The sequence below is a fragment of the Aethalodelphis obliquidens genome, unplaced genomic scaffold (assembly GCF_003676395.1).
Source record: "Aethalodelphis obliquidens isolate GAN/ISIS:26980383/991018 unplaced genomic scaffold, ASM367639v1 scaffold2, whole genome shotgun sequence".
Taxonomy (NCBI): Eukaryota; Metazoa; Chordata; class Mammalia; order Artiodactyla; family Delphinidae; genus Aethalodelphis; species Aethalodelphis obliquidens.
The window spans coordinates 45,992,900-46,114,795 of record NW_020837946.1 but is presented as its reverse complement, the minus strand read 5'-3'; the positions used below and the strand labels follow the sequence as shown (position 1 = coordinate 46,114,795).

General features: G+C 34.8%; 1 protein-coding gene and 1 long non-coding RNA gene across 6 annotated transcripts; one reads left to right on the top strand and one right to left on the bottom strand.

The window, feature by feature from the left end:
* Nucleotides 1-1,374: 1,374 nt before the first annotated feature.
* Nucleotides 1,375-71,183, bottom strand: TFPI (tissue factor pathway inhibitor). 5 transcript variants are annotated; one of them, XM_027126219.1, is made up of 9 exons: nucleotides 70,939-71,183; nucleotides 60,837-60,974; nucleotides 39,573-39,695; nucleotides 33,966-34,163; nucleotides 27,182-27,226; nucleotides 20,825-21,001; nucleotides 20,051-20,146; nucleotides 4,865-5,044; nucleotides 1,375-4,194 (listed from the first exon to the last, which is right to left on the bottom strand). In XM_027126219.1, exons 3-9 carry the CDS (start codon nucleotides 39,691-39,693, stop codon nucleotides 4,088-4,090), a joined length of 924 nt encoding a protein of 307 aa, XP_026982020.1. In that variant the 5' UTR covers nucleotides 39,694-39,695; nucleotides 60,837-60,974; nucleotides 70,939-71,183; the 3' UTR covers nucleotides 1,375-4,087. The 5 variants fall into 5 exon arrangements, with proteins under 5 accessions (XP_026982020.1, XP_026982030.1, XP_026982012.1 ...); XM_027126229.1 differs by lacking the exon at nucleotides 60,837-60,974 and adding an exon at nucleotides 51,935-52,110; XM_027126211.1 differs by lacking the exon at nucleotides 60,837-60,974 and having other exon boundaries at nucleotides 70,939-71,182.
* On the top strand, nucleotides 70,050-73,704 carry LOC113630625 (uncharacterized). Its single transcript, XR_003437049.1, has 3 exons — nucleotides 70,050-70,283; nucleotides 71,060-71,129; nucleotides 73,614-73,704. It is a non-coding gene; the product is annotated as an uncharacterized LOC113630625 (long non-coding RNA).
* Nucleotides 73,705-121,896: the final 48,192 nt, after the last annotated feature.

Genomic DNA, 121,896 nt, shown 5'->3' with positions numbered 1-121,896 from the left:
TTGCTGTCTGTATATCTTCTTTGAGGTGTCCGTTAAGGTCTTTGACCCATTTTTAATAGGGTTATTTGTTTCCTTATTGTTGAGATTTAAGAGTTCTTTGTATATTTTGGATAACAGTCCTTTATCCAATGTATGTTTTGTAAATATTTTCTCCCAGTCTGTAGCTTGCCTTCTAAGCTCTTGATATTTTGCAGAGCAGAAGCTTTTAATTTTAATGAAATCTAGCTTATCAATTATTTCTTTCATGGATCATGCCTGAGGTCAGGACTTTATTTCAATTCTTTGAGGTAAGAGAGTACAAACTTTTCTAGAAAACTTTACTCTGAGAGGATGTGGGACTTAAATTCTGGAAGTCATCTTGAAATCCTGTGAGATTAGAAAATAAAGGCAAAAAATGTTGGGCAGCAGAATCAGAGGTGAAGATAGATTGAATTCTGATGACAATATGAGGCCCTGAATCCAACCATAATGCAGTCAGATACCTTTGACTTTTTCAATTTTTGTGATAAAAAATATCCCTGTTTTGTTTCAGACTGTGTGGGCCAGAATTTTTCTCATTTGTAAGCAAATTGATGAGGAGATCATACCTGTTGTCCTAAAGCTCTATTTTATTTATTGTTACGTTATATGATTAAATGCCTGTGCACCTCTCTCTCTTTGGTAAGATGAATTATCATGTATTATTACTCCCTTTAAAAGTGGTCTGAATAATCCTAGCCAAGACTTCAGCTATGTGGTTAGAATAGTTCAGAGGTTGGGCCTGAGCGGCTGACAAGATCAAGGTTTCTGGTTCTGCAAAGCAGAATGCAGGGAAGGCAACTAAGATGTGTCCATGTTCAAGTCCTTGAGAAAGAACTAAAAGTCAAAAATTGGAGAGAGTAAATACAAACGCTAACTTCATGAAAACGAGACAAGAGCAGGAAGAGCTGGTGAAAAAATCAGAAAGTCCCCTAAATAATTGGTTACTTTAATGTCATATTCTTCCTTCTTCTGGTATAAAAATTGGACAGGCCTCCTTCAATAGTCAGGATCGGAAGTCATTTATATAATATATTGTCATATGATATATATTTAAATATATTTGTACAAATATGAGATGATTGGTAGAAATATATATGGAATAAATTAAATGTAGAATATATGGATTATAAGGCATAGCACACTAATTTGCTGAGTAAGAAATCATAACACATGGATGCCCATTTATAACTGAAAGGATTATTAGCAAATTCCAATTAAAGGAGGTAAGTAGAGTGGAGCTTGTGGAATAATTTTTTTCTTTGTCTTAGAACTCTTTATCTTTGGAATAACTGAAGAGCATTAATTTTTATTTTTTGAAGTATAAAAAACTCATGAGTATAACAGTCATACTTTACTATTCAGGATAATATATTTTATTTCTTATACTGTAAAAAATAAAATCATTTGAGCAATTTTCAGCATACATGGTTAATTTTGAACAGAGAATAAACAAAGTCGGTAAATAAGCATTATATGCTGTATAATGTAATTCTATATAAAATTCACAGTTAGATGCATTTGATTATGCAAAATAAGGGAAAACAATACCACCAGCGACAATCTTACTTAAAAACACAGTAAACATAATATTCACATGCATTAAACATTGCAAACCATCTCTCAGTGTGTGTCTTTCTTGACTAAGTAATGAAGCCATGAATAGTTGTTGGCGAAAATAGTCAACTCACCAATGTGCTGTTTATATGTCCTTGGTAGCAACTTGCAACTTGACCTAGGGAGACTTTACCCTTTATTTAAAGCTATTGCTATCCATGTATAAAAGATAACAGGAATATTTCACAAGAGATTTTGATTTCCAAAAGTTCCAAATTGCACAGCAGAGACTCAGTTTAAGGCAGTTACTTATGTATGAATATTTGAAATCAAGATATAGAAATTTTCTTAAGTGAACAAATTGACACTATTTTTCAATGATATAATTTTTATGCCATAGGGTGTATATTAGAACTTTTCATATTATGCCTCAAAATACAGTGATTTTATAGTTCACATCAGCTGTACCCTGACTTCACATGAATGGTCTGGAGGGGATCATATTTTTAAATAAAAAATCAGCATGAATAAACTAAGTAATTAAACATATATTCAGTGATCAGTGAATACCACTTTAAATTGAAATAGTCATGAAAGAGTAGTGTAGGTAAGTGCAAAAATATATATAAATATATCAAAATTGAGGGATGGGGTGGGGTTAAGTACCAATTACTGAGTCATCGAAGGTTTGAGTGGTGGAGAAATATATGAATTAATTCTTAAGTGGTTTCCAAGGTTTGGGGAAGGAAAAGGAGTGAATAGGTAGAGCAAAGAGGATTTTGAGGACAGTGAAAATACTTCGTTTGATACTGTAAATGGTGGAATCATGTCATTACACATTTGTCCAAACCCATAGAATGTACACCAAGAGTGAACTATAATGTAAACTGTGGACTTAGAATGATTATGTTTTGTCAATGTAGTTTCATCAGTTGTAATAAATGTCCCACTCTGTTGCAGGATGTTGATAATGGTGGAGGCCATGCATGTGTAGGGTCAAGAGTTTTTGGGAAATCTTGAAATGTCCTCTCAATTTTGCTGTGAACCTAAAAGTGCTCTAAAAAAATAAAGCTTAAGGAAAAATTTAAAAAAGAAAAGAATTAAATTAATAATGATATGAAGAATGAAGTAGATGTAAAAAGCCTGGGAGTTAGATGAACTTTATGAAAAAGGAAGCGTTAGTGTTTAGAAACTGATTGGAAGTAGTATATGAGGGAAAATAAGAAATCAAAATGGGTTCAAACTTTCAAACCTGAGGAGCAGGCAGAATTATGATACTATTGCTAGAGAGAAGTAATTAAGCTAAACTAAATGGATAAAGTGGTTAGTTGTTTCTAGATGACAAGTTCAAATTTTAATGTGAAATTTGAAGTGAACATCATAGAATCTGAAATATCTAGAAGGCTGTTGAGATGTCAGACTGTACATGACTCAGCAGAGAAGGAAAGGTATAGATCTGGATAAAGTGAATTAACTCCAGAGAAATGTTAGTTAAAAACCTGAGAGTGAATAACACATATGTTTTCTAGTAGAATCTTCCTTGCTGATAATTTTCTCTTCCTTTTCTACAGAAATAACATGATTTTGTTTTAAAAGCATGAATTACTGGTTGCTTTGTGTGCAAAGCCTAATTATAAATGAATAGGTTTCAGGAGTTTTAAATATACTTGCTATTTTTGGTAAGAGAAAAGTTTGTCAAGCAATAAAATTAGGAAGTACATAAACAATTTCCTTTTGATTGCCACTAAGAAATTCCCTTTCCCACCAAGTCTTTTCTTATCATGATCTGTATTTAACACACAGCTATTCAGCCGTCTTTACTGATATGATGAGCCATAAGCAAATAAAAGTTACATCAATCAAAATCAGGCAGGCACATGACGTAGAGTTGACTTTCTTTGTTCAGATATGGTTTGGCTCAAGATTGTTCAAGGTACTGGTTAATGCAAAAGGAGAAAAAGTATGTCTAGGGAGGGAATCACATGACAGAATTCTGTTATTACCAGCTCTTTCCAAATGAGTGATCTTTCCAAATTGAGTGATCTTTATCAGAAGAAGATGCTTGCCACTATTTTAGATGTGAAACCCCAAAACCACTTGATCTTTAATAGTTGTATTTCTTAATCTGGGCATAGGCTGTAAAAAATATAATTGTATACATGATCAAAACAAATAAGTGACAACATATTCTCAAATAGGATGATCACCAAATGGTAAAATGGACTGATTTGATGTCAGTTGTATGATAAATTGTAGTTATGGCAGATAGTTAGAAAGGGATTGAGAGAATAATAAGTTCATAGTAGACAGTTAATAAGTTATAGCCATAGAATAAGCAATTTGACCAGATAAGTAAAGGAACTCTGATGCAAATGCATTAAGAGCAGGTAATATATGCATAGAAAATTCATGAAAAATTCATTAAAAAGATTTCAGGTGAGAAAAAATAGGAATCATAATGAAAAGTTTTATCCAAAATATTTAGTAGAAATAATGTTGTAATGTAACAAATTTATATCTTTTTAACAAAAATTTCTTCATATACTATTTTCACTGGCTGCTTCTTTCTTTTTCTTTTGGTTTTAATTAATCCCCCTTTTGATATTCTTTGGATAAAACCTAAAAAGGAAGATAAATAAATTTATGCATGATAAAGTAACAACATAATAAAACATTTAATCTAAAATTTCTTCAAATTATCTTTTAATGTTTAAAACCAAAAAACATGTAACTGGTTTAAAAGTCTTTAATTTGTCTATATCTTTATGTAAACAACCTCTTTCTAAGGATGTCACTTTGCATAAATGGGTAAACGTTATTGATTTTTATTATTCACCTTGAGCTACAAAATAATACTCATTTTATTAAAGTGGACATGTGGCTATGTAGAGTTATAGATGATTTTTATTTACATATTAATACTCTATAAATATGCAACATTTTTATTGTCAGAAGAAAATAAATACATTAAAGTTTTGTGCGTTAGAAAGCTTAAAGATATTTTGGTATAATCCTTTAAAATGAAAGCTTAGTATGTAAATATTAAAAGAATAAAATATTTTGTTTAAAATTGATTTTTTTCTATGAAGACACATTAAAAGGAATTACAGTTAACATATCTGGTAATATTATCAAAATGTAGTTGAAAAGGAGACAGTTAAATAATAATACTGTTTCTTATCATAAATAGAACTCATTTCATACTTTCATAGATTAAAATTCATTCATAATTTCAATATAATTATTATCTTAAACACTAGTGAATTAATAGGAAGAATGTCCTCTATACCTTTTTTACAAGTCTTAAGACACGCTTTTTTAGAGGTAAAATTGTTTTCATTCCCTCCACATCCACTGTACTTAAATGGGCGGCATTTCCCAATGATTGAATTGTAGTAGAATCTACTCTCATTGGCTTGACATAATCCTCTGTCTGCTGGGCTCAGACACCAGGAGGGGCCATAAAATTCTAAAAACATCAAGAAAACATGGTAAGCCATATATGATAGTTAATCTGAAACTTTCATATTTATTGTTTATAGATTAGTCTTGTGGCATGTTTATGTAAAACAGTAATCTGAATGAATTAAAGTAACAAAATTCATGTATTTCAATTCCAGGAAAATGTTTAACCAATCTCCAAGTGTCCACTTTACTGACACCTTTCTCCAATAAATGTAAAAGTAGGTACATTTGTTAAAGGAAAGTGCCGGGATTACTCTTTATGTGACAAAACTAGTTGTACATAATACAAACAACCACTATTCAACAATTTAATTTGTGAAAATTTATTAACCATATCAATTTTTTAAAAAATTATCATTGTTTACATATCATTTGTTCATGAGTATTCAACTTTGCAAAACAAGTCCTGATGAGCAAAATCCTTACTCATTGTATGACACAAACTGAAGCTGAGAAAGAGTTCTTTCCCTGACTAAAGTTCTGAATGATATAACATATCACAATTTAAAGCGCAGGGAATCAGGTATAGCAAATTCTAACCTTAAGCTTTGGAAAAGCTCAGAAGAGATGATCTGGCTTAGTAATAAAGTTTTCTTGTGAATTGAACCATCAGTTCTAGATGAGTTAGATATTTTTGCAAAGGAAGGAATATTGCTAAAGGCAGGAAAGATCAAACATTTACAGGTTTAAACCAGACAGACAGGCTGGTCTGTCAATGGGACCAACCACTTTCAAAAACAGAAGGAAAAAAAACATGCAATTAGGGTAATGAAAGGATAACTCATTTCCTTAAGGCGAAGCAGAAAAATGGTTTCAGCCCAATGATAATTTTTAGCTCCTTCTGGAATTCCTGTCAGTGAGGGGAAGCTGGTACTCTTCAGTAGCAGAGCTAAACTGCTTGATATTATTGGTAAATCAGTACTGCAGGTAAATTGGTGGATGGTCAGGAATCAATAAAAGAGAGCTTTAGTGGCTTTGCCAAATAGTGAGATGTGGTACAGCAAATGCAGATGAAGAGGATTTGCTAAATGTACATCACTGGCAGAAAATAGAACTTTGAGGAATCCAGTAGCAATGAAGGCAAATAGGTTGTGCAAAAAAGCAAGAAGTGGTTTGATGGCAAGTGAACCCCAGGTGAATAGACGAAAAGAGAAATAAAACAATTTGAGAAAAAAATGAAAAAGATCTTAAATTGATAAACACAATTTTATAACCTCCTGCCTTCTATGTATTTAAATATTAGAGTGTCTTGATATAACGTCTCATGTAAAGAGAAATTCTGGAACATATAAGAGAAGTAGTGGGAATACTATGGGAATAATTTATGATAAAACATTTTAGAAAGGTGACATTTTCTGTCAATTCAAGAACTGAAATCACATTAAAAATTTTTGTATTATTTAGTCTTTGACTAGGTGTGTAGACACTGATTTTTTTTTTTTTTTTTTTTTTTGCGGTACGTGGGCCTTTCACTGTTGTGGCCTCTCCCGTTGTGGAGCACAGGCTCCGGACGCGCAGGCTCAGCGGCCATGGTTCACGGGCCCAGCCGCTCCGCTGCATGTGGGATCTTCCCGGACCGGGGCACGAACCCGTGTCCCCTGCATCGGCAGGCGGACTCTCAACCACTGTGCCACCAGGGAAGCCCTAGACACTGATTTTAAAAGAAACTCCTAGGATCTATAAAACATCATTCAAAATCATGTAGTCTAATTTATGTTTGGCCTCACCCCATTTGGGGGTTACAGTGCATGATTATTGCCATCATAAATCACATTTAAAATGTACTTGGTGAGAATGTGTGCTTAATTTTTTAGAAAATGTCAAGGTCTTTTTGCCCCAACAATGGCTCAAGTAAGAGGAAATTTCTAACAACCTAGGAGAGATATGTTCTAATTGAGTCCAATATTGTGCAAGCTTTTCCAATAGGTATGTTGTGGATTCTCATTAATCCACAGCCAAGAATATGAGATGACGAGATGGTTATCAGTTGCCACCACTTCTAATTCCATGAGTCATCCAAAGTCATCACCTATGTTCAGAAACAAATGAAATACCCCACAAGCAATTAGCCTGATTTGAGAAACAGAGAAAACAGAGGAAATTGCTATTCTTTGAAAAATTATCCTCAGAAAGCACCCACAGATGCTTCATAGTATATGTGTAAGTATGATGATATGATTTATACATCAATTTCACTTTAGCATTTTGTACACAAGATGTCATTAGCCCACAGTAAGTTGAAAATAATAATATGGATGTACTTGTAAGTTGTACACTTCTTTTCAAATGTTAGTTATTATGTCTTAATAGCAATGCCCTACCTAAAGTTCCTTATTCCGGGACAGAGAGAGTTTTCTGATGACAGGGAGCAAAATCATCCTTCTTTTTGCTTAAAACCTAGAGTAAAACTGGCCCCATAACAAAATCAATGCCATTTCAACTTGAGCAAAAGTTGGCTTGGATATCTGGGGCTACAGTCCCTAGATTAAAGGTAACAAGGGATGTGTCTCTGTTACCACAGGCCAGGAGCCTCAAACATCTTGTGAAAGCTAGAACCAAAATGATCTCTCCAGTGGGATCTGAAACCATGGAGCATACACCACAGTTTTGGTGGAGAGAGGTACTGCAGCGTCTGTATTCCTTTGGCGACCCAGTCTTCCAACAGGTTGCCACTGAAAAGAGCATGTTTTGCCAACAGTTTGCCAAAGAAAGAGCATGAAGAAGGCAGGGGATTAGTTTGAAAGCAAACAGACAGTTGACAGCACAGATCCATCAGAAAGAGTTTTTCTACCTGTTAAATTGTCCCAGGCATCAGATTGCCTCTACCCGAAGCTCTTTGTGACTTCTGAATCAGAGGATGTGTGGAATGCTGCTTTCTGACAGCCTGGCATCTGGTGTGCAGACTTGAATTGTCCCTCTTACCAGATAGCAGCTCCTACTCAGAAAGTGTCTGTCCATGACTGACCCGATGACAGCTGTTTGTCTATCTCATTTATTTGTCCTGTTTTAATCACTACCTACACAGATCATCAAACACAACTCACATTTGACCCAGGTCAATATAGAGAAGTAAGAATATTTTGATTAGGGGGTTAAAGCTTGAAATTAATCACTAAGAATGTTGTATTTTAAATTTTAAAAATTATGTATTTAATAATGCAATAAATTATCATCAGTTGGGGAGTCTTCATAATGTCATTACTCTTCAGAAACATGAATTATACCCACTACATAAACTAATCTATTTCTTCTAAAATCATTTAAACTCTAAGCAGTTAAGATTCTCATTGGATTATTTTAGCATAAACAACAGAATTAAAATAATGAAGCAGATGGTTTCTCAAGGACATTTTAGCTCCAAGGATGTTTTGGGTCCTTGATTATCATTTGATTCAATCTCCAAAGGTGAGGAAATAGAAATATTTTTGCCCCCTGTGAGGAGATAAGCTTGACTGTTTTCAATTAACACATTTATTCTAGATAAACACAGTCACTCACCTATTCAAAATCCAGACTTTGATATCTACAGTGAAAGAAAATCTAAAGATTTTGAAGTAGTTGCACAATGTGATATTTTGGTCTAGATTATAATTATTCACAGAAATTTAAGATCGAATAAAAAGACGCTAACCTGACTTCTGTTCTTTTCCAAAGTAATTTAATAACCAAATGCATTCTGTCTTGATCTTGCCATTAATAACAATTTGGATAGCTTCCATTTAGAGGGTCTATGATAGATTTCAGAATTCAGGATCCACTTATATTCTGCCAGGAGCTGCCATGATGTAGTATGACTGGTAAACTATAAGGTGATGCTCCAGAGCCAGTTTTATATGTAAAGTGCCTTATGCAATTGCTTTGAAACTTATACACTAAACTTTGAATTTTGTACTCACTTGAATCTTTACTATGGTGTCTCTCTTACTGTCCCATTTTACATGCCTATATTTAGGCTTTTATTTTACCAACGAACTTAGGTTTTAGGAACTACCTCATCACTTGTTGAATAAATTATTTTTTGTCTTCTGAGATTGTTTTAGGGAATTGAATAACAAATCTTTCCTTTGAACAACAAATTCTTTTTTCCCATAATTTTATTGTGAAGAAAAATATAAAGATTTTTATTTTCTAATTATACTTTATCATTGTAAAATGTTGAAATAATATAAAAGTATGACAAATATAAAACAAAAGTTCTCCATAATTTGACCCTTGCCCTTTAAACCACCACCAGTGGTTTGGGAATATCTTCCCCCAAATCGTTTGCATATGCAAACATATTAGTATACTGTTCTGTCTCACTATTATATTTGATAATATTTTCTGGCTTGTTTCCACATTTCTTCATCTGTATATCTCATTCTTTTTTTTTTTTTTTTTTTGCGGTACGCGGGCCTCTCACTGTTGTGGCCTCTCCTGTTGCGGAGCACAGGCTCCGGACGCGCAGGCTCAGCGGCCATGGCTCACGGGCCCAGCTGCTCCGCGGCATGTGGGATCTTCCCGGACCGGGGCACGAACCCGTGTCCCCTGCATCGGCAGGCGGACTCTCAACCACTGGGCCACCAGGGAAGCTCTACTACCTCATTCTTTTTAATGTATGCACAGTATTTAATTTTTTGAATTGACTACAGTATACTTAATCCATTATTGTGTATACATAGATTACTTCCGTTTATTTTTTTCAGTTCCAGACAGTGGCTCATGAACATCCTTATATACTGGTTCAGATATTTCTAGGAGATATTTCTAAAATTAGAATTGTGCAAAAGCTATATTCAATTTATAATTTGGTAGATGCTGTTGCCTTTTCCACTAAAAGTTTATATAAATTTATACATTTACAATAGTGTTTAAAAGTGCCTAAACAATTTAACAAAAAGAAAAGTGCCGAAAAATTTTAACAAACTTGGACCTTACTGCATTGTATTTATTTACCATTTGTTGCTTTTATTTTCTCTTCATACCCACAAAAGTGGAAGTAATTGCTCATTACTCAAATGTTCTGCAAATTTACAGAACCTAAGGTGCCATTGATTTTAAGATGCACCATTATCTTATGCACTGCTTATAAAGAAAAAAAATACAATTACACTGTTACATACCATAAGTTACAAGTTTCATCATGATCTGAACCATGTTAAAACATGGAAAAATATGTACCTCACAATCAATAAAATATGATAGTTTATCTTTTTGTGTCAACACCCCAAAATTAAGCACATACATATACATATATAAACACACACAAAAAGCTGAGAGGGTATGTAGTCAGTGGGAAAGGTGATCACTGTAGAGATGTTTTTATGAGGTAGGGAGCTTAGACTTTACAACTCTGCAAAATAGATTCTTTTGTGCTAAGCCTATTCTATACTGCTGGGGATCCTCCAGAAGCTACTTTTACAGTATTTTATTTACTTCGTGATGAGTTGGAAACAAAAATAGCAAAGAAATAGTAAAAGGAAATATGTTAGAATATTAATGGTGAGTGTCTCCACGTAATGCAAATATGGCTAATTTTTTCTTCTACTTTTGTATTTTTTGCAAGTTGTCTTCAATTATAATGCTCAAATTATGTAATAATAAAATATATTATATAATAAATATTAGAGATATTATATAATAAAAATATTTTTAGGGGGATCCCAGTGTTATGGGGTCATAAAGAAAGGCTAGAGATTAGAATCTATTTCAGATTAGGAATGAAGAATAAACCGGTCACTTGTAAATTTACTATTTACAGATAGTAAATTTGTACTACAGGGAAAGCATGTATCTCCATTCACTAGGTAGAACTGGTGTTAAATGGGTAGAAACTGACATGCCATATAGAAAAGAGTGCAGGGAATGGGAAAACAAGCACTATGGAACTTTCTTTTTTCTGTGTGTACTGGGACACTTAGCTGAGGTTGAAATGTAAAAGGTAAGCTGCCAGGGCACTTGAAACTGAAAGGTCATGGGGAAATAGACTGTCAGAAACCTTGCCCAGACAATGAAGCCCCACAGATTAAACAGGAGGAAGGGAAATTAGGTAGATATTTATTCCTTGCCTAGATATTGCCTAATCCATGGACAAAGTTCACAAAACTATTTTCATCAAGGGGTTTTTCTAAATAAAGCCACAAAGGAAGAAAGCCATAGTAAAATCACAAATTATGAGACTCTTATGAGTAAACTTATACTAAGATAATTATACCTTATAATAAATTAGAAAAACTTTTCTTCGTATCTGCAACATTGAAAACCCTATAAGATTTTAGTAAAAGGTGAAAAGTAATGCTTATTTAGTCCCTTGATCAGCTTTCAAGAAATTTTAATAAGCAAAGGAGGCAGAGGGAATATAGGTGAAGGAAAGCACAGGTCCGAATATTCCTGGTTTGTTGAGGTACTTCACAAACTCCAAGCTATCTGAAGAGCAGAGTGCATGGAGCGTATAGTGGGACACAAGGCTGGAAAAGCAGACTTAGACAAAATTAAGAAGGTCCTTGAATACTAATATATTTGGTTTTTATGATGTAGACATTAATAAATGACTGAACATATAAAAGGATGAAAGAGACAAATTCTGATCTATCTTTATGCGTGAAACAAACACAACCAGGCATGTGTCAGCTGAATCCAGTAGGGGACTTGGCAATAGAGGAGAATATAAGATAACCCTAACTAAAGCAGTTACAGTGGGAATGGCTAAAATTAAGCACCAGAGTGAATGTGGGTAGTGAGACAGCTAGAGAGAAGGTAATTCTAATATTTCTAGACTGGTTGACTTAGAAGATGGAATATTTCTAATGTATTATGAAATATAATTAGAGTATAAAATATAGTCAGTAGTTTCAAAATTTGTCATTTTATCATGGCTTTCTTTCAATGTGGCTTTACTTAGAAAATTCCCTGAATGAAGATGGAATTGTGAACTATGCCTATGGATTAGCCAGCACCTAGGCAAACAAGTCCAAGACGTTAGATAGAAGATGGAACTCAGGTTTTGAGAAGACAGAAAATTTTAAGTTTGACAATCCTTCAGTGCAAGTACAACATCATGACTATGTCCTCCCTTCATCTATGTATGCCCCTATTTCTCAGGCATGCCTGTAAAAGACAAAACCGCCCTCTTATTTATTATTATTAAACTCCCAGTCTGCATGACAAATCCTGTCATATAGAAGGCACTCAATTATTATTGAACTGAATCGAAATTTAGAAACTTAACAGATCTGTACCTAAAGTCATAAGATAAAGTTGGAAACAGGTTTGCAAGTCCTCTGATTAGAAATAAGACCCAAAGACACGAAACAGGTATTGGTATTTTATAATTATGTTTGAATTTTACAAGTGCTTTATGTTATTTCAGGTAATCATAGTATTAAGTATATTAAATACAGACACTTCAAATCAAGGTTACATACTTTAGTTGTATTAAAAATTATTACTAATAAAGTGCATACAAATGATACCCCTGATTATTTTATTTTTTCCTGCTTTAAACCTCTGTTGATACTGGATAATCATTGATACCACCATCGTGAAAAATTCAAATATTAATACCTTTGAGCTCTTATTTGTGCTAAACACTGGGTTAAGATAAGTCATTACAATCTTCCCCAAAAGTTTATGAGCTATCACTCTTCACATATAACAAATGAGGCACCTGAGGCTGAAAGTTGTGTAATTTTTTTCAAGGCCACAGAGAGAGTCTGCAATAGCAGAACTGGAATTTAAACCACATCTTTCTGCCCATAAAGCCAATGTTCTTAACCACTATGATATGTCTTCTGAAAACTAACTAGAAAATAAAAATAACTGAACAAATATATTTTAATAATTATCAGGTAAAATGAAAGTTGTCACAACTTATCCTTTATGTTTCATTCTCAAAGTCTCTCTTCTTTGAAGCTCAGATTCAGTATGTCTTAGAAGCTTCTTACCCTCAGTTATGTGAGTGGAGTTGGAATTTATCAAGTTTGTACAGGAGAAATATACCTAATCAAAACAGGTCATCAAACAAGGAGGCTGAAGACAAGTTTTGGGAGTAACAGTGCTGAGCCAAACGGTATTCAGAGAGCTCAAACATTTGAAGGCAAGAATTATTGAGTTGGCATGTTCAGCCTGGGCAGATTCTAGAAATAGACCAAAGTTCCAGGATTTTATGCCCTCTCTGATCATATTTGCACTGGCCAGTTGGATCCATTTAATAGCATTAAGATGTGATAGAAGACTAGAACCCTCATTCTGCTGTGTCCCTAGGAAAGATAAAGTTGGAATTTTCCTAAAATATACATATTATATCAATGCTTCTCAAATTCATTCCTGCAACGATTGTCCAGCATTCAAATAGAAAAAGGGGAAAAGCCTTACATGCAACACAGAGTAGCACAGGGTTTTCTAACCTATTCCTATCTCATTCCTAACATGTCCTATAGCAGTCCATACCAAAATCATAATATAGGGATTTTTCCTTTTTAGCCAAAAACATGTGCCATCAAATGAATCAATGAATTAGTATTATTAATTTGTTAGTTTGCAGTTTGTATTGTATTCATTTGTGAATAAGTTTTGATTTATAGTTGTGTAATGGTCACATGCCAAAGAAGTTTATTCCTACCATTTTACTTGTTCATATAAAATTAATGTCATTCAAAGTAATTTGGTTTTCAAAATGGAGGTCTGTGAATTTTCTCTTTTAAAGGTATCCATATATTTAGAAACACTTCTCTGGAGGAATCTTATGACTGGGGCAAAAAATTTATCCTTGTTAAAACCAGAGATGGTCCAGGAAGAAAAGGATTAGCAAACGTAGTCAGTGGTCACCTAGAGTGACTATAGTCAGATGGCAGCACTCTTGGCAGAGGTGAAGTGCTACATTTTTGTTTCTCACCAGATCTCCTGCCAAGAAATAGTAGGTCTGATGAATCCTTACCACAAGTTGTTATCAATTTTTGTAAAGCCAGCTTGAAGGCACCTGATTCACCACGCAGGAATATTTAGATTATGAGGGAAGTTTCTGTGCTTCTTGGTTTGAGAACACAGTATGAAAAACAAGATACTTCTTTGGGACTATGGAAGCGGGTTGTTGATGAGTGGGGTTCTCCAGAATTGTTGACACTGCTTAGTGATTAACTGTGGTATATAGCTAAGTGTGTAACTCTTCAGTTGATGGAGGTTATTTTCTTTCCAAAAAATTTCCATGGTTGTAATAGTCTCCTTTATGTAACCACATCTTCAACAAGAGGCCAAATAGGTGACAACATTCTCTTGCAAATCTGTAAATTGACCATATCAGTAATGGTGTTTGTTTGGTGTCAATCAGGCAATTTCTGAGCATAACACCTCTTCCAGAAGGCTGATAACCAAAATTTTTAAAAAGGGGTGTGTGTGTGTGTGTGTGTGTGTGTGTGTGTGTGTGTGTCTTTTCTACCCATTTTTTTCACATATATATGGAATCTGGCCACTAGGTCATACAATGAATACAGTCAGGAGAGACACAGAGTTCCAAGTACCCAAATGGCCTTCAGAATACCATCCAATCATTCTCCCTTGACCTGGAGGCTGCCAGGAAGCAACATGGGACTAGGTCATGTATATAGATGTTCATTTTCTTAAATAGTAAGTACCAGACTGGGTTGGCAATAGACTTTTGAAGTCTACTCAAAGTTTTTCTTTCCGAAATATCATATAGCTGGTGTAGTTCCAAGACAGCTATTAAGAGTTGATATACAGGGGCTTCCCTGGTGGCGCAGTGGTTGAGAGTCCGCCTGCCGATGCAGGGGACATGTGTTCGTGCCCCGGTCCGGGAGGATCCCACATGCCACAGAGCAGCTGGGCCCGTGAGCTATGGCCACTGAGCCTGCGCGTCCGGAGCCCGTGCTCCGCAACGGGAGAGGCCGCAGCAGTGAGAGGCCCACGTAGAAAAAAACCCAAAAAAACAGTTGATATACAGAAGCAAAGGAAGCTATGAGCAGCAGAAGGATAATCCACTTTTTTCATGAATGAGTCAAGTCCACTCAAAAGGCCCAGTGCCAATATGAACACTTGAAAACATTAGTTTTTCTTTGCTAGTTAGATGTTTATCAGAGATATATTGAGAGGACTATATTAACTCTATGCATATAAATATTAAAACTTTATTAATAGTATCCTATGAAAGGCATCACATATACCATATAAATATTAAAGAAATACCAAAAAACAATTATTAACATATGCATAAAATGCTATGTAATCTTAAAATGAATACGGATGCATGAATGCAGATGTTCAGAAAGACTGGGTAAGTGTGATCAGCATTCTTCCAACCGTCATTTGTTCTTTCTGTTGTAACTGTGGATTACAAAATTAATAAATAAAAAAAATATTAGTCTTCTATCCTGTGCCTAACAGTGGGATAAACACTAGGGGAGGGAAGTCTACAAAATATATAATCCATGGTCTCTTCCTTCAAAAAACTTGTAATCTGGACTTCCCTGGTGGCGCAGTGGTTGAGAGTCCGCCTGCCGATGCAGGGGACATGTGTTCGTGCCCCGGTCCGGGAGGATCCCACATGCCACAGAGCAGCTGGGCCCGTGAGCTATGGCCGCTGAGCCTGCGCGTCCGGAGCCTGTGCTCCGCAACGGGAGAGGCCACAACAGTGAGAGGCCCGTGTACCGCAAAAAAAAAAAAAAAACAAAAAAAAAACTTGTAATCTAGTCAGTGAGGCAGAGCTGACACATCAAGCAATATAAATATTAAATGAATCAAAATAAAAAGCCAGGGGAAAGAGAGAGGAAGAAGTCTTCCTTATGGTGGTAAAAAAGCAGCTTAGATACGATGAGGAAGGCCAGTGAGTTTTAGGTGGGAGAAAGCAGTGGATAACTTGTGTTTAATAATAATGAAGAGAGTGGATAATTTGTGTTTAATGACAATATCTATTCTGAATGGACAAAAAACTTTTTTATTTACAGGATAGTAAGACAAAATCTGGAATAGGTAGACAGATAACAGACAAATTTAAGCCAAGTGGATGAGGCTAAATTAACATGGGGAAAAAAATGTATCCATTAAGTTAAAAATCTTTTCTATAAAGCAAGAGAAATATGTAAATTTGCTTGACTCTAATATAATGAATGTATCTAAGTAGGCCAGTCATGTCAAAAAAGGTCATATCTTATACATGTTATATATAGCTCTGATTCTCCATCTCCGTCTTTTATGTCTATACATATACACACATATACATAAAATGTTTTACTTGACTTATGCCTGGTATATGACTATATTAATAATATATGTAGTATATCTGAGTTATAGCTGAACTCTGTGATATCTATTTATTTATCCTCCTTATCTACCTATCTAATGTCTATAACATCTGGTTTGCCAGAGCTAGTATTAGTTCATGCTTATTTTTTGGTATATCATGTTCCAACATATTGTGCTTTTTAAAAATTGAAATGTTTTAAAATAAAACTATAATATTTATCCACCAAAATGACAAACCCAATTTTCTGTCTGTATGTATATATTTTAAATAAATAAAATTTTTTTTTGCACTCTCCTTTCATTTCTATTAGCATCCCAGTTTGGTTGTAATCTAAACATGAAGGATTGATAGTCTGAAGGAAACAGGTTAGACTGAAAATGGAGAAGATGAGAATGGACATTTCATCAGAAAAAGCAATAGCAAAAATGACTGACTAGAACAGAAGTGATCAAAAGAGATTACCAAATGCTCAAGCTGAAATAAATGGAAAAATGGTGGCAGAATTCTGAAAATTTGGAAAGCTGGAAATACTGAAAACTATAAAGAAAAATTTTACAAATAAAATTCTTTTGGTTTCAAAGCCCCATGATACTTCTGCATGCCAATATTCTCAATTTGAACTGTTTGAGTTCCCACATATGTATTTAGTTCTATTGTGAATTCTCTTTTAAAGGTTAATTGTAATTTTTTTTACTGTATGTGTACTGAAGCACTTATTTGAATAATTAGAGATTTTATAAGTGGCTGATATACCACCTTTTCCTGCAAATGGGAATTTACAAAGAGTTGTTTTACAGATGAGAAACTAAGACCTGGGAACTAAGGCTTGTATTGCTCTGAATTACATGGGTAATAATGATAAATCATACTTATGTAGCACTCAATAGGTTATCAGGTACTGTCCTAAGCAAGTTATGTGTATTGACTGATTTCACCTCACAATAAAACCTATGAGGTAAGTACTATATTATTAACATCCTCATTTTGCAGTGGAAAAAATAAGGTTCTGAGAGGTTAAGAATTATCTTAAGGTTGCACAGCTAGTAAGTGAAAGAAATGGGATCTGAGACCAAGTCTTCAGGCTCAGTCATTTCTCTTATCCACTATATTTTAGTGCCAATCCCAGCAGGAAAGTCAAGAAGAACCAGTTGTGACAGTCTTTCATTCTGAAGATCTTACACAGAACTGCATACATTTAGAGATACTGTGTTAGAATTATTTCTCTCCCACATGTACTGAGCACATATTTATTGTAACTATGCAGAGATCCTCACAATTCAGGACAAAGAATCAAAATCAAATAATTTGCTCTCACTTTTGCACAGGGCCATGCTTACAAAACCTTTATAAAAAATCTCTTTAGGGCTTCCCTGGTGGCGCCGTGGTTGAGAGTCCGCCTGCCGATGCAGGGGACATGGGTTCGTGCCCCGGTCCGGGAGGATCCCACGTGCCACGGAGCGGCTGGGCCCATGAGCCATGGCTGCTGGGCCTGCGTGTCCGGAGCCTGTGCTCCACAACGGGAGAGGCCACAACAGTGAGAGGCCCGCGTACCGCAAAAACAAAACAAAACAAAACAAAAACCTCTTTAAGGAAGAGCAAGTTTCAATATTTGAGGTCACCTATGTAGCCTATTAATATTGAAATATGGAAATGAAAGGAGAAAATTAAACCTCAGTTGTGCTTAATAAGCATTCAAATATCTTGAGTCAAGAGGGTTCACTGGAAAATATATATTCTCATGCTAATTTGCAATATTATGGTTGAGAATAAATAGCAATTTAAAAAAATTACCAAACCATTTTCCAGTAACATTGAACAAAATTTCTAAAATGTTTTTCTATTATCATCAGAAAGAGAAACACTAAAATTATATTTATAAATATTTCACTTAATAACAATAACACAATCTAGCTATATTTTTGGAATATTCAAATACCTAAGGATTGTTTTTAATGAAAAGAATTTTAAATGAATGCTATTCTATTTGTATTGTGGGGCATATTCTTATTCCTGTACACTGAATCAAAACCTTAAAGGATTTACATCTTTTCAAAAGAACCTAATATCCACGGAGAACCTTACACATTTGCTAAAATGTTGAACAAGTTTTTACATAAACATAGAACTGTATTTTCTTAAATTATTATAAAATGTATTTATATAATTGCAAGCAGTGACAGATGTAATACTTCACTGCTCTAATTATAAAATCTAAAGACCTGAAGGCATTTTGAATATACTAACTCCCTCTGAAATTTTGCATGCCCTTTATGACACTGCAAGTACTATTGGAACACTATTTGAATGCCTGCAATTTGGGGAATTTAGTCACTGAAGCACTCGTTCATTTTTGTATATATTATAATATATACAATTTAATATTACATATTAATATATACAATTGTATATATGTATACAATATACGTATACAATGTATAATATGTACAATTTAATATACAATTTAATATACATACTAAAAATAAACACTTTACAGAAAGAAATTTGTACTTTAGATTTCATTCATTAATTCTGATTCTTAGGCTGGGTTGAGGGAGATAAGGAACCAGGGGGATATGGACAGGGAAGACTGAAATGGAGAAGATTGAGTGAGGCATGTACAGAATTTAATTTTCCTTTCACATGACAGTGTTTCAAGTACTGAGAGCATATATAATGTTCTCTCTTAGATCTCACATCTCCTTACACTTTCCAGTCCTGAGTCTCAGTCCAGTGACTTCTAAGTTATGGCATTCAGGGCTGAAGCAAGTCCACAGACATCATCAGGTCAATGTAGGACTATATTCCTCATTCTAGATAAATCACAGACAACATTTGCAGTCCTTTAAATCCATCTGGGCAGAAGTTTTGCTTGTTTGTTTGTTTTTTGTAAAGAAAGATTCTCAAAGACATTCTGGTTCTGAACCCCATCCAATTCTGACACATGGCTGGGGTAGAGAACCTGTGCCCCAGACACTATGTCTCTTTTTACCCTAAGGCTGAAATTTTAATAGCCTCAGAACTCTCAGCACATGCCACCTTTACGTTTAACACTTATACGGACTGCTTCTAAGCAAAATCTCCAGTTTCTGAATAAGCACTTGTGATTTTTTAAATTTAGAAAGAATTACATTCATCCCATTAACTTTCAACTTTTTAGGTTGTTTGTCTAGATATTTGTGGTGTCTGGTTATGTTTTCCAGTATTTCCATTATTTTCCCAGCTCTGCATTTTTGTGAGCATATTTCCTGTATGTTTGTTTAAATTTGACAAATATGTTGGCAGGACAGAGTTCAGAAAAGTGTTCTGCATACATCCAAAAGAAAATTCTCTCAGAGTGACATAGCCTCACGGATGGTTAGTCACCGAATTCCTAATCTGTCCTGCGACTAACACCAGAGAACTTCTCCAATGCTATGCTCAATTTAAGAACACTTTAGGATGCTTTTGACACACTGCTGCCATTACAATGATGAAGTTGATAATTCCTAGCATTATTTTATAAGATAAATTTGGTGCAGAGTTAAATATCATGTAAAAGTTTTCATGGGATATGTAATCAAAAGCCTACTACAAAGCATACTTTAAAATAGATTAGGAAAATTATCACTTTTCTGGGACAAAAGGTCTTAAGCAATTTTGAATCTCAGTATTTCAACACACCTATTATTAAATAACAAAAGAAGCATAATTTTCTAAAAAGCATAGTTCTCATATACATTCTATTTCTATTGTTACCATGAAAATATTTTTCTGGCAGCAATTAAAAGAGAGTCTTACCGAAGAAGCTGGGTACCTTGGTAGGCTGGGGAGTCAAGGAGTCATTATTCACAGCATCAAGCTGGGTTCTATAATCATCCACCTGGAAATCATTCACTGGAAAAAAATACAGCCAATTAAAATAGAAGACATTTTCACAAGCTCATAATTGTACACATAAAGCAAAGCACAGAAGTTGTGTTAAGAAAAGTAGATGTCTAGAAATTTTATTCACATTGGTATGTTAAATTAGTGAATCTTTATATATCTTTATATCTCATATATATAAGATATATATATCTTTATATCTTTATATATGTATCTTATACTATAATATTTCCATGAGTAACTTTGTGGTTCTTTGTCAAAACAAAAAAGGTAACAATTACTGTTTAAGTCACTCCTTTAATTAATTTTAGGCTCAGATAAAACTGACTGATTTTAGGTGGTAGTTTCTAAAGAACCACGTGCTCTCAAGTTTTTATAAGCCTAAGGGATTTCAGCAGTCCTACTCTTGTGCCTAAATTGCACTACAGTATTCTCAGAAAGGAAGATTAAATAATGTAACCTAAAAACAATTTCTATGGAAATAATTTCCACTATAAATTTCTTAATTCTCTGTTTCTTAAATAAACTAACATGGTGACTAATTTCTATCAGATTAAGAGTGACTACAGTGGATCTTCATTTGCATGGCTGCAACAAAATCTGGGTAAGCCTGAACATCCTCTAGGATGCCTTATTTTAAAAAGAATGCTATAAAATGAAGTAAAAGGAGATGAGAAATGAACGTACATGAGTCCTCACAGGTGTCCTTGCATTCTTCCAGTGATTCAAAGTTGTTGAGATTGCCAAGGCACCCACCATACTTGAAGCGTTCACACTGCTTTGATTGATTGTTATAAAAATACCTAGTAATATAACCTCGACAGATTCCAGCATCTTCTTCCAAAAAGCAGAAATCTGGCTTTTCTAGAAATTATAAAAATGTCAGAAAGCAATATTCCATTTTGTTAATAATTTAATTACGTTAATTAAAAATATAAATGGTTAAGTTGAAATTATTTAAGGAGTAAATATGAAAAGATAAAGATAAAAGGTAAAATATAACTTTATCCACAACTATACTATATCTACTGTGACATTTAGAATAAGGGAGTTACAACTGTTGTCATACATTGTGTCTATTGGAATTTCAAATTCTAAATTTCTCATAGTAAATTAATAGGGCATTAACTATCAGCTCTTTCATGAACTGAGAGAATAAAAGATATTTGGTTTTTTTACCCTTGGTTTGGAAGTCCAAAATATTATGGCAAAAATTTGGTTTAATTATTTTTACTAAGCTTATGTGCATCAACATTTAGGAAAGATCTACAAATATTTCTTATTTTTCAGGTGTGCAGTCTCATTTAAGTATACTTTGTTGTTTCATTAGAATGGTTTCAATTTTTAAAAAAGGGAGAAGCTTTGAGGGGTATGGAAGCTTTCATGGCTATACTTAGAATTTCCTGAATTCTTATGCTGAAATTAATATCTGTATTAGGTATGACATCCTCCTCCACTGTGTCTCTTATTTTTCTTCCAGGCATTGGAATGACTCCAATAGTGCAGAGGCAGACAGGAAATACATGTTCAGGGATTGGAGAGGCTTTTGAAAAAGTCTAATACCCATTCTTTGATAGTGCTCCAAACCAGGCTAAACATAGCTGTCACAAAAGTTGTACCACTGTGATCTACATTACAAGCCTTGTTTACATGCATACTCTGTAAAGAAAAGCAATAAATTATTTTCAAAATTATGATGATTGCAAGATATATTGGGCTTGAATTTTTTAGGGCAAAGTTCCAATTTCCCCATTTCTTTCCCCCTGCAACTATATATTACCATAGCTGCAAAAATGAAGAGTAGCATCTTTTCACATCTTAAAGCATCTTGCATTTATCTCAGGGAAGCAATATTCATGAGTGCTTTATTATAAAAACAGTATGTATTTAATAATGTTAATGATTTCTGCAACAGTAGAAAAACCAATCCCCTATGAAAAAATTGTTTTATTAATTAAAACATCCTATTTTAATATAGAGTAAAATATCTATTTTCTATGACTTCTCAAAGTACCAATTTGAAAGTTATTTTGTTCATTGTTTACTGCCTCTTGTTTCTTAAGGTGAATGTAACTATTATTCCCATGGTTAAGTTTAATATATGGGACAAGGAAAAATCCTACTTCTTTAAATTTTTATAATACACCTTATCTTTGATAAAGGAGGCAAGAATATACAATGGAGAAAAGACAGCCTCTTCAATAAGTGGTGCAGGGAAAACTGGACAGCTACATGTAAAAGAATGAAATTAGAACACTCCCTAACACCATACACAAACTCAAAATGGACTAAAGACCTAAATGTAAGGCCAGACACTATAAGACTCTTAGAGGAAAATATAGGCAGAACACTCTATGACATAAATCACAGCAAGATCCTTTTTGACCCACCTCCTAGAGAAGTGGAAATAAAAACAAAAATAAACAAATGGGATCTAATGAAACTTAAAAGCTTTTGCACAGCAAAGGAAACCATAAACAAGACCAAAAGACAACCCTCAGAATGGGAGAAAATATTTGCAAATGAAGAAACTGACAAAGGATTAATCTCCAAAATATACCAGCAGCTCATGCAGCTCAATATCAAAAAAACAAACAACCCAATCCAAAAATGGGCAGAAGACCTAAATAGACATTTCTCCAAAAAAGATATACAGATTGCCAACAAACACATGAAAGGAAGCTCAACATCACTAATCATTAGAGAAATGCAAATCAAAACTACAATGAGGTATCACCTCACACTGGTCAGAATGGCCATCATCAAAAAATCTACAAACAATAAATGCTGGAGAGGGTGTGGAGAAAAGGGAACCCTCTTGCACTGTTGGTGAGAATGTAAATTGATACAGCCACTATGGAGAACAGTATGGAGCTTCCTTAAAAAACTAAGAATAGAATTACCATATGACCCAGCAATCCCACTACTGGACATATACCCTGAGAAACCATAATTCAAAAAGAGTCATGTACAGCAATGTTCACTGCAGCACTATTTACAATAGGCAGGACATGGAAGCAACCTAAGTGTCCATCAACAGATGAATGGATAAGGAAGATATGGCACATATATACGATGGAATATTACTCAGCCATAAAAAGGAAAGAGATTGAGTTATTTGTAGTGAGGTGGATGGACCTATAGTCTGTCATACAGAGTGAAGTAAGTCAGAAAGCAAATACTGTATGCTAACACATATATATGGAATCTATTTAAAAAAATGGTTCTGAAGAACCTAGGGGCAGGACAAGAATAAAGACACAATCATAGAGAATGGACTTGAGGACACAGGGAGGGGGAAGGGTAAGCTGGGACAAAGTGAGAGAGTGGCATGGACTTATATACACTACCAAATGTAAAATAGATAGCTAGTGGGAAGCAGCCGCATAGCACAGGGAGATCATCTGGGTGCTTTATGTCCACCTAGACGGGTGGGATAGGGAGGGTGAGAGGAAAATGCAAGAGGGAGGAGATATGGGGATGTATGTATACGTATAGCTGATTCACTTTGTGATACAGCAGAAACTAACACAACATTGCAAAGCAATTATACTCCAATAAAGATGTTAAAAAAGTTCAGGTGCACCCCGCCCCCCCCGCCCCCCGGGCTTCTGACCAACAAGGCTGTAAATCTGAGGTTCCACACCCCCCTCTTTGGGTTTGATTAATTTGGCTCACGGAACTCCAGAAAAGTTTTCTTACTAGATCACCAGTTTATTACAAAAGGATATAATTCAGGAACAGCAAGGTGGAGGAGATGCACAGGGCAAGGTATGTGGGAAGGGGCAGAGCTTCCCTCTCCAGGTATCCACTCTTCCCGAATCTCCCCAAGTTCAACAACCCGGAAGTTCCCTGACCTCCGTCCTTTTGTGTTTTTATGGAGGCTTCATTACACAGGCATGAATAATTAAATCATTGGCCATTGGTGATTGAACTCAACCTCCAGCCCCTCTCCCCTCTCCGGAGGTGGTGGAGGGGGGATGGGATTGAAAGTTTCAACCCTCTAATCAAGGGGTTGGCTCCCCCAGCAACCAGCAGTCCCCCCAACTGAGGAGCTGTCCCGGAAGTCACATCATTAACATAACAAAAGATACCTTTAAGACTCAAGTCAGGAAATTCCAAGGGTTTTTTGAGCTCTGTGCCAGGGACAACAGGAGGAAGACCAACTATATCTTTATTATAAATCACAATATCACAAATAAGAAACATTCAAACAACCCAACAGTAAAATAACAATGGATTTAAACAGGTAATTCATGAAGATGTTCAACTTCACTCAGAATTCTAAAAGGAATGCCTATTAGAACCACACCGAGGCCTAGGTGTCTAGGCCAAGAGAAATGAAATCACATGTGCACACAAAAACTTGAACCCTAATGTACCTAGCAACATTATTCCCAAATGCCAAAAGGTGGAAACAACCCAGATGTCTATCATCTGATAAATGGATAAACAAAATGTGGTCTATCCATATAATGGAATATTATCCTGTCATAATAAGGAATGAAGTACTGAGATCTGCTACGACATGGATGAACCTTGACAACATTATGCTGAGTGAAATGAGTCAGACACAGAAATCCATATATTATCCATATATATCTATATATCCATATATTATATGATTTCATTTTTATGAAACATCCAGAATAGGCCAATCTATAGATGTAGAAAGTGGATTAATGGTTGCCTGGGGCTGGGGGAGCCAGAAGAAATGGGGCAGTGTCTGTTAGTGATTACAGAGGTTTTTTTTGGGGGGGGGTGTGATAAAAATGTTCTAAAATTGATTATGCTGATGATTGCGCTATACTAAATATACTAAAATTATTAAATTGTGCACTTTAAATGGCTGAATTGTTTAGCATGTGAATTATATCTCAATAAAGCTGTTTAAAAAAGTTTTATAATATACTGTATTACAAGAGAAAGAAAAATACATTTGATCACTAATTTGATTTGTTTAGGTCTTAGTATGTATTTATGAAATTTTAAATCATATTAACAAATAATATAAGAATTCTATGTTTAACAAAAGGGAGTAAGTAAAAAATATTGCATACAAAGAAGAGAAAACAGTAACAAATTATTCTGAAAATATGATTAAGGAATTATACAACTGAAAGTTGCCATATTTATATGAGGCCCCATTCTAGGACATACATTTATTTTAGGAGTTGAAATTGCATACTTGTAAAATAATTCTGCTTAGACCTAGAATTTAATATATCTACGGTCACAAATTAAGAAATTCGTTCCCAATATTCCTCAGATAAATAAAGTTCTAACGTTTGTATTGAATCTGCATACACAATCCTCGCTCTAAATTGATGCTCAGTTAAAACCCAGAAGGCAGGCTTTAAGATATATGCCAACTTCCACAAACCACATGATTTTCACTACTAACTTTTGTTTGAGGCTGCATACTTGGCAATTGTCTTGAACAAAACTTTCTCCCAAAAGGGTTGTAAAGAATCCCCATTGTCTTTATAACTGTTCTGATGTGATGTTAGGAAGCATATCACAAAGTTGACTTCAAATCAATATGCTTAAAGGTCTTCATCATGGATTGGTTTTAGCATCTGAACATTTTTTACACATGTGAATAATATCCATAGCTTTACTCTCTAACTTTCATATATAATATCAAATAAGAATGCTTCAATTCTAAATCATTAAATATAAATTAAGTAGCATAATTTTCCAGTAAATTTCCCCTGCATATAATTTTTTCCTAAATCTACATTTTTTTTTTTTTTTTTGCGGTACGCGGGCCTCTCACTGTTGTGGCCTCTCCCGTTGCAGAGCACAGGCTCCGGACGCGCAGGCTCAGCGGCCATGGCGCACGGGCCTAGCCGCTCCGTGGCATGTGCGATCTTCCCAGACCGGGTCACGAACCCGTGTCCCCTGCATCGGCAGGCGGACGCTCAACCACTGCGCCACCAGGGAAGCCCCTAAATCTACATTTTTGAAAAAAAATATACTAATGTTTAAATGTTGAAGATATCATCTTTTACTTGATGGACAAAAAAACCCTATTTATAAATATGCTGTATTCTTTGATATTACAGATAAGAAGAATTTCATTTAATTGAAGTATTGAACACTTTTGTAAAAATTAATTCAATATTTATAGAAAGTTATTTTAAAACTTATAAATAAATACATTTACTTATGTTGTTTGTACAAACTTTGCTGAATTTATTTTATAACTTTTGATTGAAATTCTGGACAGTAGTTTGTCTTAAGCTTATCAGTGAGTTATAGAATTTTTCAGCTCTTTCCCACATAATTAAATCAAAGTTAGTAAAACTAAAATTCACTTTGAATTATGTAGCTTTTTAATGTCCTGAATTAAATAATTTGATCTTTTTGTTCAATATTTTCTCATTTAAATGTAAATGCTGTGAATGGTAATTGAGCAAAGTCAGCTTCTAGACCTTTATTAAAAGGAGCATGTCTTTCTTCATCTCTTGTAACATTTTTCTTGTACTGATATAATATATTCACCAAAAAGTAATTCTTTTTAGTTAAAAACTATAAATAATTTAAATCAAAAATATGCAAATGCTAAATAATGTTGACAAAAGCAATTATTTATTGTTAAATATCTCCACTTATTTTTGCATACAGGCTGTTGACAACTCAAAGGCATATATATATTCAGAGTAATACTGGATGAAACTTACTAAAGCCACACAATGCAGAGATTATGAAAGAATTAGAGATCTGAGAAATAAAGTAAGAACAGCAACATCTAAATCACTATTTTGGGGATGTTAAAATAGCATGTGCATGGCTCTGGATTGTTACTCATCTAATACCAGATATCACACTGAATTAGAATGAGTAAACACAGTGTTTGAAGTCTTCCCTTACCAAATATCATGTATGTTATTTCTACATTTTCATTATATGCACTGAAACAAAACACCATGTCAAAGATCACATGGATTTATGATGAATCTCATAGCAGAGAAAGCTAAGAATTGAATTGCCAAGTGCCTTATGTAAATGCTACTAATGAGCATACAAATGAATATTCACCTTTTTGCAATGTTGTCTTTGTCCTTCTAGTTTTCTTTGGATAATCTGCAAGTAAAACAGTATATATGTATCAATTACCACAATTTATAATATAATGTTATGACTTTCAATTTAACAAACTAGGGTGATATGTTTATTACTATTAAAATTATTCTTATACAGAATGTCAATAAATTTCTTATTTGCTCTAAAGATTAAATTAAATTATTACAGTATAACCATAAAGTCACCTACATTTTAATATAATAATGTCTCAAAAACTATTTTAAAACTTTCTAACACATTTACAAAAATAATAATTCATGGTGAACTAAGTTTGCTATTCAAAATATCTATGATTAAAATAGTTACTTATTAAAATAATGTGAAATGTGAAAGTAATTCAAACAGATCATTTCTATAGAGGAATGGAAGTAGGGGTGAAAGGAACCAGAATTACCTCCTTCCCCGATTCCTTCTTCTGCTTCATTATCTTAATCCAATTACAAGCTTCATTATTATTCCCAATTACAGAGGAGAAATGAAGCAAATGGTATTTGTGATTTTTGTATTTTTTAGTTTAATCTCATAGAATTATTGGAATTACTCCACTTGAGAACTAGAATGCTACTTGTCTTTGACCCATTGTATTTCAAGTATGGATTCTAAATTCTAATTTAAAGGATAATGAAATTCAAATTGATATATTATGTAAAATTTTGATTTGTTCACATAAACATTAGGAAAACTAAGTGATATTTGATTTGTTGTATAATCAATTGTTTTACAGAGAAAAGCTTTGTTCAAGGCAGCTTATTATTAGTTGTATGGCCAGAGAGACATAAAAGGGAGGGAGAGAGAGGCAAGAGAGAGAGAATACGAGTATGAGATGGCTTAAATGCCCCTTTCAGCCAGTGATCAATCAGGATATTCTTTGGAGAGTAAAATGTCTACGAATGATAAGGTGATGTGGTTCATCTCCCTTTTGAGCTTTACTATGTTTTATTCAACAGTCTTAAAAAAGATGTGTGTGTGTGTGTGTGTGTGTGTGTGTAATTCTAATTGTATTTTAAATGTTAAGAAAACCTGATTTTTTTTTTATTGTAAATAACCAACCCCCAATTAATGTTTTTAGATGGTGGATTGTCATAATAAGCTTACATTAAAATATTTTAATGTACAATTATTATGTTACATTTTTAATTTATGAAGGCAGGGAAAGAATATATACATATAAACAGTATATAAGACTAGAGAGCTGAGTAATCACTTTTGCTCTGTTTTACCTACTGACAATAGCCACGGAACAGGAACATAGAGATGCTTGATTTCAATATTCATGCAATATTAAAAGAGAGAACTTGTTCCTTTCTGGTAACAACCAGGATACCCTATTTATTTTTATGCCAATTACAGTCTGAAAAGATAGATAAGGTTTACAGCAAATTATCCAAGTTATCATATTTTCCTAGATTTATGCAGAACATAACATTTATTAATGATGTCTTAAGGAATAATGAGAGTATGTTTTACTAATTCTTATTTTAGTAATTCCTTGAACTCCAATGTATATGAATTCACATTTTAATATTTCATCATGAATATTAAAATTAATTGATATCAAAATTAATTCATAATTACCTGATACATTTAAACAATTGTAAAAAAATATTTTTTTGCCCTATTCTTTCTTCATCTTTTTGTTTTCTGTTGGGAAAGGGGAGGGTAAAATCTGAATGCTAACTTTTATATTGCATATTTGTTGAAGTCAGCCTAGAAAATTTTCCAAGTAGATGGGAAAAGACTCTATGGACAGAATATTCTTGTTACTGGGTAAGTCTTCACTATTCCAAACAAATAAAACACAAAATAAACTTAAAAATAAAGAGAATGGAAAAAGTATTTACATGCTCTTTAATTCCCTGTGGAGAAAATTCCCATGTAAATCCCCATGAAAACCTGTAAGTCACAGTTAGCTCAACTAATAAAATAGTAATTAATATAAACAGAATACCTATTGGAACCTTTAAAAGTTGCTGTAGAGGCTGACTAGCTAAAAAGTTAAGTGGGAATTTGATCTCTTTCATCTAATTCTTTAATTTCCATACTACATACACCTATTTTTCAAAAAATAATAATCAAATACAATGTTGTTCTTGTATAGGCTATGGGAAAAAAGCAACTAAACCAAAAGACAAACATTTTGAAAGCCATGTGTTTAGAAACCATTTTACAAACTATATTTTAATTTTTTCTACCTTATTAACTTTGTTACCATGTCTCTATTATTACATAGGTAAATACATCATGCAAGATTATATATATTTGGAAACAACTGATAAAACAGCTTTACATGCAAAAGGACAGCTGAGCATACATATCAAACTAAACACATCCCTAGTTCCTATTCTCTGAAATATTTGGCTTGACTTTATTCTCAGGCATGGTAATTTACAAGCCATAGTTCTCGAAGGTCTCCAAAATAAAACAAAAATTCAGCTTCCAAGTCTTAATATATAAGATATACATCATATTTCTCCTTTCACTTCTGTCAGTTTTTTCTCTGAAAATTTTCCAGTTCTGTAATTGAGGCATACACATAGACATTGAGGATTTTTATGGTTTTTTGATTAATTGGCCCTCATTCTTATAATGTGTCTTCCCTTTCTCCTGCCAATATTCCTTGTCCTATAGTCTACTTTTACTAATCATTCTTCTGATCTGTGCTTGCATGGCATATCTTTTTTCATCTTTTCACTTTTAACCTCTCTGTGTCTGTATTTTTAAAACGTCTTTCCTGCAGACAACACGTACTTAGTTCGTGATTTTTTTATATTGTCTACTATATACCTTTTTTTTTTTTTTTCGGTACGTGGGCCTCTCACTGTTGTGGCCTCTCCCATTGCGAAGCACAGGCTCCGGACGCGCAGTCTCAGCGGCCATAGCTCACGGGCCCAGCCGCTCCGCGGCATGTGGGATCTTCCTGGACCGGGGCACGAACCCGTGTCCCCTGCATCGGCAGGCGGACTCTGAACCACTGCGCCACCAGGGAAGCCCTACTATATACCTTTTAACTGGAGTGATTATACCATTAAAATTTAATGTAATTTTAATATGCATCTTTAATTCATGACAATTTGGCTTCAAGTAATTAATACCACTTTCATCTGTAGTATCAGAACCTTACAACAGTAATCTCATATGTTCCCCCTCCTTTCCTGTGTGCTTTAGTTTTAAATCTTTTACTATTACTCACAGTGCAAGTCTGCTAGCAATAAATTTTCTCAGACATTGTTAATCTGAAAAAGTGTTTATCTCCATTATGAGGGTATTTTTAATAGATCTAGATTACTAATTGGCAGTTTATTTTTTCCTTTAGCTCTTCAAATAAGATGTTCCATTTTCTTCTCTTGTGAATTGTTTCTTGATGGGAACTTGGGGATTCTTTCGATCTTCATTCCCTCATGTATCATTTTCCTCATTTTTTTATGATTTACATTTTATCCACAATTTTCAGCAATTTGATTATTATATTCATTTGTGTAGACTTCTTTTTCTTTATTCTTTTTTTTATTTTTTATTTTTTCAGTGTTCTTGGTTCTACAAGTTACAGTTTTCATCAAATGTGGATAATTCTTTGCCATTTTTTTGTTCACATATCTCCTGCCCCAACTGCCAGGACTCCAATTACACATTTTGATAGACTTCTTGATTTCCTGCCATGGGTTATTGGGCTATATTCTTTTTTGTTTGCTTGTTTAGCCTTTTTTTAATCCCCACTGTCCTTCATCTTGAACAGTTACTATTGCTCTGTCTTTAAGTTTACTGACCTTTTCTTCTGTAATGTCTAATCTGCTTTAAGTACATCTGGAAAATTTCTTATTTTATATACTGAATTTTTCAGGTTTAGAATTTCCATTTAGTTCTCTTTTATATATTCCATTTTCTCCTTATTATGTTCATGTTTTCTTTAAATCCTTTACCATATTTATAATAGCTATTTTAAAGTCCTTGTCTACTAATTTTGTCACCTCTGTCATTTCTCTGTTTGAATTGAGCACTTTTTTCCTAATTATGGATCACAGTTTGCTTCTTCTTCAAATGTTTAGTATTCTGGGCAGGGGGGATTATAGATATTTTTGAATATTATGCTGTTGGCTGCTGGATTTTATTGTCTTCCGTTAAAGAATGTTTTACCATCTTCCATTAAAGAAGTGCCTTCTGGCAAGTAGTTGAGTTACTTGTGGATCATCTGGAACTTTTATTTATTTATTTATTTATTTATTTTTATTTATTTTTTTTTGCGGTATGCGGGCCTCTCACTGTTGTGGCCTCTCCCGTTGCGGAGCACAGGCTCCGGACGCACAGGCTCAGCGGCCATGGCTCACGGGCCCAGCCGCTCCGCAGCATGTGGGATCTTCCCCGACCGGGGCACGAACCCGCATCCCCTGCATCGGCAGGCGGACTCTCAACCACTGCGCCACCAGGGAAGCCCTATCTGGAACTTTTAAGCCTTGGTTTAAGCTTCACTATGGCAAGGTTAAAGTAGCTTTTACTCTAGGTCTAATTTAGTCCTATTACTAAATTAAATGTAAAATTTCTCCTAGTCATGTGGGAGCTCTGGGAATTGTTCCACTTACAAATCCCTGTAATTACTTTCTCAAACTCATGGAATTTCACCAAGTGCATGCAGTTTTATTATTCAGTAACAAACTCAAAGGGACCCTTATCCAGATTTTTTAGCTTTTTCTCTACATATGTCCATTCTCTCTCACATATTGTCCCTCAAAACCCAGCCACATCAGTCTACCAGTCTCCAATCTCCACATCCTCCACCATGGAGGCCACCATGCTGTGCTGGTATTTCCCTCCTTTAACTGTGGTCTGAAGTGCCTTCATGCAGATTGCTGGGGAGACCAGAGGGTTCACCTCATGTGTTTCCCGTCTCTCAGAGATCACAATCCTGCACTGCCTTTTGATCAATGTCTGTAAACAGCTGATTCATATATTTTGCCCAGTTTTCTAGTTATTTACATTAGGAAAGAAAGTTCAGCTCCAGTTACTCCATCACAGCTGAAGATGGAATTTTCTCCTTAGGTGATTTTTTAAAATCTTAGTAATTCTTCTATGTCAGCTATATCCTTAACAGTAGCTTACTATATAAAACACTCAGATATTCAAACAGTAATATCAATGACTTTTGAAGAGATAATGAGGAGATGGGGGCAAAAGACATATAGTTATGGTAGGCAATAATGATGTTTGAGAAAACATTATAGCAGGACATTCACTGAAGAACAAAATCATATTTGATTAATTTCTAAAGAAAAGGGTAACTTTTCACAATGGTGAAATAAAAGGTTTGTAAATTATAAAAACTAAATAGGTATGTATTTCAGGAAAGAGGCCAGTTGATGAAGTTAAGTAGGCTGCTACATGAAAAAGTGAGGATTACAAAGAATGAGGCAACCAGGCCTCTAGCCAAGGTGCTGAACCTGAGTGATACTCAGTACGAAAGGATACTTGGCCCAGTATGGAATAGAACAGGGTATAGAAATCTACGATGAATGGGAAATGACCAGGCAATCACAAAAACCAAAGGTACTACAGAGGACCACTGAACTGCCTAATCTGTGTTAGTAACATTTCTAGCACATCTATGGAGAGGAAAGAGGGAAATAAGTGCTCTGAGATAAAGAAATTCATTCACATCAATTCTTTTCTGCCAGGTCTGGAGCATACAACAGTCACAGAGGAGAAAAGCTCTCTGTTTTTACCACACTGAGATTTTCCCATAGGCCGAGAGCATCATGATACCAGGGCTGTTTTGTAAAAGCTGTTTAGGAAAGCATTATCAGAGTGAAAATGCAGACCTGCCTGCTTTGCAAAAAACAAGACACCAGTGTTAACTAAAGATACCATCACTATGGCCCTACAGTTTAATTCAACTGTCTCTAAGAACATGCAGTGGGGAAATTTGGGACTAGAAACTGCAGAAATAAAGACAACTCAGGATTTTCTATCTCTCAAGTAGCTCTCAATTCAGAAGAATAAAACTGAGATAAAAACATTCAAAATTTTGACCAGTAATTGTTTGGAATTTATCTCAGTCTAAAGAGAGAAAACCACATGAAACATTGTAATTTGTAGAATTTGAAAAAAAAAGTTGTTTTAACATGATTAAAAGAATAAAAGTGTTCAATAAAGTTTAATAGTAGAATGTGATATGCTTTTAAACCTTATAACTCAGTAAAACTATGAAAAGTTGGGTTCAGTAAGGTCTTCATAGGTCATCAGGGATGATATTTTCTACATTATTCCAAGGCTCCAAAGAGAAGGATTTTACTTTCATATATATATTTCTATAATTTTCTAATTAGTAGCTGTTGAGAACCTCAAATTGGATTAATTCATTATCTTGACAGGGAAACAACTATGAGATCATTGTATTGGTAAAGGAAAGTCTAAGTCACTGTGAATAACAATTTATTTCCTGTGAACTCATAGCTACCCAAGGAGGCTGAATTACACTTAATTTGTTGCAGATATAAAATCTGTTCTGCAAACTTAAGGGTTTTCTTCCCTCTTTATTATGGGGAAGAGTATAGGACAATAAGCTTACTGTATTTTATAATGACTGATACAAAAAAATGAAAAACAGTAGTTGAACATTAAAGCTAAAAAAGTGAAAAAGATTCCTTGGAATGTTAAAATAGTTTTAACATTTTTTCTAAAATGATCAAATCTATGATTAGATCTAATAACTCTAAAGGTTTCTGGGTAATAAGTATCTCCAGAAACCTACCTCTTGTACATTTTTCTTTGCAGTCTTCCAGACTTTCAAATCGATTCTGATTTCCTTCACATCCCCCATATATAAATTCTTCACATTGCTGAGTGTGAATATTGAAAAAAAATCTCTTTATCATTGCTTTGCATGGGCCATCATCTGCTTTAAATGCACAGAATGAATGTACAAGTTTCAACGGTGGCAACTCAGCATCTACAAGGTAAAAATAAAAGAATAACATTCATTTTTAATACATCTTAATTTTAAGGAGAAGTGCAACAATAATAAAATAGGCTGATATAAGAAACTATGAAAAGTTATCAAAAAGTTAGATAAAATATATAAACTCATCAAATGAGACAGGTCTTACCAACTTTATTAAACTTTAATAGTTGATTATTAACCAACTTTTAAGGAAAAATATCAAATATTTTTTCTAGACTCTTGTTATAGATGTTGCTTAAACTTGTACCAGTTGACCAATATGGAATTGAGTAGTAGTTATAAGGTAACTGATGTGTTGACATTACAGATAAGTAGAGATGTCTCCCTAATCCACAGCTGTGTCATTTTTTACATACAAAACAACTCTTTAAAAGCAACAATATCAGGGCTGGTACATGACTCCAATCCTCATGAAAGAAAAAGCAACAGAATATTTATATTCATACATGTATGTATATATCATACTACATTAAACCATTCCCTATTTATGAAAATTTAGGTGTTAAATACTATAAATTACAAATAATTAATTTTCTTAAATTATACACACAAGTACTTCTTTTCTCTAGAAATTAATAATATATAATAACATTTTAGAGTATTGTATATATCTGTATATAAACAAAAAATGACATGAAAAATATATATTTTCCCTTCATCACTGAAGTTACAACTGTCAATTTGAATTCAAAAATAAGCGAAAGCATTTTCTGAGTAGTACATTTATGCATGATTGTGAATGCTATTTATATTCCTTTCTTTACTTAAAGATTGATAATTCTACACATGACATTCTGAGTTGTTAAAAAATTGTGAGAAGTTAGAAAGCTTCAAGGACCCTAAGTGGTGCATCTGACTGAGAGATGACGCACAATGTGTCACTGAATTAGCACTTTATGTTTTATCTGCTCTATATACATTTTTGTAGGGCTGACAAAAATTTGACCTATCAGTTCTATAAATATCCTTAGGAGCAGATCTTAGAATCTCAGAAGTCACATAAATAATTTTGAGAAATGAGCTAGAATAAAAACTCTGACATTTTCATAACTTATGGCTATATACCATTATTTCAGAAATTCCTATAGCACTTCTCATACAATATGATGGTCTTGATTCCCAAGTTAATGTTACTTTAGAACTCTACAGACACCAAATCATTGAAGCAGTGCTTCAGACAGGCACCTTTAATATAGGCCACTTGTAGAACACAGCTTTACCTGAGTTGCCAAATACTGTATACTTAGGGAAACTATGTCTTATAAATCAATAACTTATATCAAATTATTTCTCATTGATTATTCCCGCATTTTTGACTTTTCATATATTTGATATTCTTTATTATCATGCCAAATCTTTTATTTTACAGTTTCTGTATTAAGGATATACCATCTTATTTTCAACCTGCTATTTAGTAATGGTGCCACCAGGTGGTGGCAGCGTACCACAAACAAAGGATATTACACCATAGTTGTAGCAGTTGTCCTGGTAGTAAGAGCTAACGTTTACTGAGTAATTACTGTGCTCCAGACATTTTGCAATTATATTATTTAACGATCACAACAAACTTCTGAATTAGGCATTATTATCTCCACTTTACAGATTATAAAAGAGCACTGCAAAAATTAATTGTTCAGTTCACACCATAAGTGACGGCTTCAGAATTGACCCTCAGATAGTTTTATACCAGATACTGCTCACCTTCTTAATAACTGAGTGATACTGTCACAGATCTGTGTGACTGAGATTCCTTAATTGGCATTTAAGTCAAGCACATAGATTTAATTGTACAATTTCCACTCAATAAATTTTTCTAAACTTCACTTTATAAAAATTAAAAATGGTTTCAGTGATGAAAGCAGGTAATGATTTTATAGCAATTTCCTAAAGAAAACACTAAGAATTAACTTTGAATAATGTATTTTACTAATTATTATCTAGTTACTCATTTTTACCATTCATATTTTATTGTATTTCTTACACGAATCCTATATTAGAATATTCTTTTGTGCAGTGACCTTGCAACCTCGCACTTGGGCACAGCATTCTTGATTTGGGGGAGTGATCAGGTGGCCCCTCTGGACACACAGCCATGCTGTGCCACTAAAAAGGGATGAAAGTTTGTCTTGTTTTGATTTTTTAATTTAGATAAACCTTTTCAAAAGTTAACAATCGTGTGTTGGTCATTTGTCAGGCACTGTGCTGTCATGGCAGATATGATAGTAAATTAGGTGGCAGTGACCACCCCCCCCCCCTTCATGAAGCATGCGGACACTAAAGACTTAGTTATATAAATATTCAAGAAGTTCAGGATGCTGTGTAAGTGTATAATAAGATACTTAAGCTTTTCTGAGGGGATCAAGGGTAACTTTCCCAAGACTTGAAGAAAGCGTTGACTGTGACAAGGATCTACCTAAGGCCGTAAAACTGGAAAAAACATACAAGACAATGTAACAGGACTTTAATCTGATGTAGTAAGATAAACAGAATTATGGTTTATATGTAATTATTTTCATAATTAATTTCTTATATTGGGTTGGCCAAAAAGTTAGGGGTTTTCCATCACATCTTACGGAACTTTCTGGCCAACCCAATATTTTATGTCTCACAGTCTGAGAATTAAAATCTCAGTCTTCCCTCCCCCTGTCCTGGGATGTTGAATGGAAGGCTCGTGATATATTTGGGGATGTGTCATATCCTTGACTATTAGAATCCTCATTCTCCTGGAATTTGTTTGGGAACCTAGAGCTTTATGGTTAACCTACTATCTATATATATGCTACTTGACTATCTAACTAAAATATTTGATTTCTCTGGAAAGGAAGAACACAGACGTGTACTCTGCCTCCTCTGTGCTAGGAAATATGCCAGATGCTTTTATGCAGTTTATATAACAACCATTTAAATGTAGTTATTTAGATCACTTACTTATAGATTAGGATACTGGGAGTCAGAGAGTTTACATAAACTCATCTAATTTTGCAAAGCTGCTATGTGGCAAACTACACATGCATACTTAGGTCTGTCTGATTCTAAATGTTATGAAACATACTTGCCTTTCTCTAAATGCTCCCTGCTAATCTTGTCTCTACCAGTCTAAAGGAATTAAAAAAAAAAAAAAAAAAAGTTTATCACCACTATTTTTTAATCATTTTTATCTTATCAAAAATTTCTCTATTTCATCCTCCCTGCTGGTTGAACTAATTTTAAAAGGTCTACTATTGACTTGTGAGAGAAGCCGTAAAATCTTGTAATGTTTTTCAATAAAATGCTAGTACAGTATTTCAATGAACTGGCATACATCTATAAAATGATGGCATGACCTTGGCATAATGTGATAGATGGTATCTCCAAAATTGAATCAATACAGACACAGGATCATGCTATCACAAGATTAATTAAAAACAAAACAAAAGAAAACCAAAACTGCATAAGACTGTGCAGCCAGTCAGCTAAGTGGTCTTCAAATCTAGCTTTAAGATCAAAATTTTTCCTTATCCAGGTGGGTTTGGTCTGGATTTATCCAGAGATTTTAAACTTGGGTTTAATTATTGATGGGTTAATTCTGGTTTCTTGGCTGACTGTGGCAGTAGCAACAGTTTCAGGACCATCCTGGTTAACTGGCATGCATTTTCTCAGCCTAATTGAGGGAGCTTGGAGGAGGTGAATATTAGGAACACTTGGACTCTTTCTCCTCCCACTTTCTAAGACGGGATTGCCTGCTTTGCCCTGTTGGGACTTACTGTAACCTCCACATTCCTTCTCTACCCAACCTCCAGAATATTAGAACTTTAGCCATCCCTTTTGAAAAATGAGTGGAAGGAAGAATTAGAGTCCATCTTATAGTGCCCACATTCCTACTCTCATAAGGCACATAATGGTTTTTACTTTATCAAATAATGTTCCATCTTTAGGAAATTTTCCCAATAATATATATGTATTTTTTGGTGGCATATAATAATAAGCCTTTATTTTTCATTCATGGGTAGGATGTGAATGGCCCTTCTGATCCCAGCTGGGTTTGCTTCTTATCGACCGGTCAGCTGGGGGCTGATGTAGGCTGGGCCTGCCTGGGCAGATGGACTTCAAGCTGTGGGTCCAGTTGGTCTAGACCTTCAGATCTGCTCCCAGTGTCTCATTTTTGGGTGCAGGCTGAAGTGATGTAGCATGTACCATTTGGCCACTTCCCTGTGCCAAGCTCTCAGATAGCCAAGCTTAGATGAGTCCCCCTTTTCTTTGTATCAACGGCAGCACCCTTATGCATGCCTCTTATCATTTCACTTACCACATTACACTGAAATAATCTGTCTACATTAAAGTCTCCCTTGTGAAACCATGAAATTTTGGAGAACCCGGTCTCAGTCATCACTTCTTCCCTAGCACCTACCAGAGTCTCAGGCACATAAGATATATTTATTCAATCTTTATCAAAGGTTAGTACAAGGAACAAAATCACATTAAAGAGCTGTTGGAGATATGAAATCAAAATGTATTTATGGATATGTTTTGTACATCATAAACATATATACAAATGAATAGAAGCTATCACTTTGTTCAGTCTCTCATTATTAACAATGATGAGATTTTTATCACTAATTTACTAATTTGCCACAAAATATTACTTTTAAGAAAGAAATAAATCTATAATAACGATCACTACACAGTCTCCTCCTTGTTCTATTGTTTTATTGTTAAAACAGTTGATGCTTGAACAACACAGGTTTGAGATGCATGGGTTCACTTACACAAAATGTTTTTTCAGTAATAAATACTATAGTACTACATGATCTGTGGTTGGCTGAATCTGCATGCAGAACGCAGGACCTAGAGGAATCATGGATACGGAGGGCTGACTATAAGTTATATGTGGATTTTTGACTTCACTGATGGTTGGTACCCTGACTCCTGCATTGCTCAAGGGTCAACTGTATTTTATTTTTAGACACAGAACTTTACGGGATTAGAACTATCTTCTATTACCCAGATCTTCTGGTATCCTGCTTGACTAGATTCTTACTTTGGACTCATCTGAGAAGTTTTTATTTGAGGAATAAAGGCAAGAAGGAGAGAATGACTGAAACCTCAGATGTTTGTACTTTCCTTTTCCTTCTCATACTTTTCCCAGACAAAGGGTGACATCAAGGTTCATAGAGAGTTGTATCTATACCATTTTGCTCCTTGCAATTTTTCAGAGGTACTTCAGTATTTAATATATAGTCTGAGAAAAAAGAGATCTTCCTTGCTAAAGTGACTTTATTTTTTGGACTAAGATTTTGGAAAAATGTCACTTCAATAAAAACTGATTTTTCTACAAGATGGAGAAAAATGTATTAAATTTTTGTATTAAAATTGAGAGCATTGACTAGCTTAAAAAGATGAATACTTTTAACATTTTACCTGTAATGTTTGTATGTTCTTCACCTTCCTCAGGAACAGCATTAAGAGGGGCAGAGGCACAACTAAGCAGCAGACATACAGAAACCAAAAAAATATGTTCTTTCTTCATTGCGTCAATCATCTCTGAAATACAGAACACAGATATATCTAATAAATAAAATGTTAATGTGGATTTATATACAGACTAGTAGGAACTTTATGCATACCTCCACATGTAAATTTCTATGACATTTAATGTGTATTCTCATACATTTCTGTCCACAAATTCCATGAGTCATATTTAAAACATGTGTATTAGCATTCAATATTGTAGATACACATACTTTCAGTGCATATAGCTAATAATATTCAAGTACAGAGGTCATATTTCAATCTTGAAAATATACATTAAAATGGCAATAACTGAGAGACATGGGTAATCCTGATCAACATGACTAAGTATGTATTAAGAACCATTTACATTTGCAATTCTATTTGCCACATCTTTCTCATAACTATTCTTTTTTTAAGTCAGAACTAATTTTACTTTAATTTTTCTTGCATTTTTCTATTATTTCTTTTTTTGTTGTTTTTTGTTTGTTTGTTTGTTTGTTTGCGGTATGCGGGCCTCTCACTGCTGTGGCCTCTCCCGTTGTGGAGCACGGGCTCCGGACACGCAGGCCCAGCGGCCACGGCTCACGGGCCCAGCCGCTCCGCAGCACGTGGGGTCTTCCTGGACCGGGGCACGAACCCGTGTCCCCTGCATCGGCAGGCGGACTCCCAACCACTGCACCACCAGGGAAGCCCTCTATTATTTCTTTAACGCAGCTTTCAATTTCTGATTCCTCTTTCCCTTTACTCCCATTTCAAAAAAGAAACACATTTCCAAATTTTCATCTTTGTTTCCTTTAAAGTATGTTTCTGTTTTTATAACCAATTTCCTAACCAGGTTTTCTATGAGATTGCAAACAGAACTGTTGAAAAAGAAATTGTCTAACATTCTAGCCAGTCCTTTGTCCCAGTTCTTCTCCCTCAACTTAGGGAGTTATCTGATTCAAAAGAGTTTCACAGAAAAGTGACTTTAAGTGGTAAATCAACACATTTACTCTCTATAGGAAACAGATTTCAGCAGGAGAGTGAGACTTCCTGTTTCAAAATTATTTAAAGATCAATAGCAAAAAATAATGGAAAAGCACATACAAATTTTTTTCTTTAAGGCTATTTTTCCTTTGGATTCAAAAGTGGAAGGAAATGTGTAATGTTTACACAGCACGGGAAGAGAAAAAGAAGAGAATACATGCACGTGTTCAGCCACTGATGCGATCGGAATCAGGAAGGAAAGAGCAATGTTATCAGTAAACATTCAGAAATGCAGGAACAGATATTCCATCAAAAACAATTTAGAGAATATTCTGTTTATGTCTATAGTGGATCACAGCTGCAATATACATCATTAAAGTGTAGTCATAATAAATAATAAAGTAATAAATGGCATTTGCTTTAAACTTCATTAAAATCACTAGTGAAATGTATAACCCATTTTCTCACACTTTGGAAATGATAACACATTTTTGAATTTTAGTCAGTAGCAGTGTTACAAAACTCCTAAATCATATCATAAAGTATTTGAATTCACAAATATATATGTATTTAAATGTATGTACAAATATACACATACACTGTTGACCTTTGACCAGCATGGATTTGAACTGCATGGGTTCACTTATACATGGGTTTTTTTCAATAGTAAATGCTGTAGTACTACACGATCCACGGTTGCTTGAATCCTTGGATGTGGAACCGCTGATATAGAGGAATTGTGGATATGAAGGAATTGTGCATATGGAAGGCCTAATCAGAATAGTGTGACTACTTTTCTTCATGGACTAGATTCACATAGCTTCAGTATAGCATTGATAGTTTTAGTTTGGAAGTGTCCCACCACTGGACCAATATGTTTGAGGTGGAGAGCTACAGGAGACTAGCACAGATTTGGTGGACCCTAAAAAAAGTCAGGGGTCAGGGAATAGGAAAATGTCAAAACACTGCAAATCTTAATGTAAGTATATGAGTTTAAGGGTGGAGTGGACAGGTGTAGCTCCCAGGAGGAGTAGATTATTGCTTCCAGAAGAAATCAAGGGTGTTGGACAGAAAACACTATGAGTATGCTCTATAGAAAGCCATAGCTAATTAATGACTGACACAGAACTTGAATTCAAGTGAGCAGATTGCTAGTTCAGTACTTTTTCTTCTCCACAGTGTTGCCTCTGAAAAGTGACCGAAACCACTAAATATTTCAATTTCTAAGAGCAGTGTAGAAGACTGATTTGGGTGTGCGTGCCACTGAAAAAATAGTACAACTTGTTATAACATTCATAAAACTGTAATTTGTGGAGATCAACTAGAGTGAACTGATGTAATTATATATTATTGTAATGAACTTATTTTTAAATTTCAAAACACATAATTACATTGTAAAATGACAAACAAGATAACAAACCTGACCTGAAGCTATCCAGTGATTAACACACTTCTTACACATCCTTGTACCTTTCTGTACTCTATTGTCTTAAATAGCTGGCCCCATTAAAAATATGTATTACCCAACCTGGTATCATACACAAAAATTGATTCAAGAGAATTTAACCATCTAAATGTGAAAGATAAAACATTAAATTTTAGGAGAAAAAACATATGAGAATATATTCATGATGAGGTTGGCAAGCATTTTTGAATCAAGATATAGACAGCACCAATTAAAAATAAAATACTGATAATTGGATTTCATTAAAATCAAGAACTGTTCAACAAAGGAAGCACCCTTAAGATACTGAAAAGGCAAGTTGTGAGGAAGTATTTGAAATTCACATATCTTAAGATTATATATTGAAAATGTATAAAGAACTACAAATAAATATGCAATTAAAAATGAATCAGGGCTTCCCTGGTGGCGCAGTGGTTGGGAGTCCGCCTGCCGATGCAGGGGACATGGGTTTGTGCCCCGTTCAGGGAAGATCCCACATGCCGCCGAGCGGCTGGGCCCGTGAGCCATGGCCGCTGAGCCTGCGCGTCTGGAGCCTGTGCTCCGCAAAGGGAGAGGCCACAACAGTGAGAGGCCCGCGTACCGCAAAAAAAAAAAAAAAAAGGATTAAATATTGTACAGGCACTTTTCAATAGATTATATATATACAGCCAATAAGCATATTAAAAGATGCTCAACATCATTACTCATCAAAAAATACAAATCAGCACTGTTATGAGATACCACAACTAAAATTAGTAAAAACTGACAATACAAAATGTTGGTGAGGATGTGGACCTTTAACACTGTTGGTGGGATTATGCTATGGTCTGAATGTTTGTGTTCCCCCAAGTCCTTATATAGAATTCTAACTCCCAAAGGTGATAGTATTAGGAAGCAGGACCTTTCAGAAGGGATTAGATCATGAGGGATGGGATGTGTTCTTATAAAAGAGATCCCACAGAGGTCCCTTGTACCTGCCATCATGTAAGGACACAGCGAGAAGGCACCAGCTATGAACCAGGAAGAGGGCTTCACTCTTGCTAAATCCTCTTTAATTTATGATCTGTCATCAGAAGTTATTTAAGCAAGAATATATTACATGAATGTGTTGAGTCAGTGACTAGTTGTGCATAATAATATGTTAGTCACAAAGGGAGATTTAAAAATCTAGAGAAAGCCTTGACCCTTAAGGAATTTATGCTCAACCAATTGAATTAAATACAAATCCAATGTTAAATAAAGTAAATACAAATGCCAAGATGAATTGTGAGAATATCTTTGCATATACCAGGCACATAGTAGTGGACGATAAATATATGTTAAATTATTTACCTTGAATAAAAATAGTATTTATACATTAGGGCAATAAACTAGAAATCCTAATCTCAGCTCTGCCAGCAACCTAAGTAACCTTCGGAAATTTACGTTTCTGAACCTGATTCATAAAATGCTTGACTTGGGCTAGATTGGCCTTAAATTACATTTCAGTTCTAAAAATTTATGCATTTGAACTAACACATTTTCCTCACTTTGCGGAATAACACAGTTATGTCATATAACTTACATTTTATAGTCACTTTAATGGTAATTTGCAGCATCAATTTTAACCTTTTTAGTCAAGGTATGTTCCTCGAATACCAGTTCAGCAAGATGTTATTAGTTATTATATTTAAAAAGTGTTCATAGATTAATATATATTTATATCTAAGTTTAAAAATTTATATAGGTTTCTTAACTCTAGGACTTTTAAAGAATGCTTAATGTGGTAATGTGCAATAGTATCTTCTATGGGAGATATAGTAACTGCATTTCCAAATTTATATGTCAAGGGACTATTTTCCCATAAAATATTTTTGGAAAATATCTTGAGAGATAAGATTACAGATAAGAAAAAGTCAAGAAAAAGTCAGTAGGTTTTCTGAGCTAGAAAAATATTAAAAAGTATGATATGCTTTGTGCATTAATAAAATCCAGCATGTATGGAAAGATGTTGAGAGGGAAAAATTATAAGTGGAATTAACAGCTAGAATGTTGCAGATCAGATTGAAATTATGAAAAGGGAGTTATCAGTGGAACTACAGAGAAAGGGGCAGGTATTTTGAGTTAGTATTGATAAAACTGAGTCATTGAATAGATACAGAATATGAAGGTCAGAGGATTCAAGTATATCCTGAGTGAACTGTTGTGTGCTAGTCACACAACTTGGTAAATTAATGTAAATATTGATTGGTGTACATATTAGGGACAAATTCGGTCAGGACAGATTACATTTGAGGTTATGTTTTCTAAGTGGAACAGTATAAGGGCAGTTAAAGACACAAGGCAGGAGATAGGAAATATTTTGCTGTAGCCCCATCATCATCATCATCATTAGGGAGGATCATTTTGACAAGGGAAAAGGTGTCCAATATGTCATTCCCAGCTCCCCTTTCAACTTTATTTCCTGTCAGTCTTTTCTGTAATTACTCAGCTTTATGGATACTGCCTACTAATCCCTTGGCTCCACTGAAGCTGTTGATTCTTGAACATAGCATATTCATTCTAGGTTTAGTACTTTAAATTTGTTATTTCCTGTCATGGGGGCACTCTTCTACAAGATCCTGGAATGACAGACTCCCTTCTTTTAGTTAGGACACTTGTCAGGTATCCTCTCTCCAAAAGACCTTCTTTGAGCACCATATTTAAAAAGTAACAACCACCAGTTCCTCTATTACTCTCTATCTCAATAACTTGAGGGTTTTTTTAAAAGATTTTTTTGTCTTTTCATTATTGAATTGTAGGAGCTCTTTATATATTATGGATATAAGTTCTTTGCCAAATATATATAAATATTCTATCTTGGTCTATCTTATCTCTTCAATTTTATATGTATCTTTTGATAAGCACAAACTTTTAATTTTGATAATTTCAATTTAAAAAAATGTTTTAATAGCTATAACTATAACCACAGAGTTGTATAAACATCACCACAATCAATTTTAGAATATTTTCATTACCCTATAAGGAAATTCCCCACCCTTTAGCCATCACCCCCAGCAATTTTCCCATCCTCACGTTCCTAGGAAACCATTAATATAATTTGTTTCTATATATCACCTAATTCTAGACATTTCATATAAATGGCTTTGAGTCTGGCTTCTTTCATTTAGCATAATGTTTACAAGGTTAACCCATACTGTAGCATATATCAGTACTTAATTTCTTTTTTTAAAACTTTATTTACTTTATTTTCGGCTGTGTTGGGTCTTCGTTGCTGCGTGCAGGCTTTCTCTAGTTGCAGTGAGTGGGGGGTTACTCTTTGTTGTGATGAACGGGCTTATTGTGGTGGCTTCTCTTGTTGCTGAGCACGGGCTCTAGGCGTGTGGGCTTCAGTAATTGCAGCACACGGGCTCATTAGTTGTGGCTTGTGGGCTCTAGAGCTCAGGCTCAGTAGTTGTGGCACATGGGCTTAGTTGCTCAGCGGCATGTGGAATCTTCCCAAACCAGGGCTCGAACCCGTGTCCCCTGCATTGGCAGGCAGATTCTTAATCACTGTGCCACCAGGGAAGTCCCAGTACTTAATTTCTTTTTATTGCTAAAAGTATTCTATAAATATACCACAATTTATTTATCATCATTTAATGAACATTTGTGCTGTTGCTACTTTTTGGATATTATGAATAATGCTGCTATTAACATCTGTGCACGAGTTTTTGTGAGGATATATGTTTTTATTCCTTTTAGGTATATACCTAGGAATGAAATTATTGGATCATATGATAGTTCTGTTTAGTCATTTGAGGAACTGCCAAACTGTTTTCCAAAGCAGCTGCACCATTTTACATTCCTAAAAGTAATGACTTGCTTTGTTTTTGGAATAGCACTTATCACCACTTACATATTTATTTGCATATATAGTCACTGTCTCTCCATCACTAAAGCATTTTCCATTCTTAGCATAACATTCACAATTCTATGTTCAATACCCAAAATAATGACTGACATGAGGATAAATAAATGAATTAATATGGATAAACTTTGTGAATTAAAATTAGGTTACAATATGGATCATTAGATATATCCATACAGTTTTATTTATTTCTACCAATCCCACCAAAATATAAAGACATTAGAATCAATGTGATGGAATGTCCATTTATCCACATTTATTTTTCTAATTGTGTCTTTTGTATTGCTTATTCCACTTTTCTGGAAGTATAAAATATTTTAATTGAAAAATTTGTTTAAAAAGAAAATTTTCAAAGAAAATGTAAAATGAATAGAGTAGATTGCTATTTGTAAAATTTTGCTTAAGTGATAGGTAATTTGCAACTCAAAGAAAGAAGACAGGGTGATTACTTAAATCCAATCAAAAGAGATGGTGAGTAGGTGTGCTTAGAAAAGAGGTAATTAGGTGAAAGAAATGTATTATTTATTACTTCACTATTTATTTATGATATTAATATTCTTGAGAGGGTATGTGAAAGAAAGGCAAGTGGTCTGTGTGAATCTAGTAAGTGAGGAGCAAAAATGGAAAGGAAAAATGAAGAACTTTGAGGTTTTCACTTGTTGAGGATATGAGCTCATCTATGAACTTCACATCAACTATAATACTCTTAAAAATCCTATCCTATATGAAATATTACATCCATGTTAAGAAAACTGAAGCTTAGAAAGGGAATATAATTTTTCCAAGTAGAATGAAACAGAGCTAATATTTGCACCTATATCTGTGTAACTTCAGAGCTCAAGGTCACATCACCATACCAAGCTGCTGTCCCAAGAATTGGTCAATCTGTCTCAGCACTGTCTAGAAAGCACCCTACCTCCAGCTGCCTTGAAGGTTATTCTGGTTTGCTTGACAAGTATATTACTGTGGTAGAGGTGGCTATATCCCATATGGAAACCAAGAGCCATCAAATCAATCCAAGTAATGCCCTAAGTAACATCTCTCTCCCTCCCTCCCTCCCTCCCTCGCCCCTTCCTCCCTTCCTTTTCTCCTCCATCCCTCCCTTCCTTTTGCATGTTTAGTGGTTAAGAGGAGGGATCTGGATTAACACTGTGATATGAGCTGAACTGTGTCCTCTCCAAATTCATATGTTAACGTCTTAACCCCTAGTACATCAGAATGTGACTGTATTTGGAGACAAGGCCTTTGAATAGATAATTAAGGATAAATGAAGTCATTGGGGTGGGTCTTATGACTGGTGTCTTTATTAAAAAAAAAGAGAAAGCAGACACAGAGAAAGACTGACTACCTATAAACCCAGGAGAGAGGCCTTAGAAGAAATAAATCCTGTTGACACCTTGATCTCAAACTCTAGCCTCCAGAACTGAAAGGAAATACATTTCTGTTGTTTAAGCTACCCAGTCTGTCATACTTTGTTTATGGCAGTTCTAGTAACCTAGTACAGACTGTAAAACTTCAAATACCAGTTCTGTACCTTACTACTTATGTGAATTTGACAATATATTTATCCTCTCTTTGCCTCTATTTACTCATTTATAGACTGGGTATTTTACTAAAACCTATTTCAGAGGGTGTGAGGATTAAATGGAAAGGTCATTAGATTGATGACTAATACAATAAATTTTAGCTATTGTAATCATTTTAAGTAATCTTTGACATCATTTTGGGTGTACTGTAAAAACGGAAGCAAAATATTTTGCTTATTCTTTGTTGAGCTATATTGAGCTTATTCTTTGTTGAGAATGTCATCTCAGACTCTGAAAATCTAAACAATTGAAAATATAGCACTGATTTGTAAAGACCTTAGGCCCAAACTGAGAGACATTTTTGTGATAATTTGGTTAGGTATGGGAGGTTTCTTGGGCTACAAGTTGTAAGATGAGGCAGTACAGATCTTAATGTAAAATGAATGTTTTTCTAAGAATCCAAGTCCATTGGAACTAGAAATATGTTGGCAATTTGGCTTTGGTGAGAACAACTCAAAGGAAATGGCAATGGATGTTGATGTGGATGAGAACTTGTGGCAGGATTCAGAGCAAAAAGCTCACAGGTAATGGAAGAGACCAACAGTAGGCTGGAAGGATAGCATTAAATTTCTTTCTTTTTTTTTTTTTTTTAATTTTGGCTGTGTTGGGTCTTCGTTGCTGCGTGCGGGCTTTCTCTAGTTGCTGCGAGCGGGGGCTACTCTTCGTTGCAGTGCGCAGGCTTTCTCATTGAGGCAGCTTCTCTTGTTGTGGAGCACGGGCTCTAGGCGTGCAGGCTTCAGTAATTGCAGCACGTGGGCTCAGTAGTTGTGGCATGCGGGCCCTAGAGTGCATGGGCTTTAGCAGTTGTGGCTCATGGGCTCTAGAGTGCAGGCTCAGTAGTTGTGGAGCATGGGCTTAGTTGCTCCGCTGCACGTGGGATCTTCCTGGACCAGGGATCAAACCCATGTCCCCTGCATTGGCAGGCAGATTCTTAACCACTGCACCACCAGGGAAGTCCCCAGCATTAAATTTCTAATACATCATTTTGGGAAAGGCATATAACAACATGTAGGCAGTTATTACTCTATTTTATCATTAGTTTTGGGGTACACTCTTGTTATTTTATCATCTTATAAATTTATCTGGAAAAATCACATGTTGTGTTTACGTGTATATTATCATCATGGTGCTTATATAATTTAAACTTCCTAGTTCAGATTTTCCTTATCACATATCACTAAACTTTTTCTTTTTTAAAATTTTACTATTAATCTCTAAGTTCAATGAGTACTTTGCCACGTCTAAAAGAAATTTCATGTTGGCTGCTTATTTATTTGCAGTGTAGCAATGAAAGACAGGAGAGACAAAACCTGACAACCAAAAAAAAAGGAAAAATGTAACTTGAAAAATAATTCCAATTTTCTGCTCAGCAGTGGCAATGTTGTTATCCTCTTGGTGTTTAATACTTCCCTCCACTCAATTTGGCTGAACCCTGCGGGGGCTGCCCACTAAAACCTAGTGCCTGTCTTTATCTCTAACCTTCGTGCTTTCTTGGCTGTTTCTCATTTTGGGTGAGTTTGCAGTGCCCTAACAACAAGGATAATGAATGAAGAAAGGTAACATGAGAATAAATCTACAGTAAAGGGAGGAAGACAAAAAGCCCTATCGGTATTCTTACAATTTTCTATTTTTTTTTTTTAATGTTTTGAAGTTCATTTTTTATAAGTAGTATTTTCAACTGAAAATTCCCAAATATTCACAACAATTAGAGTCTGGAAATGGATTTTTGTTAAATATATTTCTCACTAGACTTCCAACACTTGTTCCTGAATAGAGTTACTGAAATTGCATAATCTCAGTGAGAGATTTGAGAGCCAGATTTTTCTCAGGAAAAGAGTATTTTTCTAAATAAATACATTGTGGAAATACAAATGTTTGGGCAGTTTCCCAAGAGAGATCTAAGGCTGTGTAACTGCACGTTTGCCACATAGCAAATTCTAACAAGTCAGTACAGAGCCTTATCTCTTTATTAACTCCCCCCCTCCCCCCCTCCCCCTCCCCCCCCATCTCACATTACTGAGGCATTGAGTCATCACTATAAGCACTATTTTGGTATCAGGATTATTTATCTATGACCTACAATTAAAATTAAGATCAAATTTCCTGAGGCTCTGGCTGTATGGTATATTCACCACATTTATTTTAAGAATGATAATAGAAGTACAAAGATATATCATTATAAAACATTTGTATTTTGTAATGATTTTTTTTTTTTTGAAGTGGTTTCTTACCTATTAGGTTACGGTATCTTTTTTTTTAATTTATTTAAATTTTTGGCTGTGTTGGGTCTTTGTTGCTGGGTGCGGGCTTTCTCAAGTTGTGGCGAGAGGGGGCTGCTCTTCGTTGCGGTGAACAGGCTTCTCATTGTGGTGGGTTCTCTTGTTGCAGAGCACGGGCTCTAGGTACGTGGGCTTCAGTAGTTGTGGCACACGGGCTCAGTAATTGTGGCTCGCGGGCTCTAGAGCGCAGGCTCAGTAGTTGTGGCGCATGGTCTTATTTGCTCCGCAGTATGTGGGATCTTCCCGGTCCAGGGCTCGAACCCGTGACCCCTGCATTGGCAGGGCAATTCTTAACCACTGCGCCACCAGAGAAGCCCCAGGTTACTGAATCTTGATAATAATGCTGTGTAGCCAGTGGGGCAGGTATACTGAATTTATATTAGAGTTGCATGGTTTGTTTTCCAACCTCATATGCCCAGGTGGCTAGTAAGTGACAGAGGAAGGATAGGATCTCAAAGCACTGTTAAAATAAACAAGATTTGTGGAATAGAGACCAAATCCAATGCAGGAAACTATAATTAAATGTATTAATCACTTAGTCTCTCTCTGTTTATTTCTTTTTGCAATATACCTTTATTGTGACTTGAAGACGATGATTAGGCAATATCACCGTGGGAACTACGGGATAAAAATTGATTTCTCAAAATAATTGATTTCTCTGGTTTGCTAATCCTACAAGTACAATTAACTGACCAATATAAGTTTTTACTGTGATCATTACTGTAATTTTTGATTCAGTAAGTTGCCGAAATGTTTTCTATTCCTAGCTTTAGCTCTACACTTCATTAGTAATTATATTTACTACTGTGTAAATATTTCCACATCACTCTATCCATATATATGGGTAGCTGGTTTTTGGCCCAAGCCTTAGAGAACCATATTAGAGAAGGGAATAGGTCATAAACCTTAGAAAACTTAGGTGTTTGCCTCTCATACCTGGGAAGAGGATACAGAAGTTCACCCATCAGTCAAAGCCTGAATGAACAGATTAGAAGAAGTCTACACAAGGGAACATCTAAAAGAGGTACTTGAAAAATCTGTTAAGTAACATATTTTCTCTTTTTCTCCCAAACTTTAGAAGAAATAGAAACCACATATACACGCATTTTAAAAAATCTTGGCTAAAGACTAGAGTTGAAAAGAGCAAATTCCTATTTTATTTAAGCCCCATTTCAAACATGTAATTATAGTCAGCTCTTGAAATATCTGGGATAAATTTTCATATTGTAGATTAAGTCTTTGTTTAGATTTTCTCTCTAGATGCCTGCTTTTAAGCCACCTTATGTTTTGTTTTTACCGTGGGGTGGTGAAATTACAGTTTGTCACTTTAATGATAATAAATCATAATGTGAAAAGCAGTTTCCAATAATGAGCCTTAATTATTATTTCTTTCTCATTTATATTTCACACTCTGTCTAAGATAATGTTGTTAACTTATCCTCATTTGATAGAGAAAACAAATAGTGGTTCAAAATGATAAAATAACTTTTCTAAGAAAACAGCTTGCAAGTGATTGTGCAGATGTACTAATTCTAAAGCAAATGCCTTAGTTATTGCTTTATACTGTCAAATTAAAAAAAAGTTTTGGTAAAAGAAAATTTAAATATTATTAAAAATTATATTTACACATTCCTCTGTGGATTGATTAGTGTGATTTGTTGTAATAAAAATGGTTAAGTCAAAATTTGAAAAAGACACTACAGATTTGATTAAGGCAGTCATCATAGAATGGAACCATGCTCCAAAGCATGTTGGCAGCGTAAGTTTTTTGGAACTCTGAGCATGCAATATTATAAAGGAAGTTTATGTTGATAGGCCAGCTAGTAAAAAATGAGTGAAAGAGCCTCAATGCTTAAGGTAGGCAATCATCAATGACCTAGTCCAGGTTTGAGGTCTGGCAAGAATGCTGAATTAGACCTCGTTCAAGGTAGTTTTTCTTTCCTATCACTTCCAACCAGCCAACACGGCTTGAAATGGATCTTTGTCAGGTAAGGATACAAGTGATTTTGTGGATAAAGCTCACAGGAGCTATCTTAGTCTACTATGGCTGCCAAAAGATGATACCATGAACTAGATGGCTTAAACAACAGAAACAAATTTCTCACAGTTCTGGAGGGAAGTCCAAGACCAAGGCATTGGCAGAATCAGGCTCCTGGAGAGAGCTTTCTTCTTGGCTTGCAGAAACCACCTTCTCTCTATGTCCTCAAGTGGCCCTTCTTCTGTGTGTGCATACATAGAGAGAAGGATCTCTCTCCCTTCCTCTTCTATAAGGTCACCAATCCTGTCAGATTAGGACACCACTCTTATGACCTCATTTTAACATTAATTATCTCCTAAAAGTCTTATGTCCAAATACAATCATATGGGGGATTATGGTTTCAACATATGAATTTGGGGTGGGAGGGACACAATTCAGTTCATAGCAGGAGCCCTCCTAGTTTCTTAAGAAAGTATCTCTAAACTTGGTGAGTAGATTTGTTTCAGAAGCAAGGGTCACTTCCCTTTTGTCATTAGGCTGTGGGAAGAGATACATCAGCCCTAGAGTTTGCTTTTTAATGTGTAAGCCGATTCTTTTCTTTCTGCACAATTACAGACTACCCTGTTCTATTTCTTGTTGCTTAAAAATTAAGCCTGAGGCAGGACTGGCCATGGCCTGCCACATTCCTATAGGAAATGTAGAATCACCTATACTATAAGGATGCTTAGTATCCAGTTCTCTCAATTTATGTGCTTTTGGTGGGTTTTTGTTGTTATTTACTAAGAGGGGATGTGTTCTGAGAAAATTGTTCTGTATAATCTCTTCTAGGAAGGTGTCTTTTAAAGTTCACAACAAGAAGGAAAGACTTGGCAGGTAAAACAGACCCTCACTGCCTAATCCCTTCTCTGCTTCATTCCTTAACTGTAATCACAAATCATATGTTCCAGACCAGAAAGCACTGCACTGTATGTCAGTCCTTATAACTTGAAATTAGAGAATAATTTTTACTCAGCCAGTTAGTTTTCTGGGCTATGAAAAGTTTTATTTTAAGATTGGATTTTTTTCATAATTTTGCATAATAAAGTTTATTAAATTATCCTAAGGGCCTGAAAACTAAGTATGTACCATTTGCCACAAGATATTAGGAAAATGAGAAGTTATGATTACTCTTATGGAAAAGGATGTAGAGACACTCCCAACTGCAGCAGAGAGGAAATTCTGTGGTAAATTCCTACTCACAGGGTCTTCCTTACCTCTCCACCTCTGGAATCATGCTCTGATTCAATCTCATAAATGCTATGGATATATTGGTTCTGTATCAAATCTCTGCACAAATGGAGTCTTTTCAGAATCCTGCCTTGAACACTGAGACAAAATAGCTCCATGATTATGTTCCATTCCCTTTCATGTTTTTTTTAAATCACTGCACTTATCCCTATATAACACATTTGCTTACTATCTGTTTTCTCTGTCCTTAAAAGCGGCAATTATATCTGTTCTTTCTGGTATCTAATAGGAGCTCAATAAATGTTTATAGAACAAATCAATGAATTAAGAGTTCTGCAAAAAAGAAAGTAAAAAGTCACTGGAGAAAAATAAAGCAAATGTATAAACTAAAATTATTTAAAACTAAAAAAAAATTATTTAAAACTGTATGAATGAGAGGGAACATAATGGACTTCAATTATAACTTAATCCTCTACTAGAGATGACAATAAGTATTCAACTAATTATTTCTTCCTTTTCTCCACCCTTACTTCTAAGAAAACCTGCCCATATTCTCTACTCATAAAGTCAGCTCTCCAAACTCCTACTGAATGGATAATAATGAAGTCACATTAGCATCTGGCCACTGCTGACTTGCCAAGGGGTAGACATATACACAGAGTCAGATGATTTGCTGGTCTATAGAGAGAGGTGTGGTGTAGACTTCCAGAGAGGGCCAAATAACAAGAGCTCACTAGAGAGGCTGCAATGATGATCTTAGTTGTTCTTTTTTTAAAAAAATTTATTTATTTATTTTTTATACAGCAGGTTCTTATTAGTTATCTATTTTATACATATTAGTGTATACATGTCAATCCCAATCTCCCAATTCATCCCACCACCAACAGCCCCCCGCAACCCGGTGATCTTAGTTGTTTACATTCTAGTCTCTGCCTTAGCTCATGACTGTATGTTCTCTATAATACTCCATAGTCTATCAAGGAATTCCAATTGTGCCCTTGAGGTCTTATTATATGTGTTGTTTATTTCATCTAAATGAGTCTTGTTTTATGACACATAATTAAAATGTGATATATTTTATTATCACCATATTTGACATAATGGTCAATATCTTTTTATTTAAAAAAGTCAATAACAGAAAAGTAAATGTATTTAAGGAATTTTTTCTATGTGTATTTTGCAACAATTTAGTTATAATTTTATGATACAAATTTAATTTTTCATTCAAAAATATCTATAGTATATTCTTTTAATATAACTTTAAGACTATAATAAGCTTATAAGTTCTAGGTACCTAGAAATTTTATTTTTCCCATCTTTACAATGAGAAAAATACAAAAAATGTTAACAATAAAACCATCCAGAAATTGTCTATTTAATTTGTGTTTGATGCCATTTAGAAAAAAATGTAGTTTGGTTTTCATCTAAGTGATATATCTGTATAAATCTAAAGTAAGCATTCTGTGGTGGTTACTAGAGCCTGAGGGATGGGGAAATTGGGGAGATGTTGTTTAAGGGCACAGACTTATAGCCAGTAGATAAATAAGTCGTGGAGAGCTAATGCACAGCATAGTGATTATAGACAACAGTACTGTATTATAAACATCAAAGTTGCTAGGAGACTAGATCTTAATTGTTCCTACCACAAAAAAAGAAATGATAATTATGTGATGTGATAAAGGTATTAGCCAATGCTATGGTGATAATCATATTGTTATGTATAAATATATCAAATCTACACATCATGCACTTTAAATTCACACAATGTTATATGTCAAATATATCTCAATAAAAAAGTAAGCATTCTATTTGGTATTATTGAGATAGTATGAATCATAGGTAAAATTTTACTATGATTATGTATTACTAACTGTAATAGATTTAAATAAATATTTTCATCCAAAGCAGGAGAGTTTTAAGTATTTGTAAGATACTCATTGGAGCCACGAAATAAGAAGCTCAATATGTAGACATGGAGCTCAGGGTAGACATCTCTGTAGAGACAGAAATGTGAGAATCAAGATAAAAATGAAAATTACTCTGTGGAGTGCTGAGGTTGATTTGATTAACAAGTACTTAGGTAGCATGTGATATGAAGCAGGTGTTTTTCTGAATGATTGTGCAAATATTAATTCACATAATCCTGACAGTGACTCTATAAGGTGAGTGTGAAGATGGGGAAGGAACACCCTATAAGTGAACTGTGGAGAACAAGGATGAGGGAAATAGGTCTAAGAAGAAGATTAAGAAATAGACAGGGAAACAAAAGGAAACCTGGGAGGCTGTAGTGACATAGATGCTAAGGAAGTGAATACTTCATAACATTGGCACAAGTTGACAATATCTAGAGCACAGAGGGTTCAAGTACAAGAGTTAAAAAACATGCATGGGGTTTAGTGACAGTGGCATTGTCAGTACCCTTGCACACTGCAAAATAAAATTTGGTACAGTGGGGGGGGGCAGCAACTGGTGACCTGAGGAAGGAATTGGAACAAAGGCTGTGAAAACAGCAATTGAGGATATCATTTTATAAATCTATGCTGGAAAGTAAGAGAGGGTGTTTGAGGGATACTTTTGTGGAGGGCTTAGTTTAATATAATTCTGCCACTAGAGAGGAAGAGACAAAAGCTAAAAATAAAATAAATAGAGACTGAGATCCTGGACACAAGTAAAGAGGGTCTAACCTTGGCCTGAAGAAAAGAGTAACTTCCATTGAAATGAGGTTTTCTCTGTGGGGAGAGAAATAGGACACATTTTTCAGGGCTGTGTGTGTGTGTGTGTGTGTGTGTGTGTGTGTGTGTGTGTGTGTGTTATGATGGAGCTGTTGAAGAGTAGACAGAAAGTTGAAGATTTTCAGACTTCCCTGGTGGTGCAGTGGTTAAGAATCTGCCTGCCAATGCAGAGGACACGGGTTCAAGCCCTGGTCCAGGAAGATCTCACATACCATGGAGCAACTAAGCCCGTGTGCTGTAACTACTGAGCCCATGTGCTGCAACTACGGAAGCCCACACACCTAGAGCCCGTGCTCTGTGACAAGAGAAGCCACCGTAATGAGAAGCCCATGCCCTGCAACGAAGAGTAGCCCCTGCTTGCCACAACTAGAGAAAGCCCATGCGCAGCGATGAAGATCCAACGCAGCCATAAATAAATAAATAATTAAATAAATAAATAAATAAAAGAAAATTGAAGATTTTCTTGCTGTGATTCAATTTTCTATGTGAAGAAGAGGCAGAGATTTTCTGTTCAAAATGTCAAGAAATAATGGATTTTTAAAAATGTGAGGGTTTGCCATTTTCTCCAGGTAAAATAAAATGGCGTATCGAAAATCTTAAAGGATTATGGGCTGCTGGAATCCCAAACTATAAATTCATAGTAATTTGTGCCTTCAAAATTCAGTGCTCTTTCCCTCCAGATTCAGGAATTAAACTTTTGAAGGATTCAGAGTTGGATTTTATCAATTGGACAGAGATAAAGGACAAAAAAGGCAGGACTTTGAGTAGTGTTGGCAAGGGGAAGTATATAAGTGGCTTATTATTTAATTGTCAACTAAAAATTTTTCCTAAATGTGTACTTTCTTTGTTAAAAAACATAGATGATACTTTAAGGTACTGATATGACACTTGGGAATTTAAAAATATGAAAATGACTAAATGCACAATCTTTTTAAGAATAGAAATATTACATTTTTAAACAATGTAGGTATGCAACATTGACAATTATTAGATATGGCAGCACATCCATCCACCAGGTGTAATATTATACAAAGTTAAATTGGTAATGATAATGACTAGAAGATTAAGAGGGGATTAATCATGGTAATATGAATTTTAAAAGCTGTATACAAAAATATATGTACACTTTAAGATAAACTAAGCAAAAATTGGTGTTTATACAGAAAAATATGCTTTAATAAGGGAAATTAGGTCAGTGAGATTATGGATATATTTTTGTCTTTTTTTTTTTTAAACTTTGTAAGGTGTTGTTTCAGTCATCTCATTTGCTTATGCAACAACAATTCTGTCACTTTTCATTGATAGATGAACTGAATATGTTCATATGTCCAGTTCTCAGGGAAGGATAGCCTATGCCCACCTAAGGAATAAATTCATAAATAATAAACTCTTCATTAATCTACATTAATCATGGTGATTCCATTTCCCTTACAGACATTGGTTTAGATATTTCTATTTCATAAATCTCTGACCAATGAGATGAGAAAGGAAGTATGCTATCTTCCAGGGCTGGGGAACTTTTGAAAAAGGTCCTTATTCTAAATGGAGCCACATGGGAGGGCACATAATATTTCCTTCCACTTGTTTTGTCTGTATGTGATGCCTATGACTGAAGCAATCATCTTGTAATGTTGAGAACTATCCCTAGATAAGGATGACCTGCTGTTAGTGATGGAAATAAAAAGATGGAAAGCACTTAGATCTGTGTTGAATTAACAAATCTTGAAGCATCCTCTGTACTTTGTATAATGTGAACTAGTAAATGGCCTCATATTTAAGCTACTCATGCTATGGATTTTGCCTTCTAGCAGCCAAATGTGTAACCTGACAGTTATTCTGCTGTTTTTATTTCACAAACTGGCTATTAACCAACTTTTTCAGCATTTTTGATTGGAGAATGCTTGGAGGATGGGAAAATAATATCATTACTATAATGCTCAGGTCAGAATCCCCTTTTCTTATCATTAAAATTATTTTGGGACTTTCCTGGTACCACAGTGGATAAGTCTCCACACTCCCAGTGCAGGGGGCCTGGATTTGAACGCTGGTCAGGGAACTAAATCCCACATGCATGCTGCAATTAAGAGTTCACATGCCACAACTAAGGAGCCTGGGAGCTACAACTAAGGAGCCTGCCTGCCTCAACTAAGGAGCCTGCCTGCCGCAACTAAGAAGCCCGGCTGCCACAACTAAGACCTGGTGCAACCAAATAAATAAACAAATAAATAAATATCAAAAAAATTATTTTGCCCTTAAAATAATGCCTGATGTTTTGCTTTATAAAAGTCAGATTTTCAGATTATATTCTAAAACTACACCCAGACTAATGATAAAATATGGGAAACAATGAAGCAAAACATTCTGAACCTGGTAAGTAAATTAATATTGGAACACAGTAAAATACAACAAAAACAACAACAAAAACAAGCCTCCCCAAATAGTTGCAGACTATTCACTCTAATCATGTTTACTAAAAGATTGGCCAATCCTTCAGGAAACATCTATTGGATTTGGCTCTTGTTACAGGAAGTCATATTTCTGGAGAACTGCTTAATGTGGAATTCTTTAATGTTAGCAAATATGTCAAATCACAACATTTATCTGTATTTTAGATTGTGACAATTGCACTGATAAAAAAGTTTTACTCTCTCTCTCTTTTGGATATGAAGTGGTTGTTAGGTATGATTTTATAAAGCAGGGAAGTTTCCTCTAGGAATGAAATGTTAAAAGCTGTTTACTGTGTAGGTCTAATTTCTTGTCATTTGTAATACTATGAGAAAGAAAACTTAAAAAAAAAAAAAAAATCCCAGAGAAAAGAAATAGCTATGTCAGGAGAAAAAAGTGAATATCTTCATGTTACACCAAATAGCATACAACATAGGTAAACTAAGTTTATTTAAAAAATTTAAAAAAGCTGAAGTGAAGGGCAATGTCATAGAATTATATACTGCTAGAGATTTAAAAGACTACAGGGAGGGCTTCCCTGGTGGCGCAGTGGTTGAGAATCCGCCTGCCGATGCAGGGGACACGGGTTCGTGCCCCGGTCCAGGAAGATCCCACATGCTGCGGAGCGGCTGGGCCCGTGAGCCATGGCCGCTGAGCCTGCGCGTCCGGAGCCTGTGCTCCGCAACAGGAGAGGCCACAACAGTGAGAGGCCCGCGTACTGCAAAAAAACAAAACAAAAAACCCAAAAAACTACAGGGATAAGTATCTAGAATATCCTACGTTTTTTAATGAGGACACTGAAGCCCTGAAACTAATTTTTTCTCTCCAAAGTCTTACATTTGCATATTGACAGAGCATCAACTCAAACACAGGAATTGTGACCATCCCAAAAAAGGGCAACTGCAAGCTTAAGAAAGACCCACTATTTTCATAAATATCTTCTTCTTTCTTTTTTCCCCTAAAGTGAATTTCAGATTATTTACATTCTCTAGAAATTAGCAATTCATCAAATCATAAGTAGGGGATTTTTATTCTCTGTTTTGGACTAAAGTTCTATAAGTAAAGTAAGTCAAGAAACTCACCAATTATTTTTTAAACTTTTGTGTTTATATTTTTAAGAGGAAAAATAATCTCCCTCTAAATAATAATAGGGAATATTAATTCTTATTACTAGCTAAGAGAGAAGAGTGAGAGAACTGGATGTGGAGAAGGAAAATTGAGAAGCAATAAGAGAGAGCGGGAGAGTAAAAAGATAATTATAAAGTTTAGTGGAAATGTAGGGAGTTCCCTGGTGGCACAGTGGTTAAGAATCTGCCTGCCAATGCAGAGGACACAGGTTCAAGTCCTGGTCCAGGAAGATCTCCCATGCCATGGAGCAACTAAGCCTGTGTACCACAACTACTGAGCCTGCACTCTAGAGCCCGTGTGCCACAACTGCTGAAGCCCACGTGCCCTAGAGCCCACGCGCCACAACTACTGAGCCCATGTGCTGCAACTGCTGAAGCCCACGCTAGGGCCCATATGCCACAACTACTGAGCCCACGTGCTGCAACTACTGAAGCTCACATGCCTAGAGCCCGTGCTCCGCAACAAGAGAAGCCACTGCAGTGAGAAGCCCGTGCACCACAATGAAGAGTAGCCCTTGCTTGCTGCAACTAGAGAAAGCCCACATGCAGCAATGAAGACCCAATGCAGCCAAAATTAATTAATTAATTAATTAATTTTAAAAAGAATACTGGAAATGTAAATATGTAAAAATATTTCTGAAATTTGTAAGGTCCAAAGAGAGTGTATATATTTTACTAAGAAAAATACAATGAACAAAGGAAAACAAGATAGAAATACATAATAAAAGAAATAATACCAAAGATTCTTCCTTATATCATTGCCCATAGCTAACAAAACTCTTAGAAAAAAGGTGGGGAATTATTTTGTCTAGATATTACCGTTAAATTGGTAAGACATTTTGTCAAAAGAAGGTGGCACTCATTTCTTTGAACGAGTTCACCTTTCCTCACCACAGGGACTCTTCTTAATCTAATACAGTTTAACAGCAAAGATCTTCATAGTATGCTGTTTTCATTTCTTTCCTTTAAGCAGGAAAATAAATAAATAGATAAATAAATAAATAAACTTGGCATTATATATCTAAACCAAAATGGAGATTTCTGAGGATATAATTCTGGTCAATTACTAATGCCAGTAGCCCCAAATGGAAGGAAATAAAAAAGAAAAACAAAGGAATACAATGAATTTTGGTGTGAGAAAAGAATATATTAACTATGTCTTTATTATCATTACTGTCCATATTAGAAAGAAAATTACATAGAAAGACCTATGGCTGCTTCTGTTTTTTCTCCTGTTTGTATCTGCTCTTCTAGGCATCCATTATTTAGTAAGATAAGAAAATGGTATTTCAGGACCGTTGCTTCTCTGATTATATGTCTATCAATCAATCTCCTGATTACATAATTAATTTATTAATTCTAATTAATCTATTAATTAATATTGAGTATGACATCTTAGGCAGGAGGTATATGTATTTTGGAAAGACAGTCGAGACCTTCCTAACGGGTTTCTAATCAGAACCTTGATTCATAGCTTATGTAATTCAGGTTATTTTACCTTTTTTAATTTTAAAGATCAATAGATAAAGTCAAGTCTGCTTCCTCATTTCCCCTCAAAGTCTGTTGCCATCTTAGATTTTGTCTCTGATTAGACAAATATATTGGAAACTTCTCAACTTCCTGCTTTTGATAGTATCTGTTGTAGTATGAGAAAAGGAGAGCAAAATGTTAGTCCATGTATGGGAAGTTCCCACAAAATATTCCTATACTGTCATTTCCTTGAGGGAAAGAGAAGCAAAATTTATACTCAATATACCTGAGGCTAGATATTTATAACATTCTGGTGTCAGATAAATAATCAGGTAACTTTGTTTCTATGAAAGTTATGATTCCAAATATTAGCTAAAGTTTTTATACTTAAGTACAATAAACATGTTGAACCAGTAATGATCAATTTTCTCCCTCCTCAGTGAGGGTAATTCTGTGGGTAAAGTAAGTCCGAAAGTAAAAAACCCAGGAATTTCTGATTGTGCTCTAATGAAAAGCAACTGAGCTTAGTTCAAGATTGGAACCACAGGGCTTCCCTGGTGGCGCAGTGGTTGGGAGTCCGCCTGCCGATGCAGGGGACACGGGTTCGTGCCCTGGTCCGGGAGGATCCCACATGCCGCGGAGCGGCTGGGCCCGTGAACCATGGCCGCTGAGCCTGCGTGTCCGGAGCCTGTGCTCCGCGGCGGGAGAGGCCACAACAGTGAGAGGCCCGCGTACCGCAAAAAAAATAAAATAAAATTAAAAAAAAAAAAAAAAAAAAAAAAAGATTGGAACCACAGCTGTTGGTGACTACACCCATGACATCCTGAGTTCAACTTTCTGAGTCATCATTGTAAAGGAACAGGGGCCCCAGGCAGCTAAGTCATGGTCCTCCAGGAACCATTAACATGTTAATCTTCAGCCACTTCCATTCAGACTGTAAAATGTCAGACCCATGAAACAATGAACTATGGACTCAGAGAATGAAAGGAAACTAGTGCTACTTCCTTTTTTACTCATAGCATCCAATAAATAGTTCTTTTTTCTCTTGGTTCCTCACATTGAATGCTCATTATTTTACATTTTTATAAATATCTGCTAGTTTCTCTAAATTGCCATTCCTTTTTCTCCTATCCATATTCTACCTAACACATAATCTCAGGAATCAGATAGCATGTTCTTGTTAAAGGCCCTACTTAATTCCCCTGATTGTAATTTTTTGAGAATGAAGACCAGAGATTTTATTTGTGTTAAGTTACTTCAAATCCTAATAGGTTAATTTATAAATGATTAAAATTTATCATATTGGGCTTCCCTGGTGGTACAGTGGTTGGGAATCTGCCTGCCAATGCGGGGAACACGGGTTTGAGCCCTGGTCTGGGAAGATCCCACATGCCATGGAGCAACTAAGCCCGTGTGCCACAACTACTGAGCCTGCGCACCACAACTACTGAAGGCCACACGCCTAGAGTCTGTGCTCCACAACAGGAGAAGCCACCGCAATGAGAAGCCTGCACACCGCAATGAAGAGTAGCCCCCGCTTGCCCCAACTAGAGAAAGCCCACGTGCAGCAACGAAGACCCAACATAGCCAAAAATAAATAAAAAAAAATAAATAAATTTATAAAAAAATTATCACATTGTAAACTTTTTGTACCCTGCATAAGTTCTAATATATAAAAAGTACATCGTTAATGCTCAGCTTCAAAGATATTAAAAATTGAATCTGCTTATTCAAGTGTAACGATTGAACTGAAGATCTTAAAATAATTTAATCTCTTCCAAGCCTTCTCAGAAAAGATCTTTTCTCCAAGATTTCTTATACATAGGATAACTTATCCATCTCTACCCCACCCTTATCCCTCCTATGTCGAGTTTATCTGCCTTTGAAATCTTTATCTTGCCTTCTTCAAGATATATTATTACTTGACACTCTTTTTTGATCCCAGTGCTATATATTGTTTTCCTTGGATATTTAATCATGTCTCAGATATATTTTCATGGTGATATGTAAGCTCCTGAGAGATCTGAGGAAAACTATACATTCCCTTCTAAAGAGCAAATGCATGGCTCAGATATTTTTTCACATGTTTTTGAGGACCATCCATGAATGCCCATTTACTCATATCCTTTCAGAAGAGGCTTCCAGTACCTGTTAGGAAGGATAGATGGTCACTTGTATCTCTTTGGCCTCTGAATAAGGAGATGGTAATGTGGAATGCAGGTGGTGGTTGGGAGAGCAATGTTGACATAGTAATGATAGGGCAAACACTGTTACCTAAGGAACCTTTTCCTTTCTTTAGGGATATAACTAATAAATGCAAATGGCTTTAAAGGAGTTTCATCCAGAGTTTACCACAAATAGAAAAACAAAAAAAACAACAACTCTCTTTTGCCATGTTAATTGAGGCTAATCTAAATTCTCCCTAGTTAAACACTTTTCTTCCCCTGGAACATTCTCCAGCAATTCCTTAAGAGAAAAACATACAAAAAGAGGTTAATCCTGGGAAATCTGAAACTTGAAAAAAATTATTGGCACTGAAAGGAGGGCCTGAGTGTTTTTAAGGTAAATTGCTTATCTCATAATTTTTTTATAAACCTGCATTGGTGCCAGGATGTAGATACCATAATGATTTCTTTACTGTGTACCTGTTTTCCTTTCCTCATAGACAGAGTAACTATGCTAAAGGAGACTAAAACCACAGAACTCAAATAAGATGCATAGAAACTTCAATAATGTACACACTCTTACGTAATTATAAAAACAAATTCTAATGCTAAATATAATTTTTGTTTACAATATTTGTCATTTGGGATTATCTGTTTATATCAATTGGTATATATAATTAAGCAGGAAACACCTGAAACATCTTTCATAAAAAGAGAAAGTTTTAATTTGTGCTGTCAATGAACTTTCACAGCTTCCAATATGTAGAAGTATCCAGGAATCAGGGGAGGAAAGATAATTATGAGAAATTGTGATAGGAAACTATCAGTAAAGGCAATCTTTAATTCATTGCAAAACTCTGGAGGCTTTAGGTAAATAACAGTCAGCACTCAGAGTTTTGGAAATGCCTGTTGAACAAGTGACAACTTGATTGGTTTTAAGCTTGTAGAATGAATTTGTCATCTAAAATAGAAGAGAGTAAAATATTAGCCACCCAAACAACTACCGTTATCAGAAAATCATAATGAAACAAACTGCTTATCTGAAATAATTATTTTTTAGAAATAGTGAATTTAAGTTTTTCATTGTACAATCATGTAAATATATTTACTCATGAAACATAGTTTCTGAGATATAGCAGGCAAAAAATGTATTTATCTTACCCAGGCCAATGAACGAATTACAGTTTATATGCCCTTAAAATTTCTCATTCTATTTATGTTTATTATTTTTTAGGATATCATTAAAATATGATTTTAAAAAGTAGCCCTTCCACTGCACAGCAAAGGAAACCATAAACAAAACAAAAAGATAACCCACAGAATGGGAGAAAATATTTGCAAACGATATGACTGAGAAGGGATTAATCTCCAAAATATACAAACAGCTCATACAGCTCAATATCAAAAAAACACAAATAACCCAATCAAAAAAATGGGTGGAAAATCTAAATAGACATTTCTCCAAAGAAGACATGCAGATGGCCAAAAAGCACATGAAAAAATGCTCAACATTGCTAATTATTACAGAAATAAAAATCAAAGTTACAATGAGGTATCACCTCACACCAGTCAGAATGGCCATCAAAAAAAATCTACAAACAATAAATGCTGGAGGGGGTGTGGAGAAAAGGAAACCTACACTGTTGGTGGGAATATAAATTGGTACAGCCACTATGGAGAACAGTATGGAGGTTCCTTAGAAAAGTAAAAATAGAGCTACCGTATGATCCAGCAGTCCCACTCCTGGGCATATATTCAGAGAAAACCATAATTCAAAAAGATGCATGCACCCTAATGATCATTGCGGTACTATTTACAATAGCCAAGACATGGAAGCAACCTAAATGTCCATTGACAGATGAATGGATAAAGAAGATGTGGTACACATATATAATGGAATATTACTCAGCATTAAAAAAGAATGAATTAATGCCATTTGCAGCAACATGGATGGGCCTAGAGATTAACATACCAAGTGAAATAAGTCAGACAAAGAAAGACAAATATCATATGATATCACTTATATGTGGAATCTAAAAAAGAGATACAAATGAACTTATTTACAAAACAGAAACAGACTTACAGACTTAGAAAACAAATTTATGGTTACCAAAGGGGAAAGGTTGTAGGGAGGGATAAATTAGGAGTTTGGGATTACATATACACATTACTCTATATAAAATAGATAATTAACAAGGACCTACTGTATAGCACAAGGAACTCTACTCAGTCCTCTGTAATAACCTATATGAGAAAAGAAACTGAAAAAGAATAGATATATGTATATGTGTAACTGATTCACTTTGCTGTACACCTGATACTAATACAACACTGTAAATCAACTATACGCCAATACAAAATAAAAATTTAAAGAAAAATAGCCCTTCTACTTCCAGCCACAATGGATTAACATTGGATTTATCCTCCCACCTGAAACAACTTAAAAAAATAAAATAGTCAAAATGTATTAAATGATGGTTTTCCGCTAACTAAATACTGGTCAGTGAAGAGCAGTGATCCCGTAAGGATGGGAAACAAGAGTTCAGCCCTACATTCTGATTTGCTCCAGCACACTGACTGAAGGGAATTTCCACATTGAAATTCAGGAAGAGGAGGTTCTGGAATTGCCCAGTGGTCTCCCTGAGTTTAGGAGAAAGCACATTGTCTGCAGAGGCCAGGGTAGCTAGAGTATGCACGGTTAAGTAACAGAGTAGAGAGCTATAGAGAAAGAGAGATCCAGAAATCTTCAGATGGCCCTCAAGTCTTCAGCCTAATACTGATCAGTACATATACAAGAGAAAAGTACCCAAGTTTGGGTAAAGAAAGGGCTAGAGGGGAATAACACTTAGAACACATGTAAAGCTGTGAATATTTTCTTGTCCCTAAATTGCAAAAACCTCCATTCATGGTGCATTAAGCAGAGTAGTCAGAAAGTTTTTTTCTCAGTACTGGGAAAAAAATTAACCATAGAATAAACATTTCTCTGATTCTGTCTAACAAAGCTTGACAGTGAGATAACAAAATACAAAATTGTTTCCAAGTAATTAAACTGCAACTCAGAACAGAGCTCAATATTATTTACAGGAATACAACATATTCAGCACTTAAGAAGGTAAGATTCATAATATCAGGCATTCAGATAAAAATTATAAGGTCTGCAAAAAACAGTAAAATATAACATAATGAGAAGAATCCAAATGACACAGAAATGACACAGAAAATAGAATTAACAAACTAAAATTTTAACTGCATTCATAAACTAAACTAAAATTTAACTAAATTTTAAACTAAAATTTAAACTAAAGTTTAAACTGCACTCATATGTTCAAGAATCTAGAGAAAATATTGAGTGTGTTAAATAGAGAAAGAAGATAGAGACTCAAACTGAGTTTCTAGAGATGAAAACATTATTTGAGATGAAAAATACACTAGATGGGATTATAAACACATTGGACATAGAAGAAAAGATACGTAAATTTGAAGATATAATGATAGAAACTACGTAAATTGAAACAGAAAAAAACTAAAAATATTAATATTTTTCTTTTACTATTTTTGATTGTGGTAAAATAGATATACCATGAAATTTGCAATTTTAACTATTTTTAAGTGTACAGCTCAGTGGCATTAATTACATTTATATTTTTGTGCAATCATCACCACCATCTATTTCCAAAATTTTTCATTAACCCAAACAGAAACTTTGTATCCATTAAGCAATAACTCACCATTCATCCCTTCCTCCAGACTCTGGTAACCTCTATTCTACTTTCTTTTTCTATGAATTTGCCTATTGTAGATATCCCATGTAAGTGAAATTATATACTATTTGTTTTTTTGTGTGTGTGGCTTATTTCACTTAGAATAATGTTTTCAAAATCATTCATGTAGCATGAATCAGAAGTTCATTCATTTTATTGTCACATATATTTGAAATTGGTTGCACATAGAAGAGTGAGTAGGTGTTTGATATTTTGATATAATCATTTTGATTCATTTCCTGGGATACTTTGAAGTTTATTCCTAAAAGAACTTTAAGAATATTACCAATATTTTGCAACAAACACTACTATTCTGGAGACTCACCCAATTTATGAGATTTACTCCATTTCTAAGCCTTGTGAAGTAAGGAATGAGGTGATGTTTAGATTACAGGATTATTACAGGATTCAAGGATGGGATAGATGTTGGTAAGAAACATGAATTGGAGAGACAGAATGAGGTTGGCAGCAGGGTGGTTGTGGCATTGAGGGTGTGGTACAGTTGAAGGGGGTCAATGGCACTCTATGCTTGGTAATAAAAACACCACAGTGTATCAGTGCTGTATTGATGGATACTTTTACATTCCTGATGTTGAAATAGCCTAATCAACAACATGTAATATTTATTCAGTCTAGAGAGAATGCTACCATCACATTTTGATTGAGGAATTTCTTGCAGTAAGTCTGTGTCTCCCCAGGCACCTGTGGTCTATCAGGTGGAGCAGGTGAGACAGAAATATTGCAGCACTGGGACTCCTAGTATGGATCATGGACCTCTTGTTTTTAAAATAATTTAAAAATATGGTTGTTCCAACTAAGAAAGAGCATAGAATCACAAAGGAAGGCCTGAAGAGAGATGAACATAGCAGATTTGACATGCATCCAGTGCTTTTTTTTATTGCTTTTGAAAAGAAGTGGAAATGACTAGGGTGCCCTCATCCTATTGGTAGCTGAATCCTAGGCTCTGGTTCTACACAGCACCTGCCACTTGAAGTGAAGACAGGGAGAGAAGGGTAATGGGAAGACTGGGCTCCTAGAGATAATACATCACACCAAGAAAGCAGTCACTGAGGATCTCAGAGACCCAAGAGAGGAGGTCTAGCATAATGAGAACTCTCTGGAATAAGAGAGTTGCATCCTTTCTTCATTTTGCTGAGATTTAATATCCAGAAACAAGGACTTCAATACTCACTCCATGTTTTGAATTCAGATTTCTCCAAATGCAGATGGTAACAATCAAATAATTATAGTATTGGCATATTTCTATAAAAAAATAATGCATTTAAAAGTATTTTTGTTTTGGGACTTCCCTGGTGGTAAGACTCTGTGCTCCCAATGCAGGGGGCCCGGGTTCGATCCCTGGTCAGAGAACTAGATCCTGCGTGCTGCAACTAAGGATCCTGCACGGCACAACAAAGATCCTGCGTGCCACAACTAAGACCTGGTGCCGCCAAATAAATAAATACTTTTTTTTAAAAGTATTTTTGTTTTAAAAAAGACAGCTCTGCAAATTAAGTTTCCTGAGTTACATGTTTTAGATGGTAAACAAGAAAAGGGTGGCTAAAGACAGCCTTTATTGAGAATAGATGAGTTGGACTGTAATACAATTTTTAGATCATGTCTACATATCAAAAATAAATTTATATAATTAACTAATTTTAATCAATATTATTCTACTTATTTAATTTATACCAATAAACAAGATTTTTTTGAAAACCCTATTCTGAGTACTTCCCTTTCCTTTTCATATTTTCTCTCCTGTCCCACCCTCCCTTTTTTTTTGGCAAGGATGTTTTACTTTTTTTTCTTCTATTAAGTAGAGATGTTTGATTCAGTTGAAATCTGTATTAAAAGTTTGTGACAGTGAATTTAGTAAGCCAACAATTCCTAAAGAATCTATAGCATATCTACTATTTGGTTAGATTGCTAGGTGTTCTGGGAATAAACAAAACCTTTTCAGCTTGGCTTTTTTCCTCTAGTAGTTTGTCATCTGTCCAATTATCATTATCATTGAATGGTTTTCTTTTTCTTATAACTTTATTTATCTATTCTTGGCTCCGTTGGGTTTTTGTTGCTGTGCGCGGGCCCTCTCCAGTTGCAGCGAGCGTGGGGCTACTCTTCGTTGTGGTACGCAGGCTTCTCATTGTGGTGGCTTCTCTTGTTGTGGAGTACCAGCTCTAGGCAGTGGGCTCAGTAGTTGTGGCACTCAGACTCAGTAGTTGTGGCTCGCAGGCTCTAGAGCGCAGGCTCAGTAGTTGTGGTGCACAGGCTTAGTTGCACCACGGCATGTGGGATTTTCCCAGACCAGGGCTGGAACCCATGTCCTTTGCATTGGCAGGCAGATTCTTAACCAGTGCACCAACTGGGAAGTCCCTCAATTATGTTTTGAATTTGAATGATGTAGATAACTAAGATCAGGAAATTAATTCTTAGGAAGGAATGTTAGTGTTATGAAAACTATAGTTTAATACAAAAACAATTTTCTATTTCATAGATTATTATTTTTAAATTTAGCAATACTGTTTATAGTAGAAGATTCTAGGCAAAATAATTGTACAATCAATAAGCAAATGAAGCCTAGAGTTATGGACAACCAATCAGACCAGCAAGCACTACCTGATGGCATAACCCATTTGAACAGGACCACATTTCCCAAAGAGGTTTTGATCTAGTCATTGGAGATAAAAGAAATGCTTAAAGATATCAGACTGTACCTTTAAAAACAGAAAACAAAACTTGTACAAGTCAGCATACCTAATAGAGAACGGAACCAAATAGTAGTATGTATGCCATTAAAGCTCTCTAATAAGATTGTATAGTTACCTGAAGAAGATAAATTTGGCTTCCCAATATAACCATTCAAATTGTTAAAAGTAAATATTTTAAAGTTTTACATCTGTAATGTTAATTATCTGTATTTACATTAATAGTTTTCCAACTCTGTTGATCCCTAAGGATATTTTATACCATTTTATTAACCCATAGGCCCCAAATTAAAATTTCATACTCCAATACATTTTCAGAGATTATTCACCCTTCAGTTTAAGTATTAGATAAAATATAGATTATATGTCTTGAAATAATCATGCACTAGAATGATGAGTATAAAATAATCCTAAAAATGTTTTATGAAAGGTTAAAAAACTTTTCAATATCTCAAAATTGACACAATTTTTCACCTCTGACGTAAATACTATGCTTTTACACAGAATAAAATATGACTCTCTGGGCTGTATGTTTCCTGCTTGGGTTCTGCCCTTTGTATTTAATGTTATCACAATTATACAAAGTCATTTTGTGACTAATTTCCAGAGCACTGAGTCACAGTGTGGCTGTTACTTATCTTTTCCTTTTTTTTTGCACAGCACTGCTCTTGACCCTCATTTTTCCATTAATACTCATACAAATGAGTGCTTTCCATAATTAATTTTTTTTGTTTCATTATTGTTCTGTGGTTGTGTACTTCTATACTATGTGCTTTCTTTACTACCAGAAGCTAAATTTAATATCATTTTATAAGCAACAAGAATATGACAGTACATCATATAGGTATGTAATCTATTGCTTTAATTTATGTAATTGTACTATATATACTGCAATCCTATCTATTCTTATTTTAGTATATTTAGAATATGAGCGTTTGTTTTTGGAGACTTGTAAAATATTTTCTTAGAGAGATTAGTTAATGCTGGCAAGAAATATTTAGACTACAAGGATTCTAATGTTTATACCTTATTTTAAATATCACCAATTAATGGCAATGAAAGAAGTTTCTTTAAACATAAGGCTGCCAGACAGTCTCTTTATGATATTTCTTTATATGTTACTAAATAATGTTTAAAGGTTAAAAAAAATCTTCAGAAAACTCCAATTAAAGACACAATTAGTAAAGAACTGCCACTACAAGCTGAAAATTATAAACAAGGCTACATCTCACCAACTTTTTATGTTCATGGTCTTAAAAGCATAATCCTATACTGCATATATATTTGCTTAAAACTAAATGGAAAATGCTGAGAATTTAGTTTAGCATTGCAATGAGTTTGTTTACAGAGAAGGGTCGATTTTCATTGTAGAGTTACAGAAGATGGTCCTCCCCTACAAGTCTTTGCCTCTCAACACCCTGGTTCCCCCCGCCCCCCGCCAAGGAAAAGAAATAAAAGTTACTTCTCATGGGCTAAAAAGTATATTGCCAAGTACTCACGAGTAAAATCTCTGAAGAAAGTTCTTGGAAAGATTTTTTCAAAGCGGAGTTGAGGTCATTTTGTTTTCCTTTCCAGGCATTGAAGAGACGATTTATCTTTTCTACTTCTTCTTTTAAACAGATCAGGAAACTGGGGAGTGAAGAATAATAAAAGAAATGCAATCTGATCCTGCCAGCAGTGAAAGGGCGAGGTAAGAATTTGACTTTTATCCAGCTCAATGTCGCTCCCGTCTGTTGGAGCAAAGAGGAGCCTCAGAGCCGGTCTCAGAGATCACCCACAGCTGGGAATAGCCAGGCTTCCTGTTTAGGTCACTCCAACTCTTTTTAGGCTAATTTCGCCAAATTATTCAAAAGCCTTTTCAATTATGAAGGAAACAGACAAAGGAATCAGCTTACACTAAGATTTCAGAATTACTATTTTTGCATAACGATTTCTTTTACTTTCCAGGATTCTTTGTAATCAGTTAAAAAAAAAGAACACTTTTTTCCCCCAGATCTATATATTTTTAAAATATATTTGTCATCATGTAGTTACTTAATAAAGTGAACCTTTTTTTTTTTTGCAGTTTATTTCTTCTTCAAATTATTTCATCCATGTTGTCAATATATTTGTGAAAAACACCTGAGGGCTATTTAAATTCCTTTGATTAGAGAGGCAATGCAATGTATTGCCTGTTGCAGAATGTCAGGCTGTAAACCCTGCCTCAGCTACTTACTAGCTTTGCAATTTTGGTCAATTATTTAAACTCTCTGTGCCCCAGTTTCTTTTTCCCTAAAATAATGATTAAAGTTCCTAAGTTTGATATAAGTAGTAAATGGATTAATACATATAATATATATACATATAAATAGACATATAAAGCACTTAGTCCTCCACACATAACAAACCTTCAATAAATGTTAACTATCATGTATATTGCTGTTGTTTATATCATAATTATTATTTTACATGATATGTAAATATTTAAAGGCATCACTCACTTTGCTCTGCTCTAGGTCACTATCGCTGAAGTTAACCCTTAGTATTTCAGTAATGGAATTATGGCCATATAAGGCTAAGATCACTAGCGATTTCGTAAGATGGCGGAATCTTCTTTGCCATGACGGCTGAAGTCATTTGATCAGAAAATCCATCAGTCTCTTGTTTTTTCCATCTCTGATTGTCTTCATGTCTTCAACTTTTCTTGCGTCCTTCCTTTGACCTCTGGGGAAGGGGTTGTTACCGAGTCCAGGCTCATACTGCTCGCCTCAGGACAGGCCAATAAATGAAGAGATGGGCTGTTGGGGCAAGGAATAGCGACTTTATTCAGAAAGCCGGCAGGCCGAGAAGATGGTGGACTCCTGTACCAATGAACCATCTTGCCTGAGTTAGAATTCAGGCTTCTTTTATACTAAAGGTGAGGGAGAAAAGTCAAACCTTTCCTGGTTCCCATCAGCCTCTGGAGAAGCTGTGTTAATTTCTTCCTCTCTGCAGTCATTCACAGGTGGGCCTAGTCAGGATGTTTTCTTGTGAGCTAAACAAAAGTATTTTAGTTTAATGCTCATTACCTGGGAGGCAGGGTTCCCAGAGATGGGCCATTATGTATAATTTAAGCTTATAGGCAACATCCCTTTAGTGATTACCTTGCAACAGAATACAAAGGTCCTTTCCTATTACAGGGTAAATTTCCTTCTTGTGTGTTTTTACTATTTATTGAATAATTCCTAGGTGTCTGGCACATAAATTACCTCATTTAATTCTCACAGCCAACTTGTGAAGAAAGCCCTCTCTGCATGACCATTTCACCATTTCATGGGTTTAAGAAGGTTAGGTATAGTTTGTGGAGCTCTGATTCAAATCATGTAGTCTGACTTCAGAGCACAGATACTTAAATACTCTTCCATGTTTCTTTCTCACCCATGTTCTGGATTTCATACCACAACAAAACTTTGCTGTGTGTTGAAACTTTATTTTTAACAAAGTTAAAAGCAGTACTTCCCCAGGCCTAGTTCAAGAACTTTGCTGCATAATTATACCCCCTATTACCTGTTGCAACTCAAGCACATTCAATGTTCCCTTCTTGTTCAGATTGTTGAGGAAAGTTGCTTGTTTTTGGACTGGAGTGGACATTGATTAGTTTTTTGGCCAATCTGCAGGCTCTACTAAGGTAGCGGTAAGCTCAGCAAATCAGATTTCCTTTTTGGAAACTTGTACTAAGAGCTATAGATAAAAGTATACAGTGCCAGGCTCTTAACTAAAAAGCCAAGATAGAGGAAGTGCTGACATCCAAAATGGTGTGCACCAGATGATTATGTGGAGAAAGCTAGTTGAGAGTGAATGGTGAAAGGGATGAATGAAAGAGGGCGTGTAACCTCTGAGAGAGAAACAGGGAAAGAATGAAAGCAAGAGCAAGACTGAGAGATGAGATGAGTGATGAGAAAGTGATGCCTGAGCTCTACAGTAACAGTCCTTCCCAGGCCTAGTTCAAGTTTTTCTAAGTACTCAAGAACATATACCCTTGTAATAAACCCTTTTTTTCCCCTAAGGTCATTTAAGAAATCTCTTTTTCTTACTATGTAAAGAACCCTATTTGAAAGAGCCACAACTGAGCTGAAATTATTTTCTCAAAGATCATTGATTTCATATTTAAGTTGCACTTGACATCAGTGAAGACTTTTTACCATTTTATTTCCAGGTAATTTACACACACTTGGGTATTCTTGTGCTGAAGAGAATGTGGGAAATTGACGTAAACTATTGTTAAGGTAAGACAACCTGATGCTGTCACTTAAGGGCTCTGTGGACTCAGGTTTTCTCTCCCTGAGGCTTGCGTGAGCTCCTTTTTGAGGTTTTATTACTAGTTTGCCTATCTATTGTGTACAACTCTAAGTCTAAATTATTTGGATAAAAAGATTTTCTCACCAACAACTTGACTATGTGCCATCGTATCTTAAAGTTCTTTGCATCTAATCATTAGATGTTCCAAGTACCCACCTAATACTAAACACTCCTTTTCATTTCTCACCATACTCTGTTAATTTTGTCTTTCCAACTCTCACACAATTCAAATAACATTTCAGATTTTTATGAGCTTTATGAGAAGTTCATGAGTTTTATGATTCTATATTTTTCATTTTCCTGCCAGATGATGTGCATGTCCCACATAAAGGTTACTCTGTAAAACTGGATCACAATAAAGATGACCCACAAAGGGGACTGAAAATAAATCCTTTCTTCATAAAAACCCTGTAGATTTCGGGATAGTTTGTTATCAAGCATAATTTAGGAAGAGATAAATAATATACTCCCTACCCCCTTACCTTCTTCCCTTAAAGATGTGTTATATTGACCATATATATATTATTATGTTATGTAACCCTGGACCCCATACCCTCAGTCCCCCTGGTGTCCTGTGTTCCTTTTCACCCTTGGTTGGGTGAACACAAACAGAGAAGAGGCCATGGAAAGGAGAAGCAAAAATGCTGAGAATAAATTCACAGTCCTGTTCCTGAGGGAGATTAACCACTGCTGAGCTCACCTGAGTTTCAGTAAATACTCTTTCTTTAGGAAATCCGCCTGGAGACTCCCTTCAAAGAAAATCCAATCTCAGATAACAATGGAAGGGAGTAATCTTAATTTCTATAGTTTCTACCTGCTTGCTTCTGCATTCGAATGTCCAGACTTGAAGTTTATACTTTCAACAACTTTTATCCTTTAATCTAGACTTTAATTGCTTTGCTTTATTTATTTTCTAGATTTAAAACCGGTTTTAGGCTTTTAGTTTTCCAGTCCTTTTAATTATTTTGTAATACTATTATTCTTAATCATTCTTCTGATTTATATTACTAGTACTATTAATCCCATCTACAATATTTTAACTAGTTTTATTACTTTTAGTGTTATTTTAATTCTCATTTTTATAGAAGTGTCTATCTTAAGTATTATTATTGGTACTATATTGATGACGATATAATGTATGATGCCCATGTGTATCAATATAGCACGGTGTAAACCAGGAAAGTGGGGTCTTTATTTCCTTCAAGTTGATATAGCAGCAAGCCCTCAATTCCCTAGGATAGACTATCCTTCCTTAACCAAAGTAGGACTCAGTGACTCTAAGATTACCGCATTGAATAATTTGATAGGCCCACAGAAGAAAATTATTTCCAACCACTGGCTTACCTATACTGCCAGGACAGACACTGGCAATTGCATGAAAAGTCTATCTTCTCACAGCACATACTTTCATTCTGAACCTCCCAGAAAGATTGCTTATATGGATAGGTAAGTTTTATTCCAGTCTCTACTACCAACATACACATATTAATTTACTACTTTTTATTCACTGTGTTTGAGGGGTAGTTACTTATACCGTAAATCACCTCTTATTGATTAGGAATGCTAAGGAAAGTTTGCCTCAGAGAGGATTATCCTTATATCCCCATTTCTATTGTTTTAGATTTAGGGAGTTAATCCCTTGATAGATTCTGCCCTCAGAAATCCTTGCTGATTAGAGAATGTGATCCTGCCCAGAATTTCAAAGTATAGGACACCAGCTACCATCTCATTTTCTCCTTTATTGTAATATCAGCTGGGTTTTTGGATAATAATTTTCCATTCAAAATATTTTTTATTTTTATATCTCTTTGTTAAATATACATTTGTATTTTCACTATTCTTTTCTAAGAGGACTCAGAAAAACAATATTATACAGTGCCATTTGGAATTCTGAAAAAAAAGGAAAAAAGGCACACTATGATGGTGATTTTATGATTATCTGTCTCCCTTTGTCTAATGATAATAAGACACAACTACAAAAGCAAGAATGGTTGGTAGGCAGAGTTGAGTAGAGTTTTGGTAAGAAGCATAAAAATACTGTTAACAGATAAATTTTGTTTTAGAAATTTAAAACTTGTTTCTCATAAGTTTATACATTTTTATTAAATATTTTTACTTGACAAATTTCTTAGGGAAAACTTCAAAGTATAAAATAAGATAGCATATAAATATACCACACAGACGTATTTATTAAGCACCAGCTGTATGACAAACACTGTTCTAGGATTTAAGGAGACAACAAAGAATATGACAGATACAATTCTGTCTTCTTGGAACTTTAATTTTAGTGCCATAAACTGAATGCTACTAATGATAACAATTCTTACTTAGTGAATTAGGATTACAGCAAACAAAAGAATGTCTCACCTTTTAAAATATCTCCTTTTAAAGCTGCTTAGAAAGAAGTTATTCCAGGAGCTGCATGTGAGAGTTTATTTCTTCTTTCTAGTTTATAAAAAAATGTGTTAGTTTATCTTATGGAGGTTTTCATTGATTATTCATTATCTGAAATTTAAAGACAAACTATTTATTACCATCTTGATTAATTTCTTAAAATTTTTAGAATAAAATTTCACGGTTAAAAATTATACTTTTAGGGGCTTCCCTGGTGGCTCAGTGGTTGAGAGTCCGCCTGCCGATGCAGGGAACGCGGGTTCGTGCCCCGGTCCGGGAAGATCCCACATGCCGCGGAGTGGCTAGGCCCGTGAGCCATGGCCGCGGAGCATGCGCGTCCGGAGCCTGTGCTCCGCAACGGGAGAGGCCACAACAGTGAGAGGCCCCCCTCACACACACACACAAATTATACTTTTATATCAGTTTCTAGCCACTTGAACTTCACAGTCTGATAGTACGCATATACCAACGCCCTCAACGACACTTTTCTAAAAATTAACTTATTTATTTATTTATTTTTGACTGCGTTGGGTCTTTGTTGCTGCGTGTGGGCTTTCTCTAGTTGGCAGCGAGCAGGGGGCTACTCTTCGTTGTGGTGCGCGCGCTTCTCACTGCAGTGGCTTCTCTTGTTGTGGAGCACGGGCTCTAGAAATTGGAATGCGATCCAAATTTTCAGGAACAGCGAGGAAAACGGTGGTACTCTGGTTACTATTTTCCTTTAAATTGTATGAAAAGGATTCATTTCTTGCTCAGAAAAACTCTTCGGAACTATTTGTGATAAATTACTGCCCTCTGTTGGCAGAATGTTATATAAATCTTAATTTATATTTTAAGAGTATTTAGAGTTATAACAAATCTCATCAACAAGATGAATAATTAAATCCCAGAGAATAGAAGTGCCTTGCCCAAGCAGCCATAGCTTTTAAATGACAAGGGCAGGATGAGACACTGGGTGTCATGACCTACCATGTCTTTTTTTTTTTTTTTTTGGCTGCCTGGGTCTAAGTAGTGGCATGCGGGATCTTCGTTGAGGCATGTGGGATCCTTTTCGTTGCGGTGCGTGGGCTCTTCATTGTGGTATGCAGGCTTCTCTCTAGTTGTGGCGCGTGGGTTCCAGAGCACGGGGGCTTTGTATTTTGCGGCACGTGGGCTCTCTAGGGGCACGCAGCTCAGTAGTTGTGGCACGCGGGCTTAGTTGCCCAGCAGCATGTGGGATCTTAGTTCCGCGATCAGGGATTGAACCCACATCCCCTGCATTAGAAGGCGGATTCTTTACCACTGGCCCACCAGGGAAGTCCCCTACCATCAGTCTTGTGTTGACTAAGTTAAAAACAGTAAATTTTTTTGCCTGAGAATATTTCCCATTTTCTGAGTCAAAAACGAAGTTTACAATAGTCAAAAGAATTAAAGAAATTATTTTATTTTAAAAATTGAAATAAGATGTTTGTTCAGGTTAAAAATAAACCATGCAAAAAATAAAAGTGAGAAGAGAAAAATAAACATCTTTCTCTCACTCTCCATCTAGATTCCACTCCAAGAAGTTGCCACTATTAACTGTTTCTTTGTCATTGTGTGTGTGTGTGTGTGTGTGTGTTTCAAAATTGAAGTACTGTTCTCCGACTTTTTACAAATGTAAAACATATTTTAGAGTTTATTCCATATTACTTTGCAGAGATATAACTCATTTTTAAATATGACTTCCTTTTATTGACACTTTTGAGGATTACAGACAAATTTAGAATGTCCTTATTTAGGATTACCTGACATTTCTTGTAATTTATTTAGATTGTGCATCTCTTCTTGGACTTTTACACTAATGAAGCTGTTTTGTTCTCATTTCATCAGGGGACACTTGATTTGGGTTTGTCTCATTACTGATGACAGATGTTAACTGTGATCACTTCATCAAGGTGTTGTCTGCAGGCTTCTCCATTGTAAGCTACCTAGTTTTTCTGCTTCTGTGCACAGATAGGATTGAGTGGCAGAAATGCTCAACAAAAATACAAAATCAAAATAATTACCTTGTCACATCCTTTCTCTCAGGTAGCAAGAAGAGTAGATCTTAGATGCTAAGTGTTATTTTCCCAAGAGTGCTGAGTGTCCATTTCCTGGCTTCTTGTTTAATTTTAATTCCTCTTTCTGGAAGAATACACAAATTAAGGAGGTATCTGTAGTAGTTACTCTTGGAATGTGGAATGGTTTGGTATATTAAACAATTCATGTAACTCTGAACTTTTTCATGTGTAAGTGTATACATAACATGTAGAGTAAAATAATAATTCTTTTCATTGGCAGTTAGATGAACACTGAACACCAGAACTGCTGACAGTTTTTTCTTAAAACATGTAATAATACAATCATATTTTCAAACATTACATTAAAATTTCAGTCATGTGAATTTTTACTTTAAATTTTGATATTAGATAAACTTTTCATGTTGCATTTGTATTTTAATAAATAATTTTGATTGCTTTAGAAGAAAAAACTTTTAAAATAAAAGAAAATTTTTAATACTTAAATTTAATTTACATTTTGGACAAATTATTTCAAATTGCAGTAGAGGAAAATTATGTGATAATCTTGATTATCACGTAATTATTAATTGTGCTGAAATGAAGGCAAGAAAGATCAATGGTATGGAATAAATATACAAATACTCATAAATTATGTATGTATTTAGTTTATTATTCATCCAAGCAGCACTCACCAATTAACCTAATATCCAAATATGCACAAAAATAACTCAATTAGGATGTCTTACAATTTTGTCAGCTTTCAGCCATATAAAAATTATAGCTTTACATATCTTACATATCTTACAATTTCATCTTTATGAAGTATATTTGTCTAAGTAAGATAGAAAATATTTTTTGTAGTACTTTTCTAACTTGATGAATAACTTTTAATATTTAACACATGTTCATCATTATGCCTTGCTGCCTTTCACTTTAATGCAAACAGAGCATTTTCTGAATCATTCATTTACTAACTATTTATTGACCACCTACTACATGCCACTATTGGGACTATTGCAGTAAACAAACCAGATAAACATTCCCGTTTTCTTGGAACTTACATTTTAGTACATTTTTCATCAAAAGGGTCAGGGGACATATTTAACATATTCAGGCATGTGATATTACTTTTGCCCTCTTAGTGGCACACACTAACTTTCTCAATTTTCCTCATTGGCATGACAAATTTTGCTGAATTAACATGTGATTTTGGTAGGAGAAAGTCATAACTTCAGAAGGATTCATCAAAAGACTTGGAGGAAAGGTCTGGCCTTGGGGAAAATGTTTAGGGGGCAAAAGAAAGCAGAAGAATAATAGAAAAATGTCAATGTAGCCAACAGTATCCTCAAAATTTAATGAGTAGAATTTAAACAAGAAAGAAAGAAAATATAAAATTAAACTGAGTTTTGTTTCAGGTTGGAAAGGTATTCCAGAAAGTAAGCAGAATAAGCTTGATTAATTGGTACTGTAACATGTAAAATAAGCAATCACAAAACCATAGCCTTTATATCTCCGTGGAGACATAGTGATAAACAGCTGCTGCCCATTTTGCACACACAGAAAAGTAAGGTTAATTAGAAATACTGTAGTTGCAAATTCAGTTCCAGTAACAGCAAAATCAATTTAGCAAAAGGTATTTTCAAGGCATGATTTTTTTGTGAGTTCTATTAGGATTGTGTCAGATCCATATATTAGTGATTCATTAGACAGCTTAGAAAGTGGGGTGCCTGCCAAAAACCCACCTGGACTGAGAAGAATATCTATTTCTACTTTTTTGGCAACAGTAATTTTTCTCTCTTGTGAAGTGGAAGTCATTCAAAACCCAGGTGACAATCATTATAACCAAAGTCAGACTAAATAATGAAGTCATAAAGACAATACGTGGTTTTCATTCTCTCACAAAAATTTGAGATGAAACGCATAAATGACAAGGTTGATCTAGATTTTTCACGTTTATCTTAAAGTCAGGGAGTGTACCTTTGCTTCCACAAAAATGGATGACAACTGAGTAATGCGTTTACTTCAGCATGGTAGTTCAGGCTAAATTACCTATATGTCACTAAACGTGGAAATAATCTTTGGTGAGTATTAACATTCCTTTATGGCACATGGGTTATGGGGCTGTTTCTCATCTTGGGACATTTCTGCTGATACTTGTTCTATTCATGCTTTGTGGATAGTTTTACTACTCCTAATCAATAAGGACCCAGACTTACCTTACTCTGAAACAGCCTTAACTCCAGTCCACTTTACAGCCTCTCTGCCTCTTTAGAAGTAGTCAATATCCTGAAGTTGGGTGAATTTTTCCCATTTATGATGTTGTACATTGCTATATATGATATTTACACAATTTACACAGTTGCTCCCTTTTTAATGTGAGTAAATAGTATTATACTCAACTTATTCTTTTGGACCTCTCTTTTTCACACATCATTACATTTCTGAAATGTATATATGGTCATATGTGTGGATCTACTGCTTTTGCTTTACCTATGGTATAGTATTCCATTTATTAAAACATACAATTAATTTTTTCCATTCCTCTGCTGAGGAGTAGTAGATTGATTAGCTTGCTTGCACTTGTTTTTGCTTCAGTGAACATTCTTAAACATGATACCTTGTATAAATGTAAGCATATCTTCAGGGTAGGTATGGAAGACTGGAATTGCTGGCTTGTAGAATAAGCAGTTTTTTAATTACACAAGGTATTGTTAAACTGTGCTTGGTTTGATACCCTGCTGTCATCACCTTGAAATTGATAAATTTTATAATGTGTCCCCCAAATATGTAGCTGGTCCTGGAGAGGATATGGGTTCAGTTGCAAAGCATGGGTAGATAGGGTGGTGGGTGTATATGGAAGAAGCTTTTATTTTCTCATGGAATAGGACGTAAAGGTCATTTATCTCCCTGTGCTGCATTCTGGGTTATGTCTCAAGGTCTCATATTCAATTCACCAAAACTCCCTGTTCCTAATCTGCTTTCAGTTGATTCAATTAATTTATTTTATTTATATATATTTATTTATTTTTATACAGTATGTTATTAGTTATCTATGATTCAGTTAATTTTTAATTGCAGTGACTGTACTTTAATTTTATAGGTTCTACTTGATTTTCTTTCAGTTCTGCCTTTTTTCATAATTTGGTGTTTTTTTGATTTATGCTTTTAGTTTCTTGTTTGTATTTAATAACTTTATACATACTTATTTTCTGGTCTTATTATTCTTTTGTATTTTTTTTCTTTTTTTTTTTTGAAGTTTTTAGGTCTTTAATCATCCTGGTGGCTATGACTGCTAGTGATCATTTATGATGCTAACAATTTTGGAAATGTCCTCACCTTCACAGTGAGGTTGTTTGTGAGAATCTTGTCTTGGACTGTATCTTTTCAGAGAAATTGTGCAGGTGCATATGCCAGATATCCCAAATGACTGCTATTATCCCACCTGGGAACTTTTTGTCACCTTTTCTTGTTGTATTTTATTCCATAAAGTTGTCATAATGCATTAAGTTTATTAGAACAATATAACTTACCGTCATTACTGGAAAATTGTTATAGAAAAATACAATCTATGATGCCAAGGATATGACTCACTCTCCTTGAAAGTGGCACCATTGTGTAGTGCAAAACCTGCCCAAAAATCCATGATGGTGCTGGTTCCACCTATTTTTAAGCTTCTTTTTTTCACTCCTACGGGCATTTTAAAACCATTAGAGTTGTGCACATTTGATCTCAAACTCACTTAAGGAGCATGCTCATTGATTTAAGTAATTGAGGGAAACTTGTTTTCCTGCTTTAATCCCAGGAAAATGTTCCTATGATCTACTTGTGCAGGTGCATAGATATTGCCATAGTCTTTCTTTTCAGTAATTGTGTAACTCTTCGCCTATGTCAATTATTTGTAGGTGCCTCAGTTCTAACTTCCTGTTCATATAGATTCAAAACTTATTTCTTGTCGCCATGGGTATGTAAAACTAAACTCAGTGCCCAGCCACAGCCACAAGATCAGCCTACTATCTCCATTTCCTTTCTTGCTTTTTCCCCACCAGCCCTGGGGTATTCTCATTCTATACTGTAAACACAACAATATATTTATTGTATCAGAAAAGTTATATTTTTATTCAGCACTCGAGAAATTTCTAGCCAAAATTTTTTGTGTCATTCTACACATTGCCTCAATCAGAATATTTCAATTGAATTCCACTAGTTCAGGAATTTACATTTTCCCTTAAAAACAAGAGGACAACTATGAGGACAACTACAAAGACAAAGTCAAGTTTTTGAACACCAATGCAAAATAAAATATTTATATTCCGCAAGTCCCTACTCGCAACACTTTACTCTTTACTCTCAGTAGAAAATTTTATTTTGTTTGGGGAGAAAAAGGAGACTGCCAGATAGCATGTCATCAAATTTCCTGTTCCCCACTAGCAATCTTTTCTTTATTCATGTTATACCTTTTTTCTAAGTTGTATGGATCATGGTTGAGTTAAAGCAAACAGAACCTGCGATCTATTGTACAGCATAGTGTCTATAGTTAACAATACTTAAAATTTTGTTGAGGATAGATCTTATGTTAAGTGTTCTTATCACAAAAAGAAATAATATAATAATAATAAGGAGGGTAACAGAAACTTATGGAAGTGATGGATATGTTTGTGGCATAGATTGTAGTGATTGTTTCAGATGTGAAATTAAATATGCACAGATTTTTGTGTGTCAATCACGTCACAATAAAGTGGTTTAAAAAGAATAAGTATATTTTTACAGTGTTCTAAATGGGTTATAAATCATTGAGAGAGCTGTCAACAGAGACTCTAATGTAAATTATCAATAGTAGAACTGTTGCCAAAGCACCAGCAGCTCCTTCCATAATGAGAACTTGTCTATTGCATTGGTAAGTTGTTTCTATAGTTGCTGTTTCCAGACAAATGCCAACAGATACACATGAGCACATGTGTGCATGCACAAAGCACACACACATACAGACATGGTGCCATTACAATTGCTCACTTCAGAACCATGCTGCCTCTTCCACAATAAGTGCAAATAATTAGAGAAACACGCACTCTGCTTCCCTCCTCAATAACCTCAGTTCTGTTTTTATTATTAATTTTTATTGGAGTATAGTTGCTTTAAAGTGTTGTGTTAATTTTTGCTGTGTAGCAAAGTGAATCAGCTATACGTATACATATATCCCCTCTTTTTTGGATTTCCTTCCCATTTAGGTCACTACAGTGCACTGAGTAGAGTTCCCTGTACTATACAGTAGGTTCTCATTTGTTATCTATTTTATACATAGTAGTATATATATGTATGTCAATCCCAATCTCCCAATTCATCCCATTCCCCTCTTCTCCCTTTGGTATCCATATGTTTGTTCTCTACATCTGTGTCTCTATTTCTGCTTTGCAAATAAGTTCATCTGTATCATCCTTCTAGATTCCACATATAAGTGATATTATATGATATTTGTTTTTCTCTTTCTGACTTACTTCACTCTGTATGACAGTCTCTAGGTCCATCCATGTCTCCGCCAATGGCACGATTTCGTTCCTTTTTATGGCCGAGTAATATTCCACTGTGTGTGGGGTGTGTGTGTGTGTGTGTGTGTGTGTGTGTGTGTATGTATATATATATACCACATCTTCTTTATCCATTCCTCTGTTGATGGACATTTAGATTGCTTCCATGTGCTGGCTATTGTAAATAGTGCTGTAATGAACACTGGGGTGCATGTATCTTTTTCAGTTATGGTTTTCTCCAGGTATATACCCAGGAGTGGGATTGCTGGGTCATATGGTAATTCTATTTTTAGTTTTTTATGGAACCTCCATACTGTTCTCCATAGTGGCTGTATCAATTTACATTCCCACCAAGAGTGTAAAAGGGTTCCCTTTTCTCCACACCCTCTCCAGCATTTATTGTTTGTAGATTTGGCCATTCTGACCAGTGTAAGCTGATACCTCATCGTAGTTTTGATTTGCATTTCTCTAATAATTAGTGATGTCGGGCATCTTTTCATGTGTTAGTTACCCATCTCAATAACCTCAGTTCTGATTCAAGTCTCATGTAAGTGCACTTGATTATGGAGTCTAAAACACATTTGGAATTCTAGCTATGAGGTAATCTGGGATTTGTTTTAAGCTTTCCTGTCTCTGCAGTATAGAAGGAAATACTAAAAGGAATCTGGAATAAATATTGAATGAGTAAATCTTTAATATCTTCCCCAGAATATTTCATTTCACATCCTCAAGTATCTCCATTAATTACTCCTATCACTTTTTTTCCATATTAGCTCTTTCTGTACATCAGTAACATAATCAAGTTTCATCCCTCTTAAATAGGAAAGCAACCTCTTCCTTAAACTTGCTTTCTGTTTAGTATTTTACAGCCTCTTTTGGCTTTTAGAATAAAGACTCTTGAAATAGTCAATACTTGTTATCTGCACTTCTGCATCTCCCAGTCTCTACTTCAGTCATAGCAAAAGTCTTTTTCCCAACACTATTCCAGTGAAGCCCTCCTTTCTAATGATTGCAATGACTCCCTATTTGCTAAGTCAAATGGACACTTTTCAATGACTATCTTGACCTCTCTACACACCTTGACAGAGGTCACTGTGTCTTTTCAGAAATTTCCAAATGGTTTTGTAAGTTTTTTTCACAGTTTTATTCTATAGATCCTCTTTCTCTGCTCATCCACTAATTGCTGATATTTTCCCAAATTTTATACATTTCTTTCTTCTAACCTAAAGGCTGAACCTCAGTTATCACCCTCATATCCTTGGTATCAAGTATACCATATATGTGTCGAATCTCCAATATTTTTCTCTAATACTTCTTTTCTAAACACAAATGTTATATTTTTAATTACCTACTGTATATATCCTTTTGGATAGTCAAAAGATGTCTCCAGAACATCATGTATAAAGCTGAACTATATCATTGATTTCCTAAACCCATCTTTTTTTTTTTTTTTTTCTGTGGTACGCAGGCCTCTCACTGTTGTGGCCTCTCCCGTTGCGGAGCACAGGCTCCGGACGCGCAGGCTCAGCGGCCATGGCTCACGGGCCCAGCCGCTCCGCGGCATGTGGGACCTTCCCAGACTGGGGCACGAACCCGTGTGCCCTGCATGGGCAGGCGGACTCTCAACCACTGAGCCACCAGGGAAGCCCTAAACCTATCTTTCTTGATACCCTAGAAGATTCTCTTAACTCCTTCTTCTCCCTTATGTCCTGTGGATTATACTTCATAAATAGTATTTTTATCTTTTCCATCTCCTCCAAACCCACAGCTACTACCTTGGTTCTTCATTTCTTATTCAATAATTGCCATATTGGTCTTCCTGTCTGCAGTCTTAGCCTCCTATAATTTAGTGTCCAAATTGATATCAATGTGATCCTTTACAAATAAAACACTGATTATGTCACTCCCTATGTAAATATTTGAGGCATCAACTTTACAAATACCTATTAAATACTATGTTTTAAGTATAATACAAAATAGGCATAGTTTCAGTAGTCTCAGAATATATAATATAAAATAATCATTGCAGTGGTATACCTATCCTATGACACGAGAGTGAATTATTTTTCTTAACATCTACCCATCTCTTATATGACAAAATTATTATTTTTTAATGACCATGAAGTTAATTTATACATAACATTGGAGACATTGGATATTCCATAATAGATACAATCATTGCTGCAATTGCTTCCTAGTATATTTTTGTTGTTGCTGTTTGTTTGTTTTTGCTTTGTTGTTTTTTCCTTGTTGAGTTCCACTGGATTGACAGGAGGAGAGGAGTTTGTTGGGGAGTGATAGCATTAACTGTGAGGAGAATAGCAAAGTGCTGAAAAAGGAGACGCTGGACTGGCTTCACACCTTCCCACATGGATGAGAGGACTGAAAAAGGAGTTAGTCACTTAAGACTTAACCTATGGAAAATAAAGAAAGGAACTTTCAACTCACTGACTTTCTGATGTTTATTTTGGCTACTGAAAGGGTTTTCCACTTATATCTGTTATGACATAGTGGTTAGCAGTGTAACATTTCAAGTGAAAACTCATTTTAATTGTTTCATGTTGATGTATTCAATTTTCTTTCTGAAATTTACAATAATTATGAACAAGTTGCTGGTTATACAAAAATATTGCAAATGATTACAAGTTCCTCCAAGTTTTTATAGGAGAAAAAAGTACAATATTTATACAGTAGTTTTTATATGTACTTAACAATTGTGTCTATCATCCTTAGGTACAGTCTTATAAAATAAGTTTTTATGTAAATAAGTGTCCAATAATTAGTAAGTGAATTTTAATACAATTGGAACATCTGCAAAACAATTTAAGTACTACTAGCTCATAATTCTGATGTAATATTTTATTTTATTGATTTGTTCTTTAGTTTCCCAATAACGAATTAACAGTAAAAAAAAAAAAAAAGAGGAGTGAATTTTAGTTTTAAAAATATTATTTAAATTTAGCAAAAATTTTCACGTGTGGGATAAAATTTTGCACTTGCCAAAAATTATTATTCCTTCCAGTTCATACTCTATTTCAATGTTTTAAATTTTAAACACATATGCACAAAACCCAGGTGGTTACATAAAATGACAGAATTGAAATAACATAAGTTTTGTTTCTCCTTTTTTATAATCATTGTGTTACCATAGTTTATTTTGAATCCATTCGTTAAATGCAGGAATATGTGGTTCCCCAGGATCGGAGAATCAAATGGCACAAGAAGTGAGCTGGTAATTAGAACAGTTTTATAGTCTTTGAAACTCAGCCCTATTCATCTTAAAACTCCTAAGTCAAGCCTGATTCAGTACTCTTCTTCCCCCAACACCTCTGGCTCCAACACTTGGAGAGTCTCACTCTGAATATCTCTGCCCCTGCCCCCTCTCTTTTTTTTTTCTTTTTTAATTGGGGTACAGTTAGTTTCTACTGTACAGCAAAGAGAAGTAGAGTTCCCTGTGCTATACAGCAGGTTCTCATTATCTATCTTATATATATTAGTTAGTGTATATATGTCAATCCTAATCTCCCAATTCATCCCACCCCTGTTTTCCCCCCTTGGTGACCTTACATTTGTTCTCTATGTCTGTGTCTCTATTTCTGCCTTGAGTATGATTTTTCCAATAAAACTGTCACATAAATCCAAAAGAATAAAAAAATAATAAAAAAAAGTGAGTTGGAATGATTCTGCACAGTTGTGAATTGAGTGTTATGTACTATTGGAGTTAACAGAATTAACATCCACATAAAAAACAATGTTTATAAGAGGGTTATTAGCAAAACTGTGTTAATTTGAAGCTTACTATTCCAGTTATCTATTGACGAATAACAAACCATCCTAAATCTTAGTGGCTTAAAACAATGACGATCATTTATTTAGTTTGCACAGCTGTAAGTATGGGTAGGCTCAGTGAAGACAGTTTGTATCTTTTCCAAGTGGCACCACCTGGGGTAGCTAGGAGGACCGTCGGGTGCTGGAATCTTAATATTCACTTACTCAAATGTTGAACAGTTGATGCTGTCATCTGGGGCCTCACCAGAGAGTGAATCAAAGAAAAAAATGCATTGGATTGAGTTAAACAGAGAGGAAGACTATTCAAGTATATTGCAGTAGAGTTAAAGACTACTGCAATAGGGAGAGAGATTGAAGAGTTTTTAAGTGCTGGGGTGAGTCAGTAGAAAAGTACTAGAGGACATTAGGGGAGAATTTGGTCAATGGAATTAGGTCATTTGTGTTGGCTAATTTATCAAAGTTAGGCTCCTACCCTCCCTCAGACACTGGGAAATAAGGGTGATATCTTTCTGAATGATTGCATGTTAAAGGAATGGCTCCCAGGTCCTCAAGAAAGACTTTCCTAGGTTATAAAACTGGCAGGAGGCTGAGAGATTTACATTTCAAAAAGGCAGAGAAAGAAGAGATGACTGCAAATCTTCTAAAGTTAGTGCTCTAAAAAGAGGAATGTCAGAAAGACAGGAAGAAAGCTGTGTACAGTTTAATCAGCTGAGGGGACGATAAGGCCATCTTGGTCAAGTATCATCAAGAACATCTCCATGTAACCTCTGCAAGTTACTCCCTGGCTTCCTCATAGTAAGGGTGACTGGGTTCCAAAAGCAAGCATTACAAGAAAGAGACACTTAAGACCTATCCACACTTCTGCTGCATTCTACTCAACAAAGCAGTTACAAAAGTCCACACAAAGGCAAACAGAGGGGAGAAGGTTTCCACCTCTTTATGGGAGAGTGACAAAATTTTGGAAGAGCATATGGTACTGGAAATACCATTGCAGCTGTTTTTGAAAAATATAATCTGCCGCACTGGCATATATAGTATTAAAATTCAGCAATAACTGCAGAAGAAATTGTTTAGAATTAGACCAATAAAATATTTTTCTGGGAGGACTATTTTATCACTGACTGTTTAGAATTGCTGGTGCATTAAAAAGAAAGACTAAATAAGTTGATTTTATTATTGTTTTTATGTTTTCTAGAGAAAATACACTCAATTACTGCCTATACTCATGCAGTTCCTTTGCACTGTTCTGAACTTGCTAAGATATCACCCAAATCCTTCTGAATAAAATATGAATTCCCAATATTGCCTTAAAAAGGGCTTCATAAACTAAGAATTGCCTTTCCTTTAGAACTATTATCTCAGAGTCCCCAGTTGAGCCTTATATTCTAGATATACTGAGAATCTTGCAGTTCTTGGAAAAAAAAAAGAACTGACTTATTGCCTTTTTTTTTTTTTTTTTTTTTTGTATGTATTTTCCTTCTGCCTAAAGTGAAAACTGCCTCAGCTCTATCTATCAATTCAGGTTTCACTCTTCAGGAAGCCATCTTAGACCACCAGCTGAGACCTTGGACCATTCGGCCTCAGACATAGATATCTGTCATCTATTAGGGAGTTGAGTTATGACTCAGCTTTTCCTGTCTGATGTCTAAGCCCAAGCTCCTACTCACAATGCAACCTTGTCACTTTTCTAGGACTCAGATCACCCCAAGATAAAAATTTGGAATTAGATTCATGCCCTCTAAGATCCACATTAGGGCCAAGAGTTCTTGGCTTGTATATTAGCTAACTTGTGTATTTGCTCCATAGCATCAAATAGAGACTGTAGCGGCATAATTCACACCACTTTATCACTAAGCCAAATGTATTAAGCTACTTAGGTATACAGACACCTATCCTTTGCAGAATGACTGTGAGTAAGAGGAAATCTGCAGTTTCTCTCACCAGTGCTTTCTTATGTTTATCATTTTTGCCAGGAAAGTACTCCTTAAATAGGATATAAATCCTTTGTTCTCTTGCTTCTTTAGAAATAAAACAGTCGTCATTCTATTTGGAAAAAGCTTTCATGTACTTCAATCCATTATCCAATCTCATTCAGAGCCTTTAACAGAGAGAATAAATCCAGATCTCTTAATGTCCCATCACACGTCTAATATTCTAGTGTTTTAGATGCTATTTAATCAATTTGCATCATGGAACTTTCTATTGAGTATCTTCTTTTTCATCTTTTTTGCAGACTGTAAATGTATATAGAACATGTATTTCATATAATAGAATGATTATTTCATGGTTCTTACATGCAATAATCCTGGTTATACACTTGAATAATTTGCTTACTTGTGAAATTCCTGTGATGCATCACAGAGTGAAGCTTTGCTTTTTATTTGCTCTTGCCTGGATTGTTTCTTCCTGTCCTTGCACATAACTAGAAATTTGCCATCTGTGACTTACACAGTTTGTTTTTCAAGTTATTACTAAATTTCCTTTTCTGTTTCTTGTTTCTGATTCAGTGAACCAAAGTGACTGTACTGTAAACACTGACAGTTTTTTTTTTTCTTTTTTGTAATGCAAGTCCCTGACTTAAGCTTGGATTGCTGAGATGCCACTTCAAAGGGGCATCCACTTCAAAAATGGCTATCTCGAATATACACATTGCCAGCCATATAACCAGATAAAAAACCAGGTGGCCTTCCCCCACTAAGGCTCCTTTGTTTAAAGATCTTGGCTGATTTCAATAACTGAACATTTCAGCCACTTGCTTTTTTCCTTCCTTGCTGTAAATTTCCACTCTCATATTTTAAATTCACTAATAAAGAGTGAGCCCATGAAACCCTAGGCTCCCACCCTCAACCTCGGTAAAAGCAGAATCCCAGGACCGTTCTCAATCTCTCTGTCTGAGACCTTGCTGTGTAGCTCCAGGTGTGCCATGTAATATCCAGGTCTTGTAAGTAATAAACCTTTCTTTTTTTTCAAAGTTTCCTGATAGTTATTGCTGCAGGGCATCTTGCAGTCATAATAAGGACCATAAGGGCCTATCCAGCCATAACATTGGTTTTGGGTAGGCTGAGACCAGCACAAAACAATTGGCATAGTCAGCAGGACTCCAAGATTACCTTTGCAATTGAATGCCTTTTACCTGAAACTTGCTTACTAACCACCTAATTCAGGTGGGTAACACTATCTGGGGAAGGGACACTTCTTGCTGAGGTTCTGTCCCACTGTTATGTGCTTTTGGGTACTGCCTCTGTTACCTGTGGTATTCAACCCAAAATGTCAGGGCTGCCATAATATTCCAATGATCTTCCCAGAGCAGTGTGATCAAGGCCATATGGTCTAATGAGGTGATCAGACCACTATTTATATAGACTTTAATTAACTACTAATGTGCATGAGGGTCTTCCTCGCCTCAAGACCAAGAAGAGCTAAGGAGGGTGGATTGAATTGAAAAGATTTTGGCACTGACCAAGGAGAGGTTCTGAGCTAAAGGCACAGGGAAAGGATTCTCATAGGTGAGGAGGATGGGAGACGTCCATCTGTGAACCCTGAGTTTGTGGGTCATGGCTGGACTACATTTCCTAACTCAGAAGAATGAAAGAGCCTTGAAAGGAGGCCAGTGGCATCATCAGAGAAAAAATACAAAGAGGCCTATGGTCACTTCACTCACTACTGTTGGTCTTCGTTCCCTGACCCAGTGGGATATTGTGGGTCCAATCACTGGTATGATATTGCTAAAAAAAGAGAAATAATAATGGACAAATATAAATGTCTTGAATATCTGGTGCCAGCACCTCCGAAGAACCCTGAAGAGGTACAGCAGTTCCTTGATAAATGCAAAACCCCATGGAAGCTTCCTAGGTGTTGTTCAGTGGCATGCATACCAACATGCCAAGACTCTGGAATTACACTCCAGAAACCTAGGGCCTTCCCCCAGAGACCACGTGTGTATTGTACAAGTGGAGGCAGATTCCAATCCCAGAGAGATCAGCTGGGACAATTCTGGAAAGGAAAGTGACCACCCACGAAGAGGGCTCCCAGTGGCATCATCCAAACCTTTGCAGTGACAACACATAAGATTAAGGTAATGGAAGAAAATCAATAAGTAAAACTGACATCAAAAAGTGTTACCTTAACTGAAATTCAAACCTTTCTTAAAGATTTTATGTAGCAAGTAGGAAAGAGGGGAGCTAATCAGCCATTGTCGGGTGTTTGTTTGGAAGGGGCTCTGAATTATTACTCATGGTTCCCCAAATGCCTCAACTGGTCAGTATCTCTAATGACCTTAAAATGTATAACTTTCTTAAAGATCCATAAAGGATATATACTTGCTTCCTCTGAGATAGCACAGATCTTGTGCCCCCTTGGCCTTCCCCTGAATGTGTCAGAATTAAGAAACATTCCTCAAGAGGTATCCCTACCACCAAGGGAAAGGCTGACAGGGTTCTTGAGGCCTCTAGAGAGGAGGAAAAGGGAAACTGGGAGGCAAAGGCCCCCAGAGCCATCGATATTCATACCAGGGCCCTCCCTCTCCTCATCTGGATATTTATTGCCTGGTACCCTGCCCATTCTTCCATCACGGTGATCACTGCTAAGGCTCACAGTGAATGGAAAACGTCAGATGAGGCTTGTCTCCTGCCATGAAAAGTTGGCGTGGTCCAATGGCCTTATCATTTCCATGACCATAGTGACCAAAATGATGCCCCTCTTTATGTCCAACCCTGAACATGTCCCATTTGGCCCTGAGTCCAGAGAAATTATCTTTACAAAGTGCTTCCCCTAATTATAGGGCTGTGCTACTACATTTTATTGGGATTACTGAAACCATCCAAAAGGCACTGAAACTCCTAGGAGAAAATTTACATTCTTTCTCTATCACTTGAAGATGTAAACCTTACCATGTGTTGGAAATGTAAACACCCCAGGTAGCAACTAAAACACTGCCCACAATCACTTGAGACTGAAGGGTTTAAATAGCCGGGCGGGGGTGGGGGGGAGGGGGGGAAGGGGCCTTTTAAAATACAAACTGCTGTAAAAGCTCTCTTGCCCAAAATCTAGTCGGCAGCCTCCTTAAGATTACTTGTCAAGGACAAACACAAATCTTAAAAGTCTTCTCCACAAATGTTAGTATAAAGTTTCAGCCATTGAAGCAGGTAACTTCTACTTGTTCTGTCAATTTGGATTCAGCTGTTATTTGTAAACTAGTGAGTTTTATATTGCTGTACCTGATTCATGGCTAAAATTTTGGAACAGAAGCTATAGGGTCTCTGTGTCTGTCTGCATGTTTACAAAAGTCTATGTATGTATGTTAGGTGTATGTGATTATTTTTTCTTCTCTACCTCCGGATGGTATTGCCAAAATTAATTCATAAAAGAACTCTATTTAATTGTCTTAAAAATAAACTCTTATGAATTAACTATTACTTAAACTCAGAAATATAAAAACTAACTCCAAAGTTTTTCAAGTTTACATGATCTAGGATAATTTTTGGTAAGTAAAAGCTAGTTTATATTTGGTTTAATTAAAATAAGTATGTCTTCAGAGTTATGAGCATTAAATATAGTGCAGATAAACTATTTATATTCTACCTGAGTTTTCTAGTCAAATAAATTCATGTTATCTCTATTATAAAATCTGTCAGCAAGAAAAGTAGCTTGGGATGATGGCTGACTTTTTCTACTGCCTAATGAAGTTTTCACAGGTAATCTAAACATAATTGTTGGGAGCAAATGATTTAAATAGATGTAAGTAGGAAAAGAGTTTTTAGGTGAACTTTTCAGCAAGAATTATGTGTTATAGTATGTCTATTTAAAAATAGTTTCCCAAATCTTTGGTAACTTCCAGGCTTAGACTTTTGCTAAGTTAAAATAAATGATGGGAATTCATTGACTATCTAGATCATTTCCAAATAAGATAAACTAGTAAAACATTAATTATCAAACAAGTCTAAGTTTACCGACTTTTGACCTCTTATTATAGAGATTTGAGTCTGTTAGTAAACATGATTTTTGCAACATTGAAAAATTATTCTATGAGGAAATGTATGTTTCTACAAATTATAAAATATATTCACAGATTTGCCAAACTTAAAAAATGCTGGTGTAAGAGACAGTTCACAATTGCTTACTTCTTAGTATTCACTAGAAATTAAGGTTTTTAAGGGTTAAGGACCCTAGTTAATATATGTAATTAAAACTCCTAGAAATAATAAGGAAAAAAATCTCAATATGCAAGAAAAGTAAGATGTGTTTTGGGTAAGAAAGCTATGATGTATGGAGACGCATTTTTAAGGGAAATGAAAGTAATTATTTTGGGTTTTTTTTTTTTTTTGGTCTTTTGTCCTAAAGTAAAGCTGGTTATTTCAGAATGAGAAAGAGGTGAATAAAGGAAAAAATGGTATAGAAAGTTGAGAAGAGAGAGAAAAAGAGAATTTTACCTTGTGTGGTCAGGTTGGCTAAAACTGAATTGTTATTATAAGAGTTTTTTTTAATAACATTTAGTATCAAAGTACACTTATGCAATTTTCTTTCATCTGCCAAAAGGACAAAGGTTTTTTGGAATATTGGTCTGCTCCTCATAAGAGATTGTGAAAGGTATTTCTTTACCTTTTAAGTGATCTGGCTACAAAGCAAAGATTATGAGTTTTATCAGAATAATTTTGTGCTTCATGTTGTCTTAATCAGGTTTTTGATTACTTAAGAAAACTGAGTTTCCTCAACATTAAAAGAGCTGTTTTGCTTACAACTATGTAACCTCCTGTATTTGCCTTTAAAATCTTTTGTCACTTTGGTTAAGTAGATAATTAAGTACTGTTTCATAATAATTGGTGATCCTATTTCGTCAAATGTCCAAAACCTTTTGATATTTTTGACAGACTTCCCCAAATCAAATTCTAAATGAAGTCTTTTGACCTGGAAGTAACTTTGGGATTTCCAGAGGGCCTCTCCTCGTAAAAGAGAAACATTAAACTAATTAGGCTTATTTGACATGTTAAGTTATATGGGAAGCATTATCAAATAAGAAATAATGCTAAACCTTCTTTATGGATATATGTTATGAATATGTGTTTCAGATATTATATGAAACTGAAAATCTGATATGTAATATTATCAGTCATAATTCTAGTTATCATCTTGAAATATCCTGTGTTAGAGAAAGAACCAAATTTCCTTATCAATTGCATTATAATGAACATTTATCAGATCTTTAACCATGGGCATTTTTAAGTCTTTCGTCACTTACAGATAGCTTTTGTTTTACTCTGATGCTTTTGCAAAAGTGCTTCATCTTCAAGGAGATTTGTGGAAGGGACTCTGACAAATACAGGTTTCTGCTGTCAGATCATACCACTGAACTAGGTAAGAATTTACAGAACTCTAAGAAAAACTGGATTCATAAAGTAGCTAACAAAAGATCAAGATCAAAAATTAATTACATAGGACTGAATGAATTGATGAATGTGATTATAATTTTTTATGACTTTTTGTTTGAACATTGCTGGCCCTTTCATCTTTTGTTTTCCAGATTTAAGAAAACTTTTTCTCTTAAGCTATGACTTACGGCAATTTGTTAAAGTATACCTTTGTGAACAAAAGTGAAACAATTACTTTTTCTCCTTACTTGATCCCTCCAGAATTCTGAAATTCTCAAACTAAAACTGTCCGTTCCTCCAAACTATGCAAGCTAAAGTAGGACAACTTAATATAAACTTAGATAAATCATCACAATAGCTTGTGTATGGACAATCTTTGTGTCTGTTGCTATGTGGCCGCTCAGAAGGATTACCAGAGACATTCAAACTGCTAACCAAGAACCTGCATTAGATTTCCACTGCCTTCCCTCACTCCATCTGAAGATGCTTTAAACTCAACATCTAGAAATCTTGATTGGTCACCCTTGGGACTCAGACTGGGTTTATAGTCTGCTCCAACCATTAACCATTTTTTTCTTTTGTTTCTATAGAAATGCCTTTTATTAAGTAACCTGATGCAAATAAGCACCATATATACCTAACTTTGGGAGCCCACCTGCAATACCACCTCCTGAAATGAGACACGACCCTTTAATTAAACTGACCATTCTCAGAACTAAGAAACTGATTTGATGAGATATGGAACAATCTACCAGCTCAGGTCAGATTCAAACCAACTTACACCAGATGACCCAAGATGTTAAAATACTTCACAATATTGCCCAAATCTTTGAGCATATTCCCAGTCTGGTCCCCAAGATCACTGACATATTTTGATGGCTGGATCCTTTCAAGTTTGAGGCAGCGGCTACAGACTGGATTTCAAACCATTGCCTGTACAATTGTTATAAATTTGCTACTATAACCCTATTTAGATATGTAATTTCTGGGTTACAACAATGCCCTGTCCTTGAATTTTAGCATATTAGATATCATATCAGTTTTTTCACCATTGACTCTGAGGCCTTCAAGTATTAATTCTGCTTACCTCTAATTCCTTATCTGCCTTGTTCTGCAGCAGGCCACGCATAAAATACAGGATCAGTCAGGACCACTTCACATTAACATTAAACAATTCAGGCTGAGGGCAGGAGGGAGCAGGAAGTAGCCATTCTTGTGTATTTCTAGAATGAAATGCCATGACTTCGCGTACTGGAAGTGTTAAGCCATCCCATGGAGTAACATTAGGATCCCCAGATGATTACCCTTTTTAAAGATTATTCTGTTTTTCCTAGTTTAAAACTAAAAATCTAATTTTTATCTTAGAAAAAATAAAAGCTCTTTAACGTAAATATTTCCCCCAAAGAAAACGACCATAATTTACTTGGGTAGAGGGGAGGAGAGGGATAGAAAAGGAAAAAAGAGTAAATTGAGATTTGTGTGGGACATAAGTAATTTGAACTCTGGACATGGACATGGATCTTTACCATTAGTAAGTGTTCTGCTATTCTGCAGGAGAGGAAGGATGAAGCTAGGGTTAGAAACAATTCAGGATTGACCAGAGATGAAAGCACTAATTCCAATTAGGGTGGAGGACAGGATTCAGAAATACTGGAAAGCTTTATTTTCCTCACCCTGTGTCTTAGAGCTGCCAGATCAGAAGTTGCCAACTCTGTATTAAATATCATAACAGCTGGGATGAGGAAACTTCACAGAAGGGCCACCCTAAAAGTCAGAAATGGAAAAATGCTAGAGGAATAAACACAACGAAATCCCTCAGGAAAACATATCTGGCCATTGGGTGGGTATCAGCCTTGTGTCATACTTTGTATTTTTTCTTCCTGTGAAATATTTGTTTTCCTTTCAAAAATAAAATAAAAGTGTTGGGATCAAAGAGAAAAACCATAAATCGGACTTTAACTAAATTTTTTTAATAAGAAAAGTTTATTATAAGACTGACATAATATAGCCAATGCAGACTGAAGAAAAATAAGAAAGACTGATGAAGTGTCCAAATTAAAACATTAGGAAAAAAAAAAGAAAGAAAGTGAAGCCAAAGAAACAGAGAATGTAGATCAATGAATGTTGAAATGATTAAATACAAAACAGTACAAAGTAGTCTAAACCAACCGGCCAAAAGTTTCTTTAAAAATGTCAGTTAGATAAACTTTTAACAAATCTGACAAAAGAACTATAAGAGATAGCAAAATTATGCAATATTTAGATTGATAAAATAGATATAACTTTAGAAAAAGAAGAGGATAAAAGAACAAAGGAATTATAAAATATTATGAACAATACTATGGCAATAACTTAGAAAACCTAGAAGAAATAGATGATTTCCTATAAAAATATAATATAAACTATCAAGAATGACTTCAAAAACATAGAAAGCAATCACCAAATAATAATCAATAATTACAGAAAACAATTAGAAAGATATTTGTAAATCTCCCATTGAGAGCCATAAGACCCTTATTGTTTTATAATTGAGCTCTATCTAAACATTAAAGCTCTATGTAATATGAAGTATTCTAGATCATAGAAAAATGGAATTTTTCTCATGTCATTTTATGCATTTATCATAATCTTAATATTATAACATGTTAAGAAACTCTAGAACAATTCACTTGGCACTATTAACTTTCTAAATACATTGTTCAGAAAATTAAATTCCCATAATGTGAAAAGAATAACAACAGAAACAAAAAGGATTTAGACAAAAATATAAGTTTTGTTCAAAATTAGGGCATCAATCTTAAGTAATTACATATACACATTAAAAAAGAGAAACCGTATGCCAAAAAGTATTTGCTAAAACTCTGTTTCCAATCTGAATTAAATTTCTAAACTTTATTAAGGAAATAGGAATGGAATAAGACTCCTTAAAAACAATGAAGAATATTCACCCACACTCACAAATAAACCAGCAAACAACATATAAAATAGTAAAATACTGAGATAATTAAAAATAAGAAGACAGGGATGTTCATTATCATGATATTTTTCAAAATTATTTTTGTATTTTCTATACACACTGTCCAGTACAGTAGGTGCTGTTCATATGTGACATTTTAAATTAAAATTAATTAAGTTAAATGAAATTAAAAAGCCAGTTCCACAGTTGCATTAGCCATGTGTGCCTAGTAGCTACCTATTGGCAGTGAAGTTTTAAAATATTTACATTACTGCAGAAAGTTCTGTTGGACATTATTTTTCTAGGTAATGTGACAAGACAATACAAAATAAAACAAGTTGTATAAAAAGAGAGAGAAACTTACTCTTAGATCTAGATAACATGAGTGTATACCTAGAAAACTAAAGAAACTGTGAGTATATCAATAAGAAAATTTGTTGATTGTTTAGGTTAATACACAGAAGTCAGTATAGCTTTTTATCTCTACTAACAATTGCCATTGAGAAATGGAAATAAAAATACCATCTTATGATAATGAATAATAAATACATAAATAGTAAATGATAAAATGCCTATAAATAAATTTTATGACAAAAATGAAAAACCTATATAATTTTTTTCAAGACCTGCACAAAATGGAGAAACCACGTAGCTGAATAAAAGTGATTGTAAAATTAATGAATAATTTCAAACAAGTCCACAGTAATTTGATTTTACCTTAGATTTTAAATAGGTTTTTATAGGTCAGAAGAATTATACCTAGTAAAATTTTAAAGAATTGGAAAAGGAGGTTCTGTTCTTGTTTTACTAGATATTAAATTTGAGTATGAAAACATTGTATGCAAAAGAAAGTGTATTGTCATATTAAGGCACACAGTATCTAGTGAAATATATAAAAAGCAGTTTGGGAAGAGATATAAACCCTATAAAGGAACCTCATATAGTATTATAAAGGAAATATTTTAGTTCAGTGGGAAGTTATTTAATAAATGTTGTTGATGGGGTCGATTAATCATCTAACAGAAGAACAGCCAGATTCTTACTTCATTATTTAAAAATCAATGTCAATGAAGTAAGTATTTAAATGTAAAGAAAATGAATAAATATTGTACAAGAGTAATAGTATTTAGAAAAATGGAGGGGTTTTTTTGTACGGCAAAGGATACCACAAAATAGCTAAAGACTAAGACAAATAAATAATAGACTAAACAAGTATATCTTAACATAATCTATGAAAAGTTAATACCTCCTACAAATACTCCTGATAAACTGGTTTAAGAAAAGACAGATATCAAGTTATAAAAATGGCAGTTGTTGTAGAAATGGTTAGTAGCTATCGAATATTCACCAAACCCAGCTTGCTTGTACTTCCCAGCCCTACTGAAAGTTAGATTGGTGCTATGGGACTAGTTAGTGTAAGAAGACGTGATGGGTATTATTTGGCAGCTAAGGCTGCTATGAGCTGATAGGCCTCCTTTAAAATTCTTTGCTTCTTTGGAAGCTCCCTTGGAACAAATATTGCAGGTGGTTCAAATACAACATCGAAGAACATTTTTTAGTCTGTGGGTTTGGGATTGCTGCTAATCCACTTTGGGCATGTAACATGATTGAGAAGTAAAATTCTCCTGTGTCATACCAGCAAAGTTTCTGGGTTAACATATTATCAGCATATCCTAGATTATCCTAACTAATACAGCAGGAAATTTACAGAAGAAGAAATATAACAACAACAAACAACATCATAAAAAATATTTTCAACCTCACTCGAGGGAATGCAAATTAAAGCAACAATTAAATAATATTTTTGTCTTCAGATTTACCAAACTTTTAAAATTTGGTAATATCCAGTGCTATAAAACGATGGGGGAAATGAAATTCTCTTTCCTTTTCTTGCAAGCCTTGCTACAATTTTTTTAAAAAGTAATTTGTAATATCTATTAAACAAAAGAAACTCATAATCCTTAAACTAGCATTCCCACTTTTAAAAATGTTCCTACAGAATAATATATAAAAATAAAAGCAATAGTAACTAAATACACATATATACAAAATGTTTGTGGCAAGCAGCATGACTGCAATATAAAACTAAAAAGTAAAAAACTGTGAATATCTATCAATAGAAGGAAGATTAACAAACCTTCTGATCTGAGGAATAGTTAATATGCTTATCAAGAGATTTTATTTTACATTACAATGTACTATTTGTGATCCATATTTTTGGAAAAGAAATGAATAACTTCTACATGTGCATGTATTTAATATATTCATATGAATATAGAGGGAGTATGGAAGAATATACAAAAGACATTTGAAATTTATTAATTTAAGGTTGTGGGAAAGGAGATGTATGACTGGAGATCATTAAAGTTATCTTCACATATTTTTGCATCTTTCACTTGAGACAATATGCCCCTACTAATTTGGTGATGAAAGAAGAAAACTAGTCAATTTAAATATTACAAGGACAGTCTTTCATATGGACAGACATTGAGATAATTTGTTTATAATTTCATAATTGGTAATTAGCTGCAAAACACTGTATGTTTCTCTCTCAAAATTTCCATCATTTGATTTTACATATGTTGCATAAAAATAGAGATGGGGGGCTTCCCCGGTGGCGCAGTGGTTGAGAGTCCGCCTGCCAATGCAGGGGACATGGGTTCGTGCCCCGGTCCGGGAAGATCCCACATGCCGCGGAGCGGCTAGGCCCGTGAGGCATGGCCACTGAGCCTGGGCGTCCGGAGCCTGTGCTCCGCAACAGATGAGGCCACAACAGTGAGAGGCCCACATACCGCAAAAGAAAAAAAAAAAATAGAGATGGGTTCTAATTATGTTTCAAATAAAAAACACCAGGTAAAGTATCTTAATGTTTTGTTAATATAATCAAATTCAGCATGAACAACTTATGTTATCTTAAGTGAAAATTGTTAAAAGTTGTTTCCCTGTAATTTTCACTTATTGCTTACAGTTTCCCTGTAAGACTGAAGGAAATGTTATCTCCCAGAGGGAGGCTTCAAATATTTAAAGGTAACTGTAACTGATTATCTATGCTTTTCTTGAGAATTTAAAAATTCTCAAGTTTCTTCACCCCTCATATTACATACTTCAACATCTTACCTGTTCTCAAGATGCTTTCAGTTGTCAATGGCCCTCTTAAAACGAGGCAACAAGGACTGAGCACAGTACTCTAGATGCAGTCTAACCAGCTGGAGTTCACAGTTGGCTTATTTCCTCCCTTTGTTTTCAAATAAAACAGAATAAAAATGAAATTAAGGCAGACTAAATATTGGCTTGGCCAAAAAGTTAGTTTGGGATTTTCCGTAAGATGGCGTGGAAAAACCCAAACGAAGTTTTTGGCCAACCCAATAAAAACCTCGTCACAAACAGGTTATATTGAATCTATGTTCAACTAAGAATCTCTCTAACATTTACTTTCCAGTGTGAACTATTATCAAATTATAATTTGATAGTATAATTCTGTGATTGATGTGACATTTTGTATGCACCCTTGTTAGTTTCATAGTAGACAGTCCATTTTTTTCAGCCTATCATGATTGCATTAAATTGTGATTTTTTTTTGGTATCTATTGTATTAATTTTTCCACTGTGCTTTTAGAAATGGTGAATTATGAGGTCAAGTTTTCAATATCAATGATATTAATGAAAATAATGAATAATGCAATGATGAGGACATAGCAAAGTAACATGACTGTGAAGTCCTCATCGTTCCAAACACATACAACATACAATTTAATTTTTGCAATTAAAAGTCATATAGTTACACAGTCACCGTGTTACTCAATATTCACTACTTCACGTATTCAATAAAAATTATGAATAATGCCATTCAGTATCTTGGCGACAATCCACCATTCAGTAAAATACCTTAATTCAGTGGAAAAGATTAATCTTGAAATGATAATTTTATTGATTGACTTTTTTAAATTAATAGACTTTACTTTTTAGGAGAGTTCAGAGTTACAGAAAAAATGAGAAGATAGTACAGAAAGTTTCCATATCACCCCACACAAATAATTTCCATTATTATTAACATCATGCATTAGTGTGGTACATGTTGCAATTGATGAATCAATACAGGTACATTATTATTAACCAAGTCTGTGGTTTACATTAAGGTTCACAATTGTATTATACACTTCTACACGTTTTGAAAATGCATAATGCCATGTATCCACCATTACAGTATCATACAGAATAGTTTCACTGCGCTAAAAATCCTCAGTGCTTCAACTATTCATCCCTCCCATCTGTCACCACCCTCTGATAACCACTGAGCTTTTTAATCTCTCTATAGTTTTGTTTATTCCAGAATGTCATTATAATTAGAATAATACAATACATAGTCTTTTTAGACTGGTTTCCTTTTCTTGGAAATATGCTTTTAACTTTCCTCTGTGCCTTTCTGTGGCATGATAACTCGTCTTTTTATGGCTAGATAGCACCCAGCTGTATGGATGTACCACAATTGTTCATCCATTCACCTAGTGAAAGGCATTTTAATTGCTTCCAGTTTTGAGCGGTTATGAATAAAGCTGCTATAAATATTGGTGTGCACGTTTTTTTGTGGACGTAAGTTTTCAACTTATATGAGTAAATACCAAGGAGTACAATTGCTGGATCATAAAGACAGTGTTAGCTTTGTAAGAAACTGCCAAACTTTGGCAGCAAAATGGCTGTAACATTTTGTATTCCCAACAGCAATGAATGAGAATTCCTTTTGCTCTCTATCCTTGCCAGCATTTGGTATAATCACTTTAAAAACTTTTTTAGCCATTTTAACAAGTGCGTAGTAGTATATCATTGTTGTTTTAATTTGCAATCCTCTTTTGACATATGATACTGAGTTCTTTGTGTATTTTGGAGATGTCCTTTTTCAGACATATGTTTTACAAGTATTTTCTCTCAGTCTGTGGCTTATCTTTTCATTCTCTAAATAATTGACTGGTTTTTATTTTCATCCAATAACTTTTTTTACAGACACATTCTTAGAACAGGTAAAAGTGTGCAGGTTAATATTTAATAACTTTTTCTTTTGCTTGTATGGCAAATCTATAAAATATTCTTTGAATAAATCTGAACTGTCACTGGATGTCACTGTTGCTTTACCAAATATGACTGTTTTGTTCATAAAGACAACGATTTATAGTATTTTTTAAATGAGCACTTTATTAAAAGAAGCAAATCCACATCTTAAGTACGTGTCAACTAGATTTAGGTCCAAGTCACATAAGATATAAAAAATTAGGAAAACATTTTTTTTAATTTAGAAGATATAATGTTTTTTCTAGACACGCTTCAAATAGCACAAAGAATTCATTAGGAAGACAGTACAGAATCAAAAGACATTATTTGAACAATAATTTTATTTTTAAGATAGAGGATTAAGATTTAGGCTACATATGGTACATGGCTAATATATAATACATGAAACATTTTCAAAGTATTCCATTACTTATAAAACTTTTAAAATATATATGCATATAAAATATATATTTACATATACTCAAGTACTAAAAACTTATATGTTTAATATAAAATTGGAATAAATTCATCCTGTATACATTTTCCACCACATTTTTTTGAATTTTTTGAATTTTTTTTGAAAACTTTTTTGAATTTTTTTTTCCTTAAGAAAGAAATGTCTGAAAGAAAGCAGTTTATCACAATCTCGGTATAACTACCAGATACCATAACCACAGCTAAAACTGTCTAGACAGACCGGCTTCTCTTGCAAAGTGCCTTACGCTAAAACAGCTTCTGGCCGTGTTCTTCCATGCTTTGAACATGTCCCACCCACACCCCATTGTCTGGCTAAACGATTCCACCTTAAGCATCCTTTCCTCAAGGGCTCCTATACTGGATTAGAGTCTCTTAATTTACATTATTTTAGAACATGACTTCTCTCTCTTTCTTTTTTTTTTTTTTTTTGGTATGCGGGCCTCTCACTGTCGTGGCCCCTCCCGTTGCGGAGCACAGGCTCCTGACGCGCAGGCTCAGCGGCCATGGTTCACGGGCCCAGACGCTCCGCGGCATGTGGGATCTTCCCGGACGGGGGCACAAACCCGTGTCCCCTGCATTGGCAGGCGGACTCTCAACCACTGCGCCACCAGGGAAGCCCTCTCTTTCTTGTTTTTAACATTCACCATCCACGTTGGTACTTGAATGCCTACCTGCCTTACTTTGCTGTGAACTTCCTAAAAGCGACACCGTATCTGCTTTACCGATTATTAATGTCTAGCGGCACATAGAAGATTATCCATAAAGATGTGTTAAGTTGTGAAACTTTGGTTAAGCAATAACAATTTTAGCATTGTAGGATATTACACTAAAAATACCGTCCCCAAAGAATAAAATAGATTTACTCACATTTCTCTTCAGTGAAGGAAACAATAGAGAATGGAAGAAGGTAAATTATAGACTGGGAGAAGATGACAGAAACCAAGGGATTAGAACCTAAAATCTAGGGAAACTCTTACCCGTTAATAAGAAAGAGATAGAAAACTATGAGAGAAACATTCAAATGATATAGTATTTATTAGCAGAAATAATTTGCTGGCTAATCTGTTTATGAGGAGATGTTCAATTTCACTAATAATCAAATAATTAAATGCAAATAATTAAAACATCAGTGTTACGGGGTGAATGTTTGTCCTAGTTTGCATAGCATAATTTATGATTGATATCTTTTACAGTTATCATGATCTCTCCTCTTAACTATTAAAAAAGTCCTGGTTTGAATAATACTCAGCCATAAAAAAGAATGAAATAATGCCATTTGCAGCAACATGGTTGGACCTAGAGATTATCATTCTAATCAAAGTAAGTCAGATAGAGAAAGACAAATATCATATGATATCACTCATATGTGGACTCTAAAACAAAATAATGGTTCAAATGAACATATTTACAAAACAGAAACAGACTCACAGATTTTGTAAACAAATGTATGGTTACCAAAGGGGAAATGTAGGGGGAGGGATAAATTAGGAGTTTGGGATTACATATACACACTACTGTATATAAAACAGATAATCAACAAGGACCTATTGTATATAGTACAAGGAACTCTACTCAGTACTCTGTAATAACCTATTTGGGAAAAGAGTCTGAAAAAGAATAGATATATGTATGTGTATAACTGGTTCACTTTGCTGCACACCTGAAACTAACACAACATTGTAAATCAACTATACACCAATACAAAATAAAAATTTAAAGAAAAATAGCCCTTCTACTTCTAGCCACAATCGATTAACATTGGTTTATCCTCTCACCTGAAACAACTTAAAAAAAATAAAATAGTCAAAATATATTAAATGATGGTTTTCCACTAACTAAATATTGGTCAGTGAAGAGCAGTGATCCCATAAGGACAGGAAACAAGAGTTCAGCCCTACATTCTGATTTGCTCCAGCACACTGACTGAAGGGAGTTTCCACATTCAAATTCAGGAAGAGGAGGCAAGTGAGATAATACCAAGTGTTAGTGAGAATGTAGAGACTTGAGAGCAGGTTTATCTTGCTGATGGGAGTGAAAACTGGATGAGCTGTTAGGGAGGGCAAGCTACCAATCCTTATTGGAATTGTGATTGTGTGTTTCCTAGGACACTGCAATCCTGCTACTGAGTGTGTAACCAACGGACAGTGTCACTATTTATTATTGCATGACAGTTTGTGGAAGCAGAAGATTGGGGGCACCTATGTGTCCATAAAGGAAAATTAAAAATTAATTCTAGTGGAACGCTGTGCAGAATTTTAGGACAAAAAAACTATATAAACATACAACAAAGATCTTCGAATATGATGTTGAATGAAAAAATTGGAGAAATTATATTTGTAGGTGAATATCATTTATACAAACTAATTTAAACACATGTTCCTATTACAGCAATTTTCACAAAGAATATTTTCAATTGGAGAAAACATGAGCATAAACCACCATTCTCTCTTCTAAAAAGGGGAGAAGTTACAAGATAGTAAAAAGTATAAAAATTGACAAATAATTCTGTTCTTCATATGTAGATGATTAATTAATGTGAAGTTGATAATGACTATAACCTCCTACTTTCTAAACTAGGCAGCATCTGAGACATCCCAGGTTCTTAAAATAGCAGTATTTATGCATAAAATATGTGATTGCTTAGATTTAAAATATTTATAAGATGAGATTTTAGAAAATAATTTTGAGTATTGGCTACATGACTCTTTTCTAGTAGTCAAAACTCAGCAAGATAAATACTTTACTTCCCTTTCTCCTCCGACTCTTCCTCAGAGAAGAGAGCCCTGTGAGGTTTGTTGCCTCTAACCCAGTTGTCTTCTCTGTTCCTTTTCTCTACTATTCTCTCTCCAAGTAATTTCAGTTAGAATATCAAACTACAATATAATTTTGAAACTTGACTCATTTTTTTACTTAATAACAATAATTTATTAATGCATCTGTAATAATCATTGACTAAAAAGTAAGATATTTCTTTCATTAACTCTGTTAAAATTGATATTGTCTACTTTAGTTTCACCTTTGAAGAAGTCAATGTTATTTATTTAGTTCTAGAAACTTAAAATAAAAAATAGCAGAAAGTTGCAGTTTAATTTTACACAATCAATCCAGTATATCAAATAATAGCTGATATTAAAATTCTATTTCTATACTATAAAACATCACCCTGATAAATGAAATCGTATAATATAACTTGTTTTATCTTAGTTTTATGTATCCAGAAAGGCAAAAAATGAAGTGCAATAGGAAATGAATATGGCCAGGAACTCTTAGAGGAAGGTAATATTTCAATAGTAGAGGCAAATTCTTATCATTTAATAGAGTAAAGGGAGCTTGTTTATTTTTCCATAAATAATGTTTTGCCATTTATGAGTAGCTTGCAGTATACCTACACACTGGTAAAATGTCTTAAGAAAATATATTCTTCATAATAATCCTATCAGTTCCCTTTCCAACTCCGTTCTAGAATACAACATCTTAAAACACAATGTGGTCAGGAACAAAATTCAGATGATAAATCTATTAACCCGAACACTATTTACTTATCTATTTACCCTCACAATATCTAAATTTTTAAAAATTTGGAACCTTATGAAAACAAAGTTAAAAGCAAAAAGAGGTGTTAATAAGCACAATACAATAGTCAATAATGTTTAATTCAAAATTAATACTATACCAGAGAATATAATAATATATATTCTTTTACAGTTTTGTCCACATTAAGAAACTAAAGTACTCTTAGTCCAGTACTGTCCTGATAGGATGTCCCTTGTTTCAGATGTTGATCAATTGTTGCTGATTCTTTTTTGTTAATTATGTGTTATTTTGATTTGAGTTGTAATGTCTCTTTCTTTTATATGAATCATTTTCAGCAGAAAATGTCTATCTTCTTATGTGTTATCTCACTGTTTTTTTTTAATTTGTTCATCTATTGCTCCAACACGTTGTACAAAGTTGCTGCTACAAATTATAAATTATACAATTAATAGTTTCTTTTCTATTTGTGAAGTATTATACTTGCAGGTTTATCTCTCTGCCCTGCTTTCTCTATTCCTGCTTTCTGTTTTTCTATGTATGTGTCTGTGTTTGTGTGTATGACCTGAATCTCCTCTATCTTCAGTGTTTTCTGCTCTTAGGGTGAAATGAAAATAGATCCTCAGAGTTCCTACAGAAAACAGATGACTCACATACATTTAGATACTTCAAAAAGAGTTTATTTCCAAAGTACTAATTATAAAGGTTTGGGGGGGTTAGGGGAAACACTAGTATAGTGCTGGGATCCAGTCCTAACAGCAGCTTAGTTATCAGTACCCCTAGGCCTAAAGTATCAAAGGGATGGAGGAAACTAAAATCCAGAAGTGAGTCATGATAGAGCAGACCACCTTGAGGGGAGCCACCTTGATGATAAGTGACCTTTATGTAAAGGACATAACTAGTACAAGGCAGCCTCACAAAAGACACCATGGGGATCCATACCTTGATAACTCTCTCCTCTCCTCTCTCTCCCTACCACTCTCTTCTTAACCTGTCTCTGTCTCTTTCTCACCTCCTGCTGGATTCCCCAAAGTGCCACTGCCTATCAAGCATATTTCTTCTAGATGTGACATATGGTAGGCTCAGTAAATTTCATGGGCATGAGCTCATTGCTACACTTCCTTTGTTAGAAAATATGTCCCTGGCCTGTGATGATTCTGTGCAGTTTAACATAATAGTGAACAAGGAATTCTATAAATCCACCAATGATGGTGCTTGCAGAAGCACTGCAGTTCATGAAGGCAAATCCATATCCATGTAATTGTCTATCCATATGAAGATACTGGAAAGAAAACTAACAGAAGTTATCTGACACTAGTTACTTTTTTGAGAAGGGTTATTTCACTAAGGGTTTTAAGGTACACACATATTACTTTAACCAAAAATATATGGCATACTACTTTCTATGTAATATTGGTTTCCTGTATTTTTAGATTTTATAGTCAAGTAACATTTTATTTAAAAATTAGGTGCTCTGCAGAGAATGTTAACATTAAAATTTTCTAAGTAAAAGCAACTAAAAAATAACTTTTCCATTCACTTTAGTCACATAAAGGAAAGAATATTTTAGCAACTAAAAAGAAGGAAAAACATAATCTCAGAATAAAGTGATTATTTCAAAAGTAAAATTTTAACTTAATAAAAAACTTTCTATAGTGTCTTTAGTTTTCTTATTTTTCTGTGAAATGTTTAAAAAAAATCACAGACCGACATCTGACTGAAATGTTTAGGTAAGATTATATTGTTTTATTCCATCACAATTCCAATATGGTGTAAAGTAAGACCAGTGAATTCCATGGGCATGAGATCATTGCTACACCACCTTTATCGTAAGAGTTCCTTCCTGGAACTAATAGTTCAGGGATGTTACTGATTATCATTATACCTATAAATATAGTGTATATTTGTGTTGAGTGATATGAGAGGAAAACATAGAATGATTTAAAGGGTTACCAAGACCTATTAAAGAACCTGAAGTGTTATGGCTACTGTTTCATATCAATCTAATTGTTGGATAATTGATGAATTCTAAAGATTTTTTTTTGATGTGGACCATTTTTTAAAGTCTTTACTGAATTTGTCACAATATTGCTTCTGTTTTTATGTTTTGTTTTTTTGGCTGCGAGTCATGTGGGATCTTAGCTCCCAGACCAGGGATCGAACCTGCATCCCCTGCATTGGAAGGTGAAGTCTTAACCACGGACCGCCAGGGAAGTCCCTAATTGATGAATTCTAAAATCTCCTCTGTATCTGATGTATACCCTTCTGGCGCATGAGTATAAAGGAATACCAGACTCCTATCACACCTTCCTCTAGCTTGTCAAATTATATAAGAATTTTAAATGCCTATACACACTATGGGAAATAAGGTTATGGAAATATTCACATTCCCCACCAACTTTATTCTGGCCTCAAAATATTATATTAAGATACATTTGGTGGGGCTTTCCTGGTGGCGCAGTGGTTGAGAGTCCGCTTGCCGATGCAGGGGACACGGGTTCGTGCCCCGGTCCGGGAGGATCCCACATGCCGCGGAGCGTCTGGGCCCGTGAGCCATGGCCACTGAGCCTGCGCGTCCGGAGCCTGTGCTCCGCAACGGGAAGGCCACAACAGTGAGAGGCCCGCGTACCGCAAAAAAAAAAAAAAAAAAAAAAAGATACATTTTGCATTCATTCACTTTTTCATTTCTGTTCTTAAGGGGAGAACCATCAACTTCACTTTTTTACATACACAATACTATGCAGGGGAGAAGGATGTTTATGGAGGGTTCTAGTAATGAAACCAAATAAAAAGAACAATTTCTTGAACTCTAAAGTTGGAACAAAGCTTCTCTATATCCCCAAAGAATAGATTATTTATATTATGGTGGGTTTTTTGTTTAAAGCTCAGTCTTAGGATAAAAATTAATATGGGACTTTTAGTTTAGAAATCTCAAATGCTCTATGACATAACAGATGACTGGTGGATATAAAATTATGTTTCAAATAAGAGATATAAAGATACCTGTTAAAACATATCAAAAATAACCTCTGCTAAAGTGCCCTCAGAAAATAGCAACTTCACCTTTGAAATTAGCCTTATTTCCTTCAGGGTCCAGGGTAAGTCTCATTCGTTTGATTCTTTGATCAAAAGCAATGAAAATCTGAAAAAAATATTCAGTATCCTGTGGTAGAATTATTCACCAGTTGGCATCAAAAGCTTAGTGTAGAGAGTATGGACTTCAGAGTCTGCCAGATCTGGGTTTTAATCTTGCCCACATCACTCAATAATTCTGCAATCTCTGGCAGGTTACATAAACTCACTGAGACTGAGATTTCTCATCTGCAAAATGAAAACACAATATCAGGCTTGGGGCTTTCCTGGTGGCACAGTGGTTGAGAGTCCGCCTGCTGATGCAGGGGACACGGGTTCGTGCCCCGGTCCGGGAAGATCCCACATGCCGCGGAGCATCTGGGCCCGTGAGCCATGGCCGCTGAGCCTGCGCGTCCGGAGCCTGTGCTCCACAACGGGAGAGGCCACAACAGTGAGAAGCCCACATACCACAAAACAAAACAAAATCAGGCTTGATGCCTAGCTCTAACATTCACCAGCTGTGTGACTTTGATCAAGCTGTCTCAACACTGGGCGTCTTATGTTTCTTATCTGTAAAGTTATGATAATGATAGTACTCCCTTTCAGAGGCAGAATAACCAAGTGGCTAATAGAGAATCCTTCTAAGACCCTGTACCTAATTATATATTCATACTTTTATATTATTTTTTAGCTTCCCATACTAAAATCTTCAGGCCCCAGGAAAATTTGGATCCTCTTTTGCTCACTACCTTGGGCAGTTCTGGTATTATTATTGTTTTCTATATTACTATTATCTTTCAGGATTAGATAGTATTATGCATTATGTCTGGATCAAAATAGGTGCTTATTTAAAGGTAGCTTTAATAATAATGTTAGCAGTTGTTATTATTGTTGTTATTCTGTAAAGACAAGGTCATCTCATCCACCTTGATTGTACAATTTTTGCATGTGCAACTTATGATACTTAAATTCTTATTTAACCGAAGGAAGTTCCTCTTCCAGTTAGTTCTTATTTGCAAAAATACCCTTTTGATGTACCAGTATATATTTTGTTGGTTAATAAAAATAATAATGGTTACTTTAACTGTCACTATTGCTAGCACTGATTGGGTGCTTATTTGGTGTAAAGTACTTCATAAGTGTTACCTCTAATAATAGTAGGTAATACTAGTAATAGTAATTAGCTCATGCTATGTTTGGAATTATATAGTTTTTTAATCTTCATGATTTCTATGAAATTAACAATGGGATGCAATGAGGCATAGATAAATTATAAAACATGCTCAAAGTTCTATAACTTGAAGAGGTAGAACTAGGATATTAGGCAGGTATATCTGACTATAGGGCCTATATTGTTAGAACACTAATTATAATGGCTTTTCCTATTTATAGAGAACCTAAAAGTATGTCAGACAGAAGCACTTATTTACTGTAGTTTTGAAACGTCCATTATTTTTTGCTATTTTGCCTGTTCAGTATTCATTTCCCCCTTCTTCAGCAGCCCTGATTTCCTTTACAGGTGTTACTTCATTCTCACTTTGGATGGTCTTAGTGGAACTGTTGATCAAGTTGTTCTACCTTCCTCTAGGGTCCATGTTAGAACTTTACAAGGCAGAAAGTGGGAACTTTCTCATTGGAAAGACTCTCTATCCAGTTGAGTCTAAACCTTGGCCTTAAACTTAGCAATGAACAGCTTTGCCATGGAGATTAGATTTGCAAACCCAGGACTGATTGGATATTTGACAATCACAAAGCAAGTCTTTTAACAGCTTTCAGTGTGCATGAATGATAATAACTATAAAAGACTGTAAACATAATTTATCTGTGGTGTTAAAAGTAGTGGAAAGTGAGACTCATATGACAACACTTTCTGTTAAAATATTACTACTTTAAAAGGTTAATAATCTCTTCTGGATGAATGAAAAATGTCATGGTTTTCCCCTACAATCAAAAAACTCTAGAATAAGTTCCAATTAGAAAGTAAAAGCCATCTTATACTGAAGTGAAAGTTGTCTTCTATGATGTCACACAGTTTATTAAATCAGTGCCATGTTTAGGGATATACAAGTTCCTGAGAGTCGTCACATTGTTAATATAGTACACAGCACCAAAACTATACAATAATCTCTGACAGATAGTATAAACTACTGGAAACATGTAGAATAAAAAAGAAAATTCTGCTAAGTAATCATAGAGAATTCTTATGTAATGTCTGTCTAATGCTAATGAGCAGTGAAAGGATCTTTAATGAAACTGTGTAATGTGTCAGCCTGGTAATTGCCGTGGTCAAATTCTTTAAATCATTGCAAGGCTTCTAAAGGAAGATCCAAATACCATTGATTAAAGGAGGCATACTTCAGCAGATCTGCAAGGAGCATCCAGCTGTGCGGCTTTCCATAACCACTGATGAGTTAGCTTCCAGCACATTATGTAAAAGATTTAGATAGAATTTCTGTTAATAAAGGGAATTTTATTTGGTGACATACAGTGCTGATTTATGGAAAGATATTAGCACTTTTCACCCTCTTTTTTTTAACCATCCACAATATGGATTTCTGTAATAATTATTTGCAGAGTATGTACAGCAGAGCAATTTTTTTTAAAAATTTCATGTTCAACAACCAGGTTGCTCTGCAACATCATGCTCTGATGGCTTTTAATGACCTGAAGAATGCTCAGAAGTGACTGATAAGCAAACTGCTTTTGGTAGCCACACCAGTGGCCAATATGCCTGATGGAACAGACCTAGCATGCAAGTGGTAATCTCCTAATGAAGGCTTTTAAGGGGAAGAAGAGAATCTACTTCATGTGTGGCCTCAAATTTCCTGGAACTCTAGAGATTACTCTCTGCTTCTGGTAAATGGCATTTTAGAAATGGTATTGGAGATATGAGACACAATAGACAGAATGGAAATCAAGTGCAAAATCAGAGAATTAAAAATATCTTTAAATTTGCCTAAAAATATGCTGTAATGTATATTTATTCATCTTATTTGTGCCTTTTCTCTATCATATATGAGTATATGAGCCATATACCTAATGGGAATATAATTAATTTTGGTTTGTATAATAAACTAATGGATCAAATTTGTAGATTATCCATATTTTTGAGCATGATAATAAATGGTATGAAAATATTAATTCCCTAAGGTAACACTATATATTTCTGTATCAATATGTGTATTAATACCACTATCTATGTTAATATTAAACTGTATTATTTCTCTGAATATATTACAAAAAAGAATAGGTGTTTACAATTTGAAAATCATATTTTATTAATTTCTTGGATAAGGATTTATTTTGTGAGTAAATATTACACAGAAAATTATTCAAGACACATTTTTATATTATATTATCAATTAATAATTAATAATATAGTAATTATGTTCTTAGCATCTCCAGTTGCTCTGGTGTCCATGTACATATGACAGCACTTAGATTTGTGGATGAACTTTAAATTTTTGTTTGTCACAGGTCCTTGAAGAACTCTCCCTTTTATAAATACTGTTTCAGTGTTAAGGTTTCTCAGTATGTAAATGGTTTAAAGAGAAAAATAAAGAATGTCTTGTAACTCCTGTGAGAGGATAAACATAGCCTGAATGAATGATTATGAAAAGAAGAGATTAAGTTGTTTTCTGGAAATCACAGATTAAGTTGTTTTCTGGAAATCATGAGCTAAGAGGACTAAGTTATAATATTGTGTTAGAGATTTTTTATTTAGTCAGTAAATTCTGGCCAAATAGTCCCTGGAAGTTACATGATTCAGAATTTAATTCTTTATATTATAGACACCTCCAGGGTTACAAAAAAGATTAAGTAACGCAAAGGTTATTTACACAATTAGACAGAAAACAAATCTATTTCTCTAAAGTTAAGTGGTCTAAAAGAAACTTGGTATATTTATATCTTACCAGCTAGCAACCTATCAATATCTCAAAAAATAAGATTAAAAAAAGACTAGCTATATTTTATGAGTTATTGTTATACCAAAGTGAGAACTGAAATTTCTGAATATTGTGAGACAGCAGTCAGAAGCTGAAAGGTTTCAGCAGTATTTATTCATACATAACAACCATAATACTTAATCTAAGAGTAATAACTCTTTTATTACTAAGATCCTTGTAGCTTCCTGATGCAACTTATCAGAGTAGATGAATTATCCTCCAGTTTTCAATTGTGGTAAACACAAATGCAGTACCGCATCAGTAAGAATAATGACTGTTAGGGGAGTAATATAATAAGCCAATGGAATACTTGTAAGAATGAAAAAGTCAAGAGTAGCCCTCATGTTAATAATGAATGATTACTACTTCCATTTTTCTTCTCCCTTGTCAGGTATTCTTAATTTAGGACAATTATTCTTCTTTTCTAAACACAAAAGAGAACTTAAAAAATTGTCCGTTTGTGTATTTGGCAATATCCTTAAATTAAAATGTCAAAAATACTGGTTTTCAAACTTTTAGCAGACATTTTGGGAACAGCCAACAACAAATTTTACTTTGGGGAACAAGTGAACTCTTAAAACTATGTAGGTAAGTTGGAAAACTATTTGATTGCTTTGTGAATTTTTATATCTGAGATCATCGAATGAAAGTACCTTGGACTTTTTAAGGCTGTGATGTCACAGAGCCTGTCTGGTTTCTCTCATAATTTACTCCTCAGCATCTTACATAGTCCCTAGCACATACAATGGCACTCAGTGAGCACTTAATGTCTGTTGTTGTCATCACTGTCATTGTTACTCTCCACAAATATAAAAGAAAAAATTTCAATAACTGAAGAGATACTTTTCTGTTGTAATATTTCCTTTTTCCTACTCCAACTACTAGAACTTTCTAATATTCTTAGAAACATCATTTGGAGAAGAAGAAAAGCTATTTTATTTTTCCAGTTAATTTGCTTTTTCCTTTGAACTGCTGGGCAAACACAAGAGAAAATTTGAGTTGTTATTCTCCACAGAGAATCTATAAACGACTAGAGCAATCCTTAATTTATAATGTAGGTGCAGGTTCTCAGGATGCTAGAAAATATGGCCTCATAACTCTGAGTGTATGCAGCAGAATAAGAAGAAAAATGTATTGTTTGAGGGAAAAAGTCTTTTTTTTTTTTTAGATGTTGGGGTAGGAGTTTATTAATTTATTTTATTTATTTTTGCTGTGTTGGGTCTTCGTTTCTGTGCGAGGGCTTTCTCTATTTGTGGCAAGCGGGGGCCACTCTTCATCGCAGTATGCAGGCCTCTCACTGTCGCGGCCTCTCTTGTTGCGGAGCACAGGCTCCAGACGTGCAGGATCAGTAGTTGTGGCTCATGGGCCCAGTTGCTCCGCGGCATGTGGGATCCTCCCAGACCAGGGCTCGAACCCGTGTCTCCTGCATTAGCAGGCAGATTCTCAACCACTGCACCACCAGGGAAGCCCTCTTTTTTTTTTTTTTTTTTGTCGAACAGTGCAATTGTTTTTGAAGCTCAGTCAAAAACACACAATATTGAGTAATATACATCTATGGTGACAACCTCTGAGAATACAACATTTTACTAAAATTGCTGAGATAAAATGAAAATTTCTATATTATAATATTTGTGATTTGGGAAACCTGCCAGAGATTTATGGTTTGGTCATGGGAATATAGCAAATGGAAATTTAATAAAAGCAAAACTTTTACAAGTTGAAGAACTAATCAGCTACAAAGAGCTTTTTTTCTTCTCTTTTTAGCTTAACTATTTATTGACTAATCACTGACTAATATTCTGTCAGATATTAATATATTCTGTTATCTAATGAAGATACTTTGCCATTAAAAGTGGTTGAATAAGGCCTAAATTGTTATGTGTTTAAGATCATAAGCATTAATTATAAGGACTAATTGTTAGTATATGGATTCTTTTCTTTCTAGTTCCCCATGTTACTCTTTGTTGGAATATTAAGTGAAATAGACTATATTGATTAAATCAGGAAGGATAGCTGTTTGAAGCAAAGACTGCCTTGCCAAAGTATATAGTTATTAACCAAGCATAACAAAGATAACTGAACAGTCCAAGTGATCAGAACAGCAAAAATAAAGGCAATAAAGTGTGAAATTAAAAGTTAAGCTGAGTAGCTAAGATGGGCAGAAATGGACTTTTTAAATCAGAAGTGAAACCAATTAAGACCATCTCTCTGCTGACAATAAACACTTTTTGCATGCTGCTGGACTCTCCCCCTAAAACCTGAGGGTACAACTGTGATATCTTTGCATCTGTTCCGGGAGAAAACAATCCAAAGCAAAGGGTTTTACAGTATAATGTAAATCATAGTTTCCTCCATTTTAAGGCAGAGTAAACTCGCACAAAGTTGCCACCAAATCCTGAAAGGGGGACAAGAGTGGACACCCACGCCTCTGTGCTTAGGTGTGTTGGAGTCACACAGGCATGGGTACCAGGAGGGCAGAGTTGGAAGAACAAGTGATAGGAACATAACACAAACATGTTGGAATAGGTGTAGCTGCCAACCTTCTGTGAGACTTCTGTCATTCAGGTGTGACAGTCCGCTTCCCGTGGGAATTCTATCTTTCATGTGGCATGTGCTTCCAATGGTACTCTGTTTTTCTGATTATGAAATGACAGTGATGGAGATCATTATTTTACATAAACCATTAGTGACTAAGGAGTGAACATAGCAGAGAATAGTGATTTTAAGCAGAATAACTAGATGGGTTTCCTTATTAATTACTATTTTGAGTCTCCTTTTCCCTCTAATGGAAAGTAAGGTTCATAATGCCTATCTCTCAGGGTTCTGTGTGGGTTAAATAAAATGAGATAACAAATGAAATATTCTTTATTGTGTCTGGCATTTGGGGGCCTTTGTTAAAATACACATGTGCTTGGGATTCACTAGATCTGGTTGCACTGTGGGTTGAGACTATTCACATGAGTTTTGAAAGAGGTTCCTAGGAGATTTTGAGTATAAGTATAATGAAGAAAAGCATAAAGGAGAGGCGGGTCATAAATGTAAACTCTTTTCACATGTCCTTTAGAAGGTACATTATTAGGACTTTCACATACCAAAGGAAACATTGATTTTGATCATAGAGCCTTTATACTTGAAGCCATTTCATTTCCTTGTAAGCTGTTGCTGGCATAGCAGCAATCCTTCTGACTTTGTAGCATTGCTCTACAGTACTCTGAATTAACCACCATCTATCAACGTGATGGTTATTGGTTTTAACTATTGGCCATTTTGCCACTACCTAATTTTAGTCTTGACTCTTAATTCCTTCTGTGCCCTTTAGCATTCACCTAGTAGAAGAATGAATTCTGTAAAACCCTACCACAAATTAATGAGTTATGCAACTCCTGATTAATGATCAACAGCAATAGTCAGATCTGCAAAGAATTCCGATTTTAAAATTTATGGACTAATGAGTATTGCTTAAATATTAAATCACAATGTTATTTAAAGAAATAGAATTGCTGAGTACATAGTACATTTTAGAAGTAATACAAACAGTAAAAATATGCCTACAAACAGCTTAAGGAAAAGATAGAAGAAATTAAGAGGTGAGTTTTTAAGAGAAAAAGTGGTACAGTTTAGTTTAATGGCTCCCCAGTTTTACTTATTAAAATAAGAGGAGCTTTATATTTCATTAGTAATATCTGATAACTATGAAGATTATATATTTCTCTCCAAATGTTGCTTTTAAAAATAACAGTGAATAATATGAAATATGGGGAAGCAGTGGAAGACACAATATGTGATAGCAGTAATGAAGACTGAGTACCTTAGTAAGGTATATGCTCTGAAAACAAAAGTTACAAACGTTACCTATTCCTATTATAACTATACAAATTATTTTGATTTTTGGTAACAATAATAAAATAACACATTCAGGGTATAATTATTGTGTTATGACATATTTATATTTAGGAATTTTTCTTCTTACATCAATTGAGTTATAATTAGTAGTTCAATATTGTTCCAAAATTTTAAGTTCACTAAATTGATGTTATTAATGTAAAGACATCACTTTAGTATTTACTGTTAAGTTCTTAGAGTGTGGTTATTGAATGAATACAGGGACTGTCATTTCAGTGTTAATGCAAATTCTGAGAATTGTCCCCATAATTACAGGCTGGCCCTGATTGCATTACATTCTATAACGAACCTCTATCCTTCTAGACTTTGATAGATAATGCCAAGTGGCAATTTCCAGTTTCAATGTCAACAAGAAGAGCCAATGTGCCAGGTGCAAGCCGAGATGATTTTTCAATACATAATAATTTGGATGCCAATGTCAGTGCTTTGCTTCCTCTGGGTCAGCTCATCTTTCTGACATTGAGCTGTTACTGGCTCAGTGCTCTGGTGTTATGAGGTCAAAATAAATGGAAGTCATTGTGGGTGATTCTTGCTACACAGATATCTTTGTGCAAAAAGTTGTTAATTTTATTGCTGCTTAGTACCTTCCTTTTCAAAGTCAGAATCATGACCTCTTGGAATTGTCATAGGTTGAATGACTGGATTTACAGCATCTCTGAATATAATAGATCTACTTATAAAGTGAGGAATCATAAAACTTCAGATTTGAACTAGACAACTGGTCCAAAGTTAAATGAAGTGTGTTCCTCAGAACTGCAGTTCTATAGGATGTTAATAGCTGTTACATGTCAGTGGCATTTGTAATTTCTTGACCATCTGCAATCCAAGTTCCTTTCACAATAATCTCCTAAATTCTTTTCAGTAAATTACTTACTTTCAGGGGACATAAGCCTAAACTCCCTGGAAAACAGAGCCTGAGGCAAACTTTCATGCTACTGTATTATTGGTGAATGTCATTCAAATGAAGAAAACACAGGGGGAAAAGAAATGAGGCAGAGAATGAGGAAAAGCAAATACAAGCATTTCCAACTCCCAAGAAAACCCAGATGTTGGTTCAGTCATGAAGAATATCTTCAAAGAGGCAGTTTAAAACTACTGCTCATTGAACAGTCCTATTTCTTGTTCCCCATTAGATAAAGTCCATCCTATATAGTGTTATGTCCTTCACACTTCCGAATTGTGTTGACTATCTCCTCTTGATAGCACCTGGGGGAAGACAGAGTCTACATTGGTTTGGTCTCCTTGGCACAGGAGTTTCTATAACTCTTTCAGTGATGCTTTTAATGGAGGCCATGGGAGCCTGTTCCTCACCCCCAGCACAGGCTGAGACAATGGTATGTGTTATAAGATTGTGGCTTTATGACTGTGGGGACTGTAGAACTACTGTGTGAGGCTATCAACTGGGGAAATAGGTCAATGGGGAGAAGCCCTAAAGGCAGGTGGTGCTGAGCTATTCTGTAGAAGGCATAAACCAGGTACATATGCAGGATGCATAGTTTTGAAGAGGAGGGGAAACTTCTGTGGTCAAAGGGACCCTATCATCCCATCCCCTCCTTCAGCCAGAAATAGGAAAATAAATGATGCATTTATTCACCTATCCAGATTTGCAAAAGAGTTTTCAAAAACTGTATCAAAACACTTGGGTTCTTAAACATTTGATGATATAAAAGCTAAGCTGAAATGGCTTTCATGATAGAGTTATAAATTTGCTGTGAGGGGATCATGCTTCCCCCTTACCTCAGATATAATGATAAAAACTTATATAAGACTACTTGGAGAATTTGATAGGTGTTGCTGAAGTCTCTAAGTTTGAGGAACAAATGAACTTGTATTAGGAAAAATAAAAAAGAAAAAAGAGTTTGTGACAGCAAAGTAGTGGTCTGGGGTGGTTTGGAAAAGGACTCCTACTAATGGCTGGTCAAAGGGCTGGGTGTATCATGGACTATTAGAGCAGGAGAGAGAAGGGCCTAATTAAGAGAGTCTATTTGGACCATAAGCTGAAGGAGTCATAAATGTCCAATGTATCTCTTTTACATTGGAACTGCGGATGAGAGAACTTCACTTAAGAAAGACTGCATTGGGACTTCCCTGGCGGTCCAGTGGTCCAATGCAGGGGGCACGGGTTCGATCCCTGGTTGGGGAACTAAGATCCCATATGCCTCCCAGTGCGGCCAAAAAAAAAAAAAAAAGATCTCATTATCATTTACATCTTCTCCCCGATATCTCTCCAACTCTGGAGTTGTTAGATGAGAAGCTGGTCTAGCTGGAATATGGAAGAATTTCAACTCTGAAGTTATTTGAGAGTTTTAATTATTATACCTGTTTGGGTACATTAACTATAGAGCAAGACTGTTTCAGCAGTAAACTGAGCAGGGAAGTTTTGTTAACTAAGAGTTAACAGCTGGGTGTTCTGGCCAAATTCTAACCTGGACAGAGACAAAATGGTCTCATGTAGTAAGTTTTCAGGGGCAGTCCTAAGTAAAAAACCCAAGGTTGTTCTATATTGTTTTCTGATTGTTTCCTATGACTCCTGTTCTCTCAATGTGCTGGTAAAGTAATATTCATTTTCTGCTTTCCTATTTGCAGAAATGAGTTAAGGAGTTTTCTTCATTGTTATCTTTTAATAGTAAACTATCATTCCCATCATGGGCTACTTTTTCACGCTTTTTCCTCCAATATTTCTGTTAAAGTCTCTTCTAAAATATCTGGTTTTGATTACAGTATAATTTATTATTTATTGTAGAGGAGTTTAAAAATAAAGTCAAAGAAAGGTATGTAAAAAGTAAACCAGAAATGTACTATACAGGGAGAATCAATGTTATCATCTTGTTTTATCTTTCAATAGATACATTTGTATACACAATATGAATATTTCATACTCACAATATTTTTAACCTGATTTTAAACATCACTTGTAGTCATTCCCCCTACCATCAGTTTTAAAAGTTCTATTGTATTTCACTGTGTGGACATCTCAGTTTACTTAATATTTCCATATTTGGGGGCATCTAAGTTGCTTCCATTAAAAAAAAATAACACTTAAATGAATATTCTTGGGGAGAAAGTTTACTTTGATTTCTGCAGTAATACTTTTCCAAAATTCATATATATTTTTTACCTGTATTTGATGCTTATATTTTTTGTTTTATCCTTTGTTCATATCCTTGTGGCATATTCTCTGACTGGACCATCAGTTCAATATTTTTCTCCTTACTCATTCTTGGATAAAGAAAACTGTATCTGATATGGATAGAACTGTGCTGAGCCCTCTAAACCATTTACTTGAACATTTGGAATCACCTTAGGTCTTAAGCTTACTCTTTTTCCTATAATCCAGCAAGAGTACTACAAGGAAGAAGCTGGGCCTGGAGTATTCCTAAAAGAAAACTTTGATCTATTTTTTGTCTCTGAACTTTAGTATTATGGGCTGACGGTCTAGAACTAACTTGGCCTTTCCTTTCCTTGAGATATGTGTTTATGGCCTCTTTCTTACTCTACTATTAATAACAAAAATGAAATCAATTCAATATTCTAGGTATCTATACAAAAGTAGCAATAAGAATCTCAAATAATGATTCAATTGTTTGCTTTTCTGATATCAAGCTTTTGAATATTTAGAAATAACATTTCAAAATTTGTTTTTTAATTTTTCCTTCTTGCCAGTGCATATTATTTTCAAATATGCCATTTTAAATTAGGCTATCTGTTCTTAAACTAATAATGTACCTTAAATAATTTTGATGAAAGCTTTTTATATTTAAAATATAATGTGGTAATTATTTATATTAATTGCATCATAATCTAGCTTTGTTTCTCATTTCTCTATCCCAAAGATAGTTCTTTACTAATACATTGTGAATTATATAGTTGTCCTTCAGTCTTAATAACCATATAATTCTGAATGCTTGTTAATCATAGACCTCAATTACACATATAATATCTGAATTCAGTTCGCACAAATCATGATTGCAAATTGTTTCTTCATAGGGGAGACTCTGATCTCTGTACTTCATACACAGACACTATATATGGATTATGTGGCACGATTCATAGACAAAATTTTGGTTTAAATTAATGAATTATATTTATAATACAAATATATATTATATTTATAATATATTTATATT

Coding starts and splice junctions, on each gene's coding strand:
- TFPI (XM_027126219.1), bottom strand. CDS start 39,693: ATGATTGACGCAATGAAGAAAGAACATATTTTTTTGGTTTCTGTATGT. Junction 20,147..20,824: donor GGACACCTGTGAGGACTCAT/GTACGTTCATTT, acceptor ATTTTTTTCCAG/TGAATGATTTCCAGGTGGAT. Junction 5,045..20,050: donor CAAGGTACCCAGCTTCTTCG/GTAAGACTCTCT, acceptor TGATGTTTTTAG/AATTTTATGGCCCCTCCTGG.